General features: G+C 36.8%; 1 protein-coding gene across 13 annotated transcripts; it reads left to right on the top strand.

Annotated features, from left to right (window-relative positions):
• The first annotated feature begins 46042 nt into the window (after nt 1-46042).
• Nucleotides 46043-128617, top strand: RBM26 (RNA binding motif protein 26). Of its 13 annotated transcripts, none has more exons than XM_047756506.1 (24): nt 46043-46309; nt 71535-71653; nt 72157-72293; nt 75590-75678; nt 76518-76735; nt 79276-79536; nt 80256-80495; nt 80917-81087; nt 81434-81589; nt 85232-85343; nt 86438-86597; nt 89752-89916; nt 90572-90694; nt 91885-91956; nt 99717-99842; nt 100193-100267; nt 101043-101210; nt 102630-102734; nt 105982-106182; nt 109284-109370; nt 117371-117484; nt 119158-120312; nt 120951-121009; nt 124584-128617. In XM_047756506.1, exons 1-22 carry the CDS (start codon nt 46239-46241, stop codon nt 119245-119247), a joined length of 3060 nt encoding a protein of 1019 aa, XP_047612462.1. In that variant the 5' UTR covers nt 46043-46238; the 3' UTR covers nt 119248-120312; nt 120951-121009; nt 124584-128617. The 13 variants fall into 13 exon arrangements, with proteins under 13 accessions (XP_047612462.1, XP_047612465.1, XP_047612460.1 ...); XM_047756509.1 differs by having other exon boundaries at nt 46045-46309; nt 80947-81087; XM_047756504.1 differs by having other exon boundaries at nt 46049-46309; nt 90563-90694; nt 120954-121009.
• The last annotated feature ends 15562 nt before the right edge of the window (nt 128618-144179 follow it).

Genomic DNA, 144179 nt, shown 5'->3' with positions numbered 1-144179 from the left:
TCGGAGCTACAGCTGCCGGCCTACACCACAGCCACAGCAACTCGGGATCTGAGCCACGTCTGTGACATACACCACAGCTCACAGCAATGCCAGATCCTTAACCCACTGAGCGAGGCCAGGGATTGAATCCACAACCTCACGGTTCCTTGTCGGGTTCATTTACGCTGTGCCACAAAGGGAACTGCTGCCACTTTTTATTTCATCCTTTTTTACTTCTTAGGGATGCTATATTTTGGGGGAGGTTAAAGATGTACTGGGATGTTTGTATTTAGGCATCAGGTCAGGAAAAGATGGTTGGTAGGCTTCTCTGGAGAAATATGAGGATCTAATAAACTAACATACTTCCTCTTTTTTTTTTGTCTTTTTGCATTTTCTTGAGCTGCTCCTGCGGCAAATGGAGGTTCCCAGGCTAGAGATCTAATGGGAGCTGTAGCCACTGGCCTACGCCAGAGCCACAGTAACTCAGGATCCAAGCCGCATCTGTGACCCACACCACAGCTCACAGCAACGCCAGATCCTTAACCCACTGAGCAAGGGCAGGGACCGAACCTGCAACCTCATGGTTCCTAATCGGATTCGTTAACCACTGTGCCACGACAGGAACTCCCTAACATACTTCTTAAGATCACCAGGAATGTTGTAGGATCAGAATTTTTACTTCTTAAAGTGGCTTCAGGACTGTCTTTATTTAGTCTGTGGAACATTTTTTTTGGAATTCAGATACAACTCACATGTGTGCAATAGGTTACAGTAAGCATTAGGTAATCTAATGGACAAAAAAATGATTTCTAACAAAATAAGACTATTTCCTTATTTTAAGCTTATTATATTGGGCTCGCACCAATACTGAAAGATCAATGTAAACTTTATTTTGTCTTCTAATTTTCTGGATACAGGATTGCTTAGGTTCAGAAGTAACTCAGGTGCTTCAGAAATAATAGGCATTTGCTCAGCTTTCTATTTTGATATTATGCACAATAATAACTGAGGTCCACAAACTGCAACACACAGAATGGTTTCCCTCAGTTTCTGTCTGTTTATGACCTTTTCTCTTAACTGGGCTAAGCTTACATTTGGTAGTTCTCTCGGTTTTGTTTTGTTTTTTAATTTTTGAGCCTTTCCTAAAAAACAAATCCGGTAGCCAAAGTCTATGCTCCTTATCTAGCTCTCAAATCAGCTTTAGATTTCTCTCTTTCTCCTTGGTTCCCCCCAAAAGGATCCAGCTGTATTAACTTCCCTTTACAACAGTTTGGTCAGGGGTAAACATCACAGACTTACCCTTCCAGCTGGCTAGCCAACATTTCTATATGGAATTGCATTTAATATGAAAGCAGGGGCAACTGGCATGCTGTTTGATAAGAATAAGTGAGGAGAGTTCCCGTTGTGGCTCAGTGGATTAAGGACCCGACACTGTCTCTGTGAGGAAGCAGCTTTGATCCCAGCTTCCTTCAGTGGGTTAAGGATCTGGCATTGCCATACGCTGTGGCGTAGCCATAGCTTGCAGACATGGCTCAGATCTGGGTGTTGCCCTGGCTGTGGCCTAGGCTTGCAGGTACATCTCTGATTTGGCTGAGCCTGCAGGTGTGGCTGTAAAAAGGAAAAGAAGAAGGAGAAGGAGAATAAGAAGAACAAGAAGAAGGAGGAGAGGAAGAAGGAGGGAGAAACAGTTTGACCTTTTCTTTTGGAGGCAATGGAGGCTGACATGTATTGATTATTGAGATACGGATTTCAGGCCTGTCTCTAGCAGTGGCTGAGCCATTTCCTCTCTCTCAGAAAGTCACGGCTCTGAGTCATCGCCTTGCTGTTGCTAGGTGCTTGTTTGCTAAGCATTAACACACCCTGCCACCACCTCCCCACACACAGAGTTCTGGGGAATTGCCCCAATTTTCAGCTCTGCTGAGGTGGTTTGTGACGCATACTCTTTTCTCTTTAACGACTTTTTAAAGCACTAGGAATAACCCCTATTTTAATTTAATTTTATTTGGCATTTTTCTTGTAGGCCTCATCTTTATTTGAACACAAGCTATGATGAAATCTTGAATCAATAACTGTTTCGCATACCATTTATATAAAATTGGCTTTCTTTTCTGCTTCCCAGTTAAAATATTTTCTTTCCATGGGAGGAAAAAAGGGCAGGAGGATCCTATTTACTATGGGACAGTTGACTACATTTCCCATTAAATGCTATCAGATTGTCCAAAATAAGGTACAGAACTGCAATCCTAGGCATTCTATTTAGGATCTGTTTATTCATAGCTTGACATGCAATATCTCTCCTAGGATGACACAGATTGCCAGTGCAAGCAAAATTGCAGCATCTGATCTTTGTATTATATTGCAATGTCAAGTGATTTTTCAAAAAGTCTTAAATCTAGTATATGTTTTATTGTTATCGTTTAAAGCTGTTATCATAACTTAATATCCACTTTTAGAGTTGAAAACCTCTTACCAATATTTCATGTGAAAGTTCTTGACATGCTTATTAGCAATTTAACCTCCCATAAAGTGGAGAAAGCCTGTGGATGGACTATGGAAGCTGTCTTTGTGTATGGACTTAACTCTCATCACTAGCCTGGGAGCCAACAGGATTAGAGAATTTTAGAGCAGCCTGATTTTGTTGGAACATAAGGTGTGAAGGTGGGAATGGCAGGAGATGATGTAGGAGAGACAGTGTTGAAGAGCTTAAATTTTGTTATTTTAGAGTTTGTTGTAGGTTCTGGAGAGAAAGGCTGGGCATAGTCTAATTTTAAGAAGTCAAAAATTTAATTTAGAATCTTCTCCTTAATTTAAGAAACTGTATTTCAAAGAATTCAAAGAAATAACGCACAAGGCTCCTACATAGTTCAAGAGGTTTGTTAAACTCCAGAAATAATTTTCTCACTATATAGTTCTTTTTTTTTTTTTTTTTTTTTTTTTTTTTTTTTGCTTTTTAGGGCATATGGAGATTCCCAGGCTAGGGGTTAAATGGGGGCTATAGCCACCAGCCACAGCCACAGCCACAGCCACAGCAATGCCAGATCTGAGCCGTGTCTTCGACCTACACTACCACAGCTCACAGCCACGCCGGATCCTTAACCCACTGAGCGAGGCCAGGGATCGAACCTGCATCCTCATGGATGCTGGTCAGATTTGTTTCCACTGAGCCACAATGGGAGCTCCGTCACTATGTAATTCAAATGGCATAATCACACTAAACTGAGTAGGTGCTCTACACAGTAGTGTTATTGGTTTAGTATAGGCATGAGTAAGCGAATGGGCAGATATCAAAACAAATAATGTGATTCATGCTGAATTTTTTGGTAATCTCATACTGAAATTTCTGTATATTATTTATTTACTTTTGTATATAAAAATTTGTGCATAAATTTATGTAAATATATGTGATATTATACACATACACAAACATGTATGTGTATGTTTATGTGGTGGAAATAAAAAGTATATAGCTACGGAGCAATGGTCAAAGAGTAAATTGAGATTACTTTTTAAATACCATGCAGAGCAAGCTATTTCTTTTTTTCATTTCTGCTTGCTTTCCTTCCTCCCTCTCTTTTCCCTTTCCTTCCTTTTCTGTTACATTTGAGAAAGAAGGAAAGAAGAAAGAAAGAGAAAAAGAGAAAGAAAGGAAGGAAGGAAAGAAAGAGAGAGAGAGAGAGAGAGAAAGAAAGAAAGAAAGAAAGAAAGAAAGAAGAAAAAAAGAAGCAGAAAGAAGAAAAGAAAAAGAAAGAAAGAACGAAGAAAGAAGAAAAAAGAGAAAGACAAAAAGAAAAAGAAAGAAATAAATCCCGTCACTCCTCGACACTAAAGAAAGACATCCCCGCAAGTAACATACGCGCCTGCATTCAGTCTTCCGTCCCTTTAGCATCACGCCCCCCCATATGCGTCTACCTTCTGTAACTCTCCCGAAGGAGAAGAAACCATTTCGCATCTCCATGAGCTGTCAACCCGTGCCTGAGGTGTTCCCGGCCAGTGCCCCTCCAGGCCTCCTGCATATTTACAGACTGGTCACTGTTGCATCATGCCAATGAGACATGATCGCAGTGCCACTATACATGCACAAGCCCTAGTCATTTTTATATAACCTGTGGACCAAACAGCAAGATGGTATCTCTGACATTGTAAAAACTGTGCCTAGAACCTGAATAAAACACACATGATGTAGTTTGCTTAAGACAGTTTTAGAAACAATATAATTTAATTACCTGGAGTTTCAGGTAAACATGATTTAAGTATGAAGAGCAGCAGCAAATATAGGTTTGTAAGGTCTAAAATGTATCCAGTTTGGGAGAAGAGCCCTATTTAAGACAAAATAAAAACAGACAAAGTCAAAATTTCTGTGGTATCTCCCAAGGCCTTGAGAAAGGGTTATGCAAGCAAGGGACCCTGGAGGTTAAAATTTAATCTGCCTTTACTCCAGTGGGGCCTTTGTGTGATGTGGCAGGACCTTATCATGGACCATCACAAAACAATTTCCACCACCAAACACATGTACCACATTCTCTACCCACCTGAAACAAAGAACATGGAAGAATGATTTGAGTGACAATTTTCTCAATTCTCCCAAGATGGTTACATAACTAGTACCACTCTAGATGTCTAGGAGAGAAGTTATGTCATGGCAATGCCAGATCCCTAAACCACTGAGTGAGGCTAGGGGTCGAACCCACAACCTCATGGTTCCTAGTCGGATTCGTTTCTGCTGTGCCATGATGGGAACCCCCCAAGGAGGTTTTTAAATTGGATCATTAAAGAATGCTCCATGTCCTTCTGGTTTCATGGAGTAACTTGAAAAGATCAACACACCCTAAATTCATCTCTCCAAATCCCCCACACACCATTTATTACTTGAGGTAGAGGAGTGTGTCTGTGTGCTTAAACGAGGGGGAGGGGATACAGGAGAAAAGGACCTTGTCTGAGGGGCTGCAATGAAAGTTAGTATAGCATGACTCTGGGGATCAAAGCAGGTAATAGGAAGCTATGGCAATAGAAGTTAAGGCCAGATGACTAAAGAAAGAAAAAGAAAAGAAAATGTGCCAAGTTTCAAAAATGTTAGAAAGAGAGTTATAGGACTTAAAGGCAGAATATGGTACCAAAAATATGAATCTCAGGATAATAATAACAAGTGCGACCATTTGGGATTAAATAGGAGCAAAGGGAGAGAAACAGAAGACAAGGAAAGTAGGTCCCTAAGTGTGAAGCACCAGATGAGCATCACATGAGAATCTGTTAGAAATGCAGACTCCCCGACCCTGCCTCAAGCCGGAAACTCTGATTGGGACCCAGCAATCTGTATTTTAACAAGCCCACCAGGTGATTCTGGCACAACTGAAGTTTGAGAACCACTTCCCTAGAATATCAGCTAGGGTTTGCAGCTTGCTTTAATGGGAGTAAGGAACCCATCTAACTCCTAGGGCGAGTTTCTGTCTTGATTGTTATGTGTTAAAAGGTTGTGTTTTTTTTGTTTTGTTTTGTTTTTTTTAATTAAAAAAGCTACCTCAACTTTTTGTGCTGTGTTTAGAGTTTAGGGGTCAGTCAGAAATCATTTGGATAAAAAGATATGCTGCAGAGAAGAATGTCATTTTTTTTTTCTAACAACTGAGCCTTACAATGAACTTTTTATAGCTCTGAAAATAAAAAACCTAAAAAGAGAAAACTTAGTGAACTTGCTGCTGATTCATTTGTACCAACTGATTAAATTTATGAACCATCATCAGTTTGCACTCTAGCTATTATACCATGATTTAGGCAATTATTTACAGCAATGCTTCACAAAACTTTAACACTTACTCAAGCACAAAGGTTCCCATTGTGTATTTCATAATAGATAAAATTAGGTTCCATAGTACATCCTCTTCTTTTCGGGGACAAGAGCTTAGAGAACAGAAAGTACAACGTAAAACAAAATGTAATCTGTTTTAGGACATTTATTCCTATCCTAGTAGATCCAATGAGCAAAAGGCAATTTCCTTGATGAAAAAATAAATGGTTTTCTTCTGAAAGGGTTTATGAGTCAGGGCCCAGTCAGAAGACAGAGACTATATCAGCTCTGGAAACAGGAAAAGTTCAATATAAAGAATTGAGATACTAGAAGGTGGTCAACTACCAAAACTAGTAAAAGGAGTCCAGAAATGTCAGGGGTGAAAAAACAGCCACGATCTGTAGGCTGTGGAAACAGACAATAAAGGAACTCAGTGCCAAGAGAAGGTTTCCCAGCCCCTGGCTAAGATCTGGACCTCTCAGAGAGGCAGCCACTACCATAGTAACACTCGGCCTGCTGGGAGCCCAAGAGATTGACGAGTATAGACTGGCACTGGTCTGTGGAAAAAGCCCATACTGCTGGAGGTTGTGAGTGGGCTGGAAGTGATACACCATTGCCAGAAGGTGTAGGCAGGCCAGAACTGCTCAGGCATCTGGGAGGGAGATCAAAGCCTCAGGGTGTACGTGACTGGAGCTCCTCCGTACATAAGCTGCTAATCTCCTGCTCTTAATAATCACGTGTGTCTAAGGACTGGAATCTCGAAGGGAAGTGTCTTACTGGGGCTATTGCCTAGAGGGTCACACCAGTGCCCCCTACTGGCAAAGTCTAATATTCCCTTAATGTGTGAAGGAGAAATACTGAGAGGTCAGCTGCAGTATCACAAAGCAGGGCAAAGAATGATGGATTTGGAGTTGAGAGACAGTAAACCGAAAATTGTAAAGTCCATCATTTGGCTACTCAGCTACCATGTACGCTTTTCTATGCACATTTAGACTTCCAGTCAGCAACAAAACAACTCAAGTTTTCCACTGACCAAGATGCCGCTATCCTTCACGTATATTAAGAAATCTCAAGCTTTTTCCAAAATGCGGAGACACACAGTTCCAAGAGTTATCGTAATTCTTGTATTGCAATACAATCATATCCCATTGAATATTCAGTTATCCAAAGGCTAAATTGTAATTTTTTTTTTTTTTTTTTGCTTTTTAGGGCCATACCCGTGGCACATGGAGGCTCCCAGGCTAGGGGTTGAATTGGAGCTGTAGCTGCCAGCCTACACCACAGCCACAGCAACGTAGTGTAGGATCTGAGCTGCGTCTGTGACTTATACCATAGCTCACTGCAACGCCAGATCTTTGACCCACTAAGCGAGGCCAAGGATCGAACCCATAGCCTTATGATTCCTAGTCAAATTCATTTCTGCTGCACCACGATGGGAACCCCTAAATTATAAATTTTAACCTTTAAAACATGTATATAAAATAATAACAGAGAGAAGACAATTACTATTACAAAGAAATAAATGCATTCACAGAGCAAGCAAATAGAAAATATGCAAAGCTACTAAAGCCCTTGCTTCCACAGTTGGCCATGAGGCTGTGGCTGGCATCTACAATTTCTTTCTTCTACTATCCTTTCCATATTTCACTTGCTCTCAGGAAAAATATCAGCATACTGGGATTCTTTACCTGGTGGAATGATCCAAAACTTAATTCCCGAAGAGTCTGTATTCTGAATATTCGTTTATTTACTTACTTTTGGTTGTTGAGTTTTCCATTAACCTTAGAACATGGAAGTCCTAAGAGGTAGCTCAGAGAATTTCCTGGGTTCCAGACATAGAACTTTTCACCTTTATGTTTGATAGCAACCCAATTTCCCCTTGGTACTTGGGATCAGTTATACCAGCCAGTAAAGTTACTTTCGTTTTCTTCCTATTGATTTAGTGGCATATGAGCTGCAAATGACAAGGTGACAATCTTATCTTCCATTTCAATAGAACTATTATTTTGTCTTCTGATAGAAGCGTTCCCTCCTGGGAACTAAGACCTCCAAACCAGTAGAGCTCAAAACTGCTGGGGCAGGAAGCAAAGATTCTGTAAGTGAGTCGTTATGCATAGTAGTAAAAAAGCTGCTCCTACTTCCACCCCCTTGGCTCTGACCATCATGTGTTGGGGCGAAAGTACCACACAAACCTCTGATTCAAAGTATATAACGTGTTCTGTAAGACAGACCCCGTATCTTTAGGGTAGCTTTTTCCCCCAAACCTGGAAGTGTATTCAAGTTTTTTGTAAGGCATTTACTAGTCAATTAGGCCACCTGCTTCTAGGTCTCCGGCTTCATACATTGTCGCGAGACATGTTTCTACAGCATTTTCTTAGCCTCTTTGCTGAAAACTCCATCTTGTCCTGCTTTACTTTACCCCATCTTCCTGCTTGAAAAACAGTCGCAGTGCTGGTAAATGACTTAAGCTTAAGAACAAAGACCTAAAGGCTTAAGTTATTCATATGATCAGCTGAATGAGGACATAATGCCTTGGTCTAGGCACGCAGGACCTGTGCAGATTGGCACGCCGTTTGCACAGCATGATACGTCCTCTAAAAAATAAGAGAAAGAGGAGCCTTGTGGCCCCAAAGGGTTTATGAGGGGTCGTTGGCAGGATGTGCATTAGCAAGGAGAACTGAGGTGCAAACCTAGGCACACTGTCTGCAGAAGCACAATAGTGATTCTCTAGAATGCTATGCATAGATAGCTGATGCCAAGCTTCCTCAAATGCTGATGATTGTCAAATGCCTCAAGGTCAGAATAAAAGCTTAATCAGCAACCAGCTATGTGACTTTTAAAATAACTTTAAAAACCCTATATCCTGCACCTACAACCCCCTCCTCACTTGACATAATCCTCAAGAGCACAACAAAAGCAGTGTGGTTTCTTGAGGCCACGCTCTTGGTCCCCGAGACCTTGAGTCCCCGGGTTCCCACTTTACTTAGGATAAATGTCTCTGTGTCTTGTTTTATGTTAACTTTTTTCCTTAAGTTTCACAGCACCTGTTCTTCAGCCCCATCCTGCTGAGCTGGTCTCGGCAATACGTTTTTCTGAGAGGACTTACATGTTTGTTTTTAGAGCAGATAGTGAAAATGGCTTAGAGCAAGTGTGGCTTGAACCACAGTGGACATGAACCTGACAAAAGGATCATGATGTACTTATGAACCACTTGGGGAAATATGGGTTGAACGGATGGCTTGGACTAGAAAATAGTTGAACACCCATTCACTAAAGATTCACAGGTCAATGTCACCCAAGAGAAACATGTCTAGTGTATTAATGCAGAAGAGAATCATTGGCCCACTAATGTGTCACAATCTGATAAATGTCATGGATCATGATATGATTGATGTTGAGAGCATATGCTTCAGATCTTTGATGATGTAAAATTCGAAGGGATAGAGAATAAATTGAATGAGTTAGGATATCAAAATATTTAGACCGTAAATCTGGGACTTAATTTAACCAGATTAAATTTATTTTTATTTATTTATCTGTCTGTTTATTTATTTTATTTTATTTTTACAGCCATACCTGAAGCACATGGAAGTACCTGCACTAGGGGTTGAATTGGAGCTGCAGCTGGGATCTACGCCACAGCCACAGCAATCCTAGATCTGAGCTGCATCTACTTCCTATGCCACAGCTTGCAGCAACGCTGGATCCTTAACCCACTGAGCTAGGTCAGGGATCCAACCTGCAACCTCACGGTCATTATGTTGGGTTCTTAATTGGCTGAGGCACAACAGGAACTCCTAACCAGATTAAATTTAACATAAAATCAATACAAATACTAATAAGGTCTGATGGAGTGATACAACTTGATACTAAAGATCACTAGAAAAACAAACAGCCACAAATAGCCAGGAAAACACTGAAAAAGGAAACACTACCAGGGAACTAGCCCTACCTGATATTAAACCATAGTATACACAAATCCTCCATAATTAAAACTGTAGGGTGCTGACTGGTACAAGAACAGACCAACAGGCCAGTAGAATCTAATAAAATAGCCATAGTTAGGTCCAAATATTTATGGAAAGTTAGTACATCAGAGAAGTGACTATACAAATAACTGGGTTTTTTTTTTTTGCTTTTTAGAGCCACACTCACAGCATATGGAGGTTCTCAGGCTAGGGGTCTAATCGGAGCTACAGCCACAAGCCTACACCACAGCCACAGCGACTTGGGATCTGAGCCATGTCTTCGACCTACACCACAGCTCACGGCAATGCCAGATCCTTAACCCGCTGATAGAGGCCAGGGATCAAACCTGCATCCTCATGGATACTAGTCAGATTCATTTCCACTAAGCCACAACAGGAACTCCAAAGATAGACTTTTCAGTACACGGTGCTGGAACAACTGGGTAGCCATTTGTAGAAAGATAAAATTGGATTATTAAATCACACCATACACAAAAATAAACTCCAAATTGATTAGGAAGGAATCTATATGTACATTTAAAAAATCATGTAAGTACTAAAAGAATAACAGATGAATTCCTTTTCAACCTCCATGCAATGAAAATCTTTCTAATCATGACTGAAAATCCAGAAGCAATAAGAAAATAATAAATTTTATTACATAAAAAACATAAAAATTTCACATGACAAGAAAACCATAGCCAAAATCAAAATATAATTGACAATTGGGAGAAATATTGATTATACATAAGACAGACAAAGGGCTAATAATCTTAATATACAACCAATCTTAAAATTGAGGGACAGTAGATAAAGCAGTGCTTACTAGGATAGTTATTGCATTAAACATTTGTATTAGAAAGGAAGCAAAATCTCAAATCAATAGCATATGTTTTGAATTTAGTAACAAGAGAAGGCAAAAAATAGAACCAAAGTAAGAATAATATAGGAAATAATAAATATTAGAGCAGAAACAATCAAATTGAAAACAGGAAAAAAATACAGAAAGTCAATAAAACAAAAAGCTAGTTCTGTTTTAAAAATAAGTAAAATTGATAAACATACAGCAAGACTGACAAAAAGACAGCAAGTGGCACAAAATACTAGTATCAGGACTAAAAGAATGGATATCACTACAGACCCCACAGACAATAAAGGAAAATAAGGGAATATGATAAACAAATCTCTCTAAATAAATTTAATCTCTTATGCATATAAGATAAAAAGACCCAATTCCTTGAAAATCATGAACTACTTAAACATATCTAAGCTTAAGTACATAAACTGAATAGTCCTATTAATATTCAAAAAATTGAATTCATAGCTTAAAGCCTTCTGAAGAATAAATATCCAGCTCAGATTGTTCACTGAAGAATTCTGCTAAATATTTTCAGAAGAAATAAAAGTAATTTTATAAAATAAAAGTAATCTTCTCCACTAAATAAAAGAGAGAACACTTCCTAATTCATTTTGTGAAGACTGCTTTATACTTATACAAAATCCAGATGGAGACTCTATTGAAAACAAAAACAAAAACACCCTTATGGATTCATACCTTCAAGAATATAGACAATAAAATCTCCAACAAAATATTAGCAATGATCCAATAGTATATAAACAGAACATTACATCACAACCAAGTGGGGTTTATCCCAGTACTGCAGAGCTGGTTGGTTCAATATCAGAAATTCAGTTATTATAATTCACTATATTAGCAGTCGAAAGAAAATACCACATGACCATTATCCACTGGTGTAGAAAAAGCATTTGACAAAATTCAACATCTATTCATGATAAAAATTCTCTCTTTTTTTTTTTAGCTGCACCCACAGCATATGGAAGTTCGCCAGCCAGGGATCAAACCCACGCCAGAGCAGCAACACAAGCCACTGAAGTGACAATACTAGATCCTTAACCTGCTGTGCCACAAGAGAACTCCCATGATAAAAATTCTTGACAGACTAGAATAAATAGGAACTTCCTCAACTTGATAATGGGTATTTACAAAAAAACCTATAGCTAGTCTCTAAGTTAAACAGCCTCAGCTCAGTATCACATTTTATATATATCTTCTAGTGAGCCCAACCTAATTTGGTTAAAAAAAAAAGCCAGAATTCCAAAGTGTGGTTTATTTTAACTTTTAACTTTTTACAAGGTAGAAATTTCTCATATAAATAAATTTGCTTTAATTACGATTAGAACAAAGAAAAGTAGTCCTGCTGAAAAACACACCCAGGTTTTTCCTCACTTAAGTTACACTCAAAGTAATATTATAATTTAGTTTGTATAGTGAAGGGCAATATAATTATCTTACTTGTTGATGAAACACAATACATGATAATGTATTGCTATTCTAAATTCCTGCTTCAAACATTGTTAAATGTTCTCTTTATAAAAAAGGTTATCAGTGGAGTTCCCGTCGTGGTGATGAGGAAATGAATCTGATTAGGAACCATGAGGTTGCAGGTTTGATCCCTGGCTTCACTCCGTGGGTTAAGGATCCAGTATTGCCGTGAGCTGTGGTGTAGGTCGCAGACGCGGCTCGGATCCCGCGTTGCTGTGGCTCTGGCGTAGGCCGGTGGCTACAGCTCCGATTGGACCCCTAGTCTGGGAACCTCCATATGCCGCGGGAGCGGCCCAAGAAATAGCAACAACAACAACAAAAGACAAAAGACAAAAAAAAAATTTACAAAGTTAGTTCTGTCTTCTTTCAGTATATAAACTAGAGTTATAATTTTCTAAGACCAATATAAAGGCGTGTTATGGGCTGAATCGTATCCCCCATTCCCACTCAAATTCTTGTGTTAAAAGTCCTAACTTCCAGTACCTCAGAATATTTAGAGACAGTGTCTTTAAAGAGGTCATTGAGAAACAATGAGGTGGGCACTGATCCAATCCGACTAGTGGGTGTCCTTATAAGAAGAGATTAAGACCTAGACATAGGAACAGAGCTAAGACCATGAGAGGACACGACAGGAAAGTAGATAATCTGCCAGCCAAAGAGAGAGGCCTCAGAAGAAACCAAAATTGCTGACAATGTGGTCTTGGACTTCTAGCCTCCAGACTATGAGAAATAAATTTCTGTGGTTTAAGCCACCCAGTCAGCTTAGCTTTGTATGACAGCCCTAGCAAATGAATACAAGCATTTTCAATATGTTTTTTCAAGATGTTGAAAACTGCCTGCTGTATGTAAGGCTCTGTAAAGAGCACAGACTTTTGTTTTTGGCCATGCCCATGATGTGTGGAAGTTCCTGGGCCAGGGGTCAAACCCAAGCCACAGCACCAACAACCCCAGATCCTTAACTGCTAGGCCACCAGGGAACTCCCAGTACAAACATTTTAAGAAATGGTTGTTTCACTCAAGAAGTTTAGAATAGTCAGACTTATACCGTGTTGAGGACCACTGTGGTAAATCTTATATTTTTTAATAGGCAGAAATACACACATGACACACATATTCTCTTATAGTCTTTAATAAACAAAAGAGAAAATTGATTTTTCTCTTATGATGACTGAAATAAATCCTGTGGGTTTTTTTTTTTTTTTGCACTATAATACATCAAGCCCCACAATAACATGTAAATGTAGTTTAATCATGGACAAATTATTGACGAAAAATATTTTTTTCTTCTCAACTACACTTTCACAAGAAGAACAAAAACAAAAGTAGTAAACCTTATACCACATTTAAGGGAGAATGTCTTTAAGATCTCCAAACAGGTGCTCATTAGCAGCTGAATACAGAGTTCCCATCGTGGCACAGTGGTTAACGAATCTGACTAGGAACCATGACGTTTTGTGTTCGATCCCTGGTCTCGCTCAGTGGGTTAAGGATCCAGCGTTGCCATGAGTGTTTCCATGAGTACATCACAGATGTGGCTTGGATCCCATGTTGCTGTGGCTGTGGTGTAGGCTGGCAGTTACAGCTCCGATTAGACCCTTAGCCTGGGAACCTCCATATGACGCGGGAGCGGCCCTAGAAAAGACAAAAAAAAAAAAAAAACCCAACAGCTGAATACCTATGGGAAGATAATAATTTGAGTCCAGGGAACTGACCACTAGAGCTGAGTAGAGACATGGTCCATGCACCAATGACCTAGAATGCAATTTGGTGGCATCCAGAATTTTAATCTTTGTGCAAAACAGGAGTGGCTCTTGTATTTGTGATTGTTCTGAGGAGCAATTACAGGAAATTTCTCTCCAGTAAAAAGTTTCAAAACTTACACAATGCTTTTTCCACTTAAAAAAAGTGTTATTAGTTAAAAGAAGCTATGTTGATAAATGAGAGTGTTGTCTGTTCTCTGCGGTTTGGTACAAGATGTATAATCCATTCCCATCCCACATGTCTACATTACTCAACTCTATCACTGAATAATTGAAAGTTAGCCTCACATTTAGGCACTTACTGCATTGTCTTTCTCATACATTCTTAATACTGTGTTGCTGATAAGTTGATAATGTCTCCCCTTGGATTAGAAATAAATAATCAAAGGTGCTGAACTCTGGGAACATGAGCTGTCAGCTTTCCTTTCCTCCCTAATATTGAGTTCATTACTTTGTTCACTTGGGCCAATGCTTAGGGTTAAGGATTGTCCATTCTTTGCTAAATATTGAATAAGCATTTGGAGAAATTCCTTCCAGAAATGAATTAATTTTATCAGAAAGGGATGGGGCAAATTTATAGACATGTTCATAGTACTTACTAGGAAAGATTCCCAACACATACTTGCAAAAAAACCATATGAAGCATCCTTAGGCATGGTCTATGACTTTTATGATTCATATTAAACAAATTAATTACATGCATTCAGTCAGTCCACAAAGATTTGCTGAATGTCCACTATAAGATGATACCTTGTGTTAAGTTCCCTAGAAGCAAAACCTAAGATGTAAATTCTTGATGAAATGATTAGTTGAGAGAGTGATCCCAGGAGCAGGAGGCTGTGAGAAGCAGATTAGTACAGGAAAAAGCTTAGTAGGGATGGAGTCTAATTGAGACACTAGCTCCTGTCCAGTCCCACAGGAAATTCTGGCCTGATTCTAAGTTAAGTGGGCCAAATTTTGTGCATCATGTCAGTCAATAACTGGATGAAGGCTATGCCCCTCAGGGTGTTACTGCTCCAGCATCCTGTTCTACTGAAAGAAAGAGAGAATTTCTCTTGGATTGGGGGCAGCTGTGAATTGCCAACAAGAGATTCTCATAGGAGTTCCTGTTGTGGCTCAGCGGTAATGAGCCCAACTAGTATCCATAAGGATGTGGGTTCGATCCCTGGCCCTGCTCAGGGGGTTAAGGATCCAGTGTTGCTGTGGGCTGTGGTGTAGGCTGCAGACACATTTTGGGTCCCACATTGCTGTGGCAGTGGCTAGGCCGGCAGCTGCAGCTCCAATTTGACCCCTAGCCTAGGAACTTTCATGTGCCACAAGTGCAGCCCTAAAAAGCAGAAAAAAAAAATGGAGAGAGGCAGAGAGATACTCACAATAGGTAGGGGATGGACAAACCAGGCAGGCCAGGCAGGTGAGCACCAATATGGTCCAGGAGATGACTATGTCAGATACAGTCCGAACTTGTTAAATTCTTAGAGGTAGGAAGGACCTTAGAGATTACATAGCAAATTACCACTCATTTTCCACAAAAGGAGATCTGAGTCTCAAAGCCAGTCTTAGAAACGCCCTACTTGGCATAATATGGATTAAAGCACAAAGCCAACTTCCAGCAGTATAATTTTGTTATATCCCAATTTCTAATTTCAGAAATTTTTCTTTTGATTTATATATGGGTGGCAGAACCCTTACCTCTAATGCTTTTTTCTTTCAATGGAAGGAAAGAGCCAGATAACACATTTGGGAACAAAATGAATTTTATAATAGGAAAGAATTAACTGCTCAAGAACAAATAACTGGATTTCTCCTGCTTGCAATGAGTTTAAGAAGAAGAATTCAGCATCTAAATTTAGATGAGAATGGACAAGATAAAAAGGCAGCCCCAAACTGGAGATAAAGATAAGACACAAAAGATCAATTTCTTCCTATCATAAGTGATGAGGTAGAAAAAGCTCAGGCTGGAATAATGCCTAGAAACAAAAGCAGAAAGAGATGCCTCATCCTTGGATTTTTTTTTTAAAAAACAGTATTTTGACCACATTTTTATAGGGAGAATCTTGAAAGAAACCGAGAGTTAGGATTCTATTTTTGAGACTTTAGACTTGACATAGACAAAAACAGGAATTTTTTCCTTTTCTCCTAAAACATCCTGGCTATATAGATATATTTATGCTGTCTTTAGGCATTATGTAACTGTACTAAGCAGCCAAAATGTGAGGATTAGAAATTCTGTTTAATTTGTCTATTTGTTTATATCAGGAGTTCTTAACCTGGAGTCCTCGGATGCTCAAACTGTCCATGGATAGAATTAAGAGGGTAATTGAAATTAATGGGTAAAAAAAAAAGCTGCATCTTCATTTTCAGTAATATTTAACTTAAATTTAGAAAGTTCTCCAAGTTTGAATGATGGCAAAAATCCTAGTCCTTGTGAACTTATCACAAGTGGAAATCACAGAGACTTTCCAATCACAGTGAAGTTGTTGTAGATACATCAAAATACCATTTATGCCCATCACTCCCTGAGACATACTGCAGTATTTGCTCTCAGCCTCTGTGTCCACAGACGCCTTTGCAGTGGAGCTGCCAACAGCAGAGCAACTCTGGGCTTCCGTATGGTGAAGCTGTATAACCGCATAATACAAATTTAACTCAAACAACTTTAGAGATTTTTGGTATGGAGAGAACCTATGCATTTCTTGTTAAGGAAGATAAGGAAACTTTAACTTTATGAGGAAAGATTTTTTTTTTTTTAGAATCTGGACTGTCAACACTTGAAGCCAAAAACCTAAAACTGGAAGTCAACCGGATGTCATGCAACATGTACATTGCTTTGTCAAAGAAAGTTTATCATTTTTATTTATGTTAACAACAGCCTTCACACTAAGTATTGTAAAAAAAAAATTTTAGCTTTAAGTTGCCTGTATTTTAAATCTGTTGTTATGCAGCGTATTTTTAAAGCTCATATACTGTTACATTACAAAAATAATATTAAAAATTTTTTTCAATATAGTTGATGTTCTTTGTAATCCTATATATTCAAAACTTTTTTTTGTTTAATAAAAAAAAATTATTGAAATTTACCATGAGTCAGCCATTGCTAGGGACAAAATGATGAGTATCTCTATTTCATAGACAGCAACAAATATTTAACATGCATGAGTTATTTGGCATTAATACAAATGCCACATAACCATGAAGATGAGAAACCATTGATGAACATTTTTTTTTTTTACAAACCGTGTTGTCCCTTGAATTGCTCTTAAATTCACCTAGGGTCAGAGCAGCGTCAATGGTGTCACTTATCCATGCCCAGTTACACACAAAGTAACACTTCAGATTAAAGAGAAATGGATTCTACAACTTTAAAATGCAAACTGTTTAAGAAGTGCTGACTACAGTTGAATATCAAAGCATTTTCTTAATAGGGATCTACAGACTTTATCAGACTGCCAATGGAGCCATGCTATAAAAGAAAGTTAGAAATCTTGATTTAAACGTAAGTTGTTATTTAGGTAAGTCATGACATTGAATAGTTGCACTCACTGGCCTTTGCTTCTGGGTTCTGATTTAAAACATTTTTTAGGAGTTCCCATAGTGGCTCAGTGGAAACAAATCTGACTAGCATCCATGAGGATGCAGGTTTGATCCCTGGCCTCGCTCAGTGGGTGAAGGATCTGGTGTTGCCATGACCGGTGGTGTAGGTTACAGATTTGGCTTGGATCCTGCGTTGCTGTGGCTGTGGCATAGGCCAGAAATTACAGCTCCAATTCGACTCCTAGCCTGGGACCTTCCATATGCCTTGGGTGCGGCTCTAAAAAGACACAAAATAGAACAAAATAACCAATTTTTAAATTATTTCCTTAACTCATATTTTTCCATCTTTCATGATATATATTTTACATACCATAATATTGCTCATTTCAGGTATACAATTCAATTATGCAACTAGTAGCTTTATTGAGTCAGTTTTAGAGCGTCTTCATCCCCCTAATAAGTCTTCATACTATTGACGGTCCTTAGATCATTATTAGGCATATTGAAATTGTATCTTGGAGTTCCCATTGTGGCTCAGTGGGTAACAAATCTGACTAGGAATCATGAGGACGCAGGTTCTATCCCTGGCCTCGCTCAGTAGGTTAAGGATGCGGTGTTGCCGTGAGCTGTAGTGTATGTAAGTCACAGACGCGGCTCCGATCTGGCTTGCTGTGTCTCTGATGTAGGCTGGTGGCTACAGCTTCGATTCAACCCCTAGCCTGGGAACCTCCATATGCCGTAGTTGCTGCCCTAGAAAAGACAAAAAAAAAGAAAGAAAGAAAGAAAGAAAGAAAGAAATTGTATCTCACCTCCTCCTCATTGATTATAATGTGTTTGTTTGTTTGTTTTTGCTTTTTAGGGCTGCACCTGTGGCATATGGAGGTTCCCAGGCTAGGGGTCCAATTGGAGCTACAGCTGCCAGCCTACACCACAGCCACAACAACTCGAGATCCGAGCTGTGTCTTCGACCTACACCAAAGCTCAAGGCAACAACGGATCCTTCACCCACCGAGCGAGGCCAGGCACCTGAACCCGCAACCTCGTGGTTCCTAGTCGGATTCGTTTCTGCTGCACCATGACGGAACTCCAATTATAATGTTTTTTAAGTTTTAAGAATTCACCCATAATGAAAGTACTATCACTATGCTAACACTTAGCACGGCATGACTGGTGTATATTTTAGAAACAGGATTAATTGAAAGAGATTCCTTCTAATTAATTCAGGCAGCAGTCATCAATAGTTGCTAAAACTAGTGCGTAAATTTTTGAGGTATAACAAGATAGTAACATAATCTCAAAGTATGTTTCCACAAAGTATTTATTAATTATAAGAGATAATACCATAAAGCTAAGTGGAGAAACAATACAGATACCACCTTAGTCAAATGATCAAGGATAACTTCCAAATAAGGGACAAATCAGCAGCATCTACCTCCTAATGCGGTGCACTGAGAAGAACAGAGCATCGTTTCTATGTTATTCCTTTCACAAGTACATGACTTGAATCTAAGGAGAAAACATTAGACAAACCCTAACTGAGGAACACTCTACAAAATCCTTGTCCTGTACTTTACAAAAATATTAGCTTCATAAAACACAAAGATTGTCTTAGGACTTCAATATTGAAGGAAAGTAGAGATATGGCAATTGACTATTATACATAGTCTTCGACTATAACTGACATTACTGGACAATTAGTGAAATCTAACAAGGGCCGTAGAGTAAATAATAATGTTGTATCAGTGTTAATTTCCCAATTTTGAAAATTGTACTATGGTTATACAAGGTGTTCTTGCTTTTAGGAAATTCATACTTAAGTATATAGCAGGAAAGAAGTATTTTCTGTCTGAAATTTACTCTCTCTTTTTTTTTTTTTTTTTGGCCACACCCATATCATGTGGAAACTCCCATTCCAGGGACTGAATTTAAACCACAACTGTGACCTAAACCACAGCTGTGGCAACACCAGAGCCCTAACCCACTGTACCACAGCGAAAACTCTGAAACTTACTCTTAAGTGATTCCTGGAGCTCCCACTGCAGCACAATGGGATCAGAGGTGTCTTGGGAGCTCTGGGACTCAGGTTTGATCCCAGCCCAGCACAGTGGGTTAAGGATCCAGCGTTGTGGCAGCTATGGCTTAGGTCTCAACTGCAGCTTGGATCTGACCCCTTGCCTGGGAACTCCATGTGCTCGGGGGCAGCCAAAAATGAAAAAAAAAATTTTTTTTTCCTAAGTGTGTATGTTGAGGGGCTGGACGTGGGGTGGGTCCAAGCATGCGTGTGCACACACGTGAAAGAGAGGGGGAGGAAGAATGAAGGAGGTTTTGAGTACAATAAAACATAACATTTGAGGAATCTGGGTGGAGATTATTCTAGAATTCTCTGTACTGTTTTTGAAACTTTTCTATAAGTATTATGTTAAAAGAAAACAAAATCAAAGACCTAAGTTTACTCACTGTCATACTAAATACTGAAAATTCTGATATCTCAATTTATATTCCACTCTTGGTTATTTTTAGCTATGGGCAAATTTTATCCTTTTTTTGTGCTATGCCCCATTTGCTTCTTTCCTTTGAGTATTTGTGCTCTCCTCTCTTGTTTAGTATTTCCCTAGGGCAGGTGATGCTGAATTTCAAGCATATGGTCATTTTCTTTCTCTGCCAATCACTTACCAAAAATGCCCCTAAAGACCAATAGTTGTGATAAACTAAAATAAGTTATGGAAATATGGAGCAGAATGAGTCATATATTTTTGGAGTCAGCAGCTTTGGTTGTCTGCTGATTCAATTCGTGACCTTGGCGGGGGTGGGAGGGGGAACATGTCATTGCTTTGTGCCCTATCTCCTCATAATCTTCTTCATTACAGAGTGTTGAAAGGATTAATTTATGATTGTATGGCACTTTGAATCTCCATGACTTGGGTATTAAGGGAGTTACCACAATTAAATGTTCCTATAAATAGCATACTTATGAAAATTCTCTTCATGGTATTTTGGTGGTTGTTTTAGAATTCTAAAAGCTTTTCGCAATGCTCAAAATATTACCAGTCTTGGCTAGTAGTAAACTTTCTTCCTGTAGACATTGTATTACGGAATATTATTGAAGACAATAGGAATCACACGAGGGATTTCTAGATTAACAGTATTCTGCCTATCATGTTTTTCATTTCTAGACTGGAAGTACCTAAATTAATTTTTTCCTCCAGTTTTTGTCCTCCACACAAGGTCTACTGGATTTGCCCATATGGCATCCAGTCACCATTTTTCTGGAATTGAGTTTAATTTAGGGAAATATGCCTCTCCCAATTCAGTTCATATGGTTTAGTTGGGACTAACCCAGGAGGATGTGGTCCATGATGCAGATCTGGTCAATTGGAGCAGCACATGCCCTGTCTACAAATGTTACAGGAATAGGAACATGGTATCAAGGACCATGAATCCCTCTCATGACTCATTCTAAAATTAAGAAATAGGTGATCTCTTTTGACTGGGATTGCTAAAGTGAGAAAATGTAAGCCCAGCCTTTCTAGTAGCTATCTCGTCACTATGAGAGGAAGAGTACATCTAAGCCTATCTCCAATCCAGATAAATTAAAGGTGAGAGATAAAAGGAAGTAAAATCCTAATGATAACTGAGGGATTGGGTATCCCTGTACAGAGATAACAGTTTGCTAATCTGAGTCAATGTATTTCTTTCTTTCTTTTTTTTTTTTTTTTTTTTGCCTTAAGTTGATTGAGAAAGCATCAACCAAATCATTTGGTACTTGTGGCAGAGACAACTGGTTGTTACTCAGTAAACATTACTAGCTTTAGCAATATAATCTCAATTTTATTCAAGGTGCCAAATGTCCTAGCTTAAAAAAAATACTTCCCAGGCTCTTTTGTAGGTAAAAAATGTAGCTAAGTACAGGTCAAAGAAATGTAGGCAGAAGTTTTAGGTTGGGATCTATTAGAAGACTTATTAACAGAAAGTGTGGGAGTTCTCTGGTGGCACAGGGGGTTAAGGACCTGGTGTTGTCACTGCCGTGATGCAGATAGGATCCCTGGTCCTGGAACTTCCACATGGGGCAGGTGCAGCCAAAATAATAATAATAATAATAATAATAATAATAATAATAATAACAAACCAAATGAAAAAATAAACAAAAAACTAGGAAGTGTGAATGAATTCTTTGCTCCTCATCCTTCTATTTACTCCTTCCTGAAATAGACGTATGATAGTTGCAATTGCCGTAGCCACCTTGTGACCTTGAGAATGGAAACCACGTATCAAGAAAGGATTTCTGTTGTCTTTGTAGAACTTTGTACCAGTGTGGATAGCCCACTTTTGAGGGGTTTTGTTTTTTGTCTGGGGCATGCAGCAGCTTGAGATGGGATCTCAGTTCCCTGACCAGGGATAGAACCTAGGCTGTAGTGGTGAAAATGTAGAGTCCTAACCACTAGACCACCAGGGGACTCCCTTGAGTTTCTTATTATGTAAAAGAATAAACACTTAGATATTTAAGCTATTGTAGTCAGGTTTTTATTGTTAGCTGACAAAATTCCTACTTGATATAATACATCTCTGCAATTGAAATTCAATGGTATATACTTCAGGAGATGCTTGCATTTATTTTTGTAAAATAAGGAGAAATAAGACAAGAGTATTTTGCTTAAAGTTACAGGTACGTCTCTTTATTTTTGCCTCATGTATGGATTTTAGGTGACAAGCATTAATAATTCTTGCTGTTGGCTCTAAAAAAAAAAAATTCTCCAGAGCAGAAATGAATCCGACTAGGAACCATGAGGTTGTGGGTTCGATCCCTGGCCTCGCTCAGTAGATTAAAGATCAGGCATTGCCGTGAGCTGCGGTGTAGGTTGCAGACTTGGCTCAAATCCCGCATTGCTGTGGCTGTGGTGTAGGCTTCCAGCTGTAACTCTGATTAGACCCCTAGCCTGGGAACCTCCATATGCTGTGGGTGAGGCCCTAAAAAGCAATAGAATAGAATAGAATAGAATAGAATAGAATAGAATAGAATAGAATAGAATAGAATAGAATAGAATAGAATGGAATGGAATGGAATGGAATGGAATGGAATGGAACGGAACGGAACGGAACGGAACGGAACGGAACGGAACGGAGTGGAGTGGAGTGGAGTGGAGTGGAGTGGAGTGGAGTGGAATGGAATGGAATAGAATAGAATAGAATATTCTCTGCTCAAATGTTTAATTGAAGACTGAACTCTACTTGCACAGGACAGATTAAAGGAGCCCAGATAAGGTTAAAAGATTTGAACAGAAATTTCAGCTGCTGCTCTCTATAGAAAGACAGATTTTGGAGTGTGAGTCCAGCTATGTTAACTACATATAAAAAACAAACAAGCAAGCAAACACCACTCTTAGCAAACTAGGAATAGAGAGAAAATTCTTCAATTTGATAAATAACTTGAGAAAGAACCAACAGCTAATATCATACTAAATGGTGAGAAACACATCTTTCATGCTAACATCAAACACAAGGCAAGGATATTCCCCCTCTGCACTACTTTTCAACATCATACTAGATATACTAGCTAATGTAGTAAGACAAGAAAAGGAAATAAAAGTTAAAAAGATTGAGAAGGGGAGTTCCCGTCGTGGCACAGTGGTTAACGAATCCGACTAGGAACCATGAGGTTGAGGGTTCGGTCCCTGCCCTTGCTCAGTGGGTTAAGGATCCGATGTTGCCGTGGGCTGTGGTGTAGGTTGCAGACGCGGCTCGGATCCCGTGTTGCTGTGGCTCTGGCGTAGGCCAGTGGCTCCAGCTCCGATTCAACCCCTAGCCTGGGAACCTCCATATGCCATGGGAGCGGCCCAAGAAATAGCTAAAAAGACAAAATAAATAAATAAATAAATAAATAAAATAAAATAAAATAAAATAAAAAGATTGAGAAGGAAGAAATAAAACTTTGTTCACAGATAACATGATTGTCTATGTACAAAACACAAAAGAATCAACCAAAAAAATTCCTGGAATTAATAAGTTTTATAGCAAGGTTGCAGGATAGAAGGTTAATACACAGAAGTCAATTGCCTAGGAGCTCTCTAGTGGCATAGTGGGTTAAGTATCTGGCATTGTCGTTACCTCAAGCTGTGGCATAATTTGCAGATATTGCTTGGATCTTGTGTGACTATGGCTGTGGTGTAGGCTTGCAGCTGTAGCTCCAATCAACCCCTAGCCTGGGAACTTTCATATGCCGCAGGTGTGGCCTTAAAAAGAAAAAAAAAAAAAGGAAAAAAAAGAAAGGATCTGATATTGTCATTGTCATTGCAGTGGCTCAGCTTGCTGCTATGGTATGGTTAATCTCTGGTTACAGATGGCTTAGGGTAGTATGGACATTTTAATAATATTAATTCTTACAATCCATAAACATGGGATATTGTTCCATTTACTTGTAGCTTCTGCAACTCCTTTCATCAATGTCTTATAGTTTTTGGTGTATAGATGTTTCCCTTCCTTGGTTATATTTATTCCTAAGTATTTCATTGTTTTTTTTTTGGTGGGGGCAGCACCCATGGCATGCTGAAGTTCCCCAGCCAGGGATTGAACCTGTGCCAGAACAGAAACCAGAGCCATAGCAGTGACAATGCTGGATCCTTAACCCACTGAGCCACCAGAGAATTCCTACTTTATTGTTTTTGATACTATTGTAAATGGGATTGTTTTCTTTCTTTCTTTCTTTCTTTCTTTTTTTGCGTTTTGCTTTTTAGGGCTGCACATGCGGCATATGGAAGTTCTCAGGCTAGGGGTCTAATTGGAGCTACAGCTACTGAACTATACCACAGCCATCTGAACTATACCACAGCCACAGCAACACCAGATCCTTAATCCACTGAGCAAGGCCAGGGATTGAACCCGCAACCTCATGGTTCCTTGTCAGATTCATTTCTGCAGTGCCACGACGGGAACTCTGGGATTGTTTTCTTTATTTCTTTTTCAGATGGTTCATTGTTAGCATGTAGAAACTCAACTGAGGAGTTCCTGCTGTGGCACAATGGGATCGGCAGCATCTTGGGAGTGCTGGGACACAGGTTTGATCCCTACCTGGGCACAATGCATCATTCCCACAGCTGCGGCCTAGGTGGCAACTGTGGCTTGGATTTGATCCCTGGCCTGGAAACTCCATAAACCATGGGGCGGCCAAAAAAGAAAGAAAAGAAAGAAAGAAAGAAACAAAACTGATATTTTTTTTGGTCTTTTTTAGGGCCACACCCAAGGCAAATGGAGGTTTCCAGGCTAGGGGTCCAATCGGAGCTGTAGCCACTGGACTATGCCACAGCCACAGCAACACTGCATCTGAGCCTCATCTTCGACCTACACTGCAGCTCACAGCAATTCCAGATCCTTAACCCACAGATTGAGGCCAGGGACGAACCTGCAACCTCACGGTTCCTAGTCAGGTTCGTTAACCACTGAACCACAATGGGAACTCCCGAAACTGATTTTTTGCATGTTGATTTCGTACTCCGCAACTTTACGGAATTCATCTATTAATTATAACTTTTTTTTGGTGGGATCATCAGAATGTTATACTATATTGGTGGTATTGGGTCGTTTTGGTATCCATATGGAAAAATAAAGTTGGATGCATAATGCACACTGTACTTCAGAATAAAGCTCCAAACCAAAATTCAATGTAAAATAGCATCAACAACATAAAAGTGCCAGAGAAAACATGGAAGAATTCTTTATAACCAGGGAGTGGGAATGAATTTTCTAACAATGACACAAAATCTAAAGGGCATTAAACAAGACTGATAAATTTGACCAGCTAAGTATGAAGATTTCTGCATTCCAAATAAATATTGCAAGTCCAAAGACAAAACAAAGTAGTTATTTCCCTAATAAAGAGAGATGGCCGACAAATTAATAAGAAAAGAACTAACAACCCAAAGGAAAAAGGAGCAAAAGATTATAAAGAGTAAGTTCATGGAACCTATCCACAAAACAGAAACAGGCTCATAGATATAGAGAGCAGACGTGTGGTTGCCAAGTGGGAGGGAGAAGGGAGTAGGACGAACTGGATGAATGGAAACTGGGAGTTTGGCATTAGTAGGTGGAAACTATTAAATTTAGAATGGATAGAAAGTAAGGTCCCACTGTATAGCACAGGGAACCATATCCAATCTCCTGGCATAGACCATAGTGGAAAATAATATTTAAAGAGAATGTGTGTGTGTGTGTGTGTATATATATATATGTATATGTATATGACTAACTTTTGCATATATATATATATATATATATATATATATATATGACTAACTTTTGCTGTACAGCAGAAATTGGCACAACACTGTAAATCAACTATAATTTTTTTAAAAAAAGAGTAAGTTTATGGAAAGGAAATACAAATAGTCTGATAATGATGTTCAACACAGTCATAATAAGAGAAATGTACAATACACCTATAACTAGATACATTTTCATCTATCCAATTGGTAAAATTTTAAAGTTTGGTAACACTCAGTTGGCAATATTGTAACAAAATGGCTACATCGCTCCTGAGGGAATATAAATTGGTATAACCTTCATAAATGGTAATTTGGCAATATCCATTGATAATTCAAACTCACAAGTCCTTTTAGCTAGCAGTCCTGCTTTTGGAACTTTATCCTTTTGAGATAATTTTTCACATATTTCAACATGATACATGTATAAAAGGTTACTAAAGAATTATTTGCAATTGAAAAAGACTGAAAACACTCAGAAGTTTATCAACTGGGGACAGGTAAATAAACTGATATATTCTTAAAATGCACTTGCTAGCCACTATACAAATGTTGGGGGAAAAAAGAGTGAGGTCTCTACAACAGATTTATGGAAAGATTTCCAAGATACAACAGTGATAACAGAAAGATAGAGAATAAGGTGTACGGTATGCTGCTTTTTGCATTAGAAAAAAAATGGATTACAATGAGATACGTGTATCTATTTTATCAATAAAGAAATTCTGGAAGCATACCTAAGAAACTAATAATAACGTTTATCCATGTATGTGGAGGGGCTGAGATGGAACATGTTTATGTTTTATTATATATGTAAAATTACATTTAAAATGTGTCATATTTTACTTATCATGTTCTATATCTGTAGCTGGAAGATTTTCATTTTAGTTCAGTACACCTTACCAGAACGAGAAATCTTAGATAAAAAAAAATTTTTTTAGGAGTTCCCATCTTGGCTCAGTGATTAACGAAATCTGACTAGGAATCATGATGTTGCGAGTTCAATTCCTAGCCTTGCTCAGTGGGTTAAGGATCCAGCGCTGCCGTGAGCTGTGGTGTAGGTCGCAGACGCGGCTCAGATCCCGCGTTGCTGTGGCTCTGGGGTAGGCAGGTGGCTACAGCTCCGATTAGACCCCTAGTCTGGGAACCTCCATATGCCGCGGGAGCGGCCCTAGAAAAGACAAAAAAAAAAAAATTTTAAAGTTTGTTGGAAAAATGAATGGCAAGAATATAGTTTAATTACCTGCCATTTCTAAGTGAAATAAGTGATACTGATATCTTTTTTGTTTGGGCATATGTTTATTTATTTTACCAAAAATATGATTTTTTTTTACTAATACATTTTATTTAAATCATAACTATATTATTTTTCAGAATCCAGTAGCTTTTAAAAAAGAAAATAGGAGTTCCCTAGTGAGTGGCTCAGCAGGTTAAGGATCCAGCGTCACTGCTGTGGCTTGGGTTGCTAATATGCCGTGGGTTTGATCCCTGGGGCCCAGGAACTTCCACATGCTGCAGGTGTGGCCAAATAAATTTTTAAAACTGAAATAGAAGAGAAAATAATTTTCTTTAGTTAAGACAAAAAAAAAGTTTGAGCTCCCTCTGCTGGCTCTGTAGTAGCACATCAGAGTGAATTTTGGCTTTATTTAGAAACAAACTGGTACATGGTTAATGGCATTAATTGATTTGCCAATATTCAAGAGAATAATTTTCCAAAATTTTATGTGTTAAGTTCTGCTAATATATTATTAATATTGGCAAGATGAGCATTTCAATATAAATGCTAAAATTTTATTCAGTATGTGCCTTTAATTCAATATAAATGCTAAAATTTTATTCAGTATGATAACCACATAAGTGGACTGTATAGGAAAAATTTCTACATGTACCACAATATGTACAGGAAAAGTTTACTTTTTAAATTTTTGTGGTTTTTCAAGTTTCAGTAACCATAAAACCTACATGTTGTGTTAGTATATTAATATTTAATTGATTTAGAATATCACATATACATTTTGAAGTTAGAAGGAATATAAAATATTTGCATAGTGAAGCAATGATTTACATGACAATTCTGAGTAACTCTAAATACCATTTTGTTTTTGTTTTTGTTTTTTTTTTTTTGCTTTTTAGGGCTGCTCCCTTGGCATATGAAAGTTCCCAGGCTAGGGGTCCAATCGGAGCTACAGCTGCCAGCCTATGCCATAGCCACAGCCAAAGCAGGATCCAAGCTGCGTCTACAACCTACACCACAGCTCACAGCAACACCAGATCCTTAACCCACTGAGTGAGAATCCTTAACCCATCCTCATGGATCCAAGTTGGATTCCTTTCCGCTGTGCCACGATAGGAACTCCCCGTTTTGTTCTTGGTCATGACAGCGTAATCTATGAAGTACTAATTTATGAAGTGGCATCCAAAATTACAAGTTACTTCTCTTTTTTATGATTTCTATCATACAGAGTATTGATTAGTACCTCACTGGTGACCACCTTATCCTTCTATTTACCTACAAAATGATTAAATTTCTTTCTGTTTTATTTAAATTTTTTCAAGTATGCCTTTAAAAAAAAATTCACATTTTTATCTCTCACTTTTGTCAGTTGTATTTTCTACTAGTTTGTTCTACTGATATTCCTCCTAAAACGACTGATGCGTCTTACATAAGATGTTGTTTTTCCTGGTTGGTTTATGTGTTCGATTTTGATCGTTGAAATACTGGGGATTCTCCACATGGTGGAAGCCGTTTCTTGCCAATGGTGTGCTGGTGCCAGCCGTTAGCAGACTATGAGACTTAACTGTTAATTTTTCAAGAGTTTTGCAAGCTAGTTGTTAAACACAGCTTTTATTAAAGATGAATTATCTAAACTTAAAATTATATTAATTTTATTAAAAAGGCAATATATACCCAAAAATAGTTTCCTAATCATTCTACTATAACATTATTTATGATACTCAGGTTATTTACATCTATTGTTTCTGCATGGTGAAAATATTATATAATAGTGTTTTATGATGAATTTCTTTCCAGTTCTACGTTCAGTGATATCATGTCAGTAACTTGAAACTGGCGATGATGGGAGCATTTACATCATGGAAATTGGAAAGTGCTACAGAGTTGGGCTTGATTTATTGTTTTGCTGATTGTCTAAATATAAGAAAGTGATGCAGAAAGTGTTACAGGTGTTTGGCAAAAATCAACTAAAACATTTTGTGAGAACAAATTTGTTTCATGTAATTTATAACAAGAGTACTGTATATTTTATTATTTGTAAATGCTGTGCTATATATCTTTTATTATTTGTAAATTCTGTGCTATACATCTTTTTGCTATACAACTTATATACATACATGTGTACCTATACATTTTGTTGCCTAGACAGGCAGTTGCTAACCATCAGCCAACACATCACCAAAGGTTCTATCCTCAGAGGTAGCATAGGCAGTTGATTCTCTGCTGAGGCTCCTGGAGGGATCACTGAATTAGTATTTACCCGGCCTCAAGGGTAGTGCCATGGCTTTAAAATACACCCACAAATTCTTCCATACACCTCATTTCCAAAGGTGAGTATTAATTCTTTCCCCTCTGAATGTAGGCTGTACTTGACTATAATGAGTAAAACGTGGTAGAAGGGAAGGTGTTAGACTTCTGAGTCATTGTGGTTTCCTACTTGCTCTCTTAGATTCCCTGCTTTGGGGGATGTCAGCTGCCATGTCATGAGGACAGAAACATCCACATGAAGAGCCCCACATGGTGTGGAACTGAGGACTCCGGCCAACAGCTATTTGGCAGGAAGATTCTCTAATCCCAGCAAGGCCTCAAAGACTGCGGCCCCAGCAGACATCTTAACTGCAACTTCAGGAGAGACCCTGATCCAGAACCTCTCAGCTAAGCAGCTCTCATAGATCATAATTGCTTGTTCAACTCCCGGTAAGACTTACACAATAAGTTCCACAGGTTTTGTTTAGGCTACACGGGTGCTTGTATGTTTTGTGATTTGAATTTGCCTTTTGGGCGTACAGTTCCCAAATTAAATTAATATCCTCCTTCTGGAAAATTACATGCAAACCAGGTAATTACTGAATAAAAAAATCAGAATTTGATTTCTGTTAAATTTTTCTCTGTGATAACATGCCCTGTCCTCCAATTTACATTGGTAGTAAATCCCTCTTCTTTGGTGAGGAGATGGTCACAGAGTCAAGCTAAATCAATCAATTGGCTTCTTTTTTTTTTCCCCTCTTTTTAGGGTGGCACCCATGGCATATGGAGGTTCCTGGGCTAGGGGTCTAATCGGAGCTACAGCTGCCGGCCTACGCCACAGCCACAGCAATGCCAGATGTGAGCCACGTCTGTGACCTACACCACAGCTCACAGCAACACTGGATCCTTAACCCACTGAGTGAGGCCAGGGATCAAACCTGTGTCCTCATGGATCCTAGTCGGTTTCCTTTCCGCTGCGCCATGATGGGAACTCCCTGGCTTCTCTACCTTGATCAGTTGTATCTTGAACAGAGATGCCCTGGGTAGTTGGCTGCCATTGTAATTGAAATGCAGAAGCATTCTACAGTAAAGCTTCGAGAAGGAATAAATATTGGCTCCTATGATCCTAGAGGCATGCTGGTTCCTGTAGCCTAGGGTTATTGTTCAACATTCTTCAATGCAATGAGTTACCTTAATTTCATTCAAAACATGAATCTCCTTTTATAAAAGTAAATCACTACGAATATTTGTTGACTTGATGATGGAATGAAAGTTTAAACTGTGTCCTAAGAAAACATGTTGACAGAGACTACAAGCTCTAGTAGTGTATGTGTTTGTAGTGTGTGTGTTTGTTGGGCTTTGTATCAGTTAGTGTTCACTACATAACTGTCTCAAATTGGTGGCTTTAAAACATTTATTTTTCTTGTCATCCTGTGAGTTGCTGGGATGTTCTAGTTTGGTCTGGTTGCACAGATGCCGAGTGGTTTAGGATGGTCACACATCTAGTGGCTGGCAGGCTGCATCTAGCTGGGACTGCTTCATATGGTGGTCTCAGGGTTCTCAGAATTCAAAAAGACCCAGAGAGGGCAGGCCCTGATGTGGCACTCTTCCAGTTGTTGGCTTGTATCATATTTATCTTAGCATATTTACTTTTTTTTTTTTCTTTTTGTCTTTTCTAGGGCTGCTTCCAGCGGCATATGGAGGTTCCCAGGCTAGGAGTCGAATTGGAGCTGTAGTCACTGGCCTACGCCAGAGCCACAGCAAAGTGGGATCCAAGCCACGTCTGCAACCTACACCACAGCTCATAGCAATGCCGGATCCTTAACCCACTGAGCGAGGCCAGGGAGCAAACCCGCAACCTCATGGTTCCTAGTCGGCTTCGTTAACCACTGAACCACAACGGGAACTCCTCAGCATATTTATTTTAATCTCATTAGTCAAAGCAAATCACATGGCCAAGTTCAAAATTGTGAGAGAAAACCGTGAAAGTGGATATTGAAAGTGTGAACAAACTGGAGAACCCTTACTGGAGTAATTTACCATGGGCCTGGAAATATGAGTAGAGATAGGATTGACTGATTGATTGATTGATTGATTGATTGCCATTCTGGCTTGCAAAAGTTCCTGGGCTGGAGATCAAACCAGCACCATAGCAGTGACAATGTGAAATCCTTAACCCCTGCTGAGCCAGCGGGGAACTCTGCCATAGCCTTTAAATCCCCTTGGAGTTCTAGGAATTCTCTGGTGGCCCACCAGTTAAGGATTCAGCATTGTCACTGCTGTGGCTCGGGTTTGATCCTGACTCAGGAACTTTCCACATGCCATGGGTGCGTGTCCCCCCCGCCCCCAATCCTTTGGCTTTCTAGCTCCTTAAAATACTAAACAAAGCTCCCAAATCTTTGTTATTCTTTTTTTAAACCAGCTCATTTTATTTTTCCCTCTTTCTCTGGGAGAATGGCAAATATCAAAAAACAATCTCTCTTAAGACTAATGTTTCACTTCCCGGTACTTTGAGAGCTGGACAAGTGTCAATTTACCATTGTGAGCACAATTTAATCATGATAAATGACAATTTGAAAAACGTATTATCTTATTATTTCTATTTTAGAAGTGAAAAAATTAAGGTCCAAAAGATGAAGTAACTTGCCCATGATAAGTCAAAGCATCAGGATTCACACCCCACAGGCTCTCACTGGCCACATGACCTCGACCTACCATTACCCCTGTGGTAGGGACAACCATACCACTGAAGATACAGGTGAATCTTAGGTTAGGTTAACCAGTTAATACAATTAATCCACATGCATACTCTACAGAAAAAAAAAATTTCCTTCATCTTCGGAATGTGCAGTCAGGGCTCACTGGCTGCTGCTACCACTTTTTCCCTGATACTGTGAGGAACAGGACTGCCATACTCAAAATTACCAGAGATCGTCACTTGTTCAGAGTCAACAAAGATCTTCCTGTGCCCACAGCTCATAACGAGGCTACTTGTCATTAGTTAAATAAGCAAATCACTAGGTTGACAACAGAAAGGTCAACACAAATACATCTGCTAACTGTCTAATGAGCCTATGTCCTGGCAAACCACAGGGGAGCTCCACTGCTTAAGAGAGATCAGAATTTTATGCTTTAGTTTTTTGGACCATTTCTTGCTGGCAAAGGAGTAACACTGGGTTACTATTTTACTGGATACTATTGTACACCAGTTAAGTCTTAATGCTGTATGCAATGACCATGAGCCTAATATAGAATGGGGATGAAGCCCCAACAAGTCCCTCCTCTTGGTCCCACCACTGCCCTTGCCTGTGCTGACTACCAGCTCTCCATGGCATTTGATTGCCTGCTGTGTTTGGAACATTTTGCATTTTCACACGCTAAAAGGATATGCTTTTTTTTTTTTTTTTTTGCTTTTTAGGGCCACACCTGCAGCATATGGAGGTTCCCAGGCTAGGGGTCTAATCAGAGCTGTAGTTGCTGGCCTACACCACAGCCACAGCAACGCAGGATCCGAGACGCATCTGTGACCTACACCACAGCTCACCGCAATGCCAGATCCTTGACCCACTGTGCAAGGCCAGGGATCAAACCTGTATCCTCATGGATGATAGTCAGATTCGTTAACCGATGAGCCATGACAGGAACTCCAGGATACAGACTTCTTGAGGTTATTTGGCAGAATAGACTTTGGAATCAGAAAAACTGGGTTGAAATCTTGACTGTACCATCTCCCATAGTGTGACTTGCCCAAATCCCCTGAGTCCTCTGAATCTCAGTTCTCTCATCTATACAGTTGGGACATGAACAGTATATACCCTATGGGGCTGATGTGAAGAGTCAACACATGTTACCTCCCAGAACACTATAAATAGAAGCTGCTACTCAGAAATCTGGATTGATTGAGAGTTCCTGTTGTGGCTCAGTGGAAACGAATCTGACTAGTAACCGTGAGAATTTGGGTTCAATCCCTGGACTCACTCAGTGGGTCAAGGATCTGGTGTTGATGTGAGTTATGTTGTAGGTTGCAGATGCGGCTTGGATCCTGCATTGCTGTGGCTGTGGTGTAGGCTGGCAGCTGTAGCTCCAATTAGACACTGAGCCTGGTAACTTCCATATACCACAGGTACGCCCCCCCCTCCAAAAAAATATGGATTGATTGAAAGTTGTGACATAAGAATACTCCAAGCAGCACTTTTTCCCTAAAGGTATTTTTGGTATTCACATTTTTGCCTTTTTTTTTTTTAGGGCTGCATGTTCAGCATATGGCTAGGGGTTGAATCAGAGCTGCAGCTGCCTGCCTATGCCACAGTCGCTGCGAGCAGGATCTGAGCCATGTCTGTGACCTACACCACAGCTCATGGCAAAGCTGGATCCTTAACACACTGAGCAAGGTCAGGGATTGAACCCGTGTTCTCATGGATACTAGTCGGCTTCGTTTCTGCTAAGCCACAACAGGAACTCCCTAAATACATTTTTGGAATTTCTCTCTTTCAGAATTGCCTTGAGCATGAGTGCTTCTGGTGATAACAAATCTCTTTCCTTTGGGGATGCATTATGACCAGAATGGCTACTCAGAGCCAACAGCGGTATGGAGAAGAGGAGCATCCTTTCAGTCAAATGTGAAGTCCCAAACTGGTCCCAATACACAAGTCTCTATCAGTGGCCACCATGCTCCATCCTATGCATTAAGAGTGCCTTTAACCTCACCAGTCCCCAAATGAGCATAGCCTTTTCTGCTCCCAGGGCTTTTCACGGGCTCCTCCTTCTGAAGAGAAGAGCACAGCCTCGTCTCCCTGACCCATCCAGAAATATCCCACTTATTGGCTGTATCAGCCCACATTCAATCCTTCTGCAAAGCTTCTCCTCTGCCAATGAGGTACAATGGCACAATAGTTAAGAACAAAGCCATAACAAAGCCCCAATGACAGGGCTCAAGAGAAGCAGCAGACAAGATGGTCATATGCATGGACCATGAAGCCAGGCTGCTTGGGTCTGCATCCTGCCTCTACGATGTGGTCATGAGCTTGGTCATCTTAGATGAGTTCCCCATGTCTCAGTTTCCTCAATAATTAAAGAAGATAAAGATTGGTGGTTTCTTCAAAGGTCTATTTTGGGGATTACAAAAAGCACCCACAACAGTGCCCAGCAAATGCTTGTCTAATAAAGTCCTCAATCTGTCACTTCTTAGCTAGGTGACCTTGATAGGGTTATTTAACCACTTTGCATCTCAACTTCTTAATTTTAAAATAAGGATAAGAATATTTATCAGCCATTAAAAGGAAAGAAAGGCATTTGCACAAACATGGATGGACCTAGAAATTATCATGCTAAGTGAAGTCAGTCAGACAATGAGACACCAACATCAAATGCTATCATTTACATGTAGAATCTAAAAAAAGGACACAGTGAACTCCTATGCAGAACAGATACTGACTCACAGACTTTGAAAAACTTATGGTTTCCAAATGAGACAGGTTGGGGGTGGGAGGATGCACTGAGGGTTTGGGATGGAAATGCTGTAAAATTTGGTTGTGATGATTGTGGTACACCTATAAATGTAATAAAATTTGTTAAGAAAAAATAAATAAAAAATAAGGATAAGAAAAATAGAATCAACTTCATAGGATTGTTGAGGATTAAATAAAATAATCTATGTAACCTGCCTAGTACATACTTGTATATAGAGCTTTGCATATGGAAGGATTTCAACAAAATGGTAGCTTAAAAAGTTAGTTGTTTCTTCTGAACTCTGTAACCCCTTATTATATATCTATTAATGGTACATATCAGATTATATAGTCTAGACCAAGAACTCTTTTGAGGACAGGAACTTTGTCATTATTCTTCTGATGAAGGGAAAATCAGTTCAGCTATCAACTAAGATGTGTGTGTGGTGGGGGAGGGGGGTGCATGCTGGGGGACTGAAAATTGAAAGAGAAACCACAACTTGCAAAACAAAAATTGAGTCACAAAATAGAAAAACTGTACAAAACCATGATATGCAAGACAAACTAAGTTCAGATTCTTAACACTGCCTCCTCCAGATCCATATGTTTTAAATAAGACAAGAGACAAACTAACCTAACAATAACTCCACATAAAGTCATGTGTTCTAAAAACAAGACCACTTATTGTTACAGCAACTTTCTAGTTCACAAATTCTGACCAATCTCTGTCAAGGCCATCCTGTGACTAACCCCAGTCCTACAAACTCTATAGATACTCTTCCCTAACTTCCACCTGTTGAAATGTTGAACTCTCCACTTTGCAAGGTAATAAGACTACAACATTTTTTAAAAAAGTACTATCTGGGGTACATTGGATACTGTGAATAAAACCATGAATGGAGAAAGGCTGTTGCCTCTAAGGAACCTAATCTTTTAATGTGGTAGATAGACAAATATTAGCAATACAGTGTGATATAATGATCATCAAAATTGTAATTGAGATAAATAATGTGAACACTTGACCCAATCAGGGAAGTCTTCCTGGAGGACACGATTTTTAAGATAAATCCTGAAGGGTGATAAGTAGTTAGGTAAAGACTAGGGTTGGTCATGGTATATGTTCTAAATAGCAGGTGCTCCTTGTGCAAAAAAACAGAATAAAGGATTGTATGGCTAGGAATAGGATAAAGGAAGCTAGGAATAAACTAAGAATTTTATAGGCCTGGTGCATCAAAAATACTACAACATTCTCCCATTTGAAATTCAAAACAAAAATTAATGCTAGGAATAAAACACATGTAGGGAAGTCCTTCTGGTTTTTCTCATCATGTTTAGTTTAATTCTTAAAAAAAAATCTCAAATTCTCTAAAATGGACATTCATGTTTCAGTTTCAGTGGTTTCTTCAGTATATACCAGTTTGTCGATTGCATACTGCACTGTTTCTTTCAGAACGACAAACATATTAGTGTGGCAGCACTGCAGAGAGTGAAAGATGAAGAAGTGAGAGATCAAGCTGTAGAGCTAGGCAGGCAACAGTTAATGAAAGATCCAGTAAAGCTGGATCCAGTAAAGTTGTTAAGATGTGATCTTTGTTTGAGTTCAATCTCTGCCATGCTTGGGCACTTAGTGTATATGAATAGATAACTCAAAGCCTTAATTTCCTCAGCTGTGAAACGGAAATGCTAAACATTGATGATTAACATAATAAATATAAAGCTCTTAGCACTATGCTTAATATCATAAAACACACTTAATTTCAATAAAGTATTATTATTAATAAATTTGTTCTTCAGCCTGAGAAATGGGGAGTCAATAAAGGGCTTTCAATACCCAGAGATAAACCCAGACACCTACGGTCAATTAATATTCGACAAAGGAGGCAAGAATATAAAATGGGAAAAAGAATATAAAGTGGGGAAAAAAAGAATATAAAATGTACAGCTGCATGTACATCAATGAAACTGGAACACACTCTCACACCATGCACAAAAATAAGCTCAAGATGGCTTAAAGATTTAAATGTAAGACAAGACACCATCAAACTCCTAGAAGAGAATGTAGGCAAAACATTCTCTGACATCAACCTTACAAATGTTTTCTCAGGTCAGTTTTCCAAAGCAACAAAAATAAAAGCAAAAATGAACCATTGGGACTTAATCAAACTGACAAGCTTTTGCGCAGCAAAGGAAACCATAAACAAAAAACAAAAAGACAACTTACAGAATGGGAGAAAATAATTTCAAATGATGCAACTGACAAGGGCTTAATCTCTAAGATATACAGACAACTTATACAACTCAACAGCAAAAAAGCCAACAACCCAATGAAAAAATGGGCAAAAGACCTGAATAGACATTTCTCCAAAGAAGATATAGAGATGGCCAACAAGCACATGAAAAAAATGCTCAGTATCCCTGACTGTTAGAGAAATGCAAATCAAAACTACTGTGAGGTACTGCTTCACACCTGTCAGAATGGCCATCATTAATAAGTCCACAAATAACAAATGCTGGAGATGATGTGGAGAAAAGGGAATCCTCCTGCACTTTGGTGGGAATGTAAGTTGGTACAACCACTATGGAAAACAGTATGGAGGTACCTTAGAAAACTATACCTAGAACTACCCTATGACCCAGCAATCCCACTTTGGGGCATATATCTGGACAAAGCTTTACTTGAAAAAGACACATGCACCTGCATGTTCATTGCAGCACTATTTACAATAGCCAAGACATGGAAACAACCTAAATGTCCATCAAGAGATGATTGGATTTAAGAAGATGTGATGTACATACACAATGAAATACTATTCAGCCATAAAAAAGAACAAAACAATGCCATGTGTAGCAACATGGATGGAACTAGAGACTCTCATACTAAGTGAAGTAAGTCGGAAAGAGAAAGACAAATACCATATCACATATCTGTAATCTAATATATGGCACAAATGAACCTTTCCACAGAAAAGAAAATCATGGACATGGAACAGACTTGTAGTTGACAAGAGGGAGGGGGAGGGAGTGGGATGGATTGGGACTTTGGGATTAATAGATGCAAACTATTGCCTTTGTAATGTATAAGCAATGAGATCCTGCTGTATAGCACTGGGAACTACATCTAGTCACATGTTGGAGCATGATAATGTGAGAAAAAAGAATGTATACATGTATGTGTAACTGGGTCACCTTGATGTATATAGAAAATTGACAGAACACTAAACCAGCTATAATGGAAAAAATAAAAATTTAAACAATTAAAAAAAAATAAAGGGTTTTAAATAGTGATATGAGGAGTTCTCCTATGGCACAGCAGGTTAAGGATCTGGCATTGTCACTGTAGCGGCCTGCTGTGCATGGGTTCAATCACTGGCCTGGGAATTTCCACATGCTGTGGACGAGGTAAAAAAAAAAAGAGTGATGTGATTAGAATGGGCTTTTATGGATTTCTCTGGTTGCAGTATAGAGTCTAGGTTGAATGACAATGAGTAGATTTTAGGTATACTTACGAGGAAGACTCAATAGGTATTAATGATTGGATGGAGGTTGAAAAAATATATGCATATATCCATGTGTTGCATATATAGGTACATTACATATTCATACAATCATACACACACTTATACAGTCCCTGTCAAATTGCCACAGGTATAAATCTCAGTTACCAGAGGAATTGAACATGTAACATTATTAAATCATCTGTCAGTGAAATGAAGTCCATCTGTGAACATAATTTGAAATGGGTAAAGAAGATGGTGTGTCAGTGGGATAAGATTGACTATGAATCGATTATTGTTGAAAATGGATGATGCGAAAAATTACACTTTCATCTTCTTTTGTGCACATTAAAATTTTTCCATAATAAAAGACATTTAAAGACTATATTAAGGCAGGGAGACTCTGAAAACAAAATGATCCCTGGGAGGGCCTAATAGATTGGCTAGGATACAAGCCATAAAAGACAGAGACCTTGCCTTTCTTGTTCACATCTGCACCTCCAGGGCCTAGAGCAGTTCAGAGCCACACAGTAGCCTCCTCAGTATGCACGATTTGTTGAACGAGTGAACACTGGAAAACAAAACCCATAACCTGAGTTAGAGTCTCAGCTTAGACTAAGAGCCAAGATTCTTGGGGTTCCCTTTATCTCCCATGCTGAATACGACATTCCATTAGCTGTTGCAAGGCAAAAGACTTCAAGAAAACTACCCCGAGAGAGAGCAAAGCAGACTCACAAACTTCCCTTTGGTATTCCATGAGAAGTAGGTATTTACATGCTTATGATTCCTAGAAAGCTTCTGTGGGGACCCTGTCGCATCATTTCATTCCATGGCTTTTTAAAAAACAAATTTATTGTGGCCAAGAATCAGAAGGAAACTGTGTATACCCTATCCTCCCCCTCCCTCTTTTACACTCAGCTAATTGAAGAGTGGACAGGAATAAACAGTCTTTGAAGAAGGTTCATCTTTACATTTTGTTCTTATTTCCTCAGTAGCCTGAGGACACAGCTGTCTATTACAAAAGTAATGATGGGGAACCTTAATTAGGGCTTTTGAAATTCAAGCCCACTCTTACTGAGGGCCAGAACTTGAGCAGAGGAAAATGACCAATAACAGTGAAACAACGGACATTAGGCACAATAAAATACCCACATGAGGCACCCTCTAAAGTTTTTAAGCTGCACTGTCCAGTACAATAGCCACTAGCAACATACAGCTAGTTAGCATTTGTGATGCAGCTTGTTGGAATTGAGATGTGCTGTAAGTAAAACAAACAAACAAACAAAAAACCCACAAAAAAAACCCCCACACTGGATTTCAAAGACTTCCAATAACAATAAAAGTAAAATATCTCAATAATTTCTCTATCAATTATGCAATGAAATAACATTTTGGATAAACTGGGCAAAACATATTAAAATTAATTTCACTTTTTTTTTTTACTTCAAAATTGTGGCCACTAGAAATAATTTTATTGGGCAGCGTTTTGTTTTTTCAGAGTAAAGACTTTTCCTCTCCTTATGTGGAATAAAATAAAGAGCTCAGTGATTAATAGCACGACTCCTAGTCCTTTTGCTCTGTACTGTTTCAGCTCCTTTCTATAAAAGTACTGCTACATGGAGTCATTATACTCAATTACAGGTGTAACTGGAGTTCCCACTGAAGAATTGCTGATTGTCCCACAAACTCTTTTTTTCACTAGAAGTGCTCTGATTTTACTCAGGGGGAAATGATAGAATGTCCTCTGATCCCAGCTGACACTAGGGTGTCAATTGCTAAAGTGTTTCCTCTTGAAGCACACAGGCATATATCTTGCCACAGCAAGTATTATTTTTCTTTCCAAGTTATCAGTGCATAGTCTCAGATGGCAAAACTATATTCCCTTTGTTAATATGCTCTTGATTTACTTCTAGGGAAATAAAAATCCTGGCATTATTATGTTAAAAGTTATTTGCCTCCCTTTGGCTTCTATTTAAAAATCCCCCAATTTAATTCAGCTTTCTCTTTCAAAAGCATGTGTGTATATGTTCATGTTTTCTATTCATCCTGCCACACGAAAAACTTTTATTGGTTGTGCATATTTTAAATAAAAAAATCTAATTCTAAAATCTTAACATGGCCCTTGTTGACCCAATTTGACCTACAGCTCTGTTTCCCCCTGATACCCTCCCACCTCTCTGGTTTTAAGATCTTGGCTCTTCCTTGCCTCAGGAACATCCCACAAGCTATTATGTCTGCCTTGAATGTTCCTGTCTCTATTTTGCTTCACAAGGCTAACTTCTACTCATTATTCCCTTTTCTTAACTATTTAAATATTAAATCTTTTTTTTTTTTTTTTGCCTTTTTAGGGCTGCACTTGCAGCATATGGAAGGTCCCATCCTAGGGGTCAAATTGGAGCTGTAGCTGCCAGCCTACACTAAAGTCACAGCAACATGGGACCTGAGCTGCATCTGTGACCTATACCCCAGCTCACGGTAACACCGAATCCTTAACCCACTGAACGAGGCCAGGGATCGAACCCACATCCTCCTGGATATATCAGGTTTGTTACCACTGTGCCACAAAGGGAACTCCTAATATTATATCTTAAGAGAAGCTATGCTTGAGCCTTTCTAGGATTAGTTGTTATAATGGTTCCTATTTCCCTCTATTTTCTGTCATAAGTCCTAATATAATTTGCAACGATAAATTTTTTTCCTATATGGTTTCAATTAGGCTATATGCTCCAAAGGGCAAATATCATGACTTCTTTGTCCACTACTCTATTCTCAGCAAGTAGTAATACGTCTGAAACAGAGCAGATCTTCAGTAAACATAAGTTGAATGATGCACTGGAAGAACCCAATAGTTGAAAACAAGAGATAAGGAAGTAACTGAGGAAACAAGGTACCTAAGAAGGCCACAGGGGATAAAGTATAAGTACATTAAAAAAAAAAAAAGATTGTGCTCAATTAATGATGGCCATAAAAAGCCAAAAGTTTGTTAGAATGTAAGTCTTAGGAGAGATCATATTACATCGAGGTGGGGCATTCCCCTTGTGGCTCAGTGGGTTAAGGACCCAATGTTGTCTCTGTGAGGATGCAGGTTTGATCCCTGGCCTGGTTTAGTGGGTTAAGGATCTGAAGTTGCTGTAAGCTATGGCTTAAGTTGCAGATGTAGCTCAGGTCTGGTACTGCCATGGCTATGGTGTAGGCCGCAGCTGCACTTCAATTCAACCCCCAGCCAGGGAACTTCCATAAGCCACAGGTGTGGTCCTAAAAAAGAAAAAAAGAATAAATTGAGATGGCTAGGGATGGTTTTAAAGAATCAAATGGGCCAGAAGGGATGGTTAGATTTTATTGTTAACTATGATGTTTTAATATATATATATATATATATATATATATTAGAATATATATATTAGGAATAGAATGAATCAGATGATTTGTGTCATAGGTTGGGTTCTCTGGGAAGGGAATATTGAGATGGAGTTAGAAGTTCAAAAGGTTTACTGGAGAAGAGTATTTGTGAAAGGGAAAGGAAGGAAGGAGGACTGGGCCAGGGGAACCACTGACTGCCATACAGGTCCGACAAAGCCTCTGTCATTCTAATGTTCAGGAGGTCCTTATCCTACGCCTCAATCTTCTTTAGCTGAGGATGGGCATGGGAGAGAGGGGTAGCTCTGAGAAGAGTGTAACTTTAGCCTGAAAGTCAAGGTGAACTCAGAGTTAACAACTGGAGGCTACCAGCTAACCACTCGCCTTGCAGTTGGGCAGTGAGTCCTTTCTTGAAGGTAGAGCTGACCGCAACTGTGTCTGCCTCCTCTGTGACTGCCACTCATTATAAGGTGCCGATTCAACCCAAATTAATCTATAAACTCGAAGAATTTTTCTGCTAAGCTCACCAATCTTATTCTAAAAAGTATTTGAAAACCAAAGATTCACATTTAGCTAAGTTTGAAAGAGAAGAGCAAATGGGAGGGATTTGCTATATTACATATTAAGATTGCCTATAAGATGATGGTAAATAAAAACAACATGGTATTACTGTAGTCACAGAGAAAGAGATCAGTTGAAGAAGAGATCGAAACCAGAGCCAAACACAAATGGAGATATGAGTATATGATAAAGGTGGCATCAAAAATTAATGGGGGAAGGGATAGACTATTGAGTAGAACTATAGAGAAAAACTGGCTTGCTGTTTGGAGAAAAAATAGGCTAGATTCCCACCTCACACCAGATGAAGGACTGTATTCCAGAGAGAACAAAGACCTAAATGTGATTCCTCTACAGAAAGTAATGACTATAAAAGAAACAGGAAAAAGAAAAAAGAATATCTTTGTGATGCTGAAATACAGGCTGAGTTTTTAATCAAGACCCTCCAAAAGCACCACTTAGAGTAATAAGACTGTCGCCTTCAACTAGGAGAGAGAACTGGAAGAATCTAGGGGGGAGTTAAGTGCCTTCTAGAGAATATTCCTAGGATCAGGGTAGCTGGGTAAACCGTAAGGAAATGTAGGTCTATTGGGAGATATATCATTGTGACTTGCCCATCGAAAATATTTTCCCTGCCTCTACTTCTTTGGTTTTAAAATGATGTACATATCCTTCAACAAACATTTTTGAGTTCCAGACACTGTGCTAAGCGCAAGAAATACAAAAAGGAATAAGCTTGAGTCTCAGTCCTTAAAAACCTCATAATCTAGTTAGGGAGAGAGATGAAAATACTAAGTAAGATGTTTTAACTCCTATTCTACAGGTAAGAACCAAGAGGCAACTGCCTTTGCCCAGGGCAGCTGGTACTTGAGCAATCAGAAAGTCATTCTGGGCAAAAGGAACAGCACTAACAAAGTCATAGGGCTCTGAAAGAGCATGGTTTGTTGCAAAATGTTAAGCAGGTAACCTAATACTGACCATTCTGAAATGTCACTGAACAGAGAAAGTAGTCTCTAGTTTGTTTTTTTTTTTTGTCTTTTCTCAGCCGCATTGCTTATCACACTAAGCATCACCTTTGAAGACAAAGTCAAAGAATATGAAGCACTGAAGCGATGAGGGATAAACATTAACTAAGAAAGAGAAGGATGCTAGGAAGCACTGATGACTAGTTGTGGAGTGATAACAAGCACAGTAACTTAGGATTTAGAGGAGGAAGAGATTGCTATCAGCTGCATTGTTCAGGAAAGATTTTAAGAAAGTGGTAGGGCTTCATTTGATCTTACAAAAACTTGAGAATTGAAAACTGACTGTATAATCCAGGACTGTGCATGGAGCTGGAGATTTAAAACCAGAGTCTATTAACTAATGAACAGATAAGCAGATTATTGGAAAAATAAAGTGTTATAATAGATGCATGCGCAGACTGATGTGATAAAACCTCAGGAGGGACTCTTGCTTTAGAGCAGGGAGGTTAAGGATGGACTTCTAAAGGTGATGCTACCTGCACTGAATTTTGATGGATGAGTAGGGTTTCATCAAGTGCAAGGGAGGGAAACATTTTGCAATGGCTCAGTTTAGTGAGAGAACACATCTTTTTCACAGGACATGAAGTAGTTCAGGATGGCTGAAGCAAAGGCTGAAAGGCAGTGAAAGAAGGTTCTAAGGCAAATAGGAAGGGTTTGATTATAAACAGGCATTTTTATAGATGTTAAAGAATTTAGATGTTTATTCTGAAGCCAATGTGGAAGTTAAAGATTTTAAACACGGAGGTGACATGATGAGATCCAAGTTTTACAATGATTGTTATTAAAGGCAATTGAAGATGAGCTGATATGGGGGCAGCTAAAAGGTAGAGAAACTGAAAGGCTGTTACTATCGTTTGGGGTGGGGAAGGCGGCTTCAAAAGTAGCGGTGGTACTGAGAGAAAAGGATAGGCAAGGCTTGAGTAGTTAAAGAAGTGGAAGCATTCTCTATGGAAATGATGTGAATAAATGGGGTGTGGAGAGCCAATCAGTTTATAGGGAGTATATAGCATTTGATACAAGAGCAATGACTAGCTTGAGTGGAGAGCCAGAGCTAACCAATAGTTGGTGATGAGGCTGAAAACACTGATGGAGTCAGCCTGTGGCGAGACTATTAAACAGGGTAAACAATTAGGATTTTACATTTTCCCCAGCAATATTAAATTTATAAATCATTTTTTATTGTGGCAAAATACAAAAAAAAAAGAACCACTTTATCCATTTAAAGTGTACAGTACACAACACTCACATTGTTGTGCAGTCATTAACACTGCCTACCTCTAGAACTTTTTCATCTTCCTAAACTGGGATTCTTGGAGCTCCATCGTGGCTCAGTGGTTAGTGGATCCAACTAGGAACCATGCGGTTGCTGGTTCGGTCCCTGGCCTTGCTCAGTGGGTTAAGGATCTGGCGTTGCTGTGAGCTGTGGTATTGGTTGCAGACGCGGCTCAGAACCCGCATTGCTGTGGCTCTGGGGTAGGCAGGTGGCTACAGCTCTGATTCGACCCCTAGCCTGGGAACCTCCATATGCCACAGGAGCGGCCCAAGAAATGGCAAAAAGACAAAACAAACTAAACTGGGATTCTTTATTCATTAAAAAATAACTCCTCACTCTGCCCTACGCTCTTGACCATGACAACTAACATTCTATTTTTCTTTCTCTAGTGGTAGGGCAACTCTAGATAACTCACGTAAGTAGAAACACAGACTAGTTGCCTTTTTGTGTCCAGCTTATTTCATTTAGCTAAATCACTTTAATAAACGCCCTGGTTATTCAGTAGCTGGTTTCTAATTTGCATACTACTCTATATGCTATATTTTATAACAAATGTCCAGCTTTTCTTATTTGACCAAATCTTTTCCACTTAAGGACACTTCACTCTAGCAAATTGTAAACTCAGAGACCTTAATGACAATTTAGTCTATCACTGTGCTTGCCATAAGGAGCTTTTTATTGGTCTGCTTACTTTTAAGTGTCTTTATACTGTGAATTATTTTCATTTCATTATGGTTTATGGGCGCTAGACCTTTTGCAAAATTCTACCTAGTACCTTAATGGTACTAGGCAGTTAATAACAGCAAATAGAACAACTGAGGCAGGAATTAAACTTATTTGGCCAGCCAGGAGAAAGGAAGTTAATGGATTTAGGATGCTGATATGAAGGCTCTCTCTTTTGATACTACGTACTTTCCCTATCGATAGAGCTGAATTGGCTTTAAATTGGAGAGAACTGAAAACATAGACACTTATTTCTAGCTGGGGAAAAGTCTGAAAGTTTCAGATGGTTGGAAACTATTTGAGAAACTGTCAAGGGCTAGGGGAATCCCAGGATCATTAGTGCTCTGCCCATAAGTAGAGCAATTCTGGACAAGACACTAATCCTCTGAAGATCTCAGTGCGTTAGATTAGACCAGCTCGTTCTTCCCAATCTTGTCCACATCACAGCGCAGCACACCTGTAACCCCCCGGCGGTCGCCGTCCCTGCATATCCTTGTGGACGCTCTCAAGGGAGCCCTCCCATCCGCACGTTCCTTCCAGCTGACGAGCCAGGCAGTCTGTTACTGAGGACAAGCTGGGGTTCCCGCTGTTTCTGACGTCAGCAGCCTTTCCTTCCTTTTAAAAACAAAACAAAACAAAAATCCAAAGTCTTTTTTCCTTAATAGGAGCAAGGAATGAAAACCCTCAAGCCACGCAATTACGCAAAACTCGAACTACCGCACTTGCCCAGCACGCTCTCTGCGAATCTTACGTCTCTTCCCAGCAGGCTCCGGGAACCACCGCGAGACTTCATTAGTTCTCGCGAGACTTATCGGCAGCCATCTTCTTGGGGGTGCTGGGAGCCGGGAAGACCCCCCGAATCGTTCCCATTCAGCTGCCCTTCGTCTTCGTTTGCTTCACTTTTGCCTCTTCTGCATTGCCAGCAACACCCGGCCCCAAGGCTTGAGAGAACGCCCGGGTCTAGGCGCGTGTCGCGCTCTGGTCCAGGAAGATTCGCAGGGGTGGAGGGAAGGGGGAGGGCCCGGGCAAACCGTTGCTGCCTCAGCCGGGGCCAGGGTCCGGGGAGGGGGAGTTCCTGACACCCCGTGGACTCGCGGCCTGCGGCGGTCCCCGCGGAACTGTTCGCTGATCAGGGCTCGCGGGAACCTGCCACGGCGCCTCCCACCGCGGCCCACGCGGGCGGCGCGCGGAGGAGGGGGCGGGGGCAGCGGCGGCTGTAGCGGCCGCGACCTGGGCGGGCGGAGGAGTGTGACCGGCCTCGGGGCCGCTGTGGATGGTTTCTAAAATGATCATTGAAAACTTCGAGGCACTCAAGTCCTGGCTCAGCAAGACTCTCGAGCCCATGTGAGTACCCGAGGGCTGTTTCCTTGCAGGGATAGAAGTGGGAGATAGCTGAGCACACAGATCTGTGCAGTTTTCCAAGTGCCTACCGTGGAGGCCGAAGCGGTGAACGAAGGTCCCAGGGCTGTGTTTTCTCCTCCCCTTAACCCTCGTGCCCAGGTTCCTGGAGCTTGAGCTGACCTTTACCTTATCACTGAGTTGGTCCTTGAACCGACCGACTTTTCTTCCTCTTGTTTTCCCGTTATTTTTAAACCGACCCCACTCTAACCCACAATTCGTATTTGCCAGGGGCCCCCAAGTGGTTTCCTTTAGTGAATCCGAGCATAATCTCTTGTCCACAGACTGTTTTACTTTGTTTCTTTAAATGAAGTGAGTAGCCTTTATTAGGGATTAGGACAGTTCTCGTCTAAGCTACTCACGTTTTACCTAAATAAAACCTCTGAAAGAAAGGCCGTGTCTCCCATGTGCTGTCTGGCTCATAAGCACCTCTTAACTGATTGAAGATGTAACAGGTGCTACGGTGCCCACTAAAATTCCCTTTTCCACGTTTGTTGAATGAGTTGAACACGTTTGTTCGCCTGGAGGAAGAAAATACTGTTTATCCATATGGAAGATGTAACAGTTTTCAGTACGGTCTTATAGGTGGGCTGTGTTTGTGTGTGTGTTATGGGGGGGGGGTTGTTAATGCCTGAAATGTGTTAGATTGGAAAAATTAAGGGGTGTTTTAAGGATTTATCTTTTAATACACTCAAAATATAGGCCTAGTGCTTTGTCAAAATTGGTCGATTTTCAATAAACAGCTTAAAATGCAATGGGGAAAATCCACTCATTTAATGAATTTATTAAGTGCCTTCTATGTACTGTGGGAAGCGTCGGGGCTAGAGCTTTTAAATACCGAAGTCGACAAGACATAATAAACAAGTAAATAAGATAACTTCAGGTAATAATAAGAGTTGTAATGATAGAGGACCATATAAATAGAGGAGTGCTTAGAAGACCTCTCAGAGGAGGTGACATTTGAACAACACCTAAGGAGGAAAAGAAACTATCTGTATAAACGTCTGGAGAAAAAAGATGCTCCTTGAAGAAGGAATAGCACGTGCAAAAGCCCTATAGTGGAAATGATCATAGTGTGTTCCTACAAGAGAGAAGAAGGCAGTTGTGGCTTTAGGGACTCTTGTGATGGGGAGCAAGTGGAAGGATGTGAAGGTGGAAAAGGCCGGGGCCAAATCGTGTAGGCTCTTCTAGGCCATGGTCAAGAGGTAGGATTTTATTTAAAATATAATGAGAAGACAGATGATTTAAAGCAAGTGGAGGTGAATTTGACTTTAACTTTGCCTGCTTCGTGGAGATTAAGGAGTCAAGAATAAAAGTAAGGAGACCATTCTGAAGGGCATTGTAGGCAAAGGTAGAGTTTGCGTTAAAGTGATAGTGGAGACAATTTATAAGTAGATCTGATAGAATTTGTTGATGAGTTGGATGTGGGAGGTTAGGGAAAGGAATAAGGGGTTAGCCTAAGCAACTGAATCCTGGATGGTAGAGAAGGCTTGGAGAGAACAGATTGGGGGTGAAGGGTGGGGTGGTTGGTTTTGATCATTAAGTATAAGGTGTTATACATCTAAGTGAGATGTCAAAATAGGTAGTTGGGTATGAGTTTAGAACTCAGATGGGGACTAGAGATATTCGGAGTCATGCAGATAGTATTTAAAGCTGTGGTATCGTGGGAAATTTCTGAGGAAGAATGTGTAGATAAGGAAGAGGAGCGAGTCCACGTCTGAGGTAGGAAGAAAATGGGGTATATGTCACTAAAGAAGCAAATGTATGGCAAAAGAGGTGGGTTGTCAGTTGAATGAGATGCTTCATAATGGATAAAAAAGGTGGAGGCAGATAGTGGCCCTTAGGTTTGGCAAAATAGAAGTCATTGGTGAACTTAGTGAAAAGTTTCCCTGGAGTGGCATGGTGCGGATAGAAACCCTGTTTCAGTGGATTGGAGAGAGTGGGCAGCAGTGTAGTGCAGTGGTAAGAGGGAGAACTCTGGAGCTAGAGTGGCGGGCTTTGGATTCTGTCTCTGGCACTTATCAGCTGTATGATGTTGGGTAAGTTACTTAGCTCAGTGCCTCCACTTCCTCATGTCTAAAATGGAGTAAATAATATGTATTAAAATCTTTAAACACTGTCTCATTTGTAATTAGCACTCAATAAGTGTTAGGTGAACAGAAAACTTAGAAGAATGTTTCAAGTAAAAAAAGCATTCCCTTTTTTAAGTCTAGTTTTCAAATTACTTATCAGCTTTATTACCATTTCCTTTTTTTCCTCTAACCGAAGAGATTATTTATTGCTACTTAGTGTGTTTGCTTATAATTTGTTTTTACATTTAATAAACTTATTCAAGGATCATATAGCCTACTCAGATGACTGTAGCACTGCAGTCATTACTCCTGGAATAAAGTACTACTTGTAGAGCCTAGACAGTGGTAGGAACTGGGATTGGTCCTTTTGTAATGTACACTGCTGTGGTTAAAATTGAGCCCTTATCCAAGTTCGTGTCCCTTTAATTGCATTTCAGGTGCATTCCTTTAGATGAATTTTAAAGCTGATTCCAATTATTTAAGACCTGTGGTTTCTAACCTTGGTTTCTTGAAACTTTAAAACATGCTCGTTATCTAAAGAGATTTTTTTGCTTTACTTTATAATTGCCAAATAGCACCTGTTTGAGGCAGGACCACTTGAAGGTCCGAGGGTAAGATGGAACTTGAAACTTGTGTAGAACTTTTTACCTGTCCTGCTCGTAAAGTATTTTATGGTTTTGGACTTGCCCGGTAGTTTGAATGTATTAATTCAGCAAAAGTTTATTGAGCACTTAATCTACTCTGTGCTAAGCAGTGTGTTAGATATTGGAATAGGAAACACGATGTGAAATGACCAGGTTCATATTGTTTACCATTTAGTAAGGAAGACAGATGTCAAGCAAGTAATTATATGATGAGTGAGTGTTATGAATCCAGAGTACAGTCAAAATATATGTCAAGAGTTCAGGCAAGGTTTCCTGGCATAATATTTTATCTCAGCCGGGAAGGATGAAGAGCAGTTTGCTGGGATGAATGGATGGGAATGGAGAACTGTGAAAGTGTTCTAGGTTGTGGACAGCAGATGGTATGAAGGCCCCATGATGAAAGAAGACAGGTGTCTTGGAGAATTTGAAGGAAGTAGAAAAAAAGAGCAAGGGGAAGAATAGCTGAGACTGTTGAGTCATGTTAAGGATGTGGGCTATCATTGAAGGATAATGGGAACTCGGGTTTTAGGGGAGGAAAGTTTTCAGATGGATGGAGATATATATATTTGATTGCAGTTTCTGGATGAAATAAAAATTGGTAAATATTTTATTATAAGGTCTCTGTATATCAGGATTCTGAGTTTTCTTTTTCATAATTTATTGAAAATATAGGTATAAAAATGGTCATCTTGAAATACTTAAATTTGATGTTTTGTTCTCCCAAACATTTCCTTTGTCATACTTGCTAATAGATAAAATTAGATGTTGGTCTTTCCTCTAACATTCATTTCTTTTTCATAATATGAACTCCTGGGGGGGGGGGAAGCTATTTTTTTTTAATGTCCAAATTTTGTTTTTGTTTTTTAAAACAGAAAGGGTCTTCTGCTATGGTTTAAAACTTTTTATGAAAAAAATAAAAAAGTAAAAATAAAAATAAAGGCATTCCTGTCATGGCTCAGTGGTTAATGAACCCGACTAGCATCCATGAAGACTTGGTTCGATCTCTGGTCTCCCTCAGTGGGTTAAGGATCCGGTGTTGCTGTGAGCTGTGGTGTAAGTCACAGACTCAGCTTGGATCTGGCGTGGCTGGTGTAGGCTGGCAGTTACAGCTCTGATTAGACCCCTAGCCTGGGAACCTCCATATGCTTCGGGTGCGGCCCTCAAAGAGACAAAAAGAATAAATAAATAAAAATAAAAAAACTTTTTATGAGTTTACACTCAACTAAATCTGATTTATAAAATTATGGATTTAGTTGAAGGAAAACCTTAAAATCTAATCACACCCCTGAATTTTTTATAAAATGCAATTGAGAGGCTGATAGACTTAATGATGTGCCCAGATTTTATTTAGTAGTAAAGAACAGAATGCCTGGTTTTGTGCTCCTGCTACTGTGTAGTGCTATAGAAATAATGTTGTGTAGCAGAAAGAAAACATTTTGTGTCCACAAACCAGTGTTCAAATCTCAGCTCTGCCACGTAGTAACTGAATAATCTAGGCAAATGAACTTCCTTTTTCCTTATTGGTGTGATAGGGAAAATTATACTTGTTTCCTTCTGTAGTTGAAAGGACTGAGAGTCATTTTTAATAGCCTAGTCCTTCCCTCCTTTCTTAAATACTGATTGATTAAACACAAATAGGTTACATCACTGTTATTGCTACTGTTAACATTTGTATGCATTGTGAAAGTTTTGTATCACTTTCAAGTTCTTTGAGGTAAATGCTATTACCTCCATTTTGCAAGTGATGACATTGAGGCAATGAAGTGTGGAGTTAAGATACATGCTCAGTCCTAGCTCTTGCATGTGACTAAACAGTGATTTTTTTTTTTTTTTTGTCTTTTTGCTATTTCTTGGGCCGCTCCTGCGGCATATGGAGGTTCCCAGGCTAGGGGTCTAATCGGAGCTGTGGCCGCCAGCCTACGCCAGAGCCACAGCAACACGGGATCCAAGCCGCGTCTGCAACCTACACCACAGCTCACGGCAACGCTGGATCGTTAACCCACTGAGCAAGGGCAGGGACCGAACCCGCAACCTCATGGTTCTTAGTTGGATTCGTTAACCACTTCGCCACGACGGGAACTCCTAAACAGTGATTTAAACTCAAGTCTTTGACTCTGGAGCCATGTTCTTAGTTTATTACAACACAGTACAGTGTATTCTTTCCTGTTTGTGTGTATATACACATATGTATGTATATATATACTTTTTTTTAAACTATTTTTGTAGTAGTAACTGCTATTGTAAACGTACGAAGTCCTGAAGCATTGTGGTTATCAGTGCTTTAGCGTTTAAGAAAGAAACCTCAAAATTTGTATAGTCTTTTCCCCTTCACCCACTCTTGGTACTTTACCTTTCTCACCATGTTAACGTTTACTTTTGTTCCTGTATTACAGGAAGAACTGAAAAAAAAATGATCTTTTTATTCCTGAACTTTACTCCTGTTTTCCTCCTTTGATCTTTCTTTCCTTTTCTACAGACTCCTTTGGGCATAGAGTTAGTCTCCCATTCCTTAAGGAGGAGAAGCTCAGTGACAATAGCAAAAAACAAAACAAAAATAAAATTTTACTTCTAGTCATTTTCTTGGTAGCCTTCTTTTCCTGTCACTGTTAAAAAACTTCAGCCTCTAATTTTCCACTCACTTGCCCCCAATCATTTACTTCTTAATGCTTTATAATATAGTTTCTTCCTACTTAGACAGAATTGCTTACCTCAGTGTTACCAATGAATTTATTAGATGTAAAGACTTTATAACTTTTAATTCTTTGACCTCTGTATATAGCAGTACACTGTGCTAATAGCTCTTTTTTAAAAAAATTTTTTTTCATGTTTAGGATCCGTAATATTTTGGTTCTCTTTTTCTCAAATCAGTCTTAAGGAGGACTTATCCCCTTAAGCTCTTTTCCTTGCTTGCTTTTGAATTGCATTTTCCTTAGTTCTGTTCCCATGAGTTTTTTTTTTTTTTTTAAACCGTTTCTACTCCAGACTCCTCATTCATATTCATTCCCATGGATGGTTTCTATTGTAATACATGCCCATGGTTTTTTAAAAACTGTGTGTGTGTTGTAGATTCTTTAAAAGTTTGATTAAAGACTTTCTTCCCCAGAATATTATTGTATGTACATATTTGCATTTGAATTTTAGAGGTTTTCTAAGAGCACCTCTATGTATTTATTTTTCACACAAATTTGTTTAGGCTTAACCACTCTTCAAAGCCTTAAGCTTTTAACTCCCACTTGTTAGCTCTAGATCCACCTGGTTCTCTCATCTGAACTTCAAACTCTGTTTGTGAAAATAAAATGTCCTCTGAATTCATTTATTTGCATTTTATTCTCCAAATTATCTGGGTTTGAAATTTTATTTTTTTGGCTTCTCTCTTCATTCCTTTTCCTCCATTCAGTTGATCTTTGGGTTCTATCTCTTTTAATAAGTCTTACTGTTGACAGTGCTTAGTAGGAGGTGCTGCACTCCTTATCTAAACCATTTCAGAGTTCCCATTGTGGCTCAGTGGAAACAAACCCAACTGGTATCCATGAGTATTCGGGTATGATCCCTGGCCTCACTCAGTGGGTTAAGGATCCAGCGTTGCCATGAGCTGCTGCGTAGGTCACAGATGAAGCTGGGATCCTGAATTGCTGTGGTGAAGGCCAGCAGCTGCAGCTCCCATTTGACCCCTAGCTCCCTGCGAACCATAAGCCACACCTGTGGCCCTAAAAAGCAAAACAAATGAAAACCGTTGCAATTTATCTCCTACCAAATCTTCCTATCTCCAGTCCTTTTCTCCCTTCCAGTTCTTCTGACCTGGGTGTGCAGCTTGTTTATATCTTATTGTTTGATCAAAATCTTCAGCACTATGAAATAATTAGTTGCATACTTTTTAACTTGGCTTTCATAACTCTAATGTCTGTTTCACATTATCTTTCCAGTTTATATCTTCCTACTTATAAGTCTTAATTTCAGCAAAGCTGAACTTTACCTTCTGGTTCTCTATCTCATTGTTTATTCTGTCCTTTCTCCTTCAGCTTTCCTCTTCCCTTTAAATAGACGTTAACAGTCATTGAGGGCTTACTATTTGCTAATTATTGTGTGTTCATTGTATGTGAACTAGGTTCTCTTATTCCAGTTTTAAAGATGAAGAAATCATGTCTTAGGAAGATTAAGTAATACACTTCTTTTATAGCTAATAAATGATGGAGAGAGGATTCAAAAGACATTTCTATTCCAGAATTTTGTTATGTATTGTAATGTACTGCCTTTCTCCATTTCCTTTATGTATGTTGAAATCAAAGGTTGAATGTGATTCCAATTCTTCCAGAAAGCCGCTTTTCACTGCTTCACAGTTGGAAGCAGTGACTCTCTCATGGCTCTTCTCTCCTAGCACTTGTTAGCATTGTTTATGACACTTACCACTTGCAAATTTGGTTAGTTCATACTTGTTTTAGTGTTATTATTAGAGTCTTAAGGTCCTTGAAAATAAACTCCAAATCTTAAGTGTTTTCCTATTCTGTATAGCACCTAGCACAATGCCTTGTATGTGGTATAACACCTGAGTTTTACTTTGTATACCCATGACCTAAGGAGAAAGAAGAGGCATTTGTGTAAAACTTTTATTTTAGAGAAGCAGATGTGTGAGCAGTTTGAAGATTTACTAATCTCTGGGTCTTTTTCTCTTTATTTTTACTTTATAGCACTTTCAGATTAGCTAAAGTTGGAGAGACTTTTTAAGGGGGAAAGGACATTGAGGAGTATTAACATTTCCTCATTAAAGTATTGGTGAAGGTTGCTGTGTGCAAGATTGCTCAGTTCCATGGAGTTGTCCAAAAAATTATGTATGGTAATTGTAGTCTAGTGAATTTTCCAGCTGGTGGAAGAGGTTTCCTATAATTAAGGGCTAAAGTATTTTTCCTGACCTTCATTATTGCATTTTACTGCTGCAACTTCTGTTGGCTTTTCTGAGTGATGAATAGTTAAAATGTGTTTAGCATTTTTCTATCTGTTTTTAGCAGTTTCTTTGGCCTTTGGTACTTCTCAAATAAAATTTTATATGTATAAACCAAGATATAGGGATAGTATTATGACCAATGGAAAATAAGATATTCCGTTTTTAGTGTGTACATATTGAGAATGACTAACTCAAACTCGAGCTAAACGTAGGCTTCTAGGAATTTTTTTTCCTTCCTCCTGCTTTCTTAGTCCCAGAGAATAGAGAATAAGTGAAAGAAATGAGTGGATGGTAAACATTTTCTACCAAATTCCTCACTACTCTCCTCCTGTCTTGCTTCTGTGGAAAATTTCCTTTTCAGTTTACAAACTAACTTTTGAAATAAAAGTTTATTTTAAACAGGGTTATATTTAATGTTTTATGTATGTATGAAACAGTGAAGTACATATATGTCATTGGTTCTTCCTGAGATATTTTGCCTAAGAACAATTTTTCTTTCTCCTTTTTTTTTTTTTTTTGGTCTTTTGTCCTTTTAGGGCCATACCAGCGGCATATGGAGGTTCCCAGGTTAGGGGTCTAATCCAAGCTATAGCTGCAGACCTACACCACAGCCACAACAACGTCAGATCCTTAACCCACTGAGCAAGGCCAGGCATCGAACCCAAAACCTCATGGTTCCTAGTTGGATTCGTTTCCACTGTGCCATGACAGGAACTCCTCTTTCTCCTTTTTTTACATAATTGGTATGTAATGACTTGGAGGTTATTCTATATAATGCTTTTGAATTTGCACCCCTTTTAAAGGCTGTATCATGTTTTAACGTAATAGATGATAATTTAACCATCCTTTATTGATTAACTGAACAAATAATCAAGTGTGTACATTTACCATGTGTCCATTTATAATTAACATAAACAGATCACTGCATAAGTTTGAAAGTTATATACACCTATGTAATCACCATATAAAATGAGGTCTTGGAGTTCCCATTGTAGCTCAGTGGGTTAAGAACCTGATGTAGTCTCTGTGAGGATGCATGTTTGCTTCCTGGCCTCACTCAGTAGGCTAGGTCACAGATTGAGCTTGGAACCTGTGTTGCTATGGTTGTCGTGTAGGCCAGCAGCTGCAGCTTCAACTCCTAGTTCGGGAACTTCCATATGCTATAGGTACTGTGGCCTTGAAAAGGAAAAAAAAAAGGTGACTTGGCGTATTGGTTGATAATCAGTTAACTGTATAAGTCTGTTTCTGGACTCTGTCCTAGTCCAATGATACTTATTTATTCTGATGCTTATACCACACTCTCTTGACTATTTGACTTTATAATAAATAGTCTTGAAATTAGGTTGTGTCAGCCCTCTCAGTTAGTCCTTTTATTTTATTTATTTTTCAGCTGACCTCGAGGCATAGGGAAGTTCCCAGGCCAGGGGTTGAACTCCAGCCAGAGCTGTGACCTATGCCACAGCTGCAGCAGATTCTTAACCCATTGTTTATATCTTATATCATGGCTGGAGATTGAATCCATACCTCCACAGAGACAAGCTAGATCATTAACCCTCTGTGCCACAGTGGGAACTCCTCAGCTAGTTTTTTTTTTTTTTTTAAAGATTGTTTAGGTTTTGCTGGATTCTTCTCCTTACCCTATAAAGGTGAGACTCAGCCTGTCAGTATCTGCAAGAAAGCTTGTGGGATTGTTGATAGGGATTGTGTTGAATGTAGAAAGCAATTTTTGAGGAATATCTTCATATTTAGTCTTTCAGTTCATGAATGTAGTATATCTCTCCATTTATTCAAATTAATTTCTCCCAGCAACATTTTGTAGTTTTTCATGTGATGTTCTTATACATCTTTTGCTAGTTTTTTTCCCCCCCGGGTATGTGATCTTGTATAAAAGCCTTTCAAAATTTAATTTTCCAGTTTTTACTGTTAAATTTTTAGAAATATGATTGATGTTTGCATATTGACCTTGTATTCTGCAACTTTCTAAGTATACTTATTAGTTGTAGTCTTTGGAATTTCTTGTACCCATCATGTCATCTATGATTAATGACAGTTTAACTCTTTGATTTTGTTAATGGCTTCACTTATTATTATAGTGGCATATTGACCTGTATTCTGCAACTTTCTAAGTATACTTATTAGTTATACCAATATTACTACCAATGATGGCATCTGTGATTAATGACAGTTTTACTTACGATTTTTTATGCTTTCATTTCTTACTATAGTGGCTAGGAACAACAGTACAAGTGAAATTGAAGTGGTAGGAGTGGACATCCTTGTCTTGTCTTAGAAGGAAGAGACTTAATGTTTCAGTATCAAGTGATATTAGTGCTGGGTTTTTTATAATTGCCTTTTATCAGATTGAGGCAATTCTTTTGTATTCTTAATTTGCAGAGCATTTTGTTGGGACAGGGTATTGAATTTGTCAAATTCTTTCTGTTTATTGAGATGGTCATTTGGGTTTCCTCTCTTTTTATGATAATACTGTATATTACGTGGATTGATTTTTAAATGTTAAGCCAGCTCTGCATTCCCGAGGTAAACTCTGCTTGGTCATGATGTATTATCCTTTTTATACATATTGCTGAACTTGATTCGCTAATACTTTAAGACTTTTTGCTTCTGGTTATGGGGGCTATGTGAATTTTGTTTTTTCTTAAAATGTTTGGTAGACTTCACTGATAAAGCCATCTGGGACCAATGATACTGCTTTTTAAATTACAAAATCAGTTTAATAGGTATAGGTCTATTTAGGTACTCTGTTTTTTCTTTCATCACTTTTGGTAGTTTGTTTTTCAAGACTTTTTCTCTTAAGTTGCCAGATTTGTTGACCAGGAGTTGTTTGCATTGTTGCATTACTATTCATATGATGACTATAGACTGTTGTGATGCTCCTCACCCCTTTAAAAAATTATACTTGATGTTGGTTATTTTACTCTTTTATTTTCTTGGCCAGTTTTGTTAGTAGTATCTTTTCCAAGAACAGTAATAATTTTGTTCATTGTTTTCTGTTCCAGGATTTTTTATTTCCCTTTTTCTGTTTACTTTGAGTTTAATTTGCTGGCCTTTCTCTCTCTTTTTTTTTTTTAAAGGTAAAACCTTAGGTTATTGATTTTACATCTTTCTTTTAGTTTCAAAAGCTGGGGCCCCAGAGGTAAAGCACAGGCAGATATCCAAAATCTTGTCACTGCTGAGATTCCAGCCCCTATGAAAGGAGAACTCCTGATAGTTAGTACCCTCAACACATTGGAAGCCAATGGTGAACGGAATCAAACTGGGCTGCTTACAAAGCCCAAAGCCATGTCAATTACAGAACAGTTAACTCCACTCTAGTGGCATAACAAAAGAAAGGGCCTGTCCTTTATTGAAGATAAATTTTTCTTTACCTCAGTCTCCACCTTAGTGGTTTTTTTTTTTTTTTTGACTGAGATGTTTCAGTATAAAATCAAATAACAAGGAACTCAAAATAGTAAGAAAATAATATCCATATGAGAAGAGATAGTCAACACAAGTATATCCAGAGATGGCCCAAATAGTAGAAGTATTAGGCAAGTACTTTAAAATAACTATGATAAAAATGCTAAAGAATTAATTAGAACTTGTGGACAATGTGCATAAAGATATGGGGAACTTTATGGAAGCTATTAAAAAGAACTAGATTGAAAAACCTAGAAATGAAGATTATGGTAACAGAAATAAAGAATTTGCTTTATAACATTCTGGACATGATAGGGAAAAACAGCAGTGAACTTTGATACAGGAAAATAGAAAATATTCAAACCAAAAGCAAAGGGACAAAAATAACTTTAAAAGATATATCTGAGTTCCGTAGGACAATACCAGACAGTCTAAAGTACAAGAAACTGAAGTCTTGGAAAAAGTAAAGTGAGGCAGAAAAAAGTGAAGTCATAATGACCAAGGACTTTCCAAAACCAATGAAAGATATCAAAACACAGATCCAAGTCGGCAAAACTAAGTAGGATAAAACACACACATACACAGCCTCAAACATATCATAAACTGTTGACCAAATAAAAAGAATCTTAAAAGTGGTCAAAGAGAGAAAAAAGACTCAAATGGAGGCTGATTTCTCATCAAAATCAATGGAGGACAGTGGCATCAGGACAGTATCATAAAAGAGCTAACATGTACAACCACACAATACTTAAAAACACAAGAATTGGAGTTCCTTTCTGGACTCAGTGGTTAAAGAACCCAACTAGGATCCATGAGGATTCAGGTTTGATCCCTGGCCTCACTTTGTGGGTTAAGTCTCTAGCATTGACGTGAGTTGTGGTGTAGGTAGCAGATGGCTCAGATCTGGTGTGGCTGTGGTTGGCAGCCGTCGCTCTGATTAGACCCTTAGCCTGGGAATCTCCATATGCTGTGGGTGTGGCCCTAAAAAGCAAACAAAACAAAACATTTATAAAAATCTAAATGAGGTCAGTTATTACAAATGAAAAACATTTGAATATTTCAGATCCTACAGTAGCACTAATAGCAGTTCAGCAGATCATTGGTTGCTCTTTTAATGTATATTTGAATGTAACAAAAGTGCTTTGAGACCTATAACTGAGAACCTTTATAGGGCATATTTAAAAGAGGCTGTCAGTGTGACCTTTGTTATTTATATATTTATTTTCCCCCCCCCTCTTTCTTTTTAGGGCTGAACCTGCAGCATATGGAAGTTCCCAGGCTTGGGGTGGAATCTGAGCTGCAGCCGCTGGCCTACACCACAGCAACGCCAGATCAGTGCCACGTCTGTGACCTATACCACAGCCAGTAGCAACGTTGGATCCTTAACCCACTGAGCAAGGCCAGGGATCGAACCTGCATCCTCATAGATGTTAGTCAGATTCGTTTCCGCTGAGCCACAGTTGGAACTCCTATATTATTGTCTTGAATGATAGCTCAAGTACTTTACTTTTTAAAAAAAGTTTTCTTTCTAACAGGCACCCTGTGAAAGAGATGGATTCTATTTTGAAAATTACTTTATAAACTCGTACTTATAAACATTCTGCGAAGTTTTTCAAGAGCTTTCTCAAATTGGATTGTGTTAAAGTTTGAAGCTTCTTATGACATTGAGTGCCCAAGTTGGAAGAACAGTTATGTTTTATGAGGAATTATGACTATTCATTATGGTTAGGAAAAGTTTTTTGACTCCAACTCACCTTTGTTTTCAATTTAAGAGGTTTTATTGCCATCCCTAAATGTTTGGACATTTTAGAGACTAGGTTATAAGATACTGGGGAAGGTCAGTTAAAGTAGTGGAGTAACTTAGATCTCTTTTTAAGAATGAAACTGTGGTGTTTAGAGATTTGATTAGGTTGTAACATTTTGGAGACAAGACTAAATAGCAATTTTTTATTCTAATTTTAAGAATGAGTTGTTACAATGCCTGAATTTGAGCTTTGGCTGGCTTTGGTAAGAGGTAGGAAGAAAGAGGTAACATTCTTAGAACATTATGTACTGAATATGCTGAGGGCCATCTCAGCAGTCAGGATGTGGAAGAAATGGCAGCTAAGAAGGACTCGTCAAAATGCTTGTGACTTTTTTTTAAACAGCTGCATCCGGGGCATATGGAAGCTCATAGGCTAGGGATTCCAGGTCAGAGTTGCAGATGCAATCCATGCTGCAACTGCAGCAACGCTGTATCCTTTAAACCACTGGCCAGACTGGGAATCAAACCCGTGCTTTCTGCAGCAACCCAAGCTGCTCCAGTTGGATAACCTACTGCACCACAGTGGGAACTCTGCTTGGGGACCTTTTTTTTTTTTTTTTTTTTAATTTAATTTTCCCACTGTACAGCAAGGGGATCAAGTTATCCTTACATGTATACATTACAATTACATTTTTTTCCCCAACCCTTTGTTCTGTTGCAACATGAGTATCTAGACAAAGTTCTCAATGCTACTCAGCAGGATGTCCTTGTAAATCTAAGTTGTGTCTGATAAGCCCAAGCTCCCGATCCCTCCCACTCCCTCCCCCTCCCATCAGGCAGCCACAAGTCTTTTCTCCAAGTCCATGATTTTCTTTTCTGAGGAGACGTTCATTTGTGCTGGATATTAGATTCCAGTTATAAGTGATATCATATGGTATTTGTCTTTGTCTTTCTGGCTCATTTCACTCAGTATGAGAGTCTCTAGTTCCATCCATGTTGCTGCAAATGGCATTATGTCATTCTTTTTCATGGCTGAGTAGTATTCCATTGTGTATATATACCACTTCTTCCGAATCCAATCCTCTGTTGATGGACATTTGGGTTGTTTCCATGTCCTGGCTATTGTGAATAGTGCTGCAATGAACATGCGGGTGCATGTGTCTCTTTTAAGTAGAGTTTTGTCCGGATAGATACCCAAGAGTGGGATTGAGGGGTCATGTGGAAGTTCTATGTATAGATTTCTAAGGTATCTCCAAACTGTTCTCCATAGTGGCTGTACCAGTTTACATTCCCACCAACAGTGCAGGAGGGTTCCCTTTTCTCCACAGCCCCTCCAGCACTTGTTCTTTGTGGATTTATTAATGATGGCCATTCTGACTGGGTGTGAGGTGGTATCTCATGGTAGTTTTGATTTGCATTTCTCTAATAATCAGCGATGTTGAGCACTTTTTCATGTGTTTGCTGGCCATCTATATATCTTCCTTGGAGAAATGTCTATCAGGTCTTTTGCCCATTTTTCCATTGATTGATTGGTTTTTTTGCTGTTGGGTTGTATAAGTTGTTTATATATTCTAGAGATTAAGCCCTTGTCGGTTGCATCATTTGAAACTATTTTTCTCCCATTCTGAAAGTTGTCTTTTTGTTTTCTTTTTGGTTTCCTGCTTGGGGACCTTCTTATTCACCTTTTCTGGTATCTGTGACAGCTCTTTGAACTTGTAGCACACCTTAATACTTGTCAAACTTAGGTTTGACCTAAACTGAGAATTGTTTTTTTTTTATGAGTTTTCCTTGATATGCCTCTGATTTGGTATGTTGTTGCATAGTGTGATAATTAGTAGATACTTTTTTTTTTTTTTTGGTCCTTTTGCCTTTTCTAGGGCCGCTCCTGCGGCATATGGAGGTTCCCAGGCTAGGGGTCTAATCGGAGCTGTACTGTAGCCGCCAGCCTATGCCAGGGCCACAGCAACGCGGGACCTGAGCCACATCTGCGGCCTACACCACAGCTTACGGCAACACCAGATCCTTAACCCACTGAGCAAGGCCAGGGATCGAACCCTCAACCTCATGGTTCCTAGTTGGATTCGTTAACCACTGCACCACAACAGGAACTCCATTAGTAGATACTTCTAACCAGTGTGATTGGTTCTAGGAAAAAGGTAGACATATGTTATCTAGTCTGAAACAGACAAGCACACCAGTAGTAACATTTTAACAGTGGTAGAAATATGTGCAGATCTTAAGGTTTGGCAGTTCAGGAAAAATATGTAAAATGTTTCTACTTAAAAGAATATAGTTATTCTTTATCCTTCCTAAAGGCTCAAACTTTGTTCATGAGTGTTCAGAAAAGGGAATTCTATGGCTCTTGAAAAAGACCTAGAGGAAAAAAAATTGTTTCAGATTACATACTGAATTAGTTTTTAATTCAGTTAACTGAAATTCCTGGGAATGAGAGTAGGGGAGGGAGTGCAGTGATGGTGAAAGCTTAGCATCTTACTCCTAAAAAATGACCCACTTTGTCAGATTATATGATTCAGTGCATTTGTTTTAAAAATGAGGAAACTGAAGCTTGGGGATAAAATACTAACCCAGTATTACATAACTAATGAATAGGAATTAGAAATATGAAGACCCCTGGGTTTGTGGAGTTCATTTTAGTGCCTTTTTTTTTTTTTTTCTCTTAATACCAGAATGCATCAAGGAAAAGCTGACACTGGCTTAGAAGAGAACATATATTTGAAAGGGAATAGTGCTTCGAATATAGTAAGTAGGATTTCCTATTGTGGCTCAGCAGTAATGAACCATGAGAATGTGAGTTTGATCCCTAGCCCCGCTCCGTGGGTTAAGGATCTGGTGTTGCCTTGAGCTGCATTGTAGGTCACAGATGTGGCTGGGATCTGGTGAGCCTGGCCGTTAGTGTAGGCTGGTAGCTGCAGCTCCGATTCAGCCCCTAACCTGGGAACTTCTATATGCTACAGGTGCGGCCCTAAAATATATATATATGTTTTATATATAACCCCCATGTAAGGGGTTAGAATAGGCATCTTAGAACTTCAAGTTTTTATTATATTTCATCCTTTAGTAATCCATTTGTTTCTGTGTTTGGCAGGTAAATGAAGTGTTTCTTACTTATAAGCATATTTGTAATTATTTCTAATTTGGCAGAGCAGCTTTTTTGTCAGATGAGAAAACTGAAACTTATTTTCCTTAGTCTGAGGTTTGTGAGCTGAAATATGTTATAACAATTTCCCTTTTTAATTAAAAATTCAGTGTGATTTGGTAACAGTATTGGAAAACTGTTGTGTCCGTATTAGAAAGGGACCTAGAAGTGAATATATACTATACAAACAACATTAGCCAGACATTTTTTTTTTAAAGAGTTTGTGGGGAAACATTGTTAGAGTTTAATTGGAAACAGTGACAGGACTAGGTTTTTCAGATTTCTAGTCTTAGTGATGTTCTTTTGGATAATTCTGCCCCTTCTTGGTCAAGAAAGAAAATAGAAAATGGTCCCTAGCATCTTTTCTCTCTTAGTAATTGAAGGGATGAAGTGCTTCACTGATCTGTTTTGTAACTAGGTAGATATGAATCCACCTGTAAGTAACTGAAAGTATGGCTTTTGGAAGCCAGAGTCTTTTCCCAGAGAATTCAGTTCTTACTCAACTGAATTAGAATGTAAGACATATAAGAAATAATTGAGTTTTGTTGTGGGCTCCCATATCAGCATTTCACCTGCAGTTCCTTTTTTTTTTTTCTTTTTAAAGAGAGAGTTCGTTGACATGATTCTTTAACCACAGCTGTCTGTGCTCAGTTTGCTGTTTGGGCCACTGCTTTTTGCTTTGAAGAATATACAGTCTGATTAGTGGGTTTTATCTTTGGGAAGACTGATTTTGTCTTTGACTTAGATGCTTACTAGATACTTCCTGAATAACTTCTAAAGCAGCATTCTCAAATGTGTGAGGACTCGTGGGGTTTCTTGACCCTTTTCTGGAGTGTATGAGGTTCTCACTTTTTGCAAAAAAAGTGTCTGTGTGAGCCCAGATTTTCTTCATATATTTAAACCAAAACAGCATATCACAACAGTGAATGTAAAAGTAGATGTAAGAATTGGTTTTCTATTTAAGCCAGACATGAATGGTATCTCCATCAAAACAAAAGTGAAACATTGGCAGTCTTCTCACTAAATTTTTATTTTGTTGTGGAAATAGGACTCTTTTTTTTTTTTTTTTTAATAAAAATAGGGTACAGGTTTCCTCCGATATCTGAAAATAGAGTGTTCTTTGAAAACTTCCGTTAAGCCGAAATGGTGTAAAGTGAAGAAGCAATTTGTTACCTTAGGACTTATCTTGTTAATGGATGCACAAAATAAATGGAGATAAAACACATGCTCACAAATCAGTTCAAAGCTATGGTGGCTTGATGCTGAAATGCCTAGTGTAGTTCCTGGGGAAGGAGCTTGGTGGTCCCACTCTTGCTGCTTAGGATACCAGCTACCTCTACGTGACTCGCTATAGAAGAAATGCTGGATGCTATTTTTGCTTTTCATCTTTTCTCATAAAAGGAAAATCCTTTTGGGATTTCTTGTGGTTAGTGAAAACAGTTTCCAAAAACAGTGAAAACAGTTATTTTGTAAAAGCTTCTCAAGGTGGCATAAAACCGGCTTTTGAAAAGCAGGTAATACCTATGTTTATTAGTTTCAGGTGAGGCTGTTAGTTTTTGAGCTCTGTCATCCCTGCCCTGCAGTGGGGATATTGCTCAAACTGGGAAAAATCAGTCATTTTCAAGGATCAATGCTCTGGGAGAGAGAGGAGGTTCTTTTCTCTAGCTTCACTAGCTGTCAGAATAATGTAAGCCTAGAACTGCGCAGAGCTGTCTTTGTTGCCTTGTGCAGAGCACCTGCCCCAAATGAAGCAAATTCAAAGGAAAGCAGAATGGAAAGGGAGTGTCCTGGTAAAATCATTTGAACTCCTAAATCCAGCTATTCCTAAAGTCAGTCCTACTATTGAACTTCCCATTTATATCAATAATTTCCTCCTTTTAATTACTCCTTCTACCCCTGCCCCCTCATTTATATTAAGTTGTAATGGATTTCTTGTTATTTCAAACTGTATTAGTAATTTAGATTTTTCTCATTTTTAAAAATTTAATAAATATGGTAAATAATGGTGATATAACCCTTTTAAATAAAATTTCTTTGGGGTTCTCTATAATTTTTAAAGTGTAAAAGGATTCTGAGACCAAAAACTTTTGAGAACCACTGCTCCCAGGGTGAGACAGAATTGCTGTCCTTTCTTGTGGGTAATATAAGGGAATGAAAGGACTATTTGAATATTTTCAGTATTACAATGACATGTTTTGTGATAAGTTTTTGCAGTGTTAAGAGGTGGTTTGTATGATGCTCATGCATGGATCATGTTTAAATATGCTTATTTTGTGATTTTATTTTGTGATATGAAGTGGTTATGTAATAATTCTTAATGAATAACTTGTGCTGTTAACTAAATGCTGCATACAAATAATCTATTTTTGCCTCTTTATTTGAATTGACTGAAGTTTATGATGGCAGTTGAATTTTTCAATGTACATAGTATGTTTGTTGCAATGGAATTTGGTTTTTTTAAAAGAGTAGTTTTAAGTGAAGGATAATAATTGTATGACTGATGCAAATTAGATATTTTTCTTGAATATGAGGTAAAAATTTGGTAGGAACAGATGTGGGTGTATATCCGTGTTCTAAAGTTATTGAGTTAACATATTTAAATTTAATTTTTAATTCCCACTGCCACCTCCAGCTCCTCCTCCTCAAGATTACTGGAAGTGGAAGCTTGGGTTAAATTTCATCAGTTATCTTCCCTGAATTTCTAAAGCCTCCAAGAAACTTGAGCAAAACAAAACAAACTTCTTTTTGAAATATTCTACTGGAGCGTTAGCTTCTTTTTACTGTACTGTCTCATTACTAATTTGAAAGTACTAAATTATAAAGTAAAATCTAGTATGATGAGTGTGTTAGGATTAATTAGAACCTTTATATCTAGGGGTGATTTTTGATTCATGTTTTTTTGAAGTCTTTCTTAAAATTAAGTTCTTTGGGGAGTTTTCCTTTTTTAATAACGTTTGATTTTCTCATTGCTTTGGCTTCTCTTATTTAGTGTATGTGCTCCCTTCCCCAGATACAGCTGGAAGAGAATGACCCTCTTAGATGTTCACCTCATGCTTTTCAAGAACATCATTATTAGGTTTATCCTTAACACTGTTTATTCAGAGATAAAATTTTATTTTTATAAAGCCTTTAAAATCATTGGTTTGAATGACTTCGTAGTGATCTGGATATTTAACTTGTTAGAGTTCATTAAAGTAGATAATTTTATTAAAAAAATTTTTTTTGGCTGCACCCGCGGCATATGGAAGTTTCCCAGCCAGGGATTGAATCTGAGCTACAGCTCTGATCTATACCACAGCTGCGGCAATGGCAGATCATTAACATGCTGTGCCACAGTGGGAACTCCCAAAGCAGTTAATTTTAAATCCCTGCAGAGGTGCTAGATTAGAAATCCAAATGTTCATGAATGCTTACTTTACTCCATCCCACTGGACCCCTGTCTCTCATGCTCCAAGTAGATACCACCTCAGGCCTTTTCTGTTAGGCTCCCTCTGCCTAGGCTGGCCCTTTTCCAGAAAGCCAGAAAGCTTGCTTGAACTCCATTCTGTTCTCTGTTTAAATTCTGATCTTTGTTTAAATATTAGATCCCTGTTTAAATATCAGTTCATCAGTGCTTCCCTGTGATCTAATCTAATATCTACTCATTCATTCCTTCTCACTCCCTTTTCTTCCCATCATTCCTCCTCTTCTGTATTTTATCCCCTTACTTTGCATCATTTCTCTTCAGAGCACTGTCTACATGAGAATACCTTGTGTATTGTCTGTCTCCTCCCTATACCGCCAGTGTAAATTCTGTGAACACAAAGGGACTTTATTTTTTTCAAAGTTGTATCTTTAGGATCTACAATGGTGCCTGACATTGTAGGTGCTTATTAAGTATTTTTGCAAGATGAAGGTTATATTGGAAGATAATCAATAAACTGTTGTAAAGTTTTATTCCCAGAACTTTATGAAGATGGGAAAGAAAGGGTTCCTGACAAGTGAGCTAATGGTCTGGTGAGATTGGTACATATATTCTCTTTGTCTCCCTTTCAGTATTGTCTCAAGGTACTGTGTGAGGCTCAAAGGCTACACATATGCGTAAGAAGTTCTGTTTTTGGATTTTGATAATATTTTTGATAAAACTCTTTCATAGTGTGTATTTTATCTATAGTATAGTGTAGTTTTAAAAAATTATGGAATTCTCTTATGACAGGGGCTAAGGGATCTGGCATTGTTACTGCGGCTGCTCAGGCCGCTGCTGTGGCACAGGTTTGATCCCTGGCTTGGGAACTTCCACATGCTGCAGGCACCCCTCCCCCCAAAAATTGTTACTAATATTTATAGATCAGTAATTGAAAAGAATCTGTATTAGCTGGTGTATTATACATCTACACAATATCCCACGAACAAATTAAACCTAGGAATTATACTCTTTGGGGTTTGTGAGGGATTCACTGTCTATCTAGTGCTTATCTGCCAGGGGCTGTTAAGTTTATGCTTGAGGCCATTCTAAAGATGGAGAATTCACTTTCTTTCAGGCACTTTATTCAGCCTTTGGGAGGCCTCTGATTATTAAAAAAATTCCGTCTCTATTTTAAGCCAAAATCTGATGTTTCCCCTTACTGGTTCTAATTATATCCCATGGAGGATTTATTGAATAAATGTAATCCTTCTAACTTGTGATACCTCTTCAATTATTTGAATATCTACCAAGTTCACTCTGACATTTCAAATTTCCAAGCTGAGAATCCCTAGCTAGCTATGTGATAATGATAACCATTTACCATTCTGGTCATTTTCTAAGAGTGTTTGAGTTTGTTTATATATTTATAAAAAGCGGCACCTAGAAGTGAAAGCAGTGGCACCCCTGCTGCACAGAGAAGCTATACCATTTCCTCCCTAGTTCTCAATTTTATATTTTCTTGCATCTTTATGATTTGTTTTCCTCCAGTCATTCCCTACTTTATCTCATTTGAGTTTCATTACTTAAAATACTTAGTTACTCCCCTTTTACCCCACCTTCCACATGCTGTTGGTAAGTTGTGGTTTCCTTATTTTGTAGTTTCTGGTTTTCTTTGTATTTTCCTTCTCCCCCCCCCTCCCCGCCCCAAACACTCATATACAGAAGGGCAATTGGAGTTGGAGCACTCTATGGTCAGAATCATACTTTATGGGCAGATAATGTTTTTTTCTGGGCTTAGAAGTACTTATGGAACAAAGAATTAGTGGGAATTTAGCCTATTTTCTAAGGTAGGAGTGAAGTTTGTCACTCTTTCAGCCTTTTTTCTTTGTCCTTAACATTTTCAGAATCTGAGTCTTTTTTCTCTCCCTGATCTGAAAGATTTCAGCCCCACTTTTCTTTCATGTTTCCAGAATGCTAGTAGTACAGTAGAGGGTCAAGAATAGCTCTGATGAGATAATGTATCATTCAGATCACAAATCTGTCCTCAGCAGTATCAACTGGTATAGTAAAGTATCTCATGAACAGTCTTGTTTAGAATAAGAATATAATTTCCTTTTGATTTGAATTTAAACATTTCATTAAATTTTGCATAGCAGGTTATTATTGCTAGATGTTCAGATGAAGTAGCATTGGTGCTTTTAATTAAGATACATAGAAGAGAGAATGCACAGTTTGCTTTTTGTCCCTGATCCGTAACATTTTGGTATATTATTAAACTTCTGTAGTTCAGATTATCTTTTACTTAGCTATAATTTATAAGTATGTCCTTTTTTTGTTTTGTTTTCAAAAGCATTGAAACAAAGATGAAATGGCTTCCTATAAGACTTAAGAAAATTTATTACCTCCCAAATGCATATTCACCTGTTTTGCCATTAAATATGAAATTATAAACCTTGCTTCTACTGTGTACTTTGCAGTCCAACAAATTTCAAGAAGTAGTTTGCCTCTCAGGCTATTTCAGATATTTAGCATTTTTGTGTATAATATTGTGTTAACTTATTGTGGTTTGTTGTGGCTTTTTTTGCTTCTTGATTTGATATGAATTGAGTTTAATAGATGTTGAGCAAAGATTGTTCAGGAATTTTACCTTGCTTTTTATAGAAGATGAATTTATAGTCTAGATCATAATAATTTAAAAAGTCACAAAGGTCTTTCTCCACATTTTTTTCTGCTAACATTTTAATTCTCTTTTAAAGTGTCTTTTAAATAATGGAGAGGAGTTCCCGTCGTGGCGCAGTGGTTAACGAATCCGACTAGGAACCATGAGGTTGGGGGTTCGGTCCCTGCCCTTGCTCAGTGGGTAAGGATCCGGCGTTGCCGTGAGCTGTGGTGTAGGTCGCAGATGCGGCTCGGATCCCACGTTGCTGTGGCTCTGGCGTAGGTTGGTGGCTACAGCTCCGATTCGACCCCTAGCCTGGGAACCTCCATATGCCGTGGGAGCGGCCCAAGAAATAGCAAAAAGACAAAATAAATAAATAAATAAATAAATAAATAAATAATGGAGGGAATGGAACAGATTTGGTGTTTAGCCAAGAGAAATGTAAAGTGGTGGTTATTCTAAAGTCTGTTATTAAATTGAAAATTCACTGCAACTATCAAACCAATATTCAGTCAAATTACAGCATTTGGGCTCAGTGTAGAGAATATGAATTTGTTCATTAAGAGTAGTTGTAATAAAACAGTATAACCTAGTGATAGTATTATATATCACAGTGATTCTCAGTAAACTGAAGTATGTTTAGCTTGGGTCTAATTAGGTTAATGTTTAGTTGGTTGTATTTATTTGGGTTACCTAACAGGAATAGTGTTTTGTGGTTTCTTATGCAGTGTTACCAGATAGCTAGATATAGGTATATCTGTAGATATATCACGAAGTTATTGTCCCATTTCTTTATGCTTATTTCATCACAGATCTTAGTACTTCCGTGCTCATGATAAACATGAAAAAAATTAACTTACCACAAATCATTTTGTCTGCATTTAAAAAGTTGTTGGTATAAGGTAAATATATTGAAATAAATTTCAAAGAGAAAGTGTTTAAAAATCTCACATATCATTGAAATGAATTTTTTTCCTCCTTTTAAAATTATAACTAACTTCAAGTCTTTGTAAATAAATGGAACTAGATCTATGAGAAAAGTTGATTTATGATTGCTAACAAATTACCCTGAAACTTAGTAACACAGCAGACATTTATCATCCACGACATTCATCATTCCTGTGGGTCAGAAATTTGGAGCAGGTTAGCAAGGTATTTCTGTCTCAGTCTCTTATGAGATTGTAGTCAAGCTCTTGGTCAGTGCTGCAGTCTTTTCGAGGTTTCACTGGGGCTGTAGAATCAACTTCCATGCTCACGCGTATGTAGCTATTGTCAAGAGACCTTAGTCTTCCCTGGAACCCTCATTTCGTAGCCACATGGTGCTCTCTGTAAGGCTGCTTAAGTGTCCTTGAAGTGTAGCAGCTGATTTTTCCAGAATAAATGATTCCAGAAAGAGAGCAAGGCGGGTGCCACAGTGCCTTTTATGACCCAAACGGTGTCTGACCATAAAAGTCAAATACTATCACTTCCGATGTATTCTCTTTGTTTTAGAAGCAAGGTGCTAAATTGAGCCTACTTTCAAAGGGTGGGGAATTGGGGTCTCTACCTTTTCAAAGGAAGATGGAAGAGTTTGAAGACACAATCACCACAAAGGTGCGCACTAGGCAGTCTTCCTTAATAGAGTAATTCTCAACTCTGACACTATCAGACTTATCTCTACAGCTTTTATAAAACAAAACAAAATGCAGGTGGTTGATTTAGACCTATCGATTCACCTGCAGTCAGATTTTCCTTAGGTGTATCTGCTGTGCAGCCAAAGTTGTTCACTGTCTTTAAGTTGTAGTTTTGATTTAGTAACATGTCACTGCCGAACTTTTGTAGAATTGTTACATTCCGGCTATGTATGGGAATTAAGGCTTTTTGGAAATGTATTAAGTAATTTTTAGCTTTAATGTGTATGGTTTACTTATTAATAGTCTAGCATTTGACTTTTGGTAGAACATATGGAATCTCTATTTTGTGTTTATTATTGTTAGAGTTAAAATTGCTGACAGTTGTTAGAATAAAGAGCAATAAAAATAAATTGAAGGATGTCATGTATCAAGTATGTTTTTCCTCAGATGAGCTATTAAGATATCCTATCCCCCCTCTACTTGTAGTCATCTCTCCCATATATAATTCCCTAATATATTTGTCTTTTTTAAAAGCCATGATTGGTAATTCTTTTTGTGTCATCTGTATCCTTCAAAAATCTGATTTTCTGAGCATTATTTATGTTATTGTCAAGGAACTAAGCCAAGCTAGAAAATTAAATCTAAGCTGGTGTGGGAATGGATTCTAAGTTGAAATTTTGCCAAGTTGTTGACATAGAGGACTAGTAGAAAGAAAGTGAGGCAGATGTAGTTGAGGAATTTAGAGGTTGTTTGAAATAATGGACTCTGAGGGGAGAGTAGCAGAGGAAGTGAGCAAAACTGCCTTGGACAGCAACTAAGGATATAAGGAGGCATTGGATAGAGAGTTGGTGGCTATAACTGGATGTTTATATCACCAACTATGTTGAAGGCCTGATTTTGGGGTAGCTCATTGTAAGGGACTATCTGGTGTAGCGGTTAAGAGTGTGGATTTTGGAGTAAGAAATTTAATTTTAAATCTTAGTTCTGTTACTAACTTATATGGGGTTTTGGACAGTTTGCTTAGCTTTTTTTCTGAGACTTGGTTTCATTAATAAAATGATTGTTAAATACAGTGTATAAAGTATGGAGCACAGTTCATGGCACAAATAAGGTTTCAGTAAATGTTAGTGGTTAGCTATTGCTATTACTTTATTGTTATTTATCCTAAGTTTTAAAATGATCTTTAATTAAATAGACAATTTTAGATCAGTTGAAAAATAATTATCTACTTTTTAAAAATTGGTTGGGTTGTGGTTCAGGCATCAAAAACTTTGCTGATCCTGTTTCTTTTTCACTTTAACTTCTCCCTCTCCGCCCTCTTCAACAAGTAACCATAGTTATTTGTTTATACTTCTACATATGTTTTATTCATACATAAGCCAATCCAAATATGTAATGATAACATTGCTTTCTATGAGCCAGATGCTTGTTACGTATATTAACTCAGACTATCATATTGAATAAGTTAGTCTGTTACTGGAATTTGTAGAATGTGCAGTTGATTATGGCTCAGTTTCCTTCAACATTACTTTTTTATTCAGCTGTGATGCAGATCCATCAGCCCTGGCAAAATATGTTCTTGCTTTGGTAAAGAAAGACAAAAGTGAAAAAGAGTTAAAGGCCTTATGTATTGATCAACTGGATGTATTTCTTCAAAAAGGTGAGATCTTTGGCTTAAAAATACTACTTTAATAAGTTATTTACAATAAGATTCAGAGAGTATTAAAGGAGGTCATTCTTAAAGAATGATGATTTTTTTTACTTAAAAGATTAAAAAAATGACTGAAAGATTTTGCTGCTTAGGAACCTACTTTGAATGTTATATAACACAGTACTTCTCAACTTTTTTCACTTTGCCAGCATCTTGATAATGATAATATTTCTGTTTGGCACATTGGGCAGAATATACAGAGACTAGTCATGGCTGGTAGTGACTGACCCAGAGTCTTTGACATTTTAGCTCTTAGTACCCTGAGAACTGAATGGATCAGTATCCCTTTGAGACTTGTGATATAGCACATTAGTTGGGAAGCTATTGGTCTTAGTATAGTTTTTTAGATTTATAAAAGTCAAAGTATATTTCATCATGTTGAAATTTGATATGGAGAATAAATATCTTAGCAAATATCTTTTAATCTATGGTGTTTTTGGTTTTATTTTCAGAGACACAGATATTTGTAGAAAAGCTTTTTGATGCTGTGAATACAAAGAGTTATCTACCTCCTCCAGAGCAGCCATCATCAGGAAGCTTAAAGGTAGAATTTTTTCAGCACCAAGATAAAGATATAAAAAAAGAAGAGGTAAGAATTTGTGTTAAATTTTACATGTTCTTTAAGAATGTATTTGGAATAATTAAACTAAGTTTTATTTTTTGTATCCATTGGGAGTCCTCAAGACCATCACCAGGTCTGTTTCACAAGGACCACTCACAGGACTGAGCATAAGGTCATATTCACAGCTATGATTCTTACGGTGAAAGGATACAGAGCAGAGTCAGCAAAGGGAAAAAAGTGTATGGTACAAAGTTGGGGGGAAAGTAGGGACAGACTTCCAGAGGCCTTTTCCAGTTGAGTCAGACAGGATGCACTTAACAAATAGTGGCAGCATGTGTGAACCAGGAGGCTCATTAGAGATAGTGCCCAGGGTTTTTATTTAGGTCTGGTTGACTGGTCACATAGGTTCCTTCAGCCTTGTATATACTAAAATGTCAGAGTCTAAGGAGGAAAGCAAACGTTCAGCATAAATCATATTGTTTATCCAGACAGTTCAGGCATAGTGAGCTATTATTTCCAGGGAATGATGAGAACCTTCCAGAAATCAGAGTTTGCAGATTCTAGCCAAGGGCAACCTTGTCAGTAGCCCTTTCTAAAGATAACAGTCTCAGGCCTGATTTTTAACTCTTCTGCACAGTATCCTAAGGACTCTTATTATCTGTGTTCTATGAAAATAATTAGATTGACAGTAAATCTTTTTGCTTCTCCCTACATACATATTGTAGGGTACTTTTTTTTTTTTTTTTTTTGCTTTTTAGGGCTGCGCCCATGGCATATGGAAGTTCCCAGGCTAGAGGTCAAATTGAAGCTACAGCTGCCTGTCTACACCACAGCCACAGCAACTCAGGATCTGAACAGTGTCTGCAGCTTACACCACAGCTCATGGCAATGCTGGATTCCCAACCCACCAAGCGAGGCCGGGGATTGAACTGACACCCTCATGGATACTAGTTGGATTTGTTTCTGCTGCTCCACAACAGGAACTCCCAGTAGGGGATGATTTTTAAGATAGTCAAATAAAAGGACTTTCACAGAGCAATGGAAATGATTTTATACTTCAGAGGTTTTGAAGGTTTTACCTTTTATACAAGATTACTATTCTTGTTTAACAACCATATAATAATTCAAATCTCATCTATATGATGTTTAAAGATTGTAAATTTAGCAAAAATAATTGTTGACAATTAAGCTATTGTGTAATATTTCTGTGGTTAGCCTATTTTTAGGTCAAGTCCATTAAAATTTTGCCTTTCCTAACCATTGCTTTGTGATCTTAAAAATATTACTTTTTCATCCCTTTTCCTTTGCTCTGAAATGGAAATATTACAGGGTTATTGTAAAGAAACAGTACAAATAGTATTTGTGAAGCACTTGGCAGAATGTGGCACAAAGTACATTCTCAATAAATGACAGTTGCTGTTAATTGTTGAGAGATTGTTGTGTGGTGGGTGATGTGGTTGTGACCTTTGATTTTTTTTTTCTCACCGATCCTCTTTTTCCAGATTATGTAAGACAGATTTCTTATGTAATAATATATTTATGAATTTATTTTATAGTAATTCACAAATGTATTTTTATCTCTATACTGAACATATTTACACACATGTATGTGTATATAGCTACTTAAACATACACATAAAACACCCCAATCATGTCTGTCTGTAGGGGAAGACCAGAATTAATTTTAAAACTGCATGTTTGTACCTAACAGATTCTGTTAGTAACGGAAAAATGAGGTAGTGGATATTATTTTCTTGGCAGCTGCTTATGCCACATAGAGATATGTAATAATCAATTAAAATTTTTCCCATTGATGGAAATCTTGGTTGGTTCCAGAATTTTTTTACAGATAATTGCAAATTATATTTTGATTCTTAAAAAAACTTTAGTAAATCAGGGACTCTTGCTTTGAGAAGTAGTAAGAAGTCTTCCCTCCTAATGAATTAATGGTGAAGGCTGTCTTGTAACTGTTGATAGAATAATATTTCACCACAGTTGTCTTAACCAGTTGTGAAGGAAATTTATTCCTCATCTTTCAGAACTGAAATGTCAGGTGGTAGTCTGGATTTTAAATGCTGTGGGTGTTCTAAAAGTTCCCAGTTGGGCATGTACTCTGGAGTATGATGATCTGTCTACATAAATTACTTGAAAGAGTGCATGGAAGCAAAGAGAAAGGGAAAAGCACATCAGGAGGGCTTTACTTGTTCCCAGTATTTTTCATTTGTTTGTTTTAAATGGGTAGGAGGAGTAGAAAAAAATACTTAAAGAAAAAAAAAGGCACACTGTTAAAAGAAGGCTTTTAGTAAACATTGTTTCGCTTGGAGTTCTCTGTGGTACAGTGGGTTAAGGATCCAGCCTTGTCACTGCAGTGGCTTGGGTTGCTGCTGTGGTGTGGTTCGATCCCTGGCCCAGAAACTTCAGCATGCCATGGGTGTGGCCAAAAAAATAAAAGCACTGTTCCTCAGAGTTTGATCTGTTGATAGGATTTCCATTTAATTTTATCATCCAGTGTTGGATATGTGACAGTGAGAGGCTTTTACCCAGAGGGATGCTGAAACACCTGGCATAAAATGGGACATGTTTATGCCATCTGTAGACTATCTGCATCAGACTATCTTAGGGTTTTTATTAAAAATCAAAATCTTGAGCTCTGTCCTATTTATAGACATGTATATTCAATATTTCCTCAATTTATCCTCTAAATCCTTCCCCCGCCCCCCATAATACCAATCAGTGTCCTGTAGAACCAGTTTTTGGGGCAGCATGGAAAACTCCAGCCCAGAGAAAGTAGCATTGATCAAGGGAATGTTTTCCAGGGCTGGTTTCTATTAATTATATGAACTGTAGGAAAGGAATATATATGTCATACTGCTAAGAGAAGCTAGAGAACTGGTTTCACTTTATATATTGTTTTCCCAAATGTTTTCTTTTTCTATGACTTGGTTAGTTCTATTGCTTTCTCCCTTATCCTCTAATGTGTTTGCTGCCAGACCAATCCGTAAGACCAAAACATGAATGGACTTTTGAAAGAAAGAATAAAATTTGCTTTCCACCAATTATGTAAATATGAGGACACTTGCTTAAAATGTTTTCTCATTACTGTTATCTAAGATAAACATGTATGAATTTGTTTACTATATACTTGAACTTTTTAGCAAGTCTGTCTTTTATTGTTAAATGATTGTATTTAGAAAGTTATTTTGAATGCTCTCTCAAGAAGAACGTACTGCTCCTTTATTTTAATATCAGTCAAGTCATTGAAACAGTAATATGTCAAGGAATAACTGCTGTTAAACTTACACACCTTTTTCTTTGTATATCAGATCACAAAAGAGGAAGAGCGAGAGAAGAAGTTTTCTAGAAGGCTAAATCATAGTCCTCCTCAGTCAAGCTCCCGATACAGAGAAAATAGGTGATTGATTATTTAAACCACGTTCAATATTTGGACATTGCTTATCTTTTATATGAATATTTAGAATTGATTTTCTTTTATATAAAGGCAGCTAATACCTACTCTTTTTTATTGGTCAAGGAGAGTATAACTCAGTTCTTTTCTACCAAGAATATCTAGGTGAGATGTGTAAGTCCTCAGAGTGGGATTGAGGACATTGCTTGGCATGCATTAGTCATTGCTATTATTTTTATACCTAATTTCAAATTCCATTGAAGTCTTTTTTGTGTGTATGAGGGGGTGGAGGCCACATCTTCAGCATGTGAAAGTTGCAAGGCCAGGGATTGAACCTATGCCACAGTGGTGACCCAGGCTGCTACAGTAACGATGCCAGATCCTTAACCCACTGCACCACAAGGGAACCCCCTAGCAAAGTCTTAACATACAACCTTTTTGTGCCCAAAGTTTCCCTTTAGTATGAATAAATTATTTTCCCCATTAAGGCTTCAAAAGCATTGAATGGCATGTGTGTGATATTAACCTATAAATATGAGATAATGTATAAGACACTATACTATAGGACATATGTATAGATTCCTAAATATATAAATATATGGCTTTGTTTATGAAACTAGGGATTAAGACTTCAAAAGAGTTATATATTTTTATTCTTTAAAGGGGTTTTAAAGCACTTAAGCAGATAATGTTCAGGTTTTTGGTTTGATTTCCTATGTTTGTATTCTGATGTTGGGATAAAGAATCACGTTACATGAATAAAATAGAATTTTTGCATTTAGTTGGAGTTTTTCCTGTGTCCACTTAAAAATTGTTTTTATAGAAGTGATCATATATTTCTTTAGAAGTCGTGATGAGAGGAAAAAAGATGATCGTTCTCGCAAAAGAGATTATGATCGAAACCCTCCTCGAAGAGATTCATACAGAGACCGGTACAATAGAAGACGAGGACGAAGTCGCAGTTACAGCAGGAGTCGGAGTCGAAGTTGGAGTAAAGAGAGGCTTCGTGACAGGGATAGGGATAGAAGCAGGACTAGAAGCAGAAGCAGGACACGAAGCAGGGGTAAATAATTCGTATATATGTATATTTTGGTTGATGCTTTTATTGTGAAAAAATTTTGTATTTGAGGTTTTTAAAAATTATTTAAATTTTGTCAGTGTTATCTTCATTTTCTTCTATTTTGATATATTCTGTAGTCCAAGCAAATACTCTTTAAAAATATAAAATTTTTATTTATTTATTTCTACCTTTTTAACCACACCTGCAGCATATGGAAGTCCCAGGCCAGGGATTGAACCTACTCCATAGCAGTGAGAGTGTAAAGATTCTTAACTGCCAGGCCACCAGGGAACTCCCTAAAAAGTATTTGATGCAAATTAAAACCATAATGAATTACCACTGCACAACCATCAGAGTGATCAAAATTCAAATGATTGACTCTACCCAGTCTTGGTGAAGATGGTGATAAATAAGCTGGAACTCTTTGGAAAACACTTTGACAGCATCTTAAAAATGTTAAGCCTAGAGTTCCCATTGTGCCTCAGCAGAAATAAATCTGACCAGTGTCCATGAGGACGCTTTTTGATCCCTGGCCTTATTCAGTGGGTTAAGGACTTGGCGTTGCTGTGGTGCAGGTCACAGACACGGCTCCAATTCGACCTCTAAGCTGAGACTTCTATATGCCTCAGGTGTGGCCCTAGAAGAGACAAAGAAAAAAATGTTAAGCCTGTACCTACCAGATGACCCAGCCAACCATTCCACTCCTGGGTATTTACCTAAGAGAAACGAAACTTACTGCCATACAAAGACATATCAGATGATCATGACAGCTTCATTTGTAATAGCCAAAAACCAGAAACAGTCCAGATGTTCATCAACAGGTGAATGGATGAACAGATTGTGGTATATCCATTGAGTGGTGATAAAAAAGAAAGAACTATTGATACATCCAACAAAAGGAATGAATCTCAGAATAATTACACTGAGTGAAAGAAGCCACACACAAAAAAAGAGTGTGTATGGTGGGGGGAGATTTCAGAAAATGCAAACCAATCTCTCATGACAGAAAACAAATCAGTGGTTGCCTGGGATGAAATATAGGAGGGGTGGATCATAAAGGGGCACAAGGATGTGATGAGTATGTACATTTTTTTGTTGGTAATGTTCAGTTTCACCAGTGTATATACATAGATAAAAATTCATTAAATTGTTTATGTTGTTTATTATATATACATATCAGACCTCAAATTATGAAAACAGTTAAAATTTTCATGTGTACATAGATAAAAATTCATTAAACTGTATATTTTAAATTTGTTTATTGTATATATCAGACCTCAAATTATGAAAATGGTTAAAAATTTTCATTTCATGTAACTGATTTACAGTGTTGTGTCAGTTTCAGGGGTATAGCCAGTGATTCAGTTATTTATATCTGTTCTTTTTCAGATTCTTTTCCCTTATAGGTTGTTATAACATATTGAGTATAGTTCCCTGTGCTATACATTAGGTCATTGTTGACTGTATATTTTATATTTAGATAGTGTGTATACTTTAATCCCAAACTCCTAATTTATCCCTCCCTTCTCCTTTCCCCTTTGATAAGCATACTTTGTTTTCAAAGCCTGTGGGTCTGTTTCTATTTTGTAAATAAGTTCATTTGGATTATATTTTAATTCCATGTATAATGTTATACGATGTTTGTCTTTCTCTCTCTGGCTTATTACTTCACATGTTGCTGCAAATGGCAATATTTTATTCTTTTAAATGGCTGAGTAATATTTCATTGTGTATATGCTCCACAACCAAGATGTATGCTTGAATACAAGTACTTTCTTAGCCAAAAAATTCATATGTAGACTGGCTTCTCCTGTACCTCTTCAGAGAAGTTTACTCAGAGTTACTGAGTGGTTGTCTCCTGGGGGCTAATCTTCAGTAAGACCCTGAGTAAAACTTACACTCATGAAAAGAAAAAAAAAATTTCATTTCAGATATATGTGTTTGCAAGAGCATGTCATTTTCAACATGTATAATTTTTCTTCTGGTGTGTATTATGAAAAGAATAACTGATCTTATTATCTTTTTTCTTGGCCCAGTTAGTTTCTTTGTTCATGTTTATTATGAACTCCTTTTTCTTCTTCTTTACTCTTCCATTCTCATCGTCAATAAATAGTGTTAATTGTAAAAAGCCATGCTAAGACCTTTAGATGGGTGACAACTAAATGTTCATCATGGAAAAAATAACCATACTTTTTTGCATAATTTGCTTTGTCGCCTGAAGTTATGCATACTGAGATTGTAATGAAGAAAATTTAAAGATCTCTTTTCTAGAAATAAAACTCCAAAAAAATATCATTAAGTATAGCAACTTTGTGTGTGTTTTTTTAGTTTAGGTCATATTGAAAAGAAATAGCTTATCATGAAGCATTGTGTGTTGAGTGTGTTTTTTTTTTTTTTTTAATTAAAGTACAGTTGATTTATAATGTTGTACCAATTTCGTATTGAGTGGTTTTTAAAAGGAGGATTGTGTAAAATTAGATTTGGGACTTTTTTTTTTTTTTAGAGAGAGTATGGTTTTATAAGTCATTTATATTTTGTTGCAGAAAGGGATCTGGTAAAACCTAAATACGACCTGGATAGAGCAGATCCGTTAGAAAACAATTATACTCCAGTCTCTTCGGTACCTAATATTTCATCCGGCCACTACCCAGTACCTACTTTGAGCAGCACTATTACAGTAATTGCTCCTACTCATCATGGTAATAACACTACCGAAAGTTGGTCTGAATTTCATGAAGACCAAGTGGACCATAACTCATATGTAAGACCACCAATGCCAAAGAAGCGGTGTAGAGACTATGATGGTAAGACTGTCAACTTTTTCCTGAAGTATGGAATTAATATTCCCATCTGATTAAATTCTGTAAATTTAGGTTCCACACAGTTACTTGAAGACTTAACCTGTTAGAAATAGTGGGAAATTAGCTTCAAGCACTTCATAAATTCCTCAGTATATTACTAAAGTCTTTATTAGTCACTGCTGACTGTTGAATATCAGCTTCATGGTAGTGTTTATTTTTACGTAAGTCTAGCATATTTTTGGAATTTACCAAACTGGTAGTATCTACTGAATTATTTATGAGGGTATTGGCTACTGAAGCATTCTTGACAAAACTTACTTCTTTAGAAATCAGTGGTTATTGACATGTAAGTAGAATATAGAAATGTGATTATCACCTATGTAAGAATTTTATAAATGAATTGAAGACTCTATTTTACTGTAAAAATTTTGTAAATTGTGTTAAAGATGTAGTATTAAAATTGTGAGAGAAAGTTTTATACTGTCTTGTTAGCTAGGTATACTCATTTTAATATGGTGATTTTTTTTTTTTTAGTATGTATGTTAACTATAGTATCACTTGATAAGTATTTCGTATTACTAGAAATCGGTAGGTAGCTCCTATGATATGGTTATTTATACTTGCCCCAAAATAAAAATATTCCATCATCACTTTTTTTAACTTAGAGAAAATGTATATGTCCAACACCTTTTATATTTCTTTCTAACCATTCTTCCTCACAGAAAAGGGTTTCTGTATGCGAGGAGACATGTGCCCTTTTGATCATGGAAGTGACCCAGTAGTTGTAGAAGATGTCAATCTTCCTGGTATGCTGCCTTTCCCAGCACAGCCTCCTGTTGTTGAAGGACCACCTCCTCCTGGACTCCCTCCACCTCCACCTATTCTTACACCCCCACCTGTGAATCTGAGACCCCCAGTGCCACCACCAGGCCCATTACCACCCAGTCTACCACCTGTCACAGGTAAGTAAATGTATGTTTGCCTGTTCTTCGTATCTAGGCATTCATAGTGTTTTGTAAAAGTTAAGAGTTTGATGTTTGCTTTTGTTAAAAGTAGCTAGAATAATCCTGTAGATGCCTTCTAGAAACTAAGAGCAAGATGCTCCCATTTGGAGTATACCCCTGTTTTGCATGCTCTGCTAATCCTGTGGTTTATAATGGTCTGGGATGTTCTTGAATTATGCGTAGCACTGATGCACCCTAGCTGCCTGTTGTCATGTATTGCTTAAGAGAAACCTGTTTTGATATACATGAAACAAATGTTTTACCCTAGAAAACTAATACAGTTGTAAGAGCTTGGTGTTTGTAGATATTATACTTTGACTGATAAATGAGAATATCATGTTTGGATATACAGTAACTTATTTTATTTGTTTGCTTTCAGATGATATTTCTTATTCTTTGGTTTTGACAGGACCACCACCTCCACTTCCTCCTTTGCAGCCATCTGGCATGGATGCTCCTCCAAACTCTGCAACCAGTTCTGTTCCTACTGTAGTAACAACTGGCATTCATCACCAGCCTCCTCCTGCTCCACCCTCTCTTTTTACTGCAGGTGCAGTTTTGGCCCTCTTTATGTTAATAATGTAATGTAATTTAGAAAAGAGTTTTAGTTGAGGAACTTTTAAATGTCTAGAGAGTGAATTGCTTTATCAGGTCTGTTTTTCTCACTAAAATGTAGACATGGTGAATATACATTAAATTTAATCCTCAGAATTTTTAAAAAGCTACATTTTTAGTAACATTTTATTTTTATAAAACTTATTTTTAAAATACATATAAAACATGTTATGAATTAGTAATATGCTATATAGTTTATATTTTACCTCCTTATATAGTTTACCTTTTCTGTTATCAATGTAAAAAATTACCAAGTGGATATAATTGTTTTTTAATTACAGTTTTTGTATTACCAGATACATATGACACAGATGGCTACAATCCTGAAGCCCCAAGCATAACAAACACTTCCAGACCTATGTATAGACACAGAGTACATGCACAAAGACCTAACTTGATAGGACTAACATCAGGGGATATGGATTTGCCACCCAGAGGTACTATTTTGAATCTTCTTATCATTTTTGTAGTTTCAAGAGTGACAAAACATTTATAAAGAACAGTTGGGCCTGTGTATGTTGGGGTTGAGTAAGGGCTGATGATTATGTTTGTTCCTTTGGTCTCATATGAGAGAAAAGGTATTAATGTCTGTGCCTTATTTGTGGTATTGGTGACATTTTATTCTGTCATCCAGGGGGAAAGGAATTTCCCAAACGTTCTTATTTTCTAGCTTTCTTGGGGGTATATTCTATCATTTGTGGTCTTAATTGCTTCATTTAAACTTTTTTTTTCTTTCTTTTTTTGCTTTTTTACGACTGCACCTACGGCATATGGAAGTTCCCAGTGTAGGGGTCAAATCGAGCTACAGCTGCCAGCCTACACCACAGCCATAGCAGCACCAGATCTGAGCTGTGTCTATGACCTACACCACAGCTCACGGCAACGCCAGATCCTTAACCCACTGAGTGAGGCCAGGGATCGAACCCACAACCTCATGGTTACTAGTTGGATTCTACTGTGCCACAACGGGAACTCCTGGTTCATTTAAACTTTTAAGAGTAATGTTTTAATTCCTAATGGTAGATTCTTTTGTAGTTTGGATAGTGAAATTAACTGTACAGACTTAGTGCTTGATACATATTTAATTTTTGTTTACTTTTGACATGTGAGGATTTGATATTGGTTTGCTTATAATATTTTAAGCAGAAGGAATTATATTTTAGAAAGTGACTCATTAGCTTTGAAAATTATCTTAAAGGAGAGAGACTTTTTGATATAATTTCTAAGGGAGAGAAGATAGACTTTAGACTGATCCACAAGTCAGGGCAGGAAAAGTGCTATGCAGGAGGTGCAAATTGGTATGAAGGTTCAGAAGATGGAAAGTTCACATAAATTTGAAAGATGGAGTATTTGCCGCAGGTAATATTTTATTTTGGGGAATGAGGGATTGCCAGACATTACAGAAAATATTATGTAGGCCAACAAAAATATATCTTTTTTTTCCTAACTACTTCAGCTAATTTTTAAATGCCATTTTCTTTCCAGTCATTCCTTGCTGTATTTTTTTTTTCTAGCTAAAAAAAGAGTCATGCGGAGTTCCCATCGTGGCTCAGTGGTTAGCAAACCCAACTAGTATCCGTGAGGATGTGGGTTTGATCCCTGGCCTTTCACAGTGGGTTATGGATCTGGCGTTGCCATGAGATGTGGTGTAGGTCACAGATGTGACTTGGATCCCACGTTGCTGTGGCTGTGGTGTAGGCCGGCAGCTATAGCTCCGATTTGACCCCTAGCCTGGGAACCTCCATAAGCCACAAGTGCAACCCTAAAAGACAAAAAGACCAAAAAAAAAAAAAAAAGTTGGAGTCCTGCATTATTGTGAATAAAAGTCCATCTTATTTAAATAAATAATAGTTCGTAACTAACTAATGCAGTTTAGTAAAATTATGTGTACTTACACTTCTCACTTTTTTATTTGTTTATTAGAAACGATCAGATTCTGAGCATCTACCATGAGTGTTCAGAGAACTTTTTGTGGTGGAGGTGTTCAGGAACATTTAAATTTATACCAAGTTTAATTTATATCCTCTGAGATCACAGAACTGAAAAATAAATAAAATTAAAAAAGGATGTTGGAGGAAAACACAGTACATAAGACTGATAGACACATTTACTGATTGTATACCAAGAGGAACTTGCTTCTGTGTTTAACACTCCTTCTTTTAAATGAATAAAAATAAGAATTTGAGAGAATATAGTTGAGTTGAAACTAACACATCACTGCCTTTCATAGTGAACCTTCAGATAAAGACATGTTAAAGTAGAAAAAGTTATCGGAAATCTCAAAGACTCTCTAAAAGGGTCAGTGAAATAGACTTGGGAAGGAGGAATAAAAGCAAAAATTCTGTTGCAGAACTGGTCCTGTGAAGATACCTCTGGGCAAAGAAACTGCAATTTACCTTAAGAATGCCTTCAATAACAGATACTGAATGTTTCCACCTGATCTGCTGTGGCGATGTAGGATTAGTCAGAGTTAGCCAGAAAAGGGGGGTAGATAAAGCACATGTACTTTGTGATGCTTCTGTGAAACTGAAAGAATTTTTTGATTGGAACAGAGGGAATGAGGGATGTCGGAAGCGGGGGGCTAGTAAGAGGCCAATTAAAGGTATTTGAAAAATTCTGGAAAAGAGATGATAGTAGCTAGACTAGGGTAGTGACAGTGGTAAGTAAAGGATTTAAGTTTATTGGGAAGAATTGACAGCACTCGTTACTTAATGGGTTTGGGGACTTAGAATGGGAGTAGGGGTAATGGAGAGGGTGTAATAAAAGACACAAGGTTTCTGATGAGGATAATTGGACAGGTTATCATTCACTGAGAGGAAGAACGGATTTGGTAGGAAGATCTGCATGGAGATTATAGTGGCAGCCATGAGAGAAATTGTGCTGAAACAGATCTTAAGTCCTTTTGGTTTTATGTGTTTAGAAATACTCAGAGTAGGATTTATATGATTTATTCATTTTTTTAAAAAGGAATTTTAAAATGTATTTTTCTGTGTGAACTAGGGTTGTCATGTTTTTAAGCTTTGGTGTCATTTGGAAATAAAGGTTAAATATAGTTCTGTGTTTGTCAAACTATATGGATGTTAAAGGTTGAAAGCAGATTTTTTACAGTTTTTTTTTCTTTTTTTCTTTTTTTTAGGGCAGTGCTTCAGGCGTATGGAAGTTCCCAGGCTAGGGATTGAATTGGAGCTACAGCTGCAGGGCTATGCCACAGCCATTGCAACACCAGATCTGAGCCGAGTCTGTGACCTACACTACAGTTCACAGGAACAATAAATAAATTAATTAATTAAAAATCCAGGCAACACTAGATCCCTGACCCACTGAGCGAGGCCAGGGATCAAATGTGCATCCTCATGGATACTAGTCAGGTTCGTTTCTGCTTTGCCACAACAGGAACTTCCTTTTTTGCACACCATTAGCACAGTGTTAAAGTGTTAAATCTTTACCTTTTTTTAGTTTAGCATGATGTTATTACATTAAATAAGCAACCCACTTCATTCACAACTGTAAGTTATCAATTCCTTTTTTTTTTTTTGGCCTCACCCATGGCATATGGAAGTTTCTGGGCTAGAAACTGAACCCAAGCCACAGTTGTGACCTTGCCATAGCCACGACAACACCAGACCCTTAACTCTGCCAGGCTGGGGGTCAAACTTGTGCCACTCACTTCAGAGACAACACCAGATCGTTAACTCCATGCACCACAGAGGGAACTCCTTTAAGTTACCAGTTCTTAAAGGTCTTTGGACTATTGTTAAATTTTGAATCTTGTAGATTGTGCATTTGATTTCAAAACTATAAACTCAAAGCACCAAGGTGATTTATTTGTTATTAATTTGACGTATGAGAATTACTGATTCTTCTTCATTTAGGTGTGGAAGGAATTCAAAATAAGTTAAAATCCTTAAGTTACTGTATTTAGATACGCATTTATTTCTATATTTTCTGAAATGTATATTTAGACAAAAAGCCAGGACTTTGTTTTTCATGCACATTTAAGGAAGTGGCTGTGTTTAATAGAAAATGTTAATCTATGCTTTCTTTTCTTTCTTTCTTTCTTTTTTTTTTTTTCCAAACAGAGAAGCCTCCTAATAAAAGCAGTATGAGGATAGTCGTGGATTCAGAGTCAAGGAAAAGAACCATTGGTTCTGGGGAGCCTGGAGTTCCTACAAAGAAGACTTGGTTTGATAAGTAAGCTGTTAGGGAAAGTTGAGGAATTTTATTTTGCAGTGATTTTTAGGTTAGTTGCGTTATTACTGTGACAGTATAATGTTCTCTTTAAAAATACAATTTTTCTGTAGGTAGTCCCCAACTAAAATATATAATATTTGTTTTCCAAAAATGTGTAAGTTAGTCGTCTGGTACTTTCTTATAGAAAGGGTGTGGTGGTTGAGTGCACAATTTTCCTATTTGTACCTCTTCCTACCTCCCAAAAACCCCAACCCTTAGCTTAGCGATATTTTTGAATACTAGCTTTTTAAAGGATAGTCATGAGCCCACTATTAGGGAAGGAAGTCTGCGTCAGGTCTGGGAGAAGGCTATCACATGTGGGCAATTCCTGTTAAGAGTTAGAAAGCAATCTTTTACTGAAGTGGGGGAGGCTGGATAGGCACTGAAGTTGTCAAGGAAGGGTTCAGAGAAACAAGAATCGGAATGTTAGTGTGTTTGATGATTCATTTATAAATTTGCATGTTTGAAGAAAGACCAGGATAACTCTTTCAGAGCTTTAACGTATGTTTACTAATGGATAATTTCTAGAAAGATTCTGCCTTTAATTCTGAGATTTAAGGCAAGCAGTATAACCTCCCTGGGCCACAGTTTTGCCCCTTTCTTCATGTCAAATGTGTGGTCTCTAGTTCTGACTTTTTTTTTTTAAGTTGGAAAGAGGTTTTGACGGTCATTGCTTGCTTTTAATAAATGTTTTAAAATAGGAAACATTTCAATAAGCTGGCTTTTACAAAAATGGAGCAAAGGTTATATATGCAGATTGACTGAAGGAGGGTACAAAGACCTTTCCTGCTGAAAATTTTAAGTAGAAATGCAATAGAAGTGGAAAGGAACAAATGATATGGAAGAGCCCTGCTAGCTTGGCTCCATGAAAGATGAAAACTACTAATTTGGTAACATCATTTTTTGAGGAAAAAAAAATTAAATTTCCTTTCTCAACTAGCAATTTCAGTTTGGAAAAAAAGTTGGACTTAAATTGTAAGATTAAATTGTAATCCTTTGTACTTCATAGGGATCAGGATTTATAAATGAATATATTAACTTGATTTTTGTTACAGACCAAATTTTAATAGAACAAACAGCCCAGGCTTCCAGAAAAAGGTTCAGTTTGGAAATGAGAATACCAAACTTGAACTTAGAAAAGTTCCTCCAGAATTAAATAATATCAGCAAACTTAATGAGCATTTTAGTCGATTTGGAACCTTGGTTAACTTACAGGTAAGAGCTATGAAGTGACTCTGTTGTCTTTGTGTAATTATTTAGGCGGGGGGGGAACCTTAATATAGTAAGAAAAATACCTTTATAAAGAAATATTATAGAAAATTTGCTAATATTCTAAATTTAGAAAATTAGGTATGAAATGAAACTTTATAAAAAAAAGTGTGATAACATATTTACTTTGAAAATGCAGGAGTTTTAATTGATCATATTATGTAGTTTTTGCCTAATAGAGTTTTATGTAGTTTTTACCTAATAGAGGTTATCATAAAATTACTGCAAAGTTGAATAAATAACCACTCTGGTAAAATCTAATCTTATAGTAGTTTTCATTTCCTCAGTTTCATTTTAGCACTTTGCTAAGTCAGATTTATTTTTGCCATCTCTGTGATAGGACACATTTTTTTGGTCGTTTTTGTTTTTTGGGTTTTTTTGGCCACACCTGTGGCATGTGCCAGGGATTGAACCTGCACCACAGCAGAACCCAAGCGACTGCAATGACAATGCCAGATCTTTAACCTGATGAGCCACACAGGAACTCCAATGGTGGGACAAATATAATGGATACTTCTGGAGTCCAAATACCATGTAGTCTATAATTAAATATTTGCTTTTCCCTTTACCATTTTTGAACATCTTTTACAATAAATTCAGTGTAATTTGTATTTGATTTCACCTAAAATTAAACTTTGGCTTAGGTGTATGTTACTTGTGAAGTTATTAATATTGAGTTTATACTATGTGATACGTTGAAAGTGTTGAGATGATGTTTGGCTTCTTTTCCTGTTTGTATGGCATTCTTTTCAACTAAAACAATTATTTCCTATAGTCTGATAAAAATAAGAATAAATGTTAGTACAGCTTAAGTTGATATTTTGGAAAATATTTTAAAAATAATAAAAATAGATGAAACAGTGCATGCATGCTTGGGGTAGGGCACCAGAGATTTACATAGAATTTACAGAAAGTATTTTTCAGCACTGTGTTTTTCCTATTCTTTCTCCCAAATATCCCTATAATATTATTATGTTTTGGTAACAGTTTACCATGTGTTGTTTTTGGATTTTTTGTTTTATAGTTCTGTGAGTATATATTTACCTATAAATCAGTATGCAAACTTAAAAATATGTATGTATTTAAAAGTATATGAGCCCGTATTATACATATTACCCTGTAGTTTTTTTTTGTACTTTATCTTGAATGTTTATAAATATCTTTTTATGGCAGTTCACCTTGATCTACTACATTTAGATCTAGACATAAAAAAGTTCATAGAATATTCTTACACAATTAACTACATTAGTAATTATTAAAAACAGTTTAAAGCTGAGGGTTAGAACATGATATCTCATTGTTTCAATTTGCATTTCCTCAGTTACTAGTGAGGTTGATAGCTCTATACTGGTCCTTTTGATGTATCTGTATACTGCCTACATTATTATTTATAGACTATATGTTTTTAAAAAATTAGTCTAAAAAACCATTTAGTTTTATCCTAATAGGACATATCAATGAAATTGATGTTTTAAATTACAATAAATGTGTAATTATTAAAATGCTGCCTAAATTCCCTATAGCTATTATTTATTGAATACTTAATACTCTTTATATATACACATACACACATATACACTCTCTGGTTTACACAAATTATTATTTAATTCTTTTTAAATTTTTTATTTTTTTGCTTTTTAGGGCCACACCTGCGGCATATAGAGGTTCCCAGGCTAGGGGTCCATTCGGAGCTACAGCTGCCGGCCTATACTATAGCTACAGCAATGCGGGACCTGGACCATATCTGCAATCTACACCACAGCTAATGGCAATGCCAGGCTAGGGCTTGAACCCACAACCTCATAGTTCCTAGTTGGATTCGTTTCCACTGTGCCATGATGGGAATTCCCCCCTTATTTAATTCTTAACAACTCCAGAGTGGATATTGTTATCCCTTTTATGGAAGAGGAAATGGAGGCATAGAAAGATTAAATAACTTGCTCATGCTCCTGTGAGAGTAACAATCAAGGTTTGAGCCAGGTAGTTTGAATCAAGGTCTATATGTTTAGTTTCTATTTTGTATTGCTTTGCCCCAGTAGTTTATGTGACACACCTTGGAAAGTACTGGTATTATTGAAAGAACAGAAAATTAAATACTAAAAAAGCCTTAGATCTACTTATTCACTGTATGGGTCTATAGAATCACATATTCTTTCTTTTTTCTTTTTCTTTTTGGGCCATCATGTGGCATAAGGAGTTCCTGGGCCAGTGCTTGAATCTGAGCCACAGCTGTGACCTACCCACTGAGCCAGGTTGGGCACTCCAGAGATGCCACCGATCCCATTGCACCACAGCAGGAACTCCAGATTACATACTCTTTGAATCTCAGTTGACTTATGTATAAAATGTGATTATTGCTGTTGTTATGTTGTTCTTTATTTTTTTTCCCCTTAAATTTTCTTGTACTCTTGGAAATACTCTTGTGAGAATTACCAATTTAGAAAATTTTACGGATGGATTTTTCTATAATTTTTGGTTAGAGATCACCTCTTTTAAAGTAGTTTATTGCCTTCTCCTGACTCTGTGGATCTTAACATCACTCATTGACATAGGGATTGTTTCTCATAGTCAGTATTAATATTGGGGGTAAAAAGTGGAACTTTTTTTTTTTTTTTTTTAGGGTTGTACCTGAGGCATATGGAGGTTCCCAGGTTAGTGGTCAAATTGGAGCTACAGCTGCGGGCCTACGACACAGCCACAGCAACTCGGGATCCAAGACAAATCTGCAACCTACATCACAGCTCATGGCAACACGGGATCCTTGACCCACTGAACAAGGCCAGGAATCAAACCTACATCCTCATTGATCCTTGTTGGGTTCCTTAACTACTGAGCTATGAAGGGAACTCCAAAAATGAACATTTCAAACGCTTGTATATAACATTTGTGCAGTGAGCATTCTCTGCTAAGTGCTGTGTAGAGGATATGCCTACTCCACTCTGAACAGTCCTTAGTTACCATTTTTTTCTGGCGTAAAAGTAATCTATGATAATCTGGATTCCTACTTGGAAGGACCAGTATTTTATTTCTTGGGGAATTTTACTGTATGAAGCAACAGATTCATTTGCAAATTCACAATTCTTAATATTTTAAATCTTAGGTTGCCTATAATGGTGATCCTGAAGGTGCCCTTATCCAATTTGCAACATATGAAGAAGCAAAGAAAGCAATATCAAGTACAGAAGCAGTGCTAAATAATCGCTTTATTAAGGTTTATTGGCACAGAGAAGGAAGTACCCAGCAGTTACAAACTACTTCTCCAAAAGTAAGAGAGAAGTGTATGTGGAATTAAATGCTTTTCTTAGAAACTTCTTAGCATAGATTTTTTTTTTTTTTTTAAAGCAGGTGCATTATAATCAGACATGAGTTCAAATTCTGGCTCTACCATCATTAACTAGATATAGACTTTAGGAAGTTGCTTAACTTCTCTAACCTGTTCTCTCATTTTATTATGATGTTAATCCCTAGTACAGATAATTATAAGGTGATTCGTGTAAGTCATATAGAATAGTCCCTGGTAGGTGGGATTCTCTCCAGTACATGGTAACTATATATGTATTTTAGAAACTCAGACTGTGGGTTCATCTTGGAAGTCTTTCTCTCCCTCTATCCATCTCTCATTCAGTCATTCAGTCAATATGTAAAGATTAATTTGATGTTTCTAGAGCTGAAAGAGGAGAGAGAGAGACACAAGATAGTGAAGGGTGAATTTTAATTTTTTCCTCTACTTTATAAATATTTTGTACACCTGTATACATGGCATGAAGGAATTTGGGAGGTGGTTAAGTTTTGATTATAAGCTGTACTCTTAAAACTTTCTCTGTATGGGCAGTTTAGTAACAAAATAACAGAGATTACTTTGCGTGCTCATGAACTGTTCAGCCTGTTTAACATTTTTTTCTTGTTCTGAGGTAATGCAGCCTTTAGTTCAGCAGCCCATTTTGCCTGTTGTGAAGCAGTCAGTCAAAGAGCGGTTGGGTCCAGTACCTTCAAGTACTATTGAACCAGCAGAAGCCCAGAGTGCCAGTTCAGACCTTCCTCAGGTAAATGAAAAATCTTACAGTGCCCATCACATTATAAGTTCTCAGTAAATTAACTTCCCATGGTGATTTGAATTATAGTTAATTGTGTGTGTGTATATTTTTATACATAAATATTATCTATATATATTTGAATCCCACCTTTAAAATTTTTTTATCCTAACTTTTTCACAGTCTCCTTTTCCTATAGTATTTGAATCTTAAATTCTTTTCAATAGTTAATATTTATTTATGGGAAAGAATTCTTTTTCACTTTTTAGAGGAGGTAATTTTCCAGTAAAACAGCCTGAAAAGTAAAGTTTCAGTAGATCTTTTTTTCCCCCTATCATCTTTTACTTAACTGGAATGCTTCTCCAGAGATAATTATGTAGTAGTCTGAACTGAAAGCTTTTGGGAAGGGAAAGCTTACACTTTCAAGTTACTTAGACAGCTCTCTGAGAACTTGCATCACTTGTTTCTGACTCTCAAATTCTCTTCTCTATATGTTATTCCCTTCCCACTCCCTTCCACACTTGAGTGGCAGTTTCTTGTTTCTGCACCCTCAGTCTCTGAAACTGAACTTCCCTTTGTCTACAGATGTTTCAGTATTTGTTGTGTAAAATAGTTAGGATGTAGTATCCTACTTAGCTAATGGATGCCACCTTATTAAAATAGTCTTTGTAGATAATTCCTGAAAATTTTTTAAAAATATGCACAATGTAAATTAGTAGATGCTTAAAAAAACAAACAAACAAAAAAACTGTTTCTATCCTGTTGGCCTATATCATTACCAAATACAGTATATTTGGCTATAAAACAAACATGCTTTAGGAAAGAATGGTGTTTGTTTTAAGCTCAAGAAACAGGCACGGGTTTTAATTGCTCAGATCTAATATTTAGAATGTACAGACTTTCTACTTGTCAACATAAGAGTCTAAGCATTAATGATTCCGTGTCAGTGGAGGGGGCTTAAGTAATCACCTGGTTCAGACCTCTTATTTTACATTATAATTTTTTATGTTTGAGTAATATTGTATACTGTTTGTTTTTCCACACACATATTCTTTCTCTGTTTTTGCAAAAGGCCCAAGTTTTTTAAATTAACATCAGTATACTTATAGAGTCAGTGTATGGTAGAATCAGAATGTTCAAAGTCCCTACAGACTTACTTATGTTTGGGGAAACACTGAATATGTCCATTTTAATTTTTTTAGAATGTAACTAAGTTATCTGTGAAGGACAGGTTGGGTTTTGTATCAAAGCCATCTGTTTCAGCAACTGAAAAGGTAAGAAGAATAGCATGATGTGTGTGTCTTGGCTTCATAAATGTTTTCAGGTGGCATCTTAATTTTTTCATTTTTTTCATAGTTACAAACTCTTGCTTCTTAATAGTATCTGTATCTTTTATTCCTACGTTTTTGCCTTCCATTTGCTGAAAAAGAAAAATATTTGCCTATCTCTTTTTACTTTTTGCATCAGCATTTTAATACTTGCTGCTCACTGTATTTCCTTATGCTCCATTCTTTTTGTTTTCTCTTTTAATTTACTATATTTTCTTTAGAGATATTACGCATTTTAATTTGAAAACTCTGGCAGCCTGATAGAAAGGGCCATGAATTAGGAGTTTTACCTGAGTTTGAGCTCTGGCTCTTCACTTACTAACTGCATGACTTTGGGCATTGCTCTTAACCTTTCTGAACCCTTTTATTCATTGATAAAATGGTGATGGTAATATTTGTCTTATTTACTGGGTTTTGTTAGGATTAAATAACATCATTTAAGAGTATTTGGTAAACCAGAAAGAATGATATAAATACATTTTTCAATTTATTACTAACAGCTATTGTATATAGCCTAACAAAACAGTCATTTCCTTTTTCAGTGAAGGGAGCAAATGCTGCTTAAATTAAGAGCATTTATGGACCTTCCATGTAGATATATTATTTTCTCTGTTAGGTATCAGTGAATGCCCTAATCTTTAGTCTTATTTTGAGTTATGAGGAATCACAGAACATTAGAATTAGATAAAATCTTTCTCATTTCTATATCCTCACCTTGAAGGAGGTAAGGCTCAAGTAGTTTTTTTGGTTGACCTAGACACTATGAGTTACTGTTCTAGGACTGGAATCTGGGTCTCCTATTTCTAGTCAATCGCTCTTTCTATTCTAAAGATTACATAGGAAATTGATGTTATAGAGCATTCCATGAAAGAGATGACCTGCTCTCTTCACTGATTCTTCAATAAATTATTTTCCTTATTTACTATGTAAGCTTTGGCAGTTCTAGAAGTATGAATCCAATTCTGCAAATCAGATTTTCCTCTTGGGCACCTAGCATTACTTCAGACATAACATGCCTAAAATGATTCATTATTTTCCATATAGATTAATTTCTCCTCCTACCCCCACCTCTAAAAGTGATGTCCCCATTTTCCACAACATGGAAGCCTAGGAGGCAGTCACTTGAGTTTGTAGTCCAGTGCTCTTTTTCTGCCACTTAACAGTTCCCTGGCCTCTGGGCTGGCATCCTCCTCCTCTACTTTACACTGCCACCATCCTACTCTTGGACTTATTTTAATGTTAACTCCTTCCAGAAACTTTCATTTCTTCAGCTAAATGGCATTGCTTGATTCATAGTTCATGATACCTCAATTATTGTGGGTCTGTTACCTCTGCTTTTCTTCTTTTCTACCCTAATGAGCTCTTTTTTTGCTCTCTGTCTTTTGCTGTTTACTGCCTCTTTTTTTAATGGTGGTTTTCTGGTGTGCATTTCCATCTGTCTAACTGAATTCTAGTCATTCTTTTAAAGATTGAAAATCTCTCTAACCTTTACTGTGAAATCTCCAGATTCTTCCATGTATGCTCCCCCTTTTCTCTGAATTTGTGTGACTTAGTTTATGCTATTAAATTTAGCAGTATCTGAATATTTACAATTGATTAGGTTTATCCTCCTTGATAATAAGTAACTGAGGAATAAAATGATATAAGGACTATTATACTTAGTATACCACTGAGCAATTCTAGAGAGCTCTAAAACCCTGATTATGTTTGGGGTCTTTTTATGTCAAGATTTAGATGCTATTTTACTTTATTTTATTTTATTTATTTATATTTTTGCTTTTTAGGGCTGTACCTGCGACATATGAAAGTTCCCAGGCTAGGGGTTGAATTGGAGCTGTAGCTACCAGCCTACACCGCAACCACAGCAACTCAGGATCCGAGCCGCATTCCGTGACCTACATCACAGTGCATGGCAATGCCAGATCCTTAACCCACTGAGGGAGGCCAGGGATTGAACCTGCAGCCTTATGGATCCTAGGTGGGTTCATTAACCGCTGAGCCATAAGGGGAACTCCCAAGATTTAGACTCTAAAATAGAAATGTACTAATTATAGCTTTTATGAAATTTTTCTAATGTGTTTTGCTATTTGTTTTCATTATTGTTTTTTAATGTGTTTTGTATAGCTTTAGATAAAAGGTGTACAAATTTGGATTGATAGTATAGATTTGCTAATATAGTTAGCACTGAGTTTCTGAAAACTCACTAATGGTAGTTGGCTGTTTATGAAAAAAAATTACTCAATAAATATTGCAAAGACTCTTAAGGAAAGCAGTCACTTTCAGTGAACTCATTTACAGAATAGCATTTTGTTTTTGCTTATTCTTGGTTATTTCTGTTCCCCTAGTCCATAGGGTTTTTTGCTGCGTAAACCCTAGAGCTCGGTGATTTCAGAGAAGTCTTAGGAAGAATCGAAAAATGTGATCTATCCTCAAATGTTATTTACACTTTTTAAATTGAAAGGAGGGGAAAACTCAAACTTTGAATCTAAATAGTATCTTCCATTATTGTTAAATAAGTAAACAAATGTAAAATTTTATCCCTTACCTCTAAACAATATCCAGTCATTAGTGATTCTTTTTTATTCTAAGATTGAATTTTTGTGAGAGGGCTAAGAAAGAGGAAACTTAAAACCTGATTGATACTGTAAATATTAAGATATTGTAATAGCTATTAAATAGGTATTACTTAAGTAGAGTGATCAGTGAAATAAAGTTTGAGTGCCTCAGCTTACTGTAGAGGGATTTGTGGAGAATTAAATGTGGCATCTGCATATACCATCCTGGTTATTAGTTTTTTGTTTAGTTGTTTTTGTAATCTGAAAAGATATTTTGGTCCCCTTGCATGATGATAAGTTAACATCTGTACCATGAAACTTTTAAAAGGGAAATTGTGTGGCATAATTGAAGGAACATTACATGTCATATAGAGCATTCAGCTGTAGCATTTAGCAGCTGACATTCCAGATGATCCTGAACAAGTCTTACTCTCTGTTTCCTTAACTATGAAATACAGTCATTTAAGTATCCCGCTGGTTTTTAAAATTTATATTTGTTGTATATTTTCGCTGCTTTATTATAAAGATTAAGGAAATTTATGGTAGTTTCTTTTTATAACTGTTATTGATTAATTTTTTTAAGTGGATTGGCCTCTGTCAGGATTATTCCATGGATTACTCAGTCAGGATTATTAGCAGGATTATTTTTCTTACAGAAAAATATGATTTATATGAAATTATTTGCTGTGCTGAATTTTCTGGGAACCAAGCTATTTTAGCAAAAATTGATTACTGTCTTAACACATTTTTCCTTTGATGCTAAAATATTTCTCTGCAAGATTTTCAATATCTTTTCTTTTAAACTACTTAGTATTTTTGAAAGAAATAAAATTGTTAATCCTGAAAATATTTGGTAATTTAATTTTAAAGTAAATTCCTGTCCTCGCTAGAATTCCCAGTTAATTCAACTTTGTTATAGAAAACCCATCTATGTGCTGCTTTAAGAGAATTTTATAAGCTGAACATTGAGAGTTATTGAAAGTCTGACTATTTTCTTAATATAAAAATTGACCATATGGTAATTATATTTTAAGTTTGCTATACATAAATACTAAGATACTATATTTTTATTGCATTTAAGCAAAGGCACTTGCTTTAAAATCCTGTGGAAACTAGCTTTTTGTGAGTGTGGCTTTGAGGCATCCTAATTATCCTAATTATGTTTCTTTCTGTATTTGATTTTAACTTGGGCACTGGTTATTAAAAAATAATATTGGGGAATTTAATTTGTAATAACCTTTTTCGGCAGTAGTAATTTTTACAAAATCCTTTTTTCCTCTGATTTTTATCCATGAGATAAATCTGGTGTTTTTTGTTGTTTGTTTTACAAGTACTAATAACATGGCTGGTGATATTTTACATAGGAAATAAGATAAGGAGGTGGTAATGGACTATAACCTTTATTTTACTGGGGAATTGATTTTTATCTTGGGAAGTAAGAGGTATTAGTGATACATATTTTAACAACAAAGCATGTGACACTTTCAGCTCATCTTAGGAATTCACCAAAACTTTGATTACCAGACTTGATATGTGTATTACAAGAAAAGAAAATTACAAGCCAGTATCTTATGAGCATAAACACAAAAATCCTAAATAAAATGTTAGCAAATATACACTGTTGAGAAAGATAATACATCCTGACCAGGTAGAGTTTATTCCAGAAATGTAAGGTTGATGAAATGTTTGAAAATCGGTTTAATTCACCATGTTAGCAAAATAAAGGGGTAAGAGGAGGAAGGATGAGGGTAGATGTTGGAAGGAGGGGAAAGGACTCCATATGATTATCTCAGGAGAAAAAAAAGTCCAATAAAACTATTTAGTCACAGTAAACATTTTGCAAGCTAGAAATAGAAACTTCCTTATTTTTGACAAAATATATCTGCAAAAAAAGACAACAACAAAAAAACCCTCTAGAGCTAACATATTCAGTGGTGAAATATTGAATACATTCCCTCTGAGATCAGGAACAACAAAGGAGGTCCACTCTTGTCACCTTTTTTTAAAATAGTATAGGGCCTACCCACTATAATAAGGCCATAAAATAAAATAAACAGAATAAACATTGTAAAGGGAGAAATAAAACGATGTTTTCTCTTAGGCGACATTATTGTATATGTGGAAAACCTGAAAGAATTCACAGACAGCTGGAACTAATAAGCACATGCACGTAAGGTCACTGGAAATGGGTCAATATGTAAAAATATGGCACGTGCAGAAAACCTAATAGAAAATAGAGAAGCTGAGGTTGTTTAGAAAGGCCACCATGTTTTCGATTGTGTTATTAGAATCGTAGCATCATCTTTTCCATTGGTTTTGTTACTTCCCTCCACTGGTTTCATTTTTAACAGATTTTCCTCCCCCCCCCCTTTTTTTTCAGATTTTTCTTCTCTTTTATCACAACTCTGTCCACATCTTTTGAAAATACAAATATTCCTTTCTGTTCACACTCCTAGTGTCTAAACTCTGAAAGCAAACAGATTCAGAAAGTGAGCAATATTTGTAGTCAGATAGTTCACTGTTTCTAAGTCATTTCATTTTCACATTTTTACACCTCTGAAATTAGGCTGTATCTTATAGTTGGCGTTTGTGGTTATAATTGGAGCCCTTTTTCTTTAGTAGGGTTATGGTAAATGATAGTGTGTATCCTAGTCAGTGATATCTTGTGTGCAGTGTTTTTTACAAAAGGAAGTTCCTGAAAAAAGCAAGGAGGTGAGATGCTTCTAGGAATAAAGGAGTCTTCTCATTGTCAGATATTTCGTTATTCACCTTGAAACAGCACTCCTTAGTCTGATATCTGGTATTAATAACAATACTTCAAAGGGAGTGTTCCCTACTCACTGAAATTGGAGAAATACTGAAATAAAAAATTATGTGTTTCTTTACTTCTGGAGTTCTCACAGCTATTATGATAATATTCATTTTGAAGCTAGAAAATAGGGTTATATTGTTTCCAACTTTGAGTATAGAAACCTTTTTTGCTACAACTTTTCTACTTATTAAGGAATCATCATGACGAAACAGTTTATGAAACACTCAGACTCTTTCTTCAGCAGATTATCTTGTGTTTCTCCCTTTATAAAGTTATTATCTCCCCCTTGATTATATAATCATACAGCTTGACATTGTGTGGTGTGGTAAGGTAGCGTGGAAGAAATTTTTCTCTGGAATTACAGAGAATAGTGACAAGTTAGTGTGAACTACATCTATATCTACTCTATTTTACTGAATGCAGCCATTTCATATTTATTAGTGATATCTTGCATATCTTCATTATTGAAGAAAATTATCAAATTTTGATACATATCAAATATTGTAAAGAACCTTTTATTTTTAAACATCAATTATGCTGTATGGAACTAGTATAATTACAGTATTTTAGGGTTTTTTAAATTTCATTTAGAGGCTAAGATATTCTTGAATACTTATTTAGAGGCTACAATATTCTTTTTTTTTTTTTTTGTCTTTTTGCTATTTCTTTGGACTGCTCCTGCAGCATATGGAGGTTCCCAGGCTAGGGGTCGAATCGGAACTGTAGCCACTGGCCTACGCCAGAGCCACAGCAACACGGGATCCGAGCCGCGTCTGCAACCTACACCACAGCTCACGGCAACACCAGATCATTAACCCACTGAGCAAGGGCAGGGACCGAACCCGCAACCTCATGGTTCCTAATCGGATTCGTTAACCACTGCGCCACGACGGGAACTCCCACAATATTCTTGAATAAGTTGCCTGAGCTTTGTGATGTTCCTTATTCTGATTTCATGATAAAAAATTAGAAAGTAGTGTCCAGATTGCTACATCTCTGATATACCCAGTTATTTATACATTTTAGTAGCTAGAAAGCAGGGCCCTTTTTTCTCATTGATATTCTTCTGTTTATGTAGTTCTTTTAACCTCTTTTAGGTCATAAACTCCTTTAAGACTTTGGAAGCTATGTTTTATCCTCTGGAAATTTAACACTGTTCACCCACATGGTTTTGTAATTAGTTTTCCTAGCGTTCATAGATCTTCTTGAAGGGATCTTTTAGGCTCCTTTCCAAGAACCAGTAACCAGTTACTCTGTAGTACCTACAGCTTTTTGCTTTTGGAGGATAAAAAGGCAGTCAATACACTTTTTTTTTTTTTAATTGATCATTTTGTAGAAAAGATTGTCCACTCAGATCTATTATCATTTCATTTTAATTCAGTGTAAAAGTGCTTATTGAATATTTACTATGTACCCCAGCACTGTTTTAGGCACTGCAGACATAACAGTTGAATCAAGCCAAAAATTCCCTATCCTTACAGAATGAATTTTTGGGTTTGTAAGGACATTAGACACCATCAAGTTAGATTTTGTTATAATGAGCAAACTGAGGCACAAAAAGGTACCTGAACTTATCCAGGGGCTCATAATTAGTAGCAAGATTTAGGTACTGGGAGATGAACAAAGAGGAGAAAGGCACAATTTTTGTTTCAGGGCTCTTACAGTGAAGACAAGGAGAGAGAGACAGGGAGAGAGATATAAATTAATATAATATCAGATCATTTTTACTATGTATTTTAATAGGAATAATACTTCATCAAAGGACCTAGGTATAAGAAATAAGTGATTAGGGCTTCGTGAAGATCCTGAATGGTTGTTCAGAACCTGAGCTGGGTTTAAAGGAATAAGGTCACTTAAAGAACAATGCTAGCAAAGGGGTGGAGAGAGGAAACAATAAGTTTAATTTCAGAACTGTAAATTACAAATCATTTTAAATTGTTTGTAGAAAAGCATCTGATTTCCTCTTGCGCTGTGTTTTTGTGTAGATTTTGCTGTAGTCCTTAGGAATACTGGTAATATATTCAACAATTTCAGTGATATAGTAATGACAGTGTTTTTTAATTGATTTGAAGCTTTTGTATGTTTTTTACTTTTTCTCTAAGTATATGGTGGTGTTAATTTAAAACTTTTTCACTTTATGGTTTATCCCTCATTCGTATCTTCCTTTCAAATCACTAGTTGTGACTTAGTGATTCGATGCTAATTATAATAGTTAATTATAAATACATAATGCTTTTAGTTCAGTGTGCTAAATTTTGACAGGAGTGCTGAAGGAAACAGAACTTAGGAAATCATGAATGCTTGATACCTTTTTTGAGAAATTGAATTTGTGTTGGTAGGTGTTGTCTACATCTACTGGCCTAACAAAAACGGTATATAATCCAGCTGCTTTGAAGGCTGCACAAAAAACCTTACTTGTTTCCACCTCTGCAGTTGATAATAATGAAGCACAGAAAAAAAAACAGGTAAGTACACCTAGTAGTATACAGAATTTGCATGTTGCAGAGCTTTTCTGCAGTGTGTGTTTTTTCAATGCTTAATCATAAAATAGAGCTGAAAGAAAGGTATATGTTGGTTGTCACTGGACTTTTATTTTCTGTAGTATATAATAAATTTAATTTTCTTGAAATGGAAGGTTCTCCTGATTAATCTTTGAAAGTTGCATACATATTTAAGATTTATGTAGGAAAACTTTGCATGTAATTTTTGTTGCTAAGCTTCTTCAGTTGCAACCTGTTCTGTTTTCCTAAGTAATTTTGTTATCAAAAAAGTAAGTGGTAAATATTCTAATGATACTTTTGATCCCTTTCTCTAGGAGGCACTGAAACTTCAGCAGGATGTAAGGAAAAGGAAACAAGAAATTTTAGAAAAGCACATTGAAACACAGAAGGTAAAATATTAAAGTTAGATTTGGCAAAATACATTTATGTCATAGTTTTTAGTAATTTAATCTTAAACTATAGATAGTCCTGAGAAGCTTATTTACTATTATCAACAATGGTAAAACTGAAATATTTATCAATAATAGTGTGTATATTAATTGATAATATATTATGGATGAAATACACACATTACACAGTGGACTGGGAGTTGGATTAGTTTAAATGGAGCTGTGATTAACTTGAAGTGAAAATAAGGAGTGTTTACCTAGGTATGTTGCCGCCCAGTAGTTTGTTCAATGTAAAATGGAAACTTTTTCTCATTGTTGATAGATATATGTACTTTTCTTTAATTGGCTTGGGATTCCCCAGTCCTATGCTGTCTGGTACAGTAGCTAAGAGCCACATCTGACTATGAAGTACTTGAAATGTGTCTAGTCCAAATTGAGATATTCTGTAAGTGTAAGATACATACCAACTTTCAACCACATATTATGAAGAAAAAAGGTAAAACATCTCTAATTTTTGTCGAAAGTTACATTTGATAAATTGAGTTAAATCTAACATATTACTATTTAACTAATTTTAATGTATCTCTCTTTAAGGTGGCTACTAGAAAATTAAAAATTATTTATGTAGCAAAAAAAAAAAAAGGAGTTCCCACTGTGATGCAGTGGACCTAATGATTTATTAATGTGGGAAAACTTATTTACTTTGCTGTGTTTGCTTTTTTCATAATAGTAGGGATAAGTTTCCTACATTTTTCTGTTTTTAAAAATTTGGCAGATGTTAATTTCAAAACTGGAGAAAAACAAAGCAATGAAGTCTGAAGATAAAGCAGAAATAATGAAAACTTTAGAGGTTTTAACAAAAAATATTACCAAGTTGAAAGATGAGGTCAAAGCTGCTTCTCCTGGACGCTGTCTTCCAAAAAGTATAAAAACCAAGACTCAGGTATTTTGATTTGTGGTGTTATTCATATTACTAAAAAAAAAAAAAAAACTATTACTTACTAAAAAAAACTTAAAACACTGTGTTGTTTAAGATTCAGTTTTCCTTTTTAAGCTAATATTGTTTGTTCAAAATTTGATCATTATATAATACCATTCTCCCCCTCCTCTATTAATGAATAAGTAAATAAATACAAATAAGCAAACTCTACTCATCTTTTGAACCCTATATATTGTAGTTAAGAAGTCACTAATTAGAATAATTACGGATAATCTTGAAAAGGTAGCTTGAGGACAAAACAGTATAGGTACTTGAATGCTTGACTGAGAAGTTTGAACTTTATAAGTAGTTGGGGGTGTAAAATATTAATGAACAGAGAAGTAACATTCTGATATCACTGTACAGAATGAATTGATTGAACAGGAGAAAGTTCAGGTAGATGAACCCTTTAGAAACAAATAAGTGAGCAAGTTATTGTCAGATGACAGTAAGTGATTTTGAAAAAAGAAACACAGTGCTACAGATGTGTGTGTGTATATATGTATATATAAAATCATGAATCCGTATTGATATTTCTGATTCTAATCCAACACTACAGTGTTCTCTTTTTCTTTCTCTTATGCCTTATTTTATCTCCCTGTTCCTGTAGTGATAACTTGATTCCCACTAACGTCAGTATAGTACTCATTTGCACAGTCCTGTAATACATTGAAATAGTTTCAGAATCTCTATAACAATACCACTTCCAATAACTAACTATAAAATTCTGAATTTGTTTGCATTCTTTACAACCCTACAGTATATACTCCACTAAAACTGTGGAGTCAAAACTGGTGTAGAATTATCTTTCTTTTTCCTTTTGTGTGGTTATGTTCTTAATTTGATAAAATTAGGTCTATTTCTATATGTATACAGTTTTGAATCCCCCTTTCCCTTCATTCTTGCTAATTTAATTTTACTTTTTTGAATAAGTAACACATTAACATGATATAAAATTACACGATATGAAAAGGTATATATAGACAACCATTCCATATTCCCCACTGTCTCCCCCTCTTGGTGTGTGTGTGTATGTATTCTTTCCTACGTAAAGCATATTATATATTGACATTGACACTTCATTTTTTTGTTTGTTTTTCTTTTCACAGTTCTTTGCTAAAAAATTACTCCATAGAAATCTCACTTTGGCTTCTGCATGGAAAATGAATTATAGGGAAGTCGGTGGATGTAGGAACAAGTTAGGAAGTTATTGCAGTAGTGTAGACCAGAGGTGATGATGGCTTGAACTAAGATGGTAGGACTGGATATAGAGAAGAAATGTATGGGTTAAATGGAAATGTGTAAAAAATTCTTTGTAAAGAGTTTTGTATAAATGCAGGATATTAATTATTGTCACCAAAAATATTAATTACTACTTTCTAGATGCAGAAAGAATTGCTTGACACAGAACTGGATTTGTATAAGAAGATGCAAGCTGGAGAAGAAGTCACTGAACTGAGGCGAAAGTATACGGAATTACAGCTGGAGGTATGCTTCATCACAGCTACACAGTACACTAAAGATGAGCAGTTGTAGTCTTAATGATTAATTTGAAAATATAGTCCTCTCTTTCTGATTAACAGTTGTTAGCAGTCTCTGGCATTGAGCGTTGATGCAGGAAAGAGGGAAGATGCGGCCCAAGAAATGGCAAAAAGACAAAAAAAAAAAGAAAAAAAGGAGTTCCCGTCGTGGCGCAGTGGTTAACGAATCCGACTAGGAACCATGAGGTTGCGGGTTCGGTCCCTGCCCTTGCTCAGTGGGTTAACAATCCGGCGTTGCTGTGAGCTGTGGTGTAGGTTGCAGATGCGGCTCGGATCCCGCGTTGCTGTGGCTCTGGCGTAGGTTGGTGGCTACAGCTCCGATTCGACCCCTAGCCTGGGAACCCCCATATGCCGAGGGACCAGCCCAAGAAATGGCAAAAAGACCAAAAAAAAAGGAAAGAGGGAAGAGGTTAGCAAAGTTTTCACGATTAATACAAGTTTTTTAACATTTAATGAGGGGTGGCAACCGTTTTAACTTAATAAACAGGTCCCTCTACTGCCAGTGAATTTTTTTCCTTTTTTGTTTTTTTTCCCTTTGGGACCATGTTAAAGGCTTTTCAGGTATTCTTATGGAGATACTCTGTGCATAAATAAGCATGTTACATTGAGTTACCCTAAGTATCATATTTTTAGTAGTAGAATTATGTTGAAGAACATGCTTACTTAACTTTTGCCTATAGATGGTGCTGTGGATATTTATAAAAGAGACAAATAAACTAGTTTTTTGTAGTTTAGTTAAATGATTATATAAGAAAAGTCTAATGAAATTTGATCTCTACACATGAGAATTTTTAACCTTTAGCAAAAAGATATTTAAAAATCATGATTACATTTTGAAGTACAGAGACATTTATGTCATTAATGTAGTTAGTTTGTTTATATTTATTGTTGTTGCCACAATTAAAATTTTTTGTCTCTTTGTTACTTTTGCTTAATCTGAAAATAATGCTTTTTTCCAAATTTGTCAGTAACTTGATTTCCTGATTTCAAACATAGTACAAATCTGTAATAGATACTAGCACCCAGGTGTTAAAGACTTAGCACTTAGTTAACCACTGTGCTTGTCTCAAGGCTCTATCTTCTCTACCTGTCATAGGAGGCCATAGGACAGTGTCCTAAACTTAGAGAGGTAGCATATTGCATTCTCTGGAAAATTGATATGCTTGTCTGTGTATCCTGCCCAAGATAACAGATTTTGAAAAAGATAGATTTCTTTTATGTTAATGTAGAAATTGTGTTTTCATAGTTCTGGAGATTTTATGCCTGTGTTGGTGGGACTTTAAAAAAATGTTATTTAAAAATTTTTGGCCCATAATTTTAATAAATAGATAATAGTATTACCAATATTCTTTGTATTATTAGTCTGTATTTCCAATCTTTATCATGATATAACTAAATGGCACTGAATGACATCTTCTGTTTTCCTTTTATGATGGCCAAAGTTTAGTTTGCAATTAATATTAGTATATGGAGAAATGCAGTGTATCCCAGAGTGTGTTCGTTCACCACACCAATTCCATATGTTAATAGGTGTTAGCGATAAATGCTTTTGAGGACAAATAAATTTGATGAAGGTTATAGTAAACATGCTCTTGTATATGATTTCCTAGAGGTTTGTGATTAGTCAATCTCCAAAAATATGTATTAAATATTTGTTATTGCTCAAACTTACTTGTCCATGGACCCCTTTTTTAAAGGAGCATTTTGAGACATTAAAGTTCCTTAGAGCGTACTTTCATATATGCCGTGCTATTATTAACATCAATACTTGACCTTTGAATTTTATTATTTGGATTTTAAGTGATTACTTTAGCTAAAGTTAAGATTAACTGTCTTGAGATGAAGAAATTAAAATATTTATATTTGCAGAGATTTTGGCAGTGGTGTCTGCCTGACATTTTCACTTGGATCTCTCACATCCTCAGACTCGGCATGTTCAGAATTGTGCTTGTTTTGTCCCTCAACTCGTCTACACAGTTACCCAAACCAGAAATCTGGGAGTCTTCATTGATTTCTCCCTTTTCTTCAGTGTTCACATCCATTTAATTACCAAGTTTTAAACATGTTACTCCCCAATGTATCTTAAGTGTTTTATTTCTCTTTATCTCCTTTGCCACCACTGTGGTCCAAGCTTCTCTCTTCAGGTGTCGGGGCTACTGTAGTAGCTTGACTGGTTTCCCAGCTTGTTTTTCCTTCTCCCAGAATAACATTTTAAACACTGATTTGATTATATCACTCTGCTTCTCAGCTTCACATTTTTAAATTTAATTTCATGGCTCATGGGATAAAAATCAAAATCTTTAACATCATCCTTAAAGTTGTTCATGATCTGGCTCTGCCTGTCTCTCCAGCCTCATCCTCTCCATCCCATATGGTCCAGCTGTACTGGATTTTATTCCTTCTTGAAAGTACCATGTTCCTTTCAGCCTTGGTTCCTTTGTTCATGCTTTTACCCCCACCCTTCACACCTGCCTTGCTTGTTCTTTGTTCCTTCTTTGATTCATTGAATGAATATTAATTTTCTAGAGTCTACAGCTGCTATTATAGCTGCTGGGGGAAAGTAGAAAATAAAACAGGGGAAAATTTTGCATGGAACTTTTATTCTAGTAATTTATTCCTTGCAGATCTTTAATATTTTAGTCAAATCTTTAAGTAAAAACATTTTTTCATTTTTTAGTCACTTATTAATATAATTAAATAACTTGACTGCTTAATGTCTCTACCTCTCTAGGATTTGAGTTTCACAAGGGTAAAGACTAGCACACAGGAAGTGCTCATCAAATATTTGTGGAATGAAGGAATAGTGTGCTATTCATTTAGTGTGATACAGTGGAATATAAGTTACTATGCTGTATTGATTGTATAATGGTGTTAGAGTAAGTGATCAAAATGATGAATTTGAAAAAACTGTACCTGCTCAAGCCAACAGGCAAACAAATAGAAACTGTGTTTGTAAGTCATAGCTGGAAAAAATACACACACACATATATATAGGTATTTGGTGTCTATGTATTAAACTGATTTCTGAAGTAACATTTAACACTATAACAAAATTGTGACATCCTTTTGCAGGGTATTAATTTGACTATGATATCAAATGGTATAACTCATGTCAAATTGTAATGTGACCAAGGATAATACTTGACTTGTGTTAGTAATTGCGATCTTTAACCTATCTGTCTAATCTTTTCTAGGCCGCAAAACGAGGGATTCTTTCATCTGGCCGTGGTAGAGGAATTCATTCAAGAGGTCGAGGTGCTGCTCATGGCCGAGGCAGGGGTCGAGGTCGAGGTCGAGGTGTGCCTGGTCATGCTGTGGTGGATCACCGTCCCAGGGCTTTGGAGATTTCTGCATTTACAGAGAGTGATAGAGAAGACCTTCTTCCTCATTTTGCGGTACTTTCTTACTGTCCAATGAAACAAATACTAATAATGATGTTGGGGATAATTAGTATTAAAGGGGAGAGTATGAAAATGAAATGAATAATTTTTTTTTGGTCTTTTTAAGGCCACACCCACAGCATATGGAAGGTCTCAGGCTAGGGGTCAAATTGGAACTATACCTGATGGCTGGCCTGCATCACAGCCACAGCAACATAGGATCCGAGCCGCGTCTTTGACCTACACCACAGCTCACGGCAACGCTGGATCCTTAACCCACTGAGTGAGGCCAGGGATTGAACCTGCATCCTCATGGATACTAAACAGATTCGTTTCCACAGAGCCATGACAGGAACTCCTGAATAATGTTAAACCTGGTCATTTCACCAAAGGGTTTGCTTAATCTAGTATAATCTTTTATTAGGTATGTAAAAAACAAACTAAGAATTTTTTTGTTTAATCATTGCCTGGAAGAAATGTTGCTATTCTTACACTTACCAGGCCTTCAGATATTGTGAAATGAATGATTAGCTTTATTATTTCAGAGAAGGGAGTCCTTCAGTTTAATTTTGTTTGATACTTACTTTTACAAAAAATTTAACATTGCGTGGGTTATCCGTTTAAAAAAAATTAAGATGGTTTTTCATTTCTTAATACTGTATTCTTGCTCTAGCTGATATAGAAATTAAACGACAAAATTTTGTAATATAATCCTGATGTTGCCTTGGTCATTACCAGGGTATAATTAAAGGAAGTCAGTCTAATGCTAATAGACTGGAATATGAGGAAGGAGAGTAAGATTCTAGTCCCTGCTAATCCATTTTTTAACTTGGATTTCCTGGGTTCCATTGGGCTCATGTGCAGAATGGAGATGATAGCTGCCTAAAGGCCTTTTCCATTCACATGTTATGGTTCTTACTGGTATCCCAAAGGTTAGTTAAACTAAGCTTTAGTCTTGCCCTCAGCATTAGAGCAGTTGCTCTGGAGATATGAAGTAAATAACTAGTTCTTCACCATCAAGGATTTTATATATATTGGTTTAACATAAACCAGTTAAAGTAAACTACAATTTATAATTAAGTTAAATTTATTAAAACTTGTAAATACTTGAACAACTTAGAGAATATCTTTTTTCCATGTAGGAGAAAGTTTCATGAGGTAGTAAAACTGAATCTTGAAGTATAGATACGTTTGTAGATAGGTACACAAATAACTTAACCTTTTCAATGTTCAGATTTAGGTGTTTGACAGGTATATTCCAGACTGTTAACAGCAGTTGCAAATGTGAAATTATACTTTGTTAGGACATAGAGAGGTATTAAAGGAAATGGTATATGTTTAAGAAATAATAACAGCAATTAATAGTTAAGGATGGTACATCTGGAAAGTACTATTCTTGGTGGGTTCAAAGGGAGAAAGAAAGGAATCAGAAGACTCGAAAGGCGCTTGGAGATAATCCAGCCCAATTCTTCCCTGCTTTGTACCCCACTACCACACCTTCCCAAGGGGAAAAAGATCCAGATAACTTATGTGGATAACCTCTAGTTATTTAGCTAATCAGGAAATTATCAAAGAATATGCTAAAATAATCCAAACAAATATGGTGAGTTTATGGATGTGTGTTTTGGTGAAACTAAGATGGTTTGGTTTTAGAAACATTCAGAGCCTCTAAACGGATATTCTTGCATTCATTTGGAGATTGGAACTCTACTCAAAGTTAGTAGTGGTAATGCACATGTAAAAATTGTCAGTCTTTAAATAAGATACCTTGTTTATCTCAACCTATGATTTGAACATATGACAGGTATCAGAAAAAAAACCCTCCATTATTAAAGGACCATTAACTGTTACAAAATGTGATTAACAAAATGTTTTCTTTAGTTTATCCACTGGAACCAGTAGTAGTAATAATAGAGCTAAAACTTACAGAGCCCTTATTTTGTTTCTGAATGCTTTATATAACTCACCTTATTAGTTATTTTGACAGCTCTATGAGGTATGTACCTTTATTATACCTATTTTAGAGATGAGGAAAATGAAGCATGAAATGTTTAAGTAAGTTGTTCAGGTTTACACGGCTAGTACTAACAGAGGTGGGACCTGAATGAGTCTGCGATCCATTTTTGCTACTGTGCCCTGCAGAATTTTTCTGTGTGGAATATGTATATTTAACAAGATTGTGGTTATAATTTTGAACTAAGAAAGAAGGAAGGTATTAGTAATGATATGTAAAGGATAGAGCTTCATGTGGTAAGGTTGCTGTTTGCAGAAAGATCTTCCTACACATGGAAAAAGTAAAATCCAACACACCCAAAACAAGCAAATTTAATATGTCCAGCTTTTAAATGTCCTCAAAGAGTATGGTCTAGAGAAGCATAAAGTAAAAGTAAAAGCAGAGTCAGTTAAACTTTTGGATTGAAAGACCTGGACTCTCATCCATAGTATGAGAGTTACTTTTTTGAGTATACGAGTAACTAAGTTACTTTGGAAAAATTACTTACATTCTCTGACTCTCCCCCAGCTTCCCCCCCACCACCCCCGATTTCTTTAAATTGCAAAGATTCCAAAAACCCATATTCTAAGGATTAAATATTCAGCTTTAGAAAGAATTTTGCATATTCTGGAATTGGAATAATGAGTATAAAGGAATGACAATAAGGAAGGTCAAGTTAAGAATCCTACTGCAGCAGCTCAGGTTGCTGTGGAGGTGTGGGTTTAATGCCCAGCCTACTGCAGTGGGTTGGAGGATCTGGCGTTGCTGCAGCTGTAGCAAAGCATTTGCAGCTGTGGCTTGGATTCAGTCCCTGGCTTGGAAATTACCATATGCTGCAGGTGTGCCCATTAAAAAAAAAAAAGAGAGTAGTTCAAAGTTCAATCAAGTATAAGTTTCCCTAATTCTGGGAAGAGTAGAATTGTAAATAATATTAGAAGATAGGACCACCCTTTATCTTACAGTATCAAATACTACAGGGAATTATAATTTCTGTCTCCTAATCACCCTGAGTTGTTATGTATTCTAGGTTATTTTTATTGGTATTTTAATATTTTAAAAACCATTAGCATTTTGGATGTTTCAAAATATTTATTTGGAGGAAATACTTTTTTTTAATTTAAAGCAATATGGTGAAATTGAAGATTGTCAGATTGATGACTCTTCACTTCATGCAGTAATTACGTTCAAGACACGAGCAGAAGCTGAAGCAGTAAGTATTACAAATCATCTAATTTATTGAAATACAGATTTAAATGTTTTGTAAATATTATCTTTAAGTTTTAATATGAATGAAATAACTACGTTACTAAATACATTTTGACAGTAGATAAAAAGAACACATGAAGTGGAATTCATGGTCACAACGAACGTCCTAAAGCAGTGAGGCAATTTTATATATAACCCAAATGTTTAGAGTATGGTTACCAAGTTGAATGTCAAGTTGTACTGTCTTGAGACATCAGGAATTCTCTTTCTGTTCTCTCCAACAGGAGATAGGGCCACTCCACTTTTCCATTATCCCTTTACTCAGCTGGCCCAGAACAAGTCTGCTTCGGCAGAATGAGTGATGAGGCTTAAGGTAGAAGCTGAGTTATAGTTCTAATGGCTGCTCTTCTTTACTACCTCTTATCTGCTGATTCCTAGTCCCAGTTGGCTGAACCCTAAAGAAGTGTCCTTAGCATACCCCCAACTTTTGCTGAAGATACGATATATAGCTTTTAGGGTCCTTTTGGTATATTTGTCTTAAAATGTGTATCTTGAATTGTCTTTCTAAAGAAAGAACAGAAGTATATGCAGCCTTGTCTTTCTTCTGGGTTTAAAAAGATAAAAAAAAGGGAAATGGGTGTAAGGTGTAGGGGAGTCATAGGAACCTTTTTAGCCCTGTGTGTTTTTTCTTTGGGATTGTAGAGAAATAGATGTACAGTTTTGAGCTTGGAAAGATGCATTGAGCATTGTAGTTAACGTCACGTGAACGGAGGAGTTGTGTGGTTTTCAGAAGTTTTAAGATGATTGTGGTCTAAATAAGTTTTGAAAATCTTCTAAATTGCTTTATCCTCTTTGTAGTGCATACTCTCCACCAGCACATGGTCATTGCTGGGGGCCTGTCTGGAGTAGTTGCTCTTGGGGCAGTGTAACCTGTAAAAGACTGTAAATGTGATAAGTCTCACAAAAGTGTTTAACTGGGCCCGGGAATAACGTAGTTTCAAGGTTAGGTGGGTAGATAATAGTTTTATGGAATAGGAATTCCTCATCTTAGAGTTTTATTAAATCTAGTTTTGAGAAATCTTGTATTGAAAGGTCTTTTATGAAAATAAGAGGTAATTTTAATTGATGACAATTTAAAATTTTCTTATTAGCTTGTATATATATCAAGAAAACAGATCTTTGATCAACTTTTCCTCAGGTTTTGTTGAGTTCACAAGTTAAGAATAACCTTCCTTTACATGGTAGCTTCAATGACAGTTTTCAGTGTAATGTTGGGTAGGTAGCTTGAGAACTGTTTTTTTATGTTCTGTTTATTTTCTGGGACTTAGTCATATTATAAAACAATGATAGTTGTTATGTTTAAATTGTTACAGTATTGCCAAGTTGTGAATTTAGTAACAACTTCAAAAATATATGTACTATTTCTCCCTGCCTTTTTTTTCTTTTCTTTTCTTTCTTTTTTTTTTTTTTTTGTCTTTTCGCCTTTCCTAGGGCCGCTCTCATGGCATATGGAGGTTCCCAGGCTAGAGGTCTAATTGGAACTGTAGCTGCCGGCCTATGCCACAGCCGCAGGAATGTGGGATGCGACCTACACCACAGCTCATGGCAACGCTAGATCCTTAACCCACCGAGCAGGGCCAGGGATCGAACCCGCCACCTCATGGTTCCTGGTCAGATTCGTTAACCACTGCACGCCACGATGGGAACTCCTCTCCCTGCTTTGTGTACATGGCTGAGAGGAAAAAAATACCTCTTGCCTCTTAAATAATTTTTGGGTATTTTGCTTTGGTAAGTAAGACCTATTCATATATACCTTCTTTCTTTGGCTTAGTTTTTCTACATAAAAGATGTTAATTTTTTAATATACATTTTTATATTATGTATATATTTTCCAAATGGATAGCAATCAATTTGAAAGACCAGGGATTAATGTATAATGAAAGATTTTATTCAGTGAAGGTTGAATAAGTGGCAAAATAACTTAGGTGTAGTTAGATTTGATGAGAATTAGCTTTTCAGGGTAGATAACCATTTTAGTTGTACTTACTTAACAGACTCAAACAACTACCATCTCTATGATGAAAATTTGGAATTAAGTTATAGAAGTTGTTAAAATATGAACATTTCCTTAAGCCAAAAAAAATTTCTTGAAACTTTGTAACATTCTATTTTACAGGAGAATAGAAAATTAAGTTGAAGCTTATCTTATACAAGCAGAGTATAGGCTAAAGCAGTGGTTTACAAACTTCTGGATTTCATGGAACAATATGGTTTAGGAATCTTATTTTTTTGTTTTTATTTTTTGCTTTTTAGGGCCACACTCAAATGGCATATGGAGGTTCCCAGGCTAGGGGTCTAATCGGAGCTATAGCTCCGGCCTCCACCACAGCCACAGCAACATCAGATCTAAGCCATGTCTGCGATCTGCACCACAGCTCATGGCAACGCCAGGTCCTTAACCCACTAAGCGAGGCCAACCTCATGGTTCCAGTCGGATTCGTTTCCCCTGAGCCACGATGGGAACTCCAGGTTTAGGAATTTTAAAATTAGTGTGTTTGACATTGAGGTGCCAATTTTTAATTTTCTCAAAGAAGAATACTTATAAAGTACAAAAAAGATTGCTTTTACCATCACCATCCCATAAAATAAAGAAGAATTTAATACCAAAATATAGATGGATAAAAACTCAAGGTAAAAGATAGGCCTTCCCAAGAGAAGTAAATTGTCAACCTTTGCTAATATTTATTTCCAAATATTTCATTGTTCATAATTTCTGAACCATTGTGTTAGATGATTGAATATATGTCTCCATTTCTGAAGTCAATAGATGCATAATATTTCAAGGTGAAAGTATAGGAATAAAATAATTGAGACATTCAAACATGACTGAAAAGTGAGAAATTTTCCCCAAAAGAGGTTGAAATATTTTAAGGAATAAGCAGAACCATTTTAGCTTTAGGTTAAGATGGTTAAGGACTGACTCTGGTTAGTTAGAAGATGGGTCCCCCTGCTTAGTTTCTATTTTCCAATTTGCCTAAGTACCACACCAGTGTACTAAAGGTGGCTAAGTACCCAACAGGACAGAAAAAAATAACCTCTTTCCATAACTGTCAGAAGGTTGTTTTTCCTACTCTAAATTGTTCTATACTTTTGTAGGAAACCGGGATCCAGTTTTAGGACAGGAGTAGTTAAGTTCCTGTTTTATAAGAATCCGTCTCAAAGATGAAACTGTACAGTCACAAACTCAAAAGGAGTATGTAGCTTTATTTTTTCCTTTTTTAATTTCTTTTTTGGCTTCCCACAGCATATGGAGTTCCCAGGCCAGGGATCAAATCCAAGCAGGAGCTGCGACCTATGCCACAGCTACGGCAATACCAGATACTTAACCCACTGTGCCCTGGGGATCTGTGTCCCTGCTGCTGCAGAGACACTGTCAATCCTGTTGCACAACAGCGAGAACTCCTATGTAGCTTTTTTATTAAAAGGAAAGAGAATCTTGTTTGACTAGTGTCTTTTTGACACCCACACCTCAACTCCCAGTAGCTGTGAGGAGTCACTGATTTGGAACTTGTAAGGTGTACTTAAAACAGTGCCTGGAACATAGTAAACCCATTTAATTTCAGCTATTACTGATATTATTGGGTGTGTGTGTGTGTTTTAAGAATGAGAATTGATTGGCAAATCAATGAGATGGAATAGAAACAAGATAAGAGTGATTTCACAACTCTCAGTCTTTAGCCCTGAAGTTAGCACAAAATTGGATTCATAGAGGATAGTGCAACCATCAAGTGTCAGAAGTTCATGGGGCTGAGTAAGTAGTTTATAGCAAGAACAAATTGTGTAAGTGGATTCAGTCAAGAGAAATCCAATCATATATATTACAGAGTTTTTTTGTGTGTTCTTACTGATTTACTTATTAAGTACTGCCATGTGATGGGCACTGTGCTATGAGAATTAGTACATCTTAAGTGTCAAGCTTGTGAGAAAGGGACCACACAGTTTGAATTCAAGAGCTAGAGGAATAGAAGTCTTTTCCTATAAGTTATAAACATTAGATTTTACATGTTTTAGTTTTGTTTTTTTTTTTTTCAGTTGTCCTTTAACTCCTGCCTAAACATTATCTACTATGGTTATTACAAACATTAATAAACTTGGTTTTAACCTTCTTTTATCAATTAGTTTTATCATTACAGTTACTAAAAAATGTAAGGTATATTAGGATTGCAGCCTTAGCTTTTCAGGCCTTAGATCAGTTTTTCCCACAGTGTTTTTACAGTACTCTGGTTCTATAAGGGCTCCCCTAACAAAGGATTTTCCTGTCAAATAAGTTTGTGAAGAGCTGCATTTTGTATATTCGATTTAGATTTATAATCTAGATGACTTTAAAAGGCAAACACTCCTGTTTAATTTTGCTCAATTCAGCTTTTTCCAAATGTTCATTGTTTTCAGAATCATTTTCCATGTCAGATATGGAACCTACCTCATAAGTACTTTTCATACTCTTGTTTTCTTCATTTGTCAGATCTTCAGGCTTCTTTTGCCCTTTTGTCATGTATATGCCTGTTTTCCTTACTTCCTAATTTAGTGCAAACTTTGAATAACTATGCAGTTAAATAGGCAAAGATCTAGAGCAAGCCTATGAATAAAATGCTTCAGCTTTTAAATAGACTTTTAGTTGATACTTCATAGCACAGAAATTACAGAAAATTGTAAAATGAACCACCACATGATCATCATTGAGCTTCAGCAATTATCCACTATGGCCAATCTTATTTTGTCTGTATCTTACCCACTACAACTCTCTAGCTCCTTATTTGAAGCCATTCCCAGTCATCATCATTTTAGCTATAAAAATTTCAGTGTATGTCTGTCATTTTAGAGCCTTAAGAAAATGAAGCACAATACTGTTAATCACACCTAAAAATGATTAATATTTTAAAGTATTATCAAATACCCAGAGTTTGCATTGTCCTAATTTTCTTATCAGTATTTTACTTACTTTATTTAAGGATTCAGACTAAGATTTATATTTTGATTTAGCTTGATTGTTATTATACAATTATAAATTCATAGATTTAATCATTGTATAGGTATTGATCCATTGTTCTCAGCAATTGATGTATTGTCCCATGTTTGGCTAGTGGCTACTCTACAGATTTCTTCCTGAGTTCTTTTGACAGGACTGTAGTGGGTTATGATACTTTCTTTGCTTTCTGGTATGAAAAGGTATTCTAGGTTCATCTTATACATTTTCTCTTTCAGACCAGGAACTGGCCATTTCTCTAAGGAGCTCTGATACTTTTTACTGGGAAAGGTATTTAGAGATCACGATCTGAGTATGAGGGGTGCTCATTACTCCTGAGTGTGTTACTATAATCTTTTTCAGTGGTCAGAGCTGGGAGTGGAGAAAACAATAACATTCATACACACTTGTACACATATATGTACATATGTATATTCACATATATACACACACATATAAAGAGAAGAAGTTGAAAACTGATACTTCCCATTTAATTCTGTATTGTATGGTTTTCATACACACATAAAAGGCATGTCTTATTGTATTGTGCTTTGCTTTATTGTAGTTTGCAGATACTTTTTTTTTTTTTTTAAACAAATTGAAGCTTTGTGGAAGCCCTGAATTGAGCAAGTCTGTCATTGCCATTTTTCCAATAGCATTTGATCACTATATGTCTCTGTATCACATTTTGGTAATTTTTGCAATATTCCAAGCTTTTTCTTTATTTGTTATGGTAACCTGTGGTGATTTGGCGGTATCACAGACCATGCCCACATAAGATGGCAAGCCTAATGAATAAATGTGTGTCTTCTCACTGCTCCATTGACCAGCCATTCCCCATCTCTCTCCCTCTCCTCAGGCCTCCCTATTCCCTGAGGGAAACAGCATTGAAATGAGGCCATTTGATAACCTACAGTGGCCTTCAAATGTTCAAGTGAAAGGAAGAGTCACACATCTCTCACTTTAAGTCAGAAGCTAGAAATAAGGTGAGGAAGGCATGTCAAAAGCCAAGACAGAAAGAAAGCCAGGCCTTTCAATGTCAGTTAGCCAAGTTGTGAATGCAAGGGAAAAGTTCTTGAAGGAAATTGAAAGTGCTACTCCAGTGAACACATGAATGATAAGAAAGCGAACTCGCTCTATTGCTGACCTGGAGAAGTTTTAGTGATCTGGATAGATCAGACCAGCCACAGCATCCCCTTGAGCCAAAGCCTAATCCAGAGCAAGGCCTCAACTCTAGTCAATTCTGTGAAAGCTGAGGGAGGTGAGGAAGCTGCAAAGGAAAAGTTTGTAGCTAGCAGAGGTAGGTTTGTGAGGTTTTAAGGAAGGACGCTGAAACCATGATATAAAAATGCAAGGTGAAGCAGCAAATGCCAAGGTAGAAGCTGCAGTGAGTTATTCAGAAGATCTTGCAAAGATAATGAAGGTAGCTACTGTAAACAACAGATTTTCAATGTAGATGAAACAGCCTTATATTGGACATTCTTAGCTAGACAGAAGTAAATGCCTGACTTCAAACTTCAAAGGTCAGCCTGACTGTCTTGTTAGGTTAATGCAGATGGTGATTTTTAATTTGAAGCCAGGGCTTATTTACCATTGTGAAAATCCTAGGGCCCTTTGAGTAATACTAAATCTGCTCTGCCTGTGTTTTCTAAATAGGATAACAGAGACTGAATGGCAGCATTCAGTAAATACTTTTAAAATTAAACCTTTAGAGAGTTATACATTCACTTTGTAAAGTTGAAGTGTGCGCTGAATATAGAAATTTACAAAATTAGGTCATAAAAATTTTGGAAGAACTTACTATAGAAAATGTTACTAATTTTTTTGCTTTTTTTAGCTGGATGAAAACAAGAGTTTTAATGAGTGGACATTTTGCATGAGACAATTGGAATTCCTTACAGGAATGTATTTTTACATAACATTTATAGCTTTGAAAAGTTACAGTTTGTTTCTGGACTTAAATATTAATATATAAGTACTTGAAAGATTTTTAGTTGTATGGCATGATGGGGCCATGGACTAAAAATTTCTGAGCCGCATTTTATTAGGCATGAGATCCTTTTAAAATTATCATAAATTTGTATGTGCAGGTTTAAAATTTATACTTGGGACTTTTATATCACACAACACATATTATGTCAGATGTCAGTTGAGCATATAATTGTTTCTACATTTCACGTTATGGTGTACTTTGAGGTTGTATTATAAATCTTTTCTAACTGAGTTATTTTGGTATGATGCTAACATTGATTTTTGTTAGTTCACATGACTTTAATTTGAAAGCACTGCTTCTAAACCAGCTATTTAATGTAGTAAGTACTTAGACTTGAGTATTTACTCAGTTATCACATGCAATTCTGAAAGCTTTGAAGGGAAGTACTTTAGTTTTCAATAGAGAAGTTTGGGGTTTTTGGTTTTTTCTTCATTGAGATATTTATATTTTGTAATAATGATACATCAGATATTTTATGATATTTGTTATTATTTGATGTAATTTAAAAATACTTTACATGTACAAAATTATTCTTATATTCGTTAAAGGTTTCTAGTTACTGCATGGGCCATTTGTAAATTAACAAGAATTAAAATCTACAGCCAGGATCTTGAAGTGCTTGAGATGGTTGCCTTGAGTAGCAATTATCATTGTACTATGGACATGTAGACAGAGTTCTTCTAGTCAGATACTGGCCAGTAGTGAAATAGCTCTACTCAATTATGAGAAATTATTCTTGTTTTCTTTTTAAAGGAATTTAGAATCACTAGGCTGACTTTAGAAGTAAATAACAATAAAAAATAAATTATAAATTACAATAATGAATAGTAAAAGTAAATAGGGAAGTAAATAACCACAAAGCAAAAATAGGCCACTGTCTTAAATTGTGTTTAGCTAATTTAATTTAAATATTAAGTACTATACCATTTCAGTTTTTTTCTTCAGCAATTATAAATGTTCTATACTCCAGTGTTCTTAATTGTTTTAGGCTGCAGTTCATGGAGCTCGTTTCAAAGGGCAGGATCTAAAACTGGCATGGAATAAACCAATAACTAATATTTCAGCTGTTGAAACAGAAGAAGTTGAACCTGATGAAGAGGAAGTATGTTTTTTTTTTCCACTTGTTTTTCCCTTAAATGTTTACATTTTTATATAAATTGTGGTATTATGACTGTGATTTTAACATAAAACTTTTATTCCTGAGCCATCTTCCAGGCAGGAGATATCAGATAAATGCAGACAACTTTAAATTTTCTGTATTATTTCTGAGAACTGTGGATTGCTAATCCAAAAAGAACATATGAGGAGTCATATATATATGAAAGTCATATATATATATATATACATATATATATATCTCAGTTTTCATTTACTCTTAGAAGATAATAATTACTCATTAGATTTTTATCCACAGGAAATCTTGTGATATTTTAAGTTTTAGAGTATATATTCTACTCAATTGCTTTATTAACATTTTGGGTTTCATTTTAATTCATATCATTTTAGTTTATTAGAATGAATGGCTGTTATGTGGTAGATACTTTGATAGGCATAAAAATGAATAAGACACGGTCCCTATCATCAAGGAGCTTATAATCTGGAAAAGGGGGTAGTGACAAACACATAAGAAACTAATTAAAACAAAAGGCAGACTGATATGCTGAATAAAGATTTGAACAATATGTTTCTGGAACCCAGAGGAAGGAGCAATTGTTTCTTTTCAGAAGAATCTTGAAGGAGGTGGTGACAGTGGAGCTGAACCCTGAGTGATAAAAGAGCTTTTCATAACCAAGAGCTGGGACTGGGAATGTAGCTGAGAGATGTATTTTAAATGGCAGAGGTACATAGATGCGGAAGAGTACATTTTTCTTGGGTAACAGCAGTTAGGTCTCGTGGTTGAGAGGTGGGATCATAAAGAACAGTGAAGTGGGAAAAGCCCTTTGAAACCAAAAACCTAAAAGTAAGCAACTCTGTTTTGTTTAAACATGAAATAAGCTGTAGGAAAAAGTTGAGAAAGTTAAGAAATGAAGGTAAGGTGGAAAAACTAAATGGTTCCATGTTTTATCTTGGTTAGATTTTTATAATGGCACTTCATTTTGTTTGAAGAGCATTCAAGGCTGTTATACATATCCGTAGTCAAATGCAAGAATAAAATGTGTATTTTGAAACTCATATACATGATTTGTCATTTTATATTTTAGATTATACCTTTGTCCTTCCATGAGTTTGAATTGAATGGGGAGAAAAGCAGGAGAGCTCCTGGTATTAGGTATTTTAAAAAGTTTGAAAAAGTAGTCTGAGAAGCTTTTATGAAGGGAATGGGGAGAAGAAAAGAATGCTATAAAAGAAAATGTTTGTTACATACAGCAGAAACAGCAGAAAAGAAATATAAATATTAATAGACTTTATTCAGATTAATTGGTTGATTTAGTGTCCATACAGTAAGCCAGATAACTTATTGATGTTTTCTTAAAAAAAAAAAGATATTAAGTAATGTTTTGTAGGTATAGAAGATAGCATGATTTGATAAAATGAGGCAGGAGAAACAGCATGTAAATGATACTTCATTAGTGTCTCTTGGATGCAAATTATAGAATAGATAGTAATGAGAAGCTGTTGAGTGGATGAAGGTTGCTTTTCTTTATTTCTTGAATGTTCTAACTATAGAAATACCTTTTGTATTCGACTCTGTTGAGAGTAATCAGTATTTAAAAGTGTCACCTTTTTTCTTTTCTTTTTTTTTGGGTAAATTCCTAAATGCATTTTAACCTAAAGTTTCAGGAAGAGTCTTTGGTGGATGACTCATTACTTCAAGATGATGATGAAGAAGAAGAGGACAATGAATCTCGCTCTTGGAGAAGATGATTTGACTGATCATTGATCTGCATATGCTAGAACTCTACCTGTGTTTCATTAGTATTACCTAATGTACTTTTACATATTTGTAAAAACAATTTTTGGTAAAAATGTGATGAAGATGGATTTCACAAATAGACAAAAGAGAAGAAAACTACCTTCTGAATCCTGTATTTTGAAAGATTGATGTTTGCGTTTTATTTCAGTAAACAATTGCTAAAGACATCACACTAGAAACATATGCAATGTTTTTATTACATACTTCTACTGAACATTACAAAATTCTTTGGGTTCTTTGTAATTTAATGAATAGATATGAAGACTTAATGACCAATACTTGTTATAACTTAGAGGATTTTGTTTTACTCCAAATAAGGAATGAATTTGCATTTAAAATCTTAATGAATGTTTTCAAAAATGAATAGATAACATAGTACTCTAACTAAAGTCTCCAAGTTATGTATTCATAATTATTACATAGTAGTATGCTTAGGCTTTACTATGTATTAGCCTTTTGTTGGACTTGTGTATGTATTTTACATATGGGTTTTAATGATAACGGTGTATGACTGCTTTGCGTTTGAGTCCTTATGCATTCAGATGTTAAAAATAAAGTGGAATGGTCTCTTGAAAAGAAAAGAAAAGAAAAAAAATGACAAAAAAAAAAGACAATGTTCCTTGATTTAAAAAAAGAAAAAAAAAAAGAAAAAAAGTTAAATAGACCATTCCAGATGGTGATCTACCCTTCCCCCCAGTGATCACAAAGAAAGGAGCTATAATCACTAACTTATTCTCAAAAATAATAATGGTTACTGGTACCTTTACAATAATGTACAAGCCAATGTTTAAAATTTATACCACTTCAGTTTGGTTTGATCCTATAAACTTTCAACAGATGTCTTAAAATTTAAAAGCAGGCTGATTAGTTTGGAACCAGACTTCAAGTAGAGCTAACATTTGGTGAATAAGAAAACATCACATTACATTTTGGATGTATGAAAGAAAACTTGACCATTTGAAGATGTATGAATAAAGAAATGTACTATAGATACTACTTTAGGAAAACACTGTTTGGTAAGTGTTCCAGTCTGATATTTTAAGTGTGCATATCCTATACTTGTATAAAAAAAATCTTTTGACATTTGCAACAGTATTGTGATTTTTAAGTGGATTTCTCTGGCAAGTGAACATGATCATTGAAAGTTGATATAGCAATTTCCAGGAAATAAATGCATTCTTTGTAGAGTGGAGGGTGGGAGATAACATATTTATCTTTTACAGTTCATCGTTTTGGTAGCAAGTGTTTCTATCACTCTTGAGAGTATAGTAGTTATATTAAAAGTCACATTAAAAAAAAAAATCACTTTCTTCCCATACTGGGTTCCTCACAATCACAACTAATTCTGCCACCATAGTCTTCTGCCAGTGGAGCAACTGGTGACACTGTTCCTCTTTCTTTTCTTCCCACACTTAGTGTTACAGTTGTATATATATGTTCCTGATGGTAATACTATTTCATAGAAATGTTTTGGTTTGCAATTGGTACACATATTAATATTTAAAATTTCAGAGTCAGATTTCTCTTATCAAAATAGTGACTTACTCAAAACTTTACTGTAGTTAGATCTATGATATATTTTTATGTAGTCTCTTGTATGTTGACTGTGTGCTATTCTGATTCATTAGGTAAGTTTGTTTTCTTTTCTTTTTAGTAGTCGTGAAAGATGCCAAATTGGCAGAGGCTCACGTTTCTTCTCTTTACACCAAACAGGTATTATAAAGAAAGAAAATCTTTCAAAGGCCAGTTAAATCTTCATGCTGATTTTTGGCTTTATAATTTGATTAGTAAATTTTAGTGTGCTATTTTAGCAATTATTGTAAAAACTTTATGTAACTGAAATCACATACTATTTATTTAAATGCATAAAAAGCTAATTATTTTCCCTAGGCTTAAATTCTATAGTAACCTAAAATTAAAATGTTTTATACCATATTGCTTTGAATGAATCAGAAGACAAGCATGTTTTAATCAGGTCCTGAAGTATGGGAATTAAATATATTAGCAACATTTAGTAGGTCCATGATTATATTTTATTATCATTAATATGATTTAATTATTACTTATTTAGTATTAAATTGCTTCAGATTTTTAAAACAAATGCATATGTTTATTAATACTAGTACTCTACATGTCCTTTCATGTGTTTCATTTAAAACTTAAGATATCCCTTCGAATTTCTTGTTAATTCCCATTTTACAGATAAGGAAACTTAGGCTAATAGAGATGGAATGACTTGCCCAAAGTGACAGCTACTAAGTAGCAGGACTAGATTTAAATGCAAGCATTCTGATTTCAGTGCCAACTTTAAAAAAAAAAAAAAAATCTATGTTGCTACCTCCTTATTTGATTGGGCATGAGATTGTGTTTGTAGTAATTGTGGTAGTTTTGCAAAATTAGTAAACTCCTTGGTCATTAGCCAGTTTTTACCTTTACCCTCCCTTTAATGCAGCACTTTGTTCATATCTCTGTTACAGTACTTATGTTGTAATACAATTTATCTGGTTTATATGTCTGTCTTCCCCACTAGATTACAAGCTCCTCTAGGAAGGGGACCATGTCTTATTCATCTTTTTATCTCTAGTGATTGTCACAAGCCTAGCTCATAGTGGGCATTCAGATGTTTGTTGGATGAATTAATGAATGAATGCATATTTAAATCTCCAATAATGGAGTGACAATTACCTCCCTTGTTAATTCTTATCAATTTTCCAAAAATCTCTCTTGAAGGTCTTCTCAGTCATTGGGACCATTTTACTAAACAATTGATACAGTTAAATATTGCACCAGTGAGTGGGATTACAAATACTATACATGTAGCCTTAGTGGAATTTCCGTAACAATTAACAAGCTATTAAATGTTTTGGAGTATTAAGTATAGTCTATTTGAGAAGTAAAACAGCCTTTTGGTTTCTATCAGTGTGTAAGAATAGAAATGTCAAGAGCTACTAATCTAGTCCATCCCATTAATTTTGTATATCCAAAGATGAGCTAGTGTAGAGTACTGGACAAGGGTTAAGAGATTTAGCTTTTGATCCCCAGCTCTGTAACTGGCTTTCTGGCCTTAGACAAGTCTCTTAACTTATCCAGGGTTGTTTCCTTGTCTGTAAAATGAAAGGGGTTGGACTAGATGATCTCTAAGGTCCCTTTCACATCTTTTAATTTCCCTCGATCTATATTTATCAATCTATATTAGTGTTTTAACGTACAACAGTGTAACATCTATATCAATTCTCCCTACCTGTTTTTGCTGTTGCTGTTTCTAACATCCTATCAGAGGAAACAACAGATTTGGTTATGATAGTTCATATTATGTGTCTTGGCATATTTTGTATGTAGTGTACCCAAATGTTTGCCTTTGCTACACAAATTCCATTAATGTATAAAAAGTATAGATTAACTTCTGTACTCACCACTTTCCCTTACTACTTAGAACTTTTCCTTCCACTTCTAAACTCAAAGTTTAAAATTCTTCCTTATTACAATATGCTGCCTAAAGTGTGAGACACATTTTTAAATTCTGTAGTCCTCCTAACAAGTTCTTTGCTATAGTACAGATCTGGGCTGAGGTGGGAATGAAAAAGGAATTGAGATGTAGGCAGCTACGTTTTAAAGGCAAAAGAATGAAGGAAATTATATATTACTGATTAAAAGATTGATTAGGATTACTTCAAGGGATGGTTGAGTTGTCATTTTACATATTTCACTTAACATTTTATGTCTTAAGTAGTGTTGTTTTAAATTTTATTGGATAATTGTAACATTAAAAAATTAATTTTAGTATTTAACCAGAACCCAGGCATTTAATGAAATCATGTTGCATGAATGGGAGAGTATTCCATAGCTCTTGTTTTATTTTGTAATATGATCAAATGTATCAAACAGCAGTTTAAAGATAAGACTTCACTGTTTAGCAGATTACTTGTAGAAAGCATGGCTAAGCCTAATTGAAGGAAATTTCTTGTTACTAGAACTGTTTTAAGGGGACTGTTATTTTCAGTCTTACTTGGAACACTAATCACTGGCTCTGAGGGTTACAAAAAGAAAGCAAAAAGTTGCTTGTTTGGTATATTGAAATATCAATGGCTATTTTAGATTTTTATGTAGACTTTATCAATCTATATTTTCTATCTTTTTTTCCCCTTACCTATAGTCTCATCTAACTATAGAGAATTAGTTTTAGTTCTTCAAGAATTTATACAAATATTTGTAAGCTTTTTTTTTCTTCCCTTATGAAAAGTCTTTTAGCCTTTTAAAGCAAAATGTCCTATATAAAGTTCTGGCTAATTAGGTTATCTCAGGAATTACCTTGTTCTTATTAACTTCTTGAACTGGCTAGTTGCTCTAAGGTATGTATACAGTATACACGCTTAGAGAAGAGTGGACTTTTTTTCTCTCTCATCATTGTAAACCTATCAGATGACAGCATGTAATCCTCCAAAATAGCTACCTAAAAGTACTAAGAAAACAAGAAACCTTGGTGAACATAACTTCCATGCTCAGTAGTTTCTAATGAAAAACATCATACTTGTTCAGTAGAAAATTCCTGATTTGGTTAATGTCCTTGCAGTTTATCAGTATTATGTGCTCATTATTTAGTATAATTGGAAGCCTTTTTTATTTTACTTTTTTGTATCAATTTATTATACTTGCTTCTTCCTGATCCCTCCCTTCCTGTTACTTAATTTCTTCTCTCCTCTCCCCATCATCCAAGTTGGTCTTCCTTTGTATGCAGACACTCTCATTTTTATATGTTCCTTTTAATTTATTAATTATTGTGCTTCAAATACAGTATTTTTATGTCATATAGTGTGATTGAATGAAATGGTTATCACATGGAGTTTAAGGAAATTCTATATACCTTACAGTTACTTTGAAATCCTTGGGAAACTTGAGACAGTTGTTCTTGCTTTTATTTTTATACGCAATATTTTGGAATTTGTTCATGATTTCCCTAGTTACTATTTTGGCACCTCACACCTATAAGAATTTACTCTGTGGTCAGTTATCATATTGACTAACCCCAGATTTTGATCAAACAATGTTGTAGAGCTGTGGACTCTTTGCAGCTTAATGTTTAAGTGTAGCATGATGCAGAGAGGTTTTATTGAAATCATTTTAACTCAGAGCTGATCCTTTGTGAAATTCATCCGCAATTTCATTTTGATTCCTTTCTTAGATTTTATTTAATGTTTAAAAAAAGTTGGAGATCAGTGTATGGTATGATTCAGTTTTTAGATTATTTACTGTTTTCAGAGTTTTTTTTAATAATCTTCTCTTTTTCCAGCAGAGAGAGATCATCATTGCCTGAATTTAGCTTTGTGACTACAACAGCAAGATCCTGTTCCTGTCTGGAGACGACTGTTATAATAATATCATCCTATTATTTAATGTTTGCCCCTTATCAATTTGAATAGTTGTTTACATGTACTATAATTAGCATTTTATCTTTACAGTTCTTATAGGGTACATCTGAGTCCAGAAGTAAATCTGAGTGTGCTTTGTCTGACCTTATTCTTAAATGTTTTCTCCCCTTTATAGCCATTTATTTTTAAACTCCCTAAGAAGGGGAAAAACAAAGAGCATTCTTGGTTTCCTAACATAAGTTTTTAGTCTCAGTCAAGTTGAAAATGTGTCTAGGAAATTTATAAAGCCATGATGCTTTGTTCATTAGCATGAACAATTTAGAATGAAGAAAATGATTAAAAAGTTAAACCTCAGTTTGGCTTTAATTTTTCTGGATTTTAAGATACACATCTGGAATTAGGGTAGTCACTTAATTTTGAACAGTGGTAAAATACTTTTTTTCACGTGGTAATAACTTGCCTATTTCTTCTAAATAATTAAAGTCATTGCCAAGGTCATTTATCCAAATAATTTTTTAAACTTCCTAACTCTTCAAAATCAACAAAGAGAATAATTTGCTTTTCAAGTAGTACAGGATGATCTATGGATTATAAATACTGAGAAATATGTGTAAAATGTCTAATTTATGTAGGTTTTCCTTATTTTCCTCACTTGCAACCAAGACATCAAAGACAATCTTAAAAGCAAGGGGAAATGGTGTTGTGTGTCTAACATTGTTAAAGACGTAGTTTTCCTGTCTTAAAATGTATATGTCCATATTATTTATTTATAAGCAATATGGCTTGGAATTATTTATAAGCTGTGATTAAATTTAATTCTAAATATTCATCCAAAATATCCTCTTTATAAAGGGCACCGTAAAGTTTTCAGAAAATTAATTTCTTAGTATTCCTTCATAGATTCTCATTAGCATTTGAGAAGTCTGTAGACTTGATAGCAACTCTTTTGAAAGTCCAAATTATACTTGATCCTATTCACCCTTGTTCCTATGTTGATTTTTTTAAGTTCCATTCAGCCATGCTCATATTTTCACCCCTTTGTGCAAAGTTGACTATTCTGCAAGCACTTTTTCTTGAGTATGCATCACATTTGTCTTCGTGAAAAAAAGAACAAACACATCAGACACAATGTAAATTATCTGTTTTGATTCACATTAGTTGTAAACAGCATGGTTCATGAAGGCTTGATTTAAAGGAAGAGTATGTATTTGGGAAGGTCTTCTTAACATAATTATGACCTTGTAGCCTACAGGCATTTTTTTTTTTTTCCACTTGTTTTTTACTCTGGAATTCAGGGGATAGTACAAGGCATTTTTAAAATTAGACTTTTGTTTTAGTTCACATTTGCAAACTAACAAATAGCCACAGAGAGTTCACAAATGTTTCTCCAGATTAGTTCAGTATTTTTTTCTTTTTTAAGGAAAGAGTCTCTGCCTGTGTTAATAGAATAGTTCTAACCTACTAGGTTTAAAAACCCAAAGAACATTCTCTGAAGAGACCATACTCTGTTAACGGTTTTGGCTGGTTAGTGGATGTGGATCACGTACCACCACTCTCAGTTTTATTTTGTCTTCCCTTTTTTTTTTTCCCTTGCTTTTAAATTAAAAACAAAGCAAAACAAAATTGAACATGCCATTGGGAATCAGAAGTCAAGATTTGATTCTCATTAAGATCATTGCATTTTTTGAAAATCGCTGTGAGATCTGGTAAGTTAGTTACATATCTAAATTCCCATATGTTGATTAATTAGAGATAAGGATTTTCATTATTTCATTTTCCTGAAAAGGATTCTCATAGAGCTGTGTGTAGATAACTGTACAGAATCACTTTATGTAATTGAATGAAGCAGTTTACCTCTGCATGATTGCATTATGGAAGCCTTTTATATATTTTTATATTTTTCAATATACTTAGATTTTACAGTATTAGCTGCCCTAGTCATGCTATATTTGTTTTTTTTTTAAATAGAGTTTATAAATATTTGTGCTCAAAATACAGATCAATTGAATATTTTTGGTCTTGTTTACAAGATAAATAATACTTTAAAGTGATGCAGCCCCTCAAGTGTCTTAGGAAAAAGTCATTGGTGCTACAAAACCTTTCAATATCATTTTGAACCTGATGCCAAACTTTGCTAGGCTTAAACCTATGATTGCTCGTGACTTAATCTAGCAGCGTACTTATAAAAGTGATCTGTGGTGAGTCAGATAAAGAGCCCAGCCTATTAGAAACACCCCATAATTTAGCGATATGCAGAATGACCGTACACTAATTTGTGCCCAGCTTCCCAAAAAGGAAATAGTTTCTTCAGTTTGTCATTAGTGCTTTTGATAAGAGGAATGGTGTTAATCTGGCCAGAATTTAAAAATGATACATTCAGCATGGCTTAGTTTTCCCACATGTCAAATGGAAGGCTTTTCTAGTCCTAAAATGTGGTATAATCCTGCTCTCTTTAAATTCCTATCTGTCTTTTACTCAACAGGAGGCAGGGTAATTCTTAAATATTTATAGAACATTTGATGAGTTGTAAAGAGGTATGTTATTTACGTTCCACAACTTTTGTGTTGATGTGCAGATTGTTTTCTACATCTGCAAGACTTCATTCCAGCACCTTAGTGAATGTTCTTAGGATACAATTTTTAAGTATCAGCAAAGCATTCATAGATGTTTACTTTTGATTCTCAGAATCCTGAACCTGTTTGGGGTGTGATATTACTTCAGAACATGTCCGGCACAAGATTTCCTTTAATAGTGGTTTAGTTGAACTCAATTTCTGTGGATTGTTGAAACTTAAAACACCAAAGGAGTCCTTGTCTGGAGACTGGATTGTTCCAGTTTTTAATACCTGTGCCCATAAGTATCCCATTTCACGAATGTGTGTTGGCATGGGGGAAAAATTCCCTGCTCTTTGAGTGGAGCGAAAGTAATTGGTTAAGCTGTAGCAGCTTTTTTTGTTTATTTTTTTAAAGTGATAATAAACTTGAACTGAAAATGGTAAAACTTGAACTAGAAAACTACTCTTGTATGCTTAGAATGTTTATAGTATTACGTGTTTGTGTGAGGTTGTCAACATTTTTATTATTTATAGTTGAATTATGTTTTGTTTGTTAAATATCCATAATGTTTATTATTTTTATATTTTGAAAAATTTTTAAATAAAATAGTCTTACTAAAAGCATTTGTTAACTTTTTAAAATTGTCCTGCATTTTGCATCAGTTATATTAATATAGAAGAGAAAGGAAAATTTGCAGCCCTTGGGCATTGCATAGTTGAGAATTCTGAAAATGTTTATATGAAGAAATGGCTCTGTGTTGCCTCTTCCTCTCTCTGGTACCAAAGTATTCTTGGCCTAAAGACTGCTTTTCTCACACATATACAAAAATCTTCCTTACCTTTTTTACCCCTAATTCTTGACTTTTTACGGCTGGAAACTTTCTATATTTCATCTAGGGACCAAAAAGTTTCTCTATCTTGAGTGATAAGTGTAAAAATACTGTGATGTCAAAGGACTGCCATAGATTCTGAAGTGAGATATAAAGTACTTATACTGTCAACCTCCAAAGCCAAAGAAAGCTTTCAGAACCTCCCTCCGTTATTTTCTGTTTTCATCTGAACATTTTCATTCTTCACCTGATCTAATTTAATATGCTTTTCCAGCATTCAGCATGTTGATTTTATATTTATTTTTATTGAATGATAAAAATTGGCAATACTGGTTTTTTTGTTTTTCATTGCAGATATTCCTTCTATCATCTGTAACATGGGTTAAATAAATTTGGTAATAACTTGTTTTTCCGCTGCTTCTACCAGAAAATACATTATCTCAGAGTGTAAAAGTATCGATAAAAGTCTAGTTAAAGGGATCTGGTTATGAAATAGAAGTTTCTGGCTTGAAATAGAGGGCTCTGATTAATATTGACAGTTGGTAAATTTACTAAAAAGAACTTACGTATATATGTGTGTCTGTGTGTGTATATATATGTGTATATATATATATATATTTATTTTGCCAGTCCCTGGGGAGTATTTGCAGAATGAGCATGTTGTCAGCCTTCACTCAACCTAGAAAGTCTTTCTGTGTAAAATATGAAGGGATTTGGTCTTTTTTAATCCTTTAAAAAAATCACGTGACATATGTTATTGTCAAAAAACTTAAAATTCAAAATAAAAGGCAAAGAGGTAGGATCATTTCTAGGCTGTTATCTAGAAATGATCACTAGACATTCAAAAACAGGGTTTTATACTGTATACTGTTTTGTAGTCTTTTCATTTGTGATGACAGGTTGATACCATTTTTAAAGCCCCTTCATTTGTAGGTGAATCATGTATTGTCTCCTAATTTGGGGTACTTGGGACTTTTCCATCTTATAATATAAATGATGACATATCCTTAAACATCTTTGATTATTCAAAATACAGTGTCAACTGCTACATCAAAGAACACTTATTTTTAAAATGATAACATTTTGAATTTGATCTTTTACAAAGCAGATAGTATAAACCCCTAAGTACTTCATGATTTAGCTTTGGAGAACACCAGAATGTTAAGTTTCCTTTGCAAATGTGTTAGAACTTACTGAATTTGTTCTATATTTGTTTTACAGCAGAAGCCAAATTGTGTGTGATACAGTAGTTAACCTCTGATGCAATAGTGACACTATTATTATTTTCCACAGAATATTGTTTCCAAGATTTTGTATACCATAGCAGATTTTTTCCCCTTGAAACTACAGATTTTTATACTTTTGTTATGACATTTTTTTGTGTTCAAGAACTTTTATAGTCTCATAACTAGTCTTACTGAACAATAGGGCAGATAACCTTTATTTTTATTAAATAAGATAAATGATAGAATAGGGCTGGAATCTGTTTCTTAGTACCATATGCACTGCAAGGATACATAAAGAGGTACCAAATAATTTATGGCAATATCAGCAAGCTCCCTGTATTTTTTAATCTAATCTCTTCATTAACTGCTTTTTTCCAGAAAAAATTTGTTTTCCCCATTAAAGCTCATGAACATTTGTTACTGAAATATGTAAAGCATGAAATAAGCTATGAAAGAAAAAAAAATTACATAGAAATGGGAATTGATGGGTTCCATATATTTCCCTTACATGTCATAAACAGAAAAGGCCATTTTTTAAAAGATGATTCACTTTATTAGGAAGAATAAGATGGCTTGCAAATCATGAACATTTTCCTGAGCTAACCATGGTCGTGTTTTATCTAATATTTATCTAGTATACAATATTATATGTGACAGTTTCAAAATGCAGGGTTTAGTGTTTTGCCAGCATTTTGTTAAGCTGTCAGTCTTTGATTCACTTTTTATAAATCTCAAGTGAGTATTGAGGTATTATGCAAAAATACATTTTATATTTAGTGGTGTGATAATCATTACCTAAAATACAGTATGCAGTGTATTTGTGATGAAGGCTTTGAATGTAGGACATGGAGTTAATGAAAAGACCAGTTTTATACTTCTGATTTCAAGGAGGGTAAAGTACAAATTACACACAAAAAAGTAAGCCCTTAAAGACTTACACATTTTGAAACTTTTCTTAAGGTTAAAATGTCTTTTGTCCCAAAGATCTCATTTAAATTAGAATTTTCAGGGATGTTACCAACCATTTTTTTTTTTTTTAAGTAACATCTATGATTTAAGACTTCATGGATATCCTGTATTTTTTATTTAGAAGTCATTGTTGGGAAGAAATACTTAGAGATTATACACATCTTCAAGATTAGAGTTAGAAATGGATAGCTTTCATATTTGTACTAAATTTAATGCAGTATTACTTGTATAGGGATTTTTGTGATAAGTAGTAGATAATATACCAATTTGACATTTTTTCTTATCAAGTTAGTATTCAAAGTTAATAAAGTGATGAAAAGGGAGATCTCTGGCATTTAATAATTATGTCTGAATGAGTTAAGGATTTGAAAACTACACAGGTAACTCATCAAAATTAAGTACTGAGCCAGTTATTAGTCATGACAGCCTAATGCATAATATTTATAATATTAAATGGATGAAAGCTACATATACTAAAAATGTAATATAATCCTAACCAACCATTTTGGGGTCAACCTAAAGGAGTAGGTATTTTCAATTTTGTTTTGTCAGTATCTTCAGTGAAAAGGAGAATCCCCAGGTTGGGAGTGCCCACAAAAGAGTAGGGCCATCTAAGGTGCCAGGGATGGAAAGATAGATTTGGTCCTGCATTTGTGAAAGTTCTAATTGAAAGCAACCTGGAAGCAAGTATTACATTTTTATTTTTATTTTTATTTTTGTTCTTTTCCTCAACTGATAGGCTTTATGGAGTATCAAAAGACATGAAAAATTCATAGAAAAACGTGCATCTAAGGCCACATGTATTCAAGGATCCTCTTGTGTTATTCATGGGGAAGCACTTAGTGTAGGGGTGATGATAGCAGCCTGAGCAAGTTCCACTCTCCCTCCCCCAAGGGAACCCTCCCCTCCGTTTCCACCACAAGAGCACCTCAGCACAACTTGTCACATAAAACCATAGGCCACACCATTCAGACTTAATATCCAGATTCAATGTCCCAAGATTTTTGCTGCACTAAGTATGTAAACTGGACCTGGGAACACTTCAGATGTGAACACTAAAGGCCTTCCTGTGTGCAGTTCTAACTATGGTGTACTGTAAACTAAATATACAAAAATCGATTGCTTATTCTCTAGGTCCAAACACTTGGAAGCTGAAGTTAATACAGTGCCAATTACAAGAAGTGACTAAGTGATTTACTAGGTGTAAATCTTAAAAGTGTATACAGGACTTTGGTGGGAACTATAAAATGCTGATTAAAAAAAAAAAAAAGAGTTCCCGTCGTGGCGCAGTGGTTAACGAATCCGACTAGGAACCACGAGGTTGCGGGTTCGGTCCCTGCCCTTGCTCAGTGGGTTAGGGATCCGGCGTTGCCGTGAGCTGTGGTGTGGGTCACAGACGCAGCTCAGATCCTGCGTTGCTGTGGCTCTGGCGTAGGCCAGTGGATAGAGCTCCGATTGGACCCTTAGCCTGGGAACCTCCATATGCCACGGGAGCGGCCCAAGAAATACCAAAAAAAAAAAACCTAAGTAAATGAAGAGAAAACCCATTCATGGGTCAGAAAACCCAATATAGTAAATGTGTCAGTTCTCCCCAAATTGATAGACAGTTTTAGCAGAAGAATGTTTTTTTTTTGGTAGATGGAAGATCATCCAGAAATTTATTGAAACGGCAAAAGAACTAGAACAATTTTTTTTAAGAGTGAGATGGGAGAAATCCAAATTCAGATTTATTTTATAGCTACAGTAATCAAGACTGTGATCTTGATGGGAGGGGTAGACAGAGATGAATGGAACAGCATAGCAGGCACAGAAGTAGACTCAAATGAGTATATCCAATTGATTTTTAACAAGGTGCAAAAGCAATTGAATGGTACAACTGGACACCCGTTGGCAAAAACAAAATGAACCCTGACTTAAATCTCACACCCCACTCAACTCAGAATGAATCGTGGACTTGAATGTAAGATGTTAAAACTTGTAGGAAGGAAGAAAAAAAATCTTTGAAACCTAGGGCTAGGCAAAAAACTTCTTAACACTTGATACCAAAAGCTTAATCCATAACAAGCATGACTGCTTCAAAAATTTTGCTCTAATAAGACTATGTTAAAAGGACAAAAAGATGAGCTACACAGTGGAAGAAAATGCTTGCAAACCACATTTCTAGTATGTCAGGACTGGTATCTAGATTATATAGCTCAAAGCTCAACAATAAAAGCTAACAATCCTATTAGAAAAAGACATTTCCTTAAAGATGACATTCAGATGGCAAATAAGTTCATGAAAAGGTACTCAACATTCTTTGCCATTAAGGAAATGGAAATTAAAACCTTAATGTGATACCACTACATACCTATCAGAATGGTCAAAGGAAAAAAGTTGACAACACTAAATGCAGGGACACAGAGAAACTATTATAAATACATTGCTGGTGGGAATTGGACAGCTACTCTAGAAAACTGGCAGTTTATTAAATAGCTAAACATGTAGCTATCCTATGAACCAGCAATTTAACTTATTTTCACATAAATACTGTACACAAAAGTTCATAGAAATTTTATTCACGACAGTAAAAAACTAGGAATAATCCACATCATTCAATGGGTGAATGATTACTGATACATCCATTCCATGAAAATACTACTCAGCAAAATAAAGAGAAACTGATTGATAGATACCACCTAGGTGAATCTGCAAGGAATACACTGAGTGAAATAAGCCTACTGTGTAATTCCATTTATATAACGTTCTTGCAATGAAAAATTATAGATATGGGGAACATAGTAGTGGTTGCTAGGGCTTATGAAGTTGATGGAGGTTGGGAAGGAGGTGGGTGTGATTGTGAAAGGGCAACGGGAGGGATCCTTACTGTGATGGAAATGTTCCGTATCATGACTGTCAGTAGAAGTGTGCTAGTTGTGATCATTGTACTATAGTTTTGCAAGATATTACTATTGGATTGGGGAAGTTTGGTAAAAGGTAATGGGATCTTTTTCTGCTATTTCTTACAACTGCATGTGATGTTTATTTAGTCTCTTTAGGGCTGCACCTGTGGCATATGGAGGTTCCCAGGCTAGGGGTCTAATCAGAGCTGTTAGCTGCCGGCCTACACCACAGCTCACAGCAATGCTGGATCCTTAACCCAACAAGCGAGTCCAGGGATCAAACCCATGTCCTCATGGATACTAGTGGGGTTTGTTACCGCTGAGCCACAAAGGGGATTACTGCATGTGAATTTTAATTATCTCAAAAAGTTTTTTTAAAGAGTAACAATCTAACTAGTCCCATTTTAGGGCATAATCTGGGGAAATGTCTTCAATGTGTGCTCTCTATAAAGAATGAGGTCGTGGAGTTCCCACTGTGGTGTAGTGGGTTAAGAACCTGACTGCAGCAGCTCTGGAGGTGCGGGTTCAATTCCCAGCCCCATGCAGTAGTTTAAAGGCATTGTGGCTCAGAGTCAGTCGCTAGCTCAGAAACCTCCATATGCTCAGGTGCAGCCATTAAAAAAAAAAATCTTAAGACAAGTATTTGAGGCATATATAAGGGATAAATTGAGCTGGCACAGTTGAGAATGTTAGATATTATAGCAGACTTATTTTTCCCACTAGTTTTACACCACAACCAGTGCCAAAGTAATCCTATATATATATATATTGACTTTTTTTTTTGTCTTTTCTATGACCACACCTGTAGCACATGGCGATTCCCAGGCTAGGGGTCTGGTCAGAGCTACAGCTGCCGGCCTGCGCCAGAGCCACAGCAACGTAGAATCTGAGCCTCGACTGCAACCTATGCCACAGCTCACGGCAATGCCAGATCCTTAACCCACTGAGCAAGGCCAGGGATCGAACCCAAAACCTCATGGTTCCTAGTTGGATTCATTAACACTGAGCCACAGCAGGAACTCCACATGTTGACTCTTAATTCTTCCCATCAGCATTGCTGCCTGAAAGGGACTTCAGACTAAGAAATGGCAGCACTCACCTACCTGTGAAAAGGCGAGTGAGGAGTAAAGCAATTGATGCTTACCTTGCTCTTCCTGCCCTTTACCATAATTCAAGAGGTTTGAAATCATCCAAAAGGGGAAGGGAACTTAGAACAAAAGCAAAATGATAAATGCTCTGAAGGAAAGGATCAGAGCTTTATGAAAGTATCAAGCAAATAGACTTGATTTATGTCAGGGAAGTCTTCCTATGTATAGTGATTTTTCCTTTGAAATCTGAGAGCTGAGCAAAAATTTACTATGGGGGAGTATATTCTTGAGGGAGTGAACAGTTCTGTGAAAAAGTACTATAGAGGGACCAAATGTGGTACATTTTGAGAGTGAGAGAAGCCCAGCATGGCTGCAATGCAGAGATACACATTTTGAAAATTATTTAGTACAGAAATCTTAATCTATAGGTAAGCATGAAATTCCTAGAGATCAAGTATAGAGTGAGGAACTCTGCATTTAATCCAGATAATACAGATAGATTCTGCTAAGGAAAATTAGAAGGGGCAGCTTCAGAGGTAGAAAGAAAGCCAGGAATGGGAGTTAAAGAGTCTAAACTAAAAAAACAAATGAAAATCCTTTGTTTTAGGAGTAAGGATTGATCAACAGTTTCAAATGTTGCAAAGTAAAGTAAGATGAAATGTGAAATATCCTTTGGATTTTAGAAGAAGGAAGTCATTGATAACCCTAGAATGTATTTTTGTCTACTTTTTTACTTTGATTTTGCCTATTTGCTTTTTAATGATGGATATCAGAGACAAAATGGATAGGCTAAGGAGTAAAAGCCAGGTTAAGAATAGGTTTTTTGAGAAGATTTTTAAGGATAGAAAAGAGAGATGAGTACATTGCAAGGAAGATAGGATAACGTGAAGCCACACTTAATCATTGTTAAATCTCTGCAGAAAGGAGTCCCAATAACAAGACAGAGTAGACAATAATGACAGTTTAAGGTGTTCCCAAAAATAGGGCAAGAAAAGATCCAAAGCACAATTAGAACTGCCCATAGGTAGTAGTAGAGACAAATCCTCCACTGTAATTGGAAGCAGGGAGAGAAAGAAAATTTCATTAGGATTTTAGGCTTGGTAAAGGAATTAAAGGAATTTCCAACCAATGACTCCAGTGTTCTTTGCAGCAAGTAGAAATATCATTTGTTGCATAGCCCCCACCTGTATGACTGCTGAATAGCATCCCCATTTTATCATCCTTCCCAGTTATACCTGAAAATCTCATAATACCTGGTCTTAACTAGTCCCCTCAGACTCTTTCTCACCAGATTCATCTGGACCCTTCACCATGGCCTCTACTGCCAATCATAGTGCCTCTGTTAAAGCATCGCTTTATTGGAAACCCTTACAGTGTCCCTCTCCTCTCCCTGGGACTCCAAATCTGCACTGTGGTGTGAGAAAGTCAATGCCCTTTCTCCAGCTCCATCAGTCTTTGTTCCTGTGATCAGTACATGGCATCTGCTCAGAGCCTGGTTTTTTTTTTTCAAACACAGCTCCTATTTCCTGCCCTAACCCTCTCAAACCAGTGGTAAACAAACATCTTGCTCTCCCATAGTACTTTTCTGCTCTATCTACTCTCATTCTTGATATTTAGTGGAAAAAGATTTCAACAAATTTTCAATTAATGAAAATAAGTGCTCAGAGGAGTGGCAAAGAGCATGAAGTAATTAGAATGTAAAGGGTTTTAAGGGAAGTGGAAGCTAGGAAGAAGGAATCTGGGAAGAAACAAATTTCAGAGCATGGTAAGAGCTTTGAACTTTACCCTGAGGCATTGGAGGCCACTGCAAGGTTTGAAAGTTTAGGAGAAAGAAGGTGATGGAATGGAAGGAGGACAGGGATGAGGGGGTGGGGGGTGTTAAACAATTATGCTTGCAGTTTTGAAGGATCATTTTTGCAATGTTAAGGAGGGGGATTGGAAGCAGGGAGCACATTGAAACTCCAAGGGGACAAGGGGAGAGAAACCCCAGATTTCTGGGCTGAGCAGCAAAGCTGGTTGCTCATGTCATACCCTGAGATGGGGCATGTGGGACTGGGACCAAGTTTGTAAAACAAGAAAAGGAGTTGAATTCATGTCTGACATGTTGAGCTTCAGGGCCTGTAGCATATGAAAATGGAAATAACAAGTGGGCAGACATCTGCTATCTGAAGCCAAGAAGAGAAGTCTGGGATGCAGATAAAAGTCTGGGAATAATATGCATAGATGAGATTCCCCAGCGAGGTCATGAAGCATGCATAGAGGGAAGATGGAGCATGGTGAATTCCATTATTTGCAAGGACCATGAAGTAGATGAAAAAAAATTTCTGGAAGAAAAGAAGACCAAACCAAAGATGTGTCACAAAAGCCAGGAAAGGAGAGAATTCGCAAATAGGGGTGTAGATGTAGAATTTTAAAACAAGAAGTTGTAGGGAACGAACATTGATTCAACCTCTCTGTCAGACAACTGTAATCCATCATTGATCAGGTACCTGCTCTCCTCTCATCCTTGGCTGCCCTTACACAAAAGGCTCTGAGTAGAGCAGCCCACAGTAAAAAAACAAGTCAATGGACACAACTCACCATGACGCACATACCTAGTTTGTGAATCCCAGGAAAGGTGTAAACAACACGAGGGAATAGATAATAGAAAGGGATGGACAGCCCTCCATTGTTCATAACATTTTACCATGAATTTGTTTTGTAAAAAAGTCAAGTCTGGGAGATCCCATCATGGCGCAGTGGTTAACGAATCTCACTAGGAACAATGAGGTTGCAGGTTCAGTCCCTGGCCTTGCTCAGTGGGTTAAGGATCTGGCGTTGCCGTGAGCTGTGGTGTAGGTCACAGACGCGGCTCAGATACTGTGTTGCTGTGGCTCTGGCAGAGGCTGGCAGCTACAGCTCCATTTAGACCTCTAGACTGGGAACCTCCATATGCCATGAGTGTGCTCCTAGAAAAGGCAAAAAGACACACACACACACACACACACACACACACAAAAAAAAAAAAAAAAGGAAAAAAAAAGTCAAGTCTGGAAGTTCCCTTTGTGACGCAGCAGAAATGAATCCAACTAGTATCCATGAGGGTGTGGGTTCGATCCCTGGCCTCGCTCAGTGGGTTGGGAATCTGGTATTACCATGAGCTGTGATGTGGGTCTCGGATGTGGCTCAGATTCCATGTTGCTGTGGCTGTGGCCAAGGTTGGCAGTTGTAGCTCTGATGCAGTCCCTAGGCTGGGAACCTCCATATGCCATGGGTACAGCCCTAAAAAAGCAAAATAATAATAATATGTATATATATATTCAAAAGGAATTTATAAACCTCCAAACTGTTGACTCTTTGCACAGATACCTATAGGCAGTCCTTGCTTTAGACCATTCTGATGCGCATGAATTTCAGTTATTACAGTTTACTTAACACCAGTCCACAAAGGCCACAATTCAAAATCAGTTACCACACATCACTATGTAAGTTGGAGATATTCATCATGACCAGTGAACAATCATGTTGCTTCTTTCAAAGGCTGTTGGTGATTGGTCACTGCTCATCTTTTATTCAATTCATGCACATATAGCAAAGCATGTAGTTATGTTGCCTTCTTATCTCCCAGTGATAGACTCATGTAACAGTTTACAAATACGGATAATGAAGTGTCAGTAACAACAGCTTTAAAGTGGTGGAGAGGGTTGTTCCCTTCCCTTCGCTCTTCCCTTCTCTGGAGCAAAGAATAGCAGGGAATAGATAACTATCAAGGAAGAGGGGCCACAGCTGCTGCTTGGACTTCTGCAGGGATCACACACAGCTGATTCTCAAAATAATAAAAGATACTAGAAGGATACACACGAGAGCTGGAAGTGGGAGAATGTTTTCATCCTTTCTTTCCCCTGGTAGTCTCCCACCAGTGCCTCCCACTGGCAGTTAGTCTAGGAAATGTAGTTTGTAGATACTTAACATTACAAAGCCAAATATAGAGAGAGGTTGAATTGGCTCTAAGAGGCAATCGGTAGATAACAGCAATAGCTGCCATCACCATTTCTCTCAGGGACTGTCAGAAAAATAGTGTTGCTAACCCTTGCTTTGATATCCTAGGTCTTTGAAGAGGCATGTCCACAGGGCCACTGTCATAAGATTGCTACACTTGGAAGTCATGCACTGAAATAAATGGACACATGTTGCTGAAATATCAACCATAGGTCAGTTACAACTACTTTTTCTTGGTCCACAAAAATCATATACTTTTCGCAAGGGCTGTCATTGTTATTTGGTAATAGTTTGTTTCATATCTTATTCTCGAATGGCTAACCTTCCTGTGATTCCATGTCCAAGAACTTTGCTTGTCTTCTTTTATCTATTTTCAGGCTGTGGGGTTGCTTTTTCTTTACTCCCTTTCTCATTTGCCTCTATTTCTGGTAATGAGGTATCCTGGGTGTTGATTCTTTGAGAGGATTTTTCAGTATGCTATTCAAAGAAAAAGAGGCGAAGGAATCTGAAATTTATTTCAGCGCTCTTTGTTTCTCTCTTATACCCCTCCTGACCCACTTGGAAGAAACAAATCCACCCCTTTGGAGAATTTTGAGCTTATGCTCTGGAAAAGAAAACAGAAGCTTGCACATACTTCATGTATTTCTTGTTTTCTTTCACATACATTCATTTACACATAAGCTTTTGTGTGTGATAAAGATATATGCCTATAGCATTCAAGCAGTTTAAAAATACTATTAAGACAGTTCTGGGATCATACCTGATATCCACTTGTACTGGTGGCAGTGACATTAAAATAGAAGAGAGTAATGTGAATTTACAGAGAAAGTTAATAAAAATTATTAAATGAAAATCCAACTGAAAAAATAATATAGGTATGTATTGCTTATATTCTAATTTCCATAGCTATTTTTTTTTCTTTTGTCTTTTTGCTATTTCTTGGGCCGATCCCGTGGCATATGGAGGTTCCCAGGCTAGGAGTCTAATCGGAGCTGGAGCCACCGGCCTACGCCAGAGCCACAGCAACGCGGGATCCGAGCCGAGTCTGCAACCTACACCACAGCTCACGGCAACGCCGGATCCTTAACCCACTGAGCAAGGCCAGGGACCGAACCCGCAACCTCATGGTTCCTAGTGGGATTCGTTAACCACTGCGCCACGACGGGAACTCCCCATAGCTATTTTTTTAAATACATCTTTCATGTGCTAGGAAGCTAAAAGAAGGATACCAAACAGTCAAACTGATCAGTGCTTATTTTTCATTGCATTATTTTGTGTTTTACAACTTTTTATGGAAACTTTTTATAGGCATCTCACTCTTGAAATAAAAAAAAGGAATATTTGTCCCAAAGAGCTAGACCAAATTGCAGTTTTTGAAAAATTATGCCTATGTGGCTTTAAGGAAAGACTGACTTGATATGAAATACCAAAGTAGTCTTTATGATACATTGGTTTGCTAAGAACACTATTGGTTGAGAAATAGTAAGTGAAGGTTCTAAAGGATTATGAATCATATGTAACATGCACATACGTACATAGAAAATGAACAAAACTAACATGTTCTATGAGACATTTATTTTTATTAACCAACTATAGCAATGAAAAGTATATTAAAGAGCCTTAGGTAACCAGAGTTCCATTTGAGTTCAGGCTCTACTACTAATTAGCTCTGTGACCTAGGCAAAGTCATTTAACCTTTCCAGATCTGACTTTGCTTATCTGTGATAAAAGAAAATGAACCAGACCAGAAGTGACAAGTATTATACATGCTGACCATCAACTCCAGAAAGTAGCCTGTTAGGGCTGAGTCAAAAATTCTAAGGCTGAGTCTGGGCTTAATGAGAAGGAGTGCCATGATCGATTAGTGCTGTCTGCTGTGGGTGCAGGAGGTGAAGAACAGCATGGTGAGTGCCATATATTAACTGTCTCCCTAGACTAGATTACCTCCAAGGTCACTTGTGCTATGCCATGTAATTCAAGTTATTCATCATTTAAATTTAAATTTATAAACATAATACAAACTGGAAAAACAAACCTTGAAGTTTATTGGCCCAAGTATGGATTTTAGAAAAACATACTTTTTAGAAGCAGAACAAAAAAAAAAAAAAAGGAAGTTTCTGCCAGCACTTTTTTGAAAGGGTTTTAAAATAATGTAAATTTATCTCCCTTCATTCTTTCATTCTCACATGAAATATTTATTAAGTACCAACTTTGTAATTGACACAGTGCTAGGTGTTGAATATTTGCTGCTTTGAGTGGAATTGGAGGATCAAGAGATGAATGGATACAGTCTTTGCTTTTGTAGAGTTCATGGTCCAGTGGGGAAGGCAGATGTCCTAGCAGGTATTTCCAATACAGTATGTTAAATGCTATAACAGTTTTGTGAAGATTTAAAAGATGAAATTACTGACTTTGTCTTAAGGAGTTGTTGCAGGTTCCACACAAGGGAGGACATTTGAGCTGAGTGTTAAAGGACGAATATAATCGGTCTGGTGGAGAATGACAGCTTAGGTATTCTGGCACAATTGCAAAAGGGTTTCTCCCCACAAGTTATTTGTGTTTCGGGGATTGTTTTGATTATGTTGAGTCTAGAAAGTTGAAGTATAATTGTTAGTGATTATTCTTATATTTGTTTATGTTTAAAAAACTATGGTCAAATGATGTAGGCCTGAAAACGTAATTTGAAGTGCTGGGAGAGGAAGGATGAAGCATTTTAAGCGGAAGTTTAAATATCAGTGGAGGACAACACCAGGGAACAGCTTAGAAGAAGAGATGACAGAACTGTGCTGATGAAAACTGGACGCTCAGAGAGGAGGGAGGAGGGCACACTGGCTGAGAAAGGGGTAGGATTAGAGAGGCATTTGTCTAAGGATTTGAAAAGGGGTGGCCCTAAACCAAGGACCTCCCAGGAAAGTACCTGGCATCTCCAGGAATATGGAGATGGAAATAGTATCTCATGCTGGAGTATGACAGTGAAATAATGTATGGAGTTAGGATAACGACCATCAAGAGTCAGGTGAACAGGAGGAGTCAGTCACCAGAAGGAAGGTTATGTAGAGCCCACCGAGGGACAAGCTGATCGTATACCAGCAGGTGAAGACTTCATTTTTAGTATGTGCCAAAAAGCAATAGAGAACAGTTGCTCTGCAGACTGTGATGGTTCCCAGGATAAAGTGGGGAAAGTCTCAGACCAGGGAGGCCACTTTAGAGGGAAGAGGCCCTCATCTCCCTTTTCCTCCACTTTGAGCTGTTGAAAATTATTGGGGAAAATGTGCAAGTAGACTGGAATCTAAATTTCCCCCAATGTTGCTTTCAGGGTTTGGTTGCTGATGCTTTGAGCTATGACTATGTGTTGGCAGGCCTGGTAGATAGATTTAGCCATTGGATGTGCTTCTTAAGCTGCATGTACCCATTTTGGTGGCAGATGAGCCTTATTTAGTGCTATGATGGGCTAATTGTGTTATCCAGGCCCTCTCCTGTATAACACTAGTTCTAAGGCTAAAGAGTGAGGACTCTGTCCATTTACCCACTGGAAAAGCCCATTCATAGATTGAAAGTGCAACACACCTTTTGTTCTAAAAGGATAAAGTCAAATATGTTAGATGAATAAAAATGTGGCTTGTATTCTGAATGATATGGGTGGGTCCTGTGTCTACCGCATGGAAGTGGGATTTGTGGGCAGACATATCTCACTTTAGTTCCATAGCACTTTTTTTCGAAGTCGCTCAATGAACTGATCATTTTCTAGTCCATTTAGTGAACTCCTTAAGCAGATGGTGTCAGAGTTGGCTGCCATGACTGCCACTACTTTCTTTCCACAGCAAGGCATCTATAATATTGGCAGGGCTAGGAGAAATCAGCATTCAGGTTTCAATTTAGGCACATTATTTTCTGCCTGGGAATTGCATGTGTGGCATGTGTATTTAATTTTAGTCATTTTGTTTCTTGACTTTTTCTTTTTCTTTTTCTTTTTTTTGTAACCTAAAAGAAAATTTCAGGCCATAGCGAGGTTTCCTTACTTTACAAAAAGTACTTTGTTCCACTTTAGAAAACTAAAGCTATAGAGTCGTATTAAAATATATGTGTACATCCAATGACCCAGCAACCCCTCTCCTAGGTAAAGAAGCCATATAAATGAAAGTATATGTGCACCAAAGTGAAGGTACAAGAGTGTTCCTAGCAGCAAACCAAGTGGTCATCAATGGCAAGAATATGCTGTGCATACAATGGAATATTTTGCAATGAGGAATATGAACTATTGTTACACAACACCACAGATAAATGTCACAGACGTAGTATTGAATAAAGAAGGCAGGCCACAAAGAATGCACTTGGCAGGATTCAACTTATATGAGTTTCAAAAACAGGCAAAACCAAACTGTGCCGATGCAGTTTGGAGGAGTGTTATATCTGAAGGTGTTAATAACTGAGAAGAGGCATATCAGGGGCTCCTGTGGTATTGGTCATGCGGCATTTCTTTCTTCTTCTTCTTTGTTTGTTTTTTAGGGCTGTACCCTCCCTGCAAATGGAAGTTCCCAGGCCAGGGGTTGAATCAAAACTACTGCTCTTGTGGCTGCCTGATGGGAGGGGGAGGGAGTGGGAGGGATCGGGGGCTTGGGCTTATCAGACACAACTTAGAATAGATTTACAAGGAGATCCTGCTGAATAGCATTGAGAACTATGTCCAGACACTCATGTTGCAACAGAACAAAGGGTGGGGGAAAAAATGTAATTGTAATGTATACATGTAAGGATAACCTGACCCCCTTGCTGTACAGTGGGAAAATAAAAAAATAAATAAATAAATAAAAATAAAAAACTACTGCTGCTGGCCTACACCATAGCCATAGCAACACAGGATCTGAGCTGCATCTGTGACCTACACCGTAGCGCATGGCAATGCCGGATCCTTAAAACACCGATGGAGGCCAAGGCTCGAATCTGTGTCCTCATGAATACTAGTCGGATTCATTTTCCACTGCGACACGACAGGAACTCCAATGCTGCATTTCTTGATCTGAGCGGCGTTTACACAGGCATGTTTACTTTGTTAAATGTTATTGACATAATGCATTTATGATTTGTGCACTTTTCCCCATATAGTTTTTATTACTATGAACATTTTAAAAGGGGTTTTAGCAACAAACATTTAACTTGTAATATTATTCTGGTCTTGTAAAGATATATTTAAAGATTTCTTTCTTTTTTTTTTTTTTTTGCTATTTCTTTGGGCCGCTCCCACGGCATATGGAGATTCCCAGGCTAGGGGTCCAATCGGAGCTGTAGCCACCGGCCTACGCCAGAGCCACAGCAACGCGGGATCCGAGCCGCGTCTGCAACCTACACCACAGCTCATGGCAACACCAGATCGTTAACCCACTGAGCAAGGGCAGGGACCGAACCCGTAACCTCATGGTTCCTAGTGGGATTCGTTAACCATGCGCCACGACGGGAACTCCAAGATTTCTTTCTCATTAACCTAGTAGAGATGAGGATTTTGCACAGGAATCTGTATTTTTATCTTGATTTTTTGTTAAATGCATGTGTTACTAATTAGTATTTTCTGAATTTTATGACATTCTCTATAGTAGTTAATCCTGTGGTAAACAATGATAATTTTAAGAGCTGGATTAAGGCAACAAAGTATGTCAAAATTTCCTGTAGAGCAAAAAGTTTCTGTTAGCTAATAGTATTAATTGACTGCAACAAATTTTATCTTCACATTTGTGTATTTATTTCTTGACTATGAGTGCAATGTAGCTCACTTAAACATAGTTTGCCTTTGTTGCCATCTTTACTTTCCTCCTCTCTTCATAAAATATTGTATTGTTTGATATCCTCCCTTTTTATAAAAAGAATTTTAAATTGCATTCTCTCCATAGGGTACATATGCATGGGCTTTTTCTGTCTTTTTGTCTAAAATCATTTATGTCTTCCCGGAAAGGGGTGTGTGTTCGTAGTGATAATTGAGAAATTGTAAAGTCAGATGT

The sequence above is a fragment of the Phacochoerus africanus genome, chromosome 13 (assembly GCF_016906955.1).
Source record: "Phacochoerus africanus isolate WHEZ1 chromosome 13, ROS_Pafr_v1, whole genome shotgun sequence".
NCBI classification, from domain to species: Eukaryota; Metazoa; Chordata; class Mammalia; order Artiodactyla; family Suidae; genus Phacochoerus; species Phacochoerus africanus.
Note: the sequence above shows the minus strand (reverse complement) of the source record. Positions and strands in the feature narration are given on the sequence as shown.

What these genes read in the sequence shown, in the direction of transcription:
- RBM26 (XM_047756504.1), top strand. Translation starts at nt 46,239, where the DNA reads ATGGTTTCTAAAATGATCATTGAAAACTTCGAGGCACTCAAGTCCTGG. An exon ending in CAGTCTACCACCTGTCACAG is followed by an intron (nt 80,496 to 80,916) that starts GTAAGTAAATGT and finishes GTTTGCTTTCAG; the next exon opens with ATGATATTTCTTATTCTTTG. An exon ending in ACCCTCTCTTTTTACTGCAG is followed by an intron (nt 81,088 to 81,433) that starts GTGCAGTTTTGG and finishes TTTTAATTACAG; the next exon opens with TTTTTGTATTACCAGATACA.